This window comes from Haliotis rubra, unplaced genomic scaffold (assembly GCF_003918875.1).
Source record: "Haliotis rubra isolate DU_JTF1 unplaced genomic scaffold, ASM391887v1 Scf1246, whole genome shotgun sequence".
Lineage (NCBI taxonomy): Eukaryota > Metazoa > Mollusca > Gastropoda > Lepetellida > Haliotidae > Haliotis > Haliotis rubra.
The window spans coordinates 36138-180316 of NW_025765166.1; the positions used below are offsets into that span (position 1 = coordinate 36138).

At 40.6% G+C, this 144179-nt stretch overlaps 2 protein-coding genes and 6 long non-coding RNA genes across 10 annotated transcripts in view; 4 read left to right on the plus strand and 4 right to left on the minus strand.

The window, feature by feature from the left end:
- Positions 1-1365: 1365 nt before the first annotated feature.
- On the plus strand, positions 1366-103509 carry LOC124266302. Its single transcript, XM_046701117.1, has 3 exons — positions 1366-1714; positions 5445-5603; positions 101765-103509. Exon 3 carries the CDS (start codon positions 101803-101805, stop codon positions 103507-103509), a length of 1707 nt encoding a protein of 568 aa, XP_046557073.1. The 5' UTR covers positions 1366-1714; positions 5445-5603; positions 101765-101802.
- On the minus strand, positions 10108-11433 carry LOC124266301. Its single transcript, XR_006895725.1, has 3 exons — positions 11245-11433; positions 10434-10572; positions 10108-10131 (listed from the first exon to the last, which is right to left on the minus strand). It is a non-coding gene; the product is annotated as an uncharacterized LOC124266301 (long non-coding RNA).
- Positions 17245-18390, plus strand: LOC124266298. Of its 2 annotated transcripts, XR_006895721.1 has the most exons (4): positions 17245-17279; positions 17513-17616; positions 17961-17978; positions 18212-18390. It is a non-coding gene; the product is annotated as an uncharacterized LOC124266298 (long non-coding RNA). The 2 variants fall into 2 exon arrangements; XR_006895722.1 differs by lacking the exon at positions 17245-17279 and having other exon boundaries at positions 17513-17573; positions 17918-17978.
- LOC124266299 lies at positions 19028-20392 on the plus strand. The gene is made up of 3 exons (XR_006895723.1): positions 19028-19113; positions 19501-19518; positions 20231-20392. It is a non-coding gene; the product is annotated as an uncharacterized LOC124266299 (long non-coding RNA).
- Positions 54400-56765, minus strand: LOC124266300. Its single transcript, XR_006895724.1, has 3 exons — positions 56660-56765; positions 54826-54888; positions 54400-54440 (listed from the first exon to the last, which is right to left on the minus strand). It is a non-coding gene; the product is annotated as an uncharacterized LOC124266300 (long non-coding RNA).
- On the plus strand, positions 89294-99163 carry LOC124266297 (mucin-5AC-like). Of its 2 annotated transcripts, XM_046701115.1 has the most exons (3): positions 89294-89528; positions 98206-98361; positions 98512-99163. In XM_046701115.1, exons 1-3 carry the CDS (start codon positions 89303-89305, stop codon positions 99102-99104), a joined length of 975 nt encoding a protein of 324 aa, XP_046557071.1. In that variant the 5' UTR covers positions 89294-89302; the 3' UTR covers positions 99105-99163. The 2 variants fall into 2 exon arrangements, with proteins under 2 accessions (XP_046557071.1, XP_046557070.1); XM_046701114.1 differs by having other exon boundaries at positions 98206-99163.
- Positions 103510-129396: 25887 nt separating the features above from the next.
- The window catches only part of LOC124266304, a 20292-nt gene continuing 5509 nt past the window's right edge, over positions 129397-144179 (minus strand). The window contains exon 3 of the long non-coding RNA XR_006895727.1: positions 129397-129931. This is a non-coding gene — a long non-coding RNA (uncharacterized LOC124266304). The remainder of the gene's footprint in view (positions 129932-144179) is intronic.
- Positions 132363-133531, minus strand: LOC124266305. Its single transcript, XR_006895728.1, has 3 exons — positions 133454-133531; positions 132768-132827; positions 132363-132528 (listed from the first exon to the last, which is right to left on the minus strand). It is a non-coding gene; the product is annotated as an uncharacterized LOC124266305 (long non-coding RNA).

Genomic DNA, 144179 nt, shown 5'->3' on the forward strand with positions numbered 1-144179 from the left:
ACCAAACTCAGTCAGTCAGTCAGTCAGTCTGTTGACAGTATACCCTGAAGAATTTGATACATGAAAATGGGTGTACCTGTGTGTGTATATATCCATATATACTATGTGTATTTGTTTACATATTTCAAAGTATAGAAATGTTCACCACTGCTCACTATAGCAGTGTCGTTCTATCTTTATTGCGTTCAGATTAATTCATATTCTTTTGATTAAACAGAAATAGGCAAGTGAAATAACAACTGGTCACTTTCTGAGTAGTTTGGCATATATATGATAATGATACATTGTATGTGTGTGTGTCTGTGTGTGTATGTGTCTCTGTATGTGTGTGTACCTGTCTATGTATGCATGTGTGTGTACGTGTCTCTGTATGCATGTGTGTGTCTCTGTTTGTGTCTGTGTGTGTCTGTGTCTGTATGCGTGTCTCCGTATGTGTATGTGTGTATATGTGTGTGTATGTGTCTCTGTATGTTTGTATGTGTGTGTCTCTGTGTCTGTCTGTGTGTCTGTCTGTGTCTGTGTCTCTCTCTGTGTGTCTCTGTATGCATGTGTGTGTGTGTGTGTGTGTGTGTGTGTATGCATGTGTGTGTGTGTGTGTTATCCTTCTTGTATTAGGTAAGTCCCTACAGATCCTATCATCTACTCAGAGATTTCGTATTCAGTATCCCAGTGGGTGGGTGAGAGTGAGGGGGTGTAGTTCAAACCCTTAATCCCAAAGATTGAGTGAGAGAGAGGGAGGCAATGAGCGGGTGAGAGACAGAGGATAGGAAACAGAGGGGAGAGCAAGGCGTGAGAGGGAGGAGAGACAGGAGGGAAAGAGAGAGATGAGAGAGAGAGAGCAAGCATGAGAAATACAACGGGAGGAAGGAGAGACAGGAGGGAGAGAGAGAGAGAGAGAGAGAGAGAGAGAGAGAGAGAGAGAGAGAGAGAGAGAGAGAGAGAGAGAGAGAGAGAGAGAGAGAGAGAGAGAGAGAGAGAGAGAGAGAGAGAGAGAGAGAGAGCAAGCGTGAGAAATACAATGGGAGGTCTAATTTTTGATAAAAACTAGGGAGGCAAGGGAAGCGAGGTGGAACTGAGGAAGTTGAGAGAGGGAAGACTGAGAGTAGGGAGGGAATGAGGGACGGTGAGAAAGTAGAGTACGATGAGGGAATGGGGGAGAGAATGAGATTGAGAGAAAGAGGAAGGGATGAACTATTGAAAGTGTGGAGGGAGATTGAAGGACATTGTACACGTATAGGCATTTCTGTTGAAGGGTCATGATGATGATGATGTTGACGATGAGTTCACAGTTATGAAACTGGTAACAAGTGCAAAGGGAAGGATGTGTAAAGTTTTAAATTTGAACAATAAACTTGGGAACTGAATAGAAGCAGAATTGAAGAAGGTCAAAGACCAACAGATGACAGTGACACAGAGAGTGGGGAATGTACACCAGCAGAGTGCAGGAGGAAGCACAACGATGAGGACACGTCACGAGATGGGGAACACGTGGAACCTGCAGGTGTTGCCACGGACAACCCTCAAGGAACAACTGAAGGAGCAGGCACAGAGGATGCAGAAAACAGGGATGTTGATGAAGAGAGTGATGGACTTAGTGATGGCACAGACGAGGAAGAAGGGGATGGGATACAGGACATATTACAACTTGGAGCAGGTGCTGTAGCAGTCAAATTCCAGACTGTTCATCAACAGTCATATCAGCTTGTAGGTAAAGGTATGTATGTCCTAGTGATAGCACGTGATGCATTCTTGACACATCACTAGTCACACCTAAATGAAAGTTATAGTGATGTACATGTATGGCTGATAGCATTTACCACCCCATCATAGCCATCAAATACTTACAACATTGTACTACGTTGGCGATGAATCCCGTTGAACCTGAGGTGAGTGTTGTGCAACAATGTTGCTTTACACACTTTATACGCCTACTGACAGTTATCCCAACGGTATTGTATATATACTAGCCAGTGTAACGAATACACTATTTTGCGAATATGATACATATCACGAATATTAGGTAACGAATACAAATAATTATTCATGAATACAATATTGTAGTTAAGTGATGGATGTACAATATTGAATGCCCATGCTGACAGTGCTAATTTGTCTCATCAGTAACAAGTCATCTCATGACACTCAAATTTTGTATGTACTAGTTATAGTTGACAGTAACATGTGCAGCCTTGGCAAATTAACATGACTTGGGCTACTACAAGGCTAGTACATATTGCATTCTTGCATATCTCATTTTGAAAAAGGACAGCCTTCGTTGAATCGTTACAGCCTTACTGGCCACATAAAGAAACTGTGCATTGTCAAAATATTATCCCAGTTGATACGTATGATAACAATGTCAAAGGTACATATCAACTTAATGGAAGGACCATGAGACCATAACAAGTCGGGACAGGGGTCAAACGACCATGTCACAAGCTCAATAACAGGTATGTCCAACATCGGCAATGAGACCAGCAGTGCATCGACGGCGCATAGAGCCTATCAAACGGCGACGTCCTTGGATGGTTCGGGCAGTCATCACTGCAGTCTGAAACCTGTGGCGAAGATGGGTCACCCTTATCCATCTGTCCTCTCTTGGCGTTGTTACATGTGGACGTCCAGAACGTGGCCCATCGATGACGTCATTTGTGTTCTGGTATCGTCTCACCAGTGCAGAAATGGTGTTCCAGTGGCAGTGGAAATGTGCAGCCACTTGTCGTTGAGACATTCCCCCACGGACCCTCCCAATGGCCTCACGACGTTGTGCATACGTGAGCCTTAGTATGCATTGCGATTCAATAGCTGTTTAATGTTTTGAATGATCGCAAGGGCAGGGGTTGAGCTTTCCAAAGTGACAGTACTGTGTGGCATTCATTTGCTCTGTTTCTCTTTCCCGGAATGCACGTGCAACAACGTATTGCACGTGTCAAGGACGAACCGACTGACGTCACGGAACGTGGCACGTGCATGCATGTTGGATACATGTTACTAATCTCTGAGTTTAAATAATTATGTGTCTACACAGGTTTGATAAATTTAGATTTTAAATTTTTGTATGCACAGTTTCTTTATGTGCCTTGTATATTTTTCTATACCATTGTAACAACTTTGTGAGAGGTAACATTTTCAACTACCATTTGCCGAGAGAGGTTCAACATTTGAGTTTTTAGACCTGTTAACTGTTGGGTTGTATAAACATCCATGAATATGCATATGATAAAGATACTTGTATTGTGTTAGTGGTATTTTGTGTCAAAATTCACTGCTGTGTATTGCGAACCATTGTTCCTATACCCTCTGTAAGCCATGGTCACTTTGTCCTAAGGTATTTTAGGTGTCTTGCTATCTAATAGTAATTTTGGGAAAGATATTATGCTCAAATTTTACTGTGGAACTCTCTGCACTAGCGTGTAATAAACCGACCGTGCATGTCATTATGATATTCATTGCAATTCATGCGAGCTATAGAGTCCTATGGCTCTATTTTGCTTACCACTTGGGTTTTGAAAGTCCTGTGGTAACTAGATAGTCATGGACAGACTCTACTGTGGTGAGTGGTGGTGAAACCAGACTGTCTGACTGAAAGTTGCAGTCCTGATTCCTCTGCTGTGTTTATAGACAAACTATCACTTCAGTAAGAGTATCAAAACATTCCTGAAGACAGCATTTTTGGCATCTCAATTTTTTTCTATGGATGCAATGATGTCTTGTCAGAATCAGTTATACGCACTCAGTAATTAAACTACAACAACAGCATGTCCAGTTTCAAGTTGAGAGTATATACTGTGTGTGTATTATGTCATTGTAACTATGTTAGTATTCATATGACATTGTTCGTGTTATGTTATTGGTCTCTGACCTGATTGTTTCCTTCGTAGATACCAAGTCACTAGTACAACACATTGTGGGATGTTGTCAGCCACCACAGGGAGAAATAGCATCAGCACCACATCAACAACAGCAGCTGCAACCAGCTTCAGGTGGAGATGGGGATGACAGAACAGATCAGGCGCACATGTCCACAAGTACAACTTGTGTAGTTCCTGGAACAACACGTCTACAGGCCCCGGGAACAGCAGCCCTGACACCAGCATCCACAGGTACAACTAGTGTAGGTCTTGGAACAACAAGTCTACAGGTCCCGGGAACAGCAGCCCTGACACCAGCATCCACAAGTACAACTAGTGTAGGTCTTGGAACAACAAGTCTACAGGTCCCGGGAACATCAGCCCTGACACCTGCATCCACAAGTACAACTAGTGTAGGTCTTGGAACAACAAGTCTACAGGTCCCGGGAACATCAGCCCTGACACCTGCATCCACAAGTACAACTAGTGTAGGTCTTGGAACAACAAGTTTACAGGTCCCGGGAACAGCCGCCCTGACACCAGCATCCACAAGTACAACTAGTGTAGGTCTTGGAACAACAAGTCTACAGGCCCCGGGAACATCAGCCCTGACACCAGCATCCACAAGTACAACTAGTGTAGTTCCTGGAACAACAAGTCTTCATGTCCCGGGAACAGCAGCCCTGACACCAGCGTCAACATTGTCTCTTCTGCCCTCAATACCAGGAGCTCTTGTGTCACAGATACAGTCTTCCGGGCAGGCTGAAGTGCCAGTGACTGGGGACTCTCCTGCAGGTGGGTGGTTTTACCCAATGCTGTTGATCTCTTTAAGAGGAGCTATCAGTATATCTCACCAACGCTTACAGCCCTACTTCTCAGTAAATAGGATCAGATCATTTATATTTACCAAGACCAAATGTTTTGTCCATTACAGTTGTGGTGTAAACGTCGGTAGTGTTTAGCAGAGTGTCTGTAAACATTTACACACCCCGTGGAAGCTTGTTTGACCTCAGCGCAAGTCTTTGTCAAGCTCTGTTCAGGTTAAATCGAAGCAATTTATGAACAAACGAAAATTGGAAGTCACCTTTCAGAAAAATAGGCTGATGTCATCACCTGTTTTCAGAGTCACTAGTGCTATCGAAGTTCAAATATATAACACGTCTGTGAAATCTTCAGTCATATGGCTTCTGTTACAGCAACACTATGCAGCTTTGCTCAGGTGGAGCAATATTTTGGAGATGTGACCATAGAAATGTGTTTGACCTCAGCATAAATCTTTCTCAACCTCATTTTTTCAGTTTACCAATGCCACTTATACTTAATTTCTTTGGGAGGCATTCAGAAGTTGGGGCAGTAAGGAAGGATAACAATGTATGGATGAACGACTTCTTTATTGTTGTGAAACAAGGTGCTTCGAAATGTCACTCTCGCAGAAATGAAGAAGTTCTTCATCCATATATTGTTATTAGAAAATGTCATACAGAGTGTGTTTGTCTGCTGATGTTATCAATTCTTTCCAGAATTACTAGTTGAATCTAAGTTCAAATATGTAACACATCTATGCAAGCTTCAGTCATGTGGTTTCTGTTACAGTCACACAGTACAACCTTATACAAGTACAGCAGCAGTTTGGAGATGTGACAGTGAAGGGAGGCAAGAATCTGAACATTGGCGGGACTCAGAATGTTGGTACAACTCCGACCAACAAAGAGGAAGAGGAGATACCACTGACTGCAGCACAGAAGATCAGGAGTGAGTTATTTGATAAAATTGTTTCCACAATGACTGTCCACATGGTGGCAATGTACAATTAAACCTGACTGATATAAACTAAGTACTCGCCTGTAAAGGAAGCACTTTACTGGATATGCTACATTCCATTCAACAGACTTAACCGGGAAGGTCTTGGTTAGAACAGGTCTTAAGCATTCCATGTTGGTCTCCCCCGTGAAGATCTGGGATAGAACTGTCTTCAGCATCGCATGCTGGTCTCCCCCGCGAAGGTCTGGGTTAGAACTGTCTTCAGCATCCCATGCTGGTCTCCCCATGAAGGCCTGGGTTAGAACTGCCTTCAGCATCCCATGCTGGTCTCCCCCGTGAAGGTCTGGGTTAGAACTGTCTTCAGCATCCCACGCTGGTCTCCCCCGTGAAGGTCTGGGTTAGAACTGTCTTCAGCATCCCACTCTGGTCTCCCCCGTGAAGGTCTGGGTTAGAACTGTCTTCAGCATTCCATGCTGGCCTCCCCTGTGAAGGTCTGGGTTAGAACAGTCTTCAGCATTCAATGCTGGTCTCCCGCGTTAAGATCTGGGTTAGAACTGTCTTCAGCATCCCATGCTGGTCTCCCCCGTGAAGGTTTGGGTTAGAACTGTCTTCAGCATTCCATGCTGGTCTCCCGCGTTAAGATCTGGGTTAGAACTGTCTTCAGCATTCAATACTGGTCTCCCCCGTGAAGGTCTGGGACAGAACTGTCTTCAGCATCCCATGCTGGTCTGCCCCGTGAAGGTCTGTGTTAGAACTGTCTTCAGCATCCCATGCTGGTCTCCCCCTTGAAGGTCTGGGATAGAACTGTCTTCAGCATTCCATACTGGTCTCCCCTGTGAAGGTCTGGGACAGAACTGTCTTCAGCATCCCATGCTGGTCTCCCCCGCGAAGGTCTGGGTTAGAACTGTCTTCAGCATTCCATGCTTGTCTCCCCGTGAAGGTCTGGGTTAGAACTGTCTTCAGCATCCCATGCTGGTCTCCCCCGTGAAGGTCTGGGTTAGAACTGTCTTCAGCATCCCATGCTGGTCTCCCCCGTGAAGGTCTGGGTTATAACTGTCTTCAGCATCCCATGCTGGTCTCCCCCGTGAAGGTCTGGGTTAGAACTGTTTTCAGCATTCCATGCTGGCCTCCCCTGTGAAGGTCTGGGATAGAACTGTCTTCAGCATCCCATGCTGGTCTCCCCCGTGAAGGTCTGGGTTAGAACTGTCTTCAGCATCCCATGCTGGTCTCCCCCGTGAAGGTCTGGTTTAGAACTGTTTTCAGCATTCCATGCTGGCCTCCCCTGTGAAGGTCTGGGATAGAACTGGTCTTCAGCATTCCATGCTAGTCTCCCCGTGAAGGTCTGGGTTAGAACTGTCTTCAGCATCCCACGCGGTTCTCCCCCGTGAAGGTCTGGGTTAGAACTGTCTTCAGCATCCCATGCTGTGTGTGAAATGGTGACTATTTAGATGATGAGGTCCGCCAACATGGTTGATGAATGTCATGGCGTCCCAGTAGTTTAGATGAATACTTATGATATCAGTCATAAAGTTGTTTTGCTCAGTCACGCACGCACTGATGAGCGCATTCACGCATTCATAATTGTGATACGCCTAAGCATGCTTTTTCATCTTATATGCATCTCATATATTCACCTGATCAGTTTCAAAAGAAACTCTGCCGTAAAAGAGGTATTTCAGTTAGCCCTTAGGAATTAAATTATGCAAACTGGATTAACATTTCGCAGTGTAAAAAAAGTAGGTTGTTTAAAATATAGTCAGTTACTAAAATAGAAAGTAAACCTGACTAAAATGAAAACAGGCAGAAAAGGTTTTACTCCTCAACATTATTCAGAAAACATCAACCTGATCAAACGATAGCCTGTCTGTGGAATTGTATAGAACAAATTTTGTGGTCTCGACAAATGTCCAAAGGATTGGTAATGATCAAAAGTCAATCAGAACAGCGCACCTTGCATATGCAAATTTGCCACAGCACAAGAGGGGCTACAGAAGCTTGTTTACAATGCCTGTAGCGAGTGTGTCCACCTTGTGCATTGATGCTGGCCTCGGGCCATCGCATAAATTGAGGCCACTATACCTCCATGAGAGTCATTTCGAGTGAGGATTTGAAGATTTTTCCTTGGGATTCGTGACGTCGTGAACGTCGCTCCATATCATCCGAGGCGTGTTCAATGGGGAACAAATTCGTGGATCTTGCTGGCCAGGATAACACCTTAACATTGCTCTGATTAGGATGCTGCTGGACACCTCGAGCAACATGATAAGGTCTGGCGTCAACATGTGTAACTGGTCATCAGGCTGCTCACCTTGCACGGAGCGAGTGGGTGTCGTCAAACTGTTATCACAGACGCTCATGTATTGCCGGTATCGGTACAAACTAAAAAAGGTTGCTGGCCTGGCCCAATGTCGGACATGCACTTTCAACTTCATCGGTCTTGACATGGGGTTGCTACTGTCTGAACAGTCTCTAACTTGATTGCTTTGCTGTAAATATTGCCACAATTACCAAATACTGTTTCGTTGATTCGCTGCTCTACCTATATCTCGCCATCTGTCACTTTACCCAGATGTGACTTTGTCATGCTTCAGTTTTAATGAGATATTCTCGTTTTGATGGGCGATTCCACTGATCATTGGCCACGTCCTGTTACTGGCATCAAATTGCATCGGACTTGTGTTTATTCTTTACACAATACGTAATACCCTCTTTAAAGCCTTAACAAAATTTGAGTAACTTTTACATGGGGCAGTGGGGTAGCCTAGTGGTTAGAGCGTTTGCTTGTACTAACACAGGTTCGAATCCCTTTTTCTTGAGTAAGATCTTTAAGTATCAAGTTTGTTAACTGTTGAACACATTTCGTTCATAAAAGTGTTAAATGATATTTATAAAGGTCACTTCACATTGTTTATTTTCGCTCTTAATGAACCCCTGGGTATACATAATAATCACAAAATACAGTTATAAACACTAATATTTCATTATACAGCTTGTATTAGGAATTTAAAACGCACCTCCCTCGAAAGCATTTCACGATTACGCAAAATAATGTCGTAGATGGTCACGTGGTTTCATGACGTCATACCGGAGAGTCGCTACATCAACACACGGAAAATACAGTGGTACCGGGCCTGTTCGCTCATTGAGGTCTGCTTCAAGTTTAGCAAATAAATCAATCCACGAATTCAAATCTGGATTTGGATGGCATACTGGATACAGATAATATCACATACCTTTTCAGTTTTTAAGTATTTCTAGCGGCAAGACCGACAGGACTATTGACGACGATTGCACCAGTTGACAACATACAGCCGTTTGGACGATTCCGACCATGACTATGTTTTGAATCGACCTACTGAAGACTGGTATGCAAGTCAATTGCCTATCACATATTCATGGAAATCTGATTAGATACTGAATTCATTTTTCCGCGGTCACGGTAAAATTTGCAGTCATGATAACGGCAATGTTTGATCAATGTGTTGAGCCTGTCTTCCGGTATACATCGGTATGGGAAGGTAAACACTGAAATAGTTACGTTCGAGGTTCATGATTTTATGAAGGTAATTAAGTAACTTTCAGCTTTATTTCATAAAATGCGTCTTCTGATTAAATTTATCTGTAAAGGTTTTAGTATGGTGATAATCTTTCCTATGAAATACGTACCGTTACGGAAGTCGATAAGTTCGATCTCACTACTGTATTGTAGAGAATTGTTTTCGGAGAAGTCGGTGTATCATCTCTGATATGGTGCATCAAACATCAGTTTTATTACATTTTCAATTTCCATACACGTGTAAAGCATTGGTTATATGTCGTGATACTTAGTCATATAAATCTGCAAAACATACATAAAATGTAAAATGATAAAGACCTGTAACCTCCTTAACAGCTGATAATAGATATAATAAAGAAATATACATACAAAAAAATAGAACTGACAAATCCTTATCTTTCTCTTTAACTGTCAGCTAGTGAAAAGAAAAGTCTTCATTGTGTTCTAGTAGTAATGTGTAAATTGTGATCAGTCCCAAAGAAAGTCCAGCGATCAAATCAAGAAACCAGCACACAAAAATTAAAGCAAATAATTTATTTGCATACAAACTGTTTACGACAAAATAATGAATACTGTGTGTACACCTACACCATGAAGGCAAAGGCTTGCGTGTAAATTAACTGGATGGACTGGTAAAAGCCTAAGAAAACAAGATTGCTCTCCAATAACACCATGTGACACAGTGGTGACTGCAATTTGGAAACATTTACCTTCTGAACAAGTCTCAGGATTCAAACAGACGAATACAATAGACCTTAAGACATCAGGCACAACTGGTTTCAGTTCACACCCTAGACACATATACATGATTTCATTATATATCTTGATGTCAGTGAATTCACCAGGTCCTGTTTACTAGTTATAAATGAAAGTGTCTGGCGGAATATTCTGGAGGAATAGGCCTGTTGTATCCTGCAAATCTGTAGGAAGGAAACATGTTCCTAAGTAGGAATTCCACATACTCTGTGAATAAATTTTACATTGAATTAGAGACATTTTGTAACACAATTTCAGTATATTTTGTTTTGGCAACCATAATAATAGTTTTCTTTGAAATCTGCACTAAAAAAGTAAGTACTTTTGTCTTAAATGCTGAGAGGGAAAATAGATATGAGAATTAAAAGCCAGTGTCTTTGCAAACAAGACTTAGTGTTGACTCATCAGTTAGGGTAAAATATGCAGCAATAGGAACAGTGGGGTTTTTTTAAAACTGGAGTGCACCAGTTCAACAAAATATTATTGATTGTCTGAATTATATTTACCACCTGTTGGTTTCTTGTTCACTGGCTTGACCTCTTGGTTTAGGCCTAGGGGTAGCTGATTGCCCACTTGGGTTCTCCAGTCTTGGTCACTTCTAGGGTATTTAGGCTGTTTTCATTGATGTGAAATGCTGCCATGTACATCCTAAAAAAACCCATTAAAGTAGCATTTTTACATTTGCCAAAAACAAAACCCACAAAGAAATACATTATCTGAATGAACATATTTCCCTGATTTCCCATTTTTGAAAGTGGGTTAAAAGTTACCTATATATACAGCTTCCATGATGTTTTTACAAGGGGTCTATAAATACCTAAGTTTTATGCCATTGCAGATCAGTCATTTTCGTTCTATTTATTGTACATTGCCTTAAAGAGAGAAAGTGTGAGAGTCAACATTTTAATCATACCCTAACACACACACACACACACACACACACACAATTCAAATACCATATTAACATGGTAGAGGACCAGTCCCTGGTGGATAATTATCTGATATGACTCATCTTTAATTATGTTTTAGTAATTATGTGCTCTCTCTCACCACCTCACCCATACTTTGCAAGTTCTCATTTGTCCATGCCCACCCCCATCCCAATCCCTCCACACACACTCACACCGCAACACACCCGTCTCGGGAAATAGATGACTTGGCCCTACTGAGTAACAGTGACAGTGGCTGTGAAAATATATCTCTGATCGAAAATAGGACATGAGCGCAAATTATGACGTACTTTTTCATCAACTACTGCTGTACATAGCTAGATACTGGAGTGTTTATGTTACTCCAAAACAAATACATCTTAAAACTCACCTGCAACCAACGTCGCGTCAGGAATGCAACTCTCTCGGTCTCAGTCCCAAGTTGACATTTCGGCCTCTGTGTTTGTATGGAATGTCGAAAGGATTGCCCGATATAGAGCATTCTTATAAAGTTTAAGTTTTGCCTATTCGTATCCATATTTCGCCAAAGGTTAGGTCTCTTTCATAGCACTTCTTCAAAAAGTGTAACGAACACAGATAACCGTGCGTGAAGGGGTTCACAAAATCCACACGACGACAGTAAACAATCTATGCCCTTCCTCTTGTCAAATAGAATTTCTCAGGAAATGTACATCCGTGTTGTTTACGCAGTTGGATAATCATCAAAACTCGAAGTGCAGTTGTCAGTTTCCAATACTTAATCACAACAACGTTTCATTCAAAATATTGCGCTTCGTGTCACTTTCAACTCGATGGCGTATACACTACTGAAATGTCAACACACTGAGCGGACTCTCGGGTATGACGTCACACCCACAGACGGCAGACCGCTAAAAATAAAAATATGCATATGAGTGGGCGGGGCTAAAGTGGTTTTAGTTTTGGTGCATATTTATAATTTTTACGACTATGTTTCGTAAATAGATGGTGCAGATGTGGTATATATTCATGTTTGAATGGCATTATGTAATAAAAATGCATAGTGTTTAACCTTTTTAAAAATCCTTTAATTGTGCCTTGTGTCCACAGAAAGGACGGCATCCAGGATACAGGCATGGACTAACGACATGGTGGAGACAGACGCCCTCAAGAAAGTAAAACAGAAGCTGGACAGAGGAGCGACATGGGTGACAATTAAAGGAAGACCAGGAGAGGGAAGTCCACAATAGCCTACATGGCTCTCAAAGATCTACACAGTCAGGGGAGACAAGTATACCAAGTGGTGTCACCAGAAGAGTTCAATGAGGTCACTAATGGCCTGTGCTAATCCTGTCATTATGTTAGATGACATATTTGGTGATCTGGAATTCGACGCTGCAGAATGGAGCAAGTGGAGACCAACTCTCCGACCTATTGTGGATGTTAAACATCCCGACACGTATGCTGAAAAAGACGTTTTAGACGTTTCTACCAAAACTGAAAAGGTTTCACAGAGGACAAAAGTTGATCAAACACAGGTGAAACGAACAAGTCCAAACAAAGACAAAACTATCATTATCCTCGTAGGCCGTGACTATGTGATGAAATCCTCACTGGCAGACTTGGGAAGGATGGCAGATTACATTTCCAGTCCCCAATACGTGGTGGAAGTTTCCACACAGAGAGCGTCTTATGAGCGAAGGAAGATATGGCGTGTTCACGCTGAAGCAAAAAACATAGACATCGAAGAGTCAACTCTGTCTCTGATATGTAACGTTGACTGTCCACATGGCTTCCCCCATGTCTGTAAAATGTTTGTCGCAGCATATGAAAAGGATTGGACTCACCTTCTAGTGCAAATGTTTTTTCAAGCGCCACTGGATTTCCTCAACAAAACTATGAATAAACATTTGACAGATAAGATAAAGCGTTCGCTGTTCATGGCTATGATTAAAAAAGATGGGAAGATTAGTGAACAAGACTTGGAGGAGGATGATAACCTCGGTTATGAAGGTAGAGCAGCTGCTGATGATTTGGTTGGATCCTACCTCAAGAAGGAGCATGACACCTACATGTTTGATCATCCGTCTATATATGACAGTGTTTCCTTTATTCTCAGTACAAAACAACCCACGTTTGTCATCGAAAACTGTAGTTTGTCCTTCATATATCAGCGACTTCGTCTTGCACACTCCAGTAAAGAGAAAAATGAGAAAGACGTTGGTGGTGACACAGATCTTGTTGCAGAAATCTCATGGACTTATGCTGAACGTTTGGCAAGGAGATTCGCAAGTGAAATGCAAAGGGGCAATTTGTTTCTTGTTTTATCACACCAGTCACTTCGTTATTCAGACTTTGTTGTCATGCTAATGGACTGCCTGAAGACCCGGTTTCACATGCGTGTATCTGATATTGTGAAACTAACTGATAACTCATCCAACAAGTCATTTTGTGAATTACTCTCGAGCAACAAGTCACATCATCTCATCAAATATATCATGGAGACAGAAAATATCTCATTCACCCTGAGTGAAGTTAGAGAGATTTTCCTGGGTGTGTCCACGAATGCTGCATGCGATATACTGAAATACATCAGTGGACATATGAAACTTGAGATAAATGCTAGATACGGTGGGGAGAAAAAGACGCCGCTTATGTTGGCAGCAGAAACCAGGGACGTTGGGTTTGTCAATCAGATTTTGTCTCTAGATCCCGACCTGAATGCAAGAGACGAGTGACGATCAAACTGTGTTTTATTATCTTTGTGTAAATGGCCTTACATCAGCCGTGAAGCATGCGACTGATATGGGAGTGGAAGTTAATCAGCAACATGGACAACATTCCGGGAAAAACATTCCGTACACTGTCATAGAGAAAGGTCACTTAGAGGTTGTGAAACTGTTGGTTAACAGAGGATGTGATATAGATAAACAGAGAGGTCTTGGATGTGCTGTTGAGAGCTTGAACACAAACATGGTACGTTATTTTTTTAACATAGGAGCAGTGGTTGACGGCTGTGCTGTGTGCAGAGCTTGTGAGGTCGGGAACAGAAATATAGTCGAGATGCTGTTTGAGAAGGGTGCTACTGTTGATATGATGTCACCTGGTGGAGAAACTCCACTTCTCAGTGCATGTACAGGGAACCCAACAGTTGTCTCGTATTTGCTGAAGAAAGGAGCAAGTGTCAATCAAGTTTCAAATGTAACAGGTGACATGCCACTTCATGCAGCAGCAGGGTGGGGATCTGCAGAGTGTGTTGATGTGTTACTGAAGGTTGGAGCTGATGTTAAAGCACAGAATAATACAGGTGACACACCACTTCATATAGCAGCAGGGCGGGGAACTACAGAGTGTGTTGATGAGTTATTGAAGGCTGAAGCTGATGTTAATGTACAGAATAATACAGGTGACACACCACTTCATACAGCAGCAAGACAGGGATCTACAGAGTGTGTTGATGTGTTACTGAAGGCTGGAGCTGATGTTAATGTACAGAATAATACAGATGACACACCACTTCATGCAGCAGCAAGTCATGGATCTACAGGGTGTGTTGATGTGTTACTGAAGGCTGGAGCTGATGTTAATGTACAGGATGATACAGGTGACACGCCACTTCATACAGCAGCAAAGTGGAGATCTACCCAGTGTGTTGATGTGTTACTGAAGGCTGGAGCTGATGTTAATGTACAGAATAAAAGAGGGGACACACCACTTCATAGAGCAGTAAGACATGGATCTACAGGGTGTGTTGATGTGTTACTGAAGGCTGGAGCTGATGTTAATGTACAGAATAATACAGGTGACACACCACTTCATAAAGCAGCCAGACAGGGATGTACAGAGTGTGTTGATGTGTTACTGAAGGCTGGAGCTGATGTTAATGTTCAGAATAATACAGGTGACACACCACTTCATACAGCAGCAGTGGATGGATCTACAGAGTGTGTTGATGTGTTACTGAAGGCTGGAGCTGATGTTAATGTACAGAATAATACAGGTGACACACCACTTCATAAAGCAGCAAGACATGGATGTACAGAGTGTGTTGATGTGTTACTGAAGGCTGGAGCTGATGTTAATGTACAGAATAATACAGGTGACACACCACTTCATGCAGCAGCAGCAGCAGCAAGTTGGGGATCTACAGGGTGTGTTGATGTGTTACTGAAGGCTGGAGCTGATGTTAATGTTCAGAATAATACAGGTGACACACCACTTCATAAAGCAGCCAGACAGGGATGTACAGAGTGTGTTGATGAGTTACTGAAGGCTGGAGCTGATGTTAATGTTCAGAATAATACAGGTGACACACCACTTCATAAAGCAGCCAGACAGGGATGTACAGAGTGTGTTGATGAGTTACTGAAGGCTGGAGCTGATGTTAATGTTCAGAATAATACAGGTGACACACCACTTCATAAATCAGCCAGACAGGGATGTACAGAGTGTGTTGATGTGTTACTGAAGGCTGGAGCTGATGTTAATGTACAGAATAATACAGGTGACACACCACTTCATGCAGCAGCAGCAGCAGCAAGTTGGGGATCTACAGGGTGTGTTGATGTGTTACTGAAGGCTGGAGCTGATGTTAATGTACAGAATAATACAGGTGACACACCACTTCATATATCAGCAAGACCGGGATGTACAGAGTGTGTTGATATGTTACTGAAGGCTGGAGCTGATGTTAATGTACAGAATAATACAGGTGACACACCACTTATTGCAGCAGCAGCAGCAGGAGCAGTAGCAGAGTGGGGATCTACAAGGTGCGTTGATGTGTTACTGAAGGCTGGAGCTGATGTTAATGTACAGAATAATACAGGTGACACACCACTTCATGCAGCAGCAACAGGAACAGCAGAGTGGGGATCTACAAGGTGTATTGATGTGTTACTGAAGGCTGGAGCTGATGTTAATGTACAGAATAATACAGGTGACGCACCACTTCATAGAGCAGCAAGTCATGGATCTACAGGACGTGTTATTGAGTTACTGAAGGCTGGAGCTGATGTTCATGTACAGAATAATACAGGTGACACACCACTTCATGCTGCAGCAGCAGAAGCAGCAGCAGCAGCAGAGTGGGGATCTACAAGGTGTATTGATTTGTTACTGAAGGCAGGAGCTGATGTTAATGTACAGAATAATACAGGTGACACACCACTTCATGCAGCAGCAGCAGGAGCAGCAGCAGAGTGGGGATCTACAAGGTGTATTGGTGTGTTACTGAAGGCTGGAGCTGATGTTAATGTACAGAATAATACAGGTGACACGCCACTTCATATTGCAGCAAGACCGGGATGTACAGAGTGTGTTGATGTGTCACTGAAGGCTGGAGCTGATGTTAATGTACAGAATAATACAGGTGACGAACCACTCCATACAGCAGCATTAGCAGTGTGGGGATGTACAAGGCGTGTTGGTGTGTTACTGAAGGCTGGAGCTCATGTTAATGTACAGAATAATGCAGGTGACACACCACTTCATAGAGCAGCAAGACATGGATCTACAGGGCGTGTTGATGAGTTACTGAAGGCTGGAGCTGATGTTAATGTACAGAATAATACAGGTGACATGCCACTTCATATAGCAGCAAGACATGGATCTACAGGGCGTGTTGATGAGTTACTGAAGGCTGGAGCTGATGTTAATGTACAGAATAATACAGGTGACACACCACTTCATACAGCAGCAAGCCATGGATCTACAGGGTGTGTTGATGTGTTACTGAAGGCTGGAGCTGATGTTAATGTACAGAATAATACGGGTGACACACCACTTCATACAGCAGCAAGACAGGGATCTACAGAGTGTGTTGATGTGTTACTGAAGGCTGGAGCTGATGTTAAAGCACTGAATAATATAGGCCAGACATCACTGCACTAGTTTGAAGCCTTAGGGATCTAAATTAAATAGACATTCATGGATTTCATTGATCAGGGCAGAAAATGCCATCAGAGATATGTTACACTGAGTAGATCTCAGTGTTCACACCGGAATGAACTGATTGGTCGAAATCAGCTTGAACCAAAGCGGACATCCACGACTGCAAAAGAATACACACTGAAATTTTTCAGAGAAAACGTCTGATTTTTTTTCGGTGTTACAGCTTTTGTTAAATAAAATACATTTTTCAGTACTATATCTCAATCTTAACTCACTTCTGAAATGAGCAATGTTTCGTAAAACAGAATTGAGCTTGCATTTGTACAAGTAATATTTTCCCAATAATATGAAACAAAGTTGATTTTGTTTACATATGCTGCGCTTACCGGTTATATAGAGGCAGATGTACACTCATATGCAAGAAAGTGTGGTACATGTGTTATAGAGTAAGAATGTGAACTATGTATTATACTATACCTAAAGGTACCTAATAGGTCTATACATTGTATGTCCCTTCTAACTTCACTCTTGATATAGGTCAAGTCAAGTTCATGTGTCTATACATTGTATGTCCCTTCTAACTTCACTCTTGATATAGGTTTATACATTGTATGTCCCTTCTAACTTCACTCTTGATATAGGTCAAGTCAAGTTCATGTGTCTATACATTGTATGTCCCTTCTAACTTCACTCTTGATATAGGTCTATACATTGTATGTCCCTTCTAACTTCACTCTTGATATAGGTCTATACATTGTATGTCCCTTCTAACTTCACTCTTGATAAAGGTCTATACATTGTATGTCCCTTCTAACTTCACTCTTGATATAGGTCAAGTCAAGTTCATGTGTCTTTACATTGTATGTCCCTTCTAACTTCACTCTTGATAAAGGTCTACACATTGTTTGTCCCTTCTAACTTCACTCTTGATATAGGTCTATACATTGTATGTCCCTTCTAACTTCAATCTTGATATAGGTCTATACATTGTATGTCCCTTCTAACTTCACTCTTGATATAGGTCTATACATTGTATGTCCCTTCTAACTTCATTCTTAATATAGGTCTATACATTGTATGTCCCTTCTAACTTCACTCTTGATATAGGTCTATGCATTGTATGTCCCTTCTAACTTCACTCTTGATATAGGTCTATACATTGTATGTCCCTTCTAACTTCACTCTTGATATAGGTCTATACATTGTATGTCCCTTCTAACTTCACTCTTGATATAGGTCAAGTCAAGTTCATGTGTCTATACATTGTATGTCCCTTCTAACTTCACTCTTGATATAGGTTTATACATTGTATGTCCCTTCTAACTTCACTCTTGATATAGGTCAAGTCAAGTTCATGTGTCTATACATTGTATGTCCCTTCTAACTTCACTCTTGATATAGGTCTATACATTGTATGTCCCTTCTAACTTCACTCTTGATATAGGTCTATACATTGTATGTCCCTTCTAACTTCACTCTTGATATAGGTCTATACATTGTATGTCCCTTCTAACTTCACTCTTGATATAGGTCAAGTCAAGTTCATGTGTCTTTACATTGTATGTTCCTTCTAACTTCACTCTTGATATAGGTCTATACATTGTATGTCCCTTCTAACTTCACTCTTGATATAGGTCTATACATTGTATGTCCCTTCTAACTTCACTCTTGATATAGGTCTATACATTGTATGTCCCTTCTAACTTCACTCTTGATATAGGTCTATACATTGTAACTTCACTCTTGATTTAGGTCTATACATTGTATGTCCCTTCTAACTTCACTCTTGATATAGGTCTATACATTGTATGCCCCTTCTAACTTCACTCTTGATATAGGTCTATACATTGTATGTCCCTTCTAACTTCACTCTTGATATAGGTCTATACATTGTATGTCCCTTCTAACTTCACTCTTGATATAGGTCTATACATTGTATGTCCCTTCTAACTTCACTCTTGATATAGGTCTATACATTGTATGTCCCTTCTAACTTCACTCTTGATATAGGTCAAGTCAAGTTCATGTGTCTTTACATTGTATGTCCCTTCTAACTTCACTCTTGATATAGGTCTATACATTGTATGTCCCTTCTAACTTCACTCTTGATATAGGTCTATACATTGTATGTCCCTTCTAACTTCACTCTTGATATAGGTCTATACATTGTATGTCCCTTCTAACTTCACTCTTGATATAGGTCTATACATTGTATGTCCCTTCTAACTTCACTCTTGATATGGGTCTATACATTGTATGTCCCTTCTAACTTCACTCTTGATATAGGTCTATACATTGTATGTCCTTCTAACTTCACTCTTGATATAGGTCAAGTCAAGTTCATGTGTCTTTACATTGTATGTCCCTTCTAACTTCACTCTTGATATAGGTCTATACATTGTATGTCCCTTCTAACTTCACTCTTGATATAGGTCTATACATTGTATGTCCCTTCTAACTTCACTCTTGATATAGGTCTATACATTGTATGTCCCTTCTAACTTCACTCTTGATATAGGTCTATACATTGTATGTCCCTTCTAACTTCACTCTTGATATAGGTCTATACATTGTATGTCCCTTCTAACTTCATTCTTAATATAGGTCTATACATTGTATGTCCCTTCTAACTTCACTCTTGATATAGGTCTATGCATTGTATGTCCCTTCTAACTTCACTCTTGATATAGGTCTATACATTGTATGTCCCTTCTAACTTCACTCTTGATATGGGTCTATACATTGTATGTCCCTTCTAACTTCACTCTTGATATAGGTCAAGTCAAGTTCATGTGTCTATACATTGTATGTCCCTTCTAACTTCACTCTTGATATAGGTTTATACATTGTATGTCCCTTCTAACTTCACTCTTGATATAGGTCAAGTCAAGTTCATGTGTCTATACATTGTATGTCCCTTCTAACTTCACTCTTGATATGGGTCTATACATTGTATGTCCCTTCTAACTTCACTCTTGATATAGGTCTATACATTGTATGTCCCTTCTAACTTCACTCTTGATATAGGTCTATACATTGTATGTCCCTTCTAACTTCACTCTTGATATAGGTCAAGTCAAGTTCATGTGTCTATACATTGTATGTCCCTTCTAACTTCACTCTTGATATAGGTCTATACATTGTATGTCCCTTCTAACTTCACTCTTGATATAGGTCTATACATTGTATGTCCTTCTAACTTCACTCTTGATATAGGTCTATACATTGTATGTCCCTTCTAACTTCACTCTTGATATAGGTCTATACATTGTAACTTCACTCTTGATTTAGGTCTATACATTGTATGTCCCTTCTAACTTCACTCTTGATATAGGTCTATACATTGTATGCCCCTTCTAACTTCACTCTTGATATAGGTCTATACATTGTATGTCCCTTCTAACTTCACTCTTGATATAGGTCTATACATTGTATGTCCCTTCTAACTTCACTCTTGATATAGGTCTATACATTGTATGTCCCTTCTAACTTCACTCTTGATATAGGTCTATACATTGTATGTCCCTTCTAACTTCACTCTTGATATAGGTCAAGTCAAGTTCATGTGTCTTTACATTGTATGTCCCTTCTAACTTCACTCTTGATATAGGTCTATACATTGTATGTCCCTTCTAACTTCACTCTTGATATAGGTCTATACATTGTATGTCCCTTCTAACTTCACTCTTGATATGGGTCTATACATTGTATGTCCCTTCTAACTTCACTCTTGATATAGGTCTATACATTGTATGTCCCTTCTAACTTCACTCTTGATATAGGTCTATACATTGTATGTCCCTTCTAACTTCACTCTTGATATAGGTCTATGCATTGTATGTCCCTTCTAACTTCACTCTTGATATAGGTCAAGTCAAGTTCATGTGTCTTTACATTGTATGTCCCTTCTAACTTCACTCTTGATATAGGTCTATACATTGTATGTCCCTTCTAACTTCACTCTTGATATAGGTCTATACATTGTATGTCCCTTCTAACTTCACTCTTGATATAGGTCTATACATTGTATGTCCCTTCTAACTTCACTCTTGATATAGGTCTATACATTGTATGTCCCTTCTAACTTCACTCTTGATATAGGTCAAGTCAAGTTCATGATTCTTCCCGGGGCGGTGGGGTAGCCTAGTGGTTAAAGCTTTGGCTCGTCACGCCGAAGACCGGGGTTCGAATCCCCACATGGGTACAATGTGTTAAGCCCATTTCTGGTGTCCCCCGCCGTGATATTGCTGGAATATTGCTAAAAGTGGCGTTTAACTAAACTCAGTCAGTCAGTCATGATTCTTCCCCACGTAGTCACATCCCTCAGTGGTGCGGCGGGGTAGCCTAATGGTCCAAGCGTCTGCTCGTCATGCTGGAATATTGCTAAAAGCAGCTTAAAGCCATACTCACTAACTCACTCACTCACTAACTCACGCACTCACTCACTCACGCACTCACATCCCACAGTAATGTTTGTTCATAGAAAACCTCGACATATTTTCACTGAAGAAGTCAATTTGAAGTCTGTAGTGTTTTCAGGCTGAGCTCATTCAAGAGGATATTAAAACTGCTGTGATGGACGCCACTATTTGGCATACAATACTACTCAATCTCCAAACACTACATAGAGCGTAAAAGGTTAAAGCATTGGTTGTGTCAACAGATAGATTCCTTATGTTATGTCGGGGAACACCTGCAATGGACTTAGTACAGTTTACAAATTCGGGGAATCGAACCCAGTCCTCCCGAAGCAAGGATATCCCCTATCAGGAACAGAATGATTACAAAAGTGACTTTCCCCTGTGTCGTCCGCACTGACATGCTGAACACTGAATTATGATATGTTTAGCTTTGGTATGCAGGTTGTGTGAAGGAATAGAAGCTTGACACTTTTATTTGACTGTTCTTGCGCCTTACGGGGCGGTGGGGTAGCTCAGTGGTTAAAGCGTTCGCTCGTCACGCCGAAGTTCGATTCCCCACATGGGTACAATGTGTGAAACCCGTTTCTGGTGTCCCCCGCCATGATATTGCTGGAATATTGCTAAAAACGGCGGTTAGTCAGTCAGTCTTGCGCCTTACAGATGGCCTGAGTTGCAAGGTCCCCAGGGAGAGCTGAGGATGAACAACGAATACACTCTGATCCATTGACTGGGGTAATAATGATGAAGAAAGTAGCGCTTTGAGCAGGTCTGATCTGCAAAGCTAATGTAGTAAGTGGCCTTCATTATTATCTCTTGCATAGGCAAAAGTGTAAATATATAAACATATGACTAGTAATTGAAAGTAATTTGATCTATTTTAAAACAAGACAATATTTTGAAACTTTACCAAATCATCATCACTTGCGTATGGAGAAACGGTGATGCGTTCATCTTAAAAGTAAATCCTAGTTACTGTGTGAATGTATGGTGTTATGTAGTAGTACATAGTGGATGTATCCTTACTCTATGTGTGTGTGTGTGTGCGTGCGTGTGTGCGTGCGTGCGTGTGTGTGTGTGTGAAGATAAACAATATGTTCATATTTGTTTTAATGAAAAGCAATTGTAAAGCTCCGTAGCATTTATCAATGTCAAATATACTGCCCATCGAATGTTTAGACTCATAAGTGTAAATGTAGCCACTTACTTCAGTCAGCTGTTTTAAACTAGATTTTGCATAAAAACAATAATGCTCAAAGGTACTGTTTAACACATGAACTGACGTATAGTAAAACAAGTTCATAACGCTGAAATGAATATTGTCATGAGTTCAATTAATGATAAAACTCGGTGAAAGTTGGCGAATTCTTAACAAAACGCAGCTGTTCACATGCACGATATTTGCACATGATTTTCAGCAATTTGATGCTTGATCCGCGTGCAATTCATCTGCATAAGGTTTGCAGTTGGTTCACCCAAGTTAGTGGAGAAATTCATCTTCGATGTAATCATGTAAATAGAGAAGGAGATAACATATAGTGCGTTTAAAATTTTCATGGGTAATATAATACAGAAATGGCATAACTTCCATCCGTGTGCTTGCAAAACAGACACATTTCTTAAGTATTTTTCATTACATGTATCGGAAGAATCTCTGCAATTGTACTAAGCCGTTGGAAACATAAATGAACGGGTTATTTCAACTAAATGGGCTATCATGTCGCCTGTTTACTATCACCATTTTGTCTGGCCGTTGTATAGCAGGAGGCATCTTTCAATGTGCGACATAGTTTTCAAATTCTGCCAGCCAGTCGGGCTAGCTATGCCTGAAAGTTACTAGCCACAAAATATTTCATAAGCCCGAAATTTGAATGTGGACACGGGTTTCACCATTAAGGTGCTAAATAATGAACATGTTTATCAGGCCATATTCTTGCTTGAATTAAAAGTGTATTATAACTTATCAAGTTAAAGAGAGTGATATATTTACAAAATGGCCTTATATAAATTCATTAGACAGTCAGTGACTGGGATGATTTACTGGCCCGACTGTGTTTTTACTAGCCACAGGCTAGCGGGCCAGTGGCTATTTCGCACACTGAGCAGAAGTACTGGTATGCAATGTCAGGCAACGAATAAACAGTTGCCTTCTTTACGCGAATCAGTGTTCGCGTACACCCAATATAATGACAACACTCTCCGATACACTGACAACATTGTAGGTCAAACACTGAGTGTGTCGAACTGAGGCTGTCTCTGAGTAAAAGCACATCACGCTGTGTCCAACCTCGGATGACATCAAATGAATCTCCAGCCTCTTGTCCATGATGCCACTCCGAAGCATCAGATCACCAAGTTGTACAAGTGGATCATATGATCCTGGCTTGTCCTTCCCCTGAGTATCCCTAGACCACAGTTCGGCCAGCAGGAACTTGATTGTCTGTGTGTATTTAAGTATTGAACTTCCTTGTCGACTCACACAGCTTGCCAACAGGTTTATTTGTTATTCAGTTTACACTAATGTTGATATACTGTCACTGCCTTGTCCAACAGTAGTGTCATGAAACTTTATTCATAATAATTTGAGATCCGTAAACATCCGGGTTACACCGACACCATATAGTTTGAGATCCGTAAACATCCGAGTTACACCGACACCATATAGTTTGAGATCCGTAAACATCCGGGTTACACCGACACCATATAGTTTGAGATCCGTAAAGATCCGGGTTACACCAACACCATATAGTTTGAGATCCGTAAACATCCGGGTTACACCGACACCATATAGTTTGAATATTAAGCGTTAAACAAAAAAACAAACAAACCAAACTGAAGCATTTGAGAAATGAATAATGTTTTAGCAATCAGTTCAACTGTTTATATGTCTTCCTTCTTTCCCATTGACCGCCTCCGTGGTGTAGTGGTCAGAGCGTCTGCATGGAGGGAGAAAAGTCGCGGGTTTGATCCCCGGCCGCGTCAGACGTTAAAATGTGGTACTTGTTGGTCCCTGTCTGCCATTCGACATTAATGGGTACAAGGACTGGTCGGCTCGGATACAGTATAATGTGTCTGAGTTTGGTATTCATGCTAAATTGGGGCGTGGTATCTCAGTGGGCTAGCACTATAAAACCAGCTTAAGTCTGGGCTAGTACAAGCAGCCGCACATACACACACATTCATGCACGTCGTCAAATGAGCGAAATATTCTCAAATACGACGTTAAACTCCCTTTCACCTCATCTCATGTTTCAAAACATTTGCCTTTATGGATCTTTCACACAACATGAATTATTTAAAAAGACAAAGGACCGGTTACCATTCATTGGATGTTTTGTTGTTGTTGTTTTGGGGTTTTTTTTGTTATTGGTTTTTGTTTTGTTTGCTCTTTTGTTCTTTTGGTCATTTCTTTAGTTTTCTTGGGTTTTGTTGGGGGGTTGTGTTTTTGTGTGTTTTTTTGTTTATTTTTGTGTGTGTATTTGTTTGTTTTTTTTTGGGGGCTTGGGGATGATTTTTGTTGGGGGTGATTTTATTTTTGGGTGTGTGTGTATTGCTACGTTATTCTGTCGACTCAAATTTACGCTGTGACATTGTTGTGGCCTGACGTTGTGATACGTCATTTTACGTCGCCACAAGATTAAATTTATTTGATGCTAACGTATTTTACGTTGTCTTAACGTTTCATTTAACGTTAATAGTTGAATAGTTTTCCCAGGATTGCACAGTACATAGAATCAAAGCAGAAATTTACTTCAATATTTATTCGTCAATTTGCATGTTGTTTTGGCCGTGTGTTCACTAGCTGAATAGTGAAGAAAGAATATCAAAGAGAAATGTTTCACAGAGAACTCTCTTGACATCAAGTTATAATAAACGTTGCTATAACGCTGTGAGGAGCCCAAAGCATAACGTTTCCTCAAAGAAAAATGTGCAACGTTGTTACTACGTTGTGACGTAACGTTATAACATGATGCAATACTAACGTTGTGACAACGTTGTGTTATGACGTTAACAATATACAATAACGATCTTCCCATAACGTTGCAAAAACGTTGTGTGTTAGCTGGGTATCGTATGGGTATCTTGAGCGGCTAAATCATTAGGCCACACCGTGTTTAAGGGAATACAATGTATATGAATATGTCTGACAGTTCGTACATGGTGTTTAAATAAAGGTAACAGCAAATCCTGAAAATGGTTTCAAAGTGAACAAGCAGCTTGATATCACATATGGCTGATAGGCGGCTGATAGAACCGAGTTATTTGCATCCTCAAGAAGAGTACTTATATGCGACCACTTCAGAAATTGTATCTAAACACAGACTGTTTTCAGTTGTCACTGTGGATCGCACATGGTAAACAGTGGCATGGCGGAGCGACTAAATAGCCATGGACTTGGCAATTTCAGTTAGAAGTTATCTCCAAATTGACTGTTCCTGAACTTCACGTTGGGCAATATTCCAGTTATAAACGAGAGTGTCAGCTTGATGCTGGAGGTAAGACTGAGGTGATGCAGATATGAGATATTTACCACATTGGTGAAATCCAGGAACAGGGGTGATGTGCTGGTAAATCTAGGAACATAACTGGGACCAACCGGGATTCGAACCGCAGTCACGGATCTAAAGGGAGGCAACTCTGCACCGCGAGTCGCCGTAGATTATAGACTGGGCCAACGTTCCCACTGGGTAGCACCCAGACGACGTGGGAAGGTTTGTTTAATCAACGACTATAATCAACGACTACAAATAATCCGAACAGTCACACAAACCATTACAGTGCTTGAGTGAGTGAGTGCGTTTAGTTTTACGCCATTCTTAGCAATACACATACCCACCCATTATTTCATTGAAGACGGAAAAGGATTCGGCACGAAACCAAACTCTATGTCAACGTCAGAGACGCCATTGATGACGTAATCAACACAAATACATCCACGTAGATTGATTTCGTGGAGGACAATCACATTATTAGGACACATTTCCGGAGAATTGTTGTCAAATTTGCTGCATTAGTTGTAGAATTGTCGTAACTTTGAAATGTAAACAAATGCGTCGACGAAGCGTAATTTTCACTTATAAACTAACGTGTCAAAAGCAAAATTATTCTTTCATAATTTGTATTTGAGCCTAAACAATTATTCATGATGTACCTTCATGCAACATAAGTATTGTGACGCTGGTACTAGTGAGTGAGTATGCTTTTACGCTGCTTTCAGCAATATTCCAGCAATATCACAGCGGGGTACACCAGACATGGGTTTCACACATTGTACCCATGTGGGGAATCGGACCCGGGTTTTCGGTGTGACGAGCTAATGCTTAACCCACTGGGCTACCCCACCGCCCCACAATGCATGAAGAAGACGTATATGTACAGTACAGGCGTTACTCACTCACTCACTCACTCACTTACTCACTCACTCACTCACTGACTCACTCACTCACTCACTGACTCACTCACTCACTCACTCACTCACTCACTCACTCACTCAACTCCCAGCCCCGCCAATCATACATGACTGCAAACATTTAATAATTGTATTATGGACGATGGCCTACATACACACGCGAATAAATAACAACACATGGGACAACAGACAGGAGAAGACCAGGCAGGCCAACCCTGACCACACCCCTTGAGGATAGCTACCTCGGCACCTTGCATTTGCGGAATAGATTCTTGCCTGTGACGTCATCGGCGTCGAATGTGTTAGGTCGTGTAGTCAGCAGACAGAGAGTAGCAAGACGACTAAGACCAGCCGGTATTACAGCCTACAGACTACGGGCCTACACGCGAGTACAGTGAAGCGTTGACAACTTCATAATCGGCAGCACGTCCTCGTCCGACGAGAGCAGGTTCTGTATGTTCCATTCTGATGGCGGACAACGTGTTTATCGTGGAAGAAGAGAACGTACTGCCTGTTGTTGTGTTCAAGAGGTCGTACCCTTTCGGGATAGGAGGGCCATAGTGTGGGTAGGCATTTGTGGTGACGAGAGGACGCTATTGGTCATCATTGATGGTAACTTGAATGCTGCATGCTATCGAGATGAGGCCCTACGCCCTGGCATCCTTCCATTTTACAGGGTTCGAACACTACAATGCCAGGCCTCATACTGTTAGCGTTGTGCAAAACTTCCTCAACGAAAAGAACTCTACGTTACCCTTGCCAGCTCGTTCTACAGACCTTTATCCCACCAACAGTTCCTTTGGAATACCATGGCGGGCTCGTTCTACAGACCTTTATCCCACCAACAGTTCCTTTGGAATACCATGGACAGACAAATTCGACGGCATCAACCTCCTAACACCCGGGATGAGCACATTGTGGTCCTTCATGAAGAATGGCGACGGATCCCATATGACGTCATCAGGCGACTGACGAATTAAGTGCGTAGGAGAGTGTTTGCCAGGATTAAGCCAATGGCGGTCACACAAGCTACTAGGGTCACACATAACACCACCTATGGTCATGTTGTGCCGAGCTGACCATTTGGACATGTATTGAACAGCTGTTTTGTGTAACCCACATCGACATTACCAGACATATTTAATTGATTGATCAGTGTATTGCTATGACTGTTTGCACAATGTTTCAGAACATATTGATGTTTGATCATGTATGTTTTGCTGTTTTTTGCTATCGAGCTCCAAATCGGCTGCCAAGTTTCTCCTGGGTGTCAGTTTACGCAGGTTCTGAGGAAGGTTGATAGAAGTAGATTCACACCGACAAAGATCCAAACACTTAGGTTCTCAAACACAGGTTATTATAATAAGGTAGTTGGCATTATAGTGAATACAATGCCTCTTGTGACAATTCATTTTAAATATGATCAATTATTGTCTGCTTTCAGATACCAGGGTTAGAGTAAAACAAACAAGAAGTCCGGAGGCATCATTGAAGCTTATCTCTAATAGGTTTCTAACTAAGAGTTGGACTGTCGACAAATTTTACCTTCTTGAAAACGTCCAGACTCGGATCAAGTTGTTATGTTTTCGCAAAATGGCATATCAAGGCATCTACAGTTGAAAGCGCTCAAATATGACAGAGCTGAGGTGATCAGCATCTGCTCCGGCTTGTGCACAGGCAACACACATGGATACGTGTACAGCTTTGTCAGATTTAAATACTCACAGAACCGAGCCGTAAGAAACGTCCGATACCTGCTATCCTTTCCAGAACCACGAGGTCGAAACACCAAGAAACTGAGACCCAGCTTACGCAAGCATGACGAACACGAAAAGTAAATATTCAAGTTCCAAACAAACTGTCTCCAACATACATGGTGTATCGCAGTCACCCGTCATGTGTACCAGGCCAAGGTTTACGGAGCGTACACTGAGCTGAAGATACTTTAAGCAATAGTATTATCATCATCGTCAGCATTATCATTATTATATTATTGGCAGATTAAAATATAGGAATGTACCAAAGAGGATTCGGTTGATCCTGGCACAATCTGAATTGTCTGCCTCGTTATTAGTTCAAACCCTTGCCCCCTTTACACGCAGCAAAATATATCAAATGGGACATCTCCCAGGAAGCGCTGCCATGCCAAATCCATGAAGAACCTGAACCCTACCCACCTGTGACAAAGGCTGTGTTCCTGTCAGCAAATCCGGGTACTCCCGATGGTGTCAGTCACGAGATTGGAACGTACCAAATCTAAGTCACAAAGGACAATGGGGAGTGGGACAACTTGGTACCTGGAATGCCAGTTTGATGTTTCATAAGCGAGTATTTCGTACTTTCCTTTGTTTCCGCAGATCATATAAGACAAGTCCAGGTTTGGAGGCTTGGATACGGCTTAGGCTGTAAACGATCTTATTCTTAAAATATTTGTCATTGTCATTTTACATTTGACCTTAGAGTCAAGACGACAATCATACCAAAACCATCATGTCAGGTGTGAACGTGTTCAAACTAATGCAGATTATAGTGTTTGTTGATTAACTACCATATTGACACAAAATAAAGGCTCTAGGAGTGTTACAACGAGTTGAAAAAGACCGAAGGCTTCTGCAAATGATAATGCCCTGAAAAATGGAGTAACCGTTATTGTAGCTAAAATGGATAGAATCTTTAATAAAATAAAAACAAACCACGGTATCAGTTTTGAAGTATTTACTACCAACAACAAACGACGGAGGTCACTGACACACATTTTACAAATATGGAAACGTCATAGAACAAAACTGATGACGTAACTATTGAGAGTGACGAAATTCGACCTTGATCTTGGCCCATACTACCAGCCGCCATTTTTGGCAATGCTCAACAGTGTTAGAGTTCCAGTCGATGTTTTCATTGCTGCATGTTGTAATTGTGGTACAATTGTTAAGGTTTACATCGGCAAGAAAGTGCATAATGGCACAGGTACATGTGACGAATGTGAGTCGGAAATATCGTCAATATTGAAACCAAGTTCAAATAAGCCGTAGGTGATTGAACATCAAGAGCAGAGCTCCTTATGACGTCACCTAACAACGGACATGATAATGTCCCGTCGTCAAGCAATTTGGGGGCAAGTTACAGTTGCCCGCTCATTTCTGATAACATGCGGGCGCTTTATGATAATTCTATCTATTTTAACTATAATGCAGATTATAGTGTTTGCTGATTAACTAACATTTTGACACAACACAGCTGGTCAGTGCTCGTCCCTCCTTGTCCAGTCTCGCCTCCTGCCGATCTTTCCGTGCTCTTCCCATTGTCTGCCGGCTATCCCTTTGTTTGTCTATTCTGTCCCAGAATTGGCTTAGCTCTGCGATTCTCATGAACAGAATCTGCTTAATGTGTGACATTGTGAGTAGCTGGACATATATCTGACAAATGTACACGACAATTAGTGTTACAACAGTCGATTCACTCACGGTTGCCTGATTAAAATGGAGGAGGACGACGCCCATCGGTGTGTAGCCTGTGATGTAAGGCTCACCATGAAGCATGTTTTGCTTGACTGTGTGGACTTGCAGTTGCAAGGTATTCACACCATGAAGCATGTTTTGCTTGACTGTGTGGACTTGCAGTTGCAAGGTATTCACACCATGAAGCATATTCTGCTTGACTGTGTGGACTTGCAGTTGCAAGGTATTCACACCATGAAGCATGTTCTGCTTGACTGTGTGGACTTGCAGTTGCAAGGTATTCACACCATGAAGCATGTTTTGCTTGACTGTGTGGACTTGCAGTTGCAAGGTATTCACACCATGAAGCATGTTTTGCTTGACTGTGTGGACTTGCAGTTGCAAGGTATTCACATTATCCGGCAGTAAAACTGAAGGATCTGTTAACCAATATGCTAATTACTTTAACACGACTGCTCTGTATCGCAACTGTAAATATGTACTTGTATAACTGATTATTCCTTTGTCTGATTTTTTTTTTTAAGAATTGGATTTTTGGTCCGTCTTTCGAACTGGAAGCAATATCTTTGGCCCGTATTTTAAATTGTGATTAGAATTGTAATGTCAACATGTGTTTATAAAATTGCTTTTGAGCTTGTGTATTTGTGTTCATGTGCTTTCATCGCTATAATTTGTACTTGTATAACTAATTATTTGTTTGTTTGATTGTTTGCTTTGCCATTGGACTTTGGCTCCGTGTTTCAAACTGGAAGCAATATTTTTGGCCCGTGTTTTAAATTGTAATTAAACATGTTAACATGTGTATATATAAAATTATTTTCCAGCATATGTTCACGTGGTCTCACCACCATATGGCTGAAGTAATGTTGATGTGACGTTAGATATTAACTGACCCACTTCAAATGTTCTCAAAAAAACTATAAGTATAATCTGTGTGAACCCCCTTTATACTGTCCTTTGAGGAGAGGGTTTTTTAAATATTTTGTTCATTAGTAATGCTGAAGTGAAGTTAATTTTTAATTTTTATTTTTAGAGAAATAATTCTCACATCAAAAGCATCCACATCTTCTTAACTTCAACATATTATTGGTCTGTGTGCACAGAGCGTTCAAAGTAATTGCTCATTCAGGCTTCCATTATACCCAGACACCATATCTGGGTTGTTTTTTGCAAAATATAATCTTCAGTTGTTTAAATTGAGTGGGAAACTAATGCCTTTACTGAAGCCATCTGTATGAAAATTAGATATTACTGTTCACATGGCGATAAGGTGAATCTTGTCGTGTTTGGTCTGTTCGTGGGATGTATGGGGTAGTAGGTCAGCTTAATGGTTAAACCGTTCGCTCTTCATGCCGAAGATCCCGGATCGATTCTCCGCACGGGTACAATATGTGAAGCCCAAATCTGGTGTCCCCCGGCCTGAAATGCTTGAATATTGCTAAACGCTTCGTTTATGGAAGTGGGGAACACTTTCCCTGGTTTAGGGCACTATAGAAGCAGTAAGGCTTTATGCGGCTTTGAGCACTTCTCCACCAATATTACTGCTGGGCCACCCGACACAGGCTTCACACATAGCACCCATGTGGGGAATCAAACCTGGGTCTTCGGCGTGACAAGCGGACGTTTTACCACAATGCCACCCAAATGCCAACGCCGCTTAAGCCTGAACCACAGAGGAGTGAGTGAGTTAAGATTTATAGTCACATCAAGCATTTCAAGCATATCGTGACTTAAAAAGATATGAATTGATTATAAATTGAATTAAATTACAAAAACCTGTCGACGAAGGACAGTAAAATAACTAGATTATCACAAACAGAAACGGCAAACCAGTAATTAATCTAAAACATTTTAACTAGGACAACACAATATAAAACCAGGCTGTAGATCGCCAACAACTCAACCGGTGTCGTTTCACGACGCCGACCTTTCGATTTTCCACTAGTCTCAGGACGCCGACCTGCGGTTTTCTTTGAAGTTTAGGTTCTGATTAGGCTTTGGATAATCTACTCTAGATGTTTTGATAAGGTGAACTCGTCGCACATGCACGGGTCACTTGAGGGTGAACTCATGTCACTTAAAAAGTTTACAATAACACTTAGCAGAGTGTCAATATTGAACACTGTTCATATCTTTGGTATAAATATCTATGGAATGGCCAAAGGATTCACATTCGATTTCGAAATGGCAAATGCACAGCTAGATCAGAGATTCATCCCTACAGCCCGCGGCGGTCGTTACTTGGTTGTTGGCGGGTTCATGTACAGAGTCAGCAAGAGACAACGAGACTGGATATCTTGGATATGTACTGCAAAAGGCTGCAAATCCACAGCATCAACAACCATGGTGAATGATGAACACAATCATCAAACTGTCACGCGTGATATTAAGGTAAGAGTTAAAAAATTCTTATATATGTATAAATTTTGTTATTGCTACAGTTTTTTATAACAGATGCTTAATACATGGAAAAGTTTGGAATTTTATAACAGATGCTTAATAAATGGAACCAAATGGTTAATAATTCTTTGGTTTTTGTAGGCGAAGGAGACGCTAGAAAAGCTGAAGGTGAAGGCATCTTCGACCCTCCAGCCCATGCAGTCCCAGAAGGCCTTATCGACATGAGAGATGGAAGTTGGAATGATGAGACCAAAGCCATTGTTGCTGCCATGCCCACCTTCCCGGTTGCCCGGAGCACTCTCTACAGAGCCAGGCGAGCGGTGATGCCACCACTTCCCCTCAGACGAGAAGACCTAGTCTTCCCTGATGAATACAAGACGACGATTTCTGGCGACCCCTTTCTCCTCACAGACGACGGCCATGACAAGAGAATCCAAGGGTTTTCCACCGCCGATAACTTGTGTCATCTCTGCGAATCAGACACCATCTACGGAGATGGCACATTCTACGTGGCACCGACCATATTTCACCAGTTGTACACTATCCATGGCATGGTAGATGGGAACATGTTTCCTTTGGTATTCTTCTTCCTGCCAGATAAGAAAAGAGGATACTTACACCAGGATGTTCAGACTACTTGTCGATGCAGCCGCGACCAGAGGTCATCATTTGGATCCGCAGAAGATCCAGGTAAATACAAATGAATGCTTTTTTTTTCGGAGAGAATAATCATAAACCCATGCACAGTTTCTGTCCATTGTTGTCAATATTAGTATCATGATGTTACAATATTTTGTTGCAGATGGACTATGAGGTTGCCGCCAGAAACGCCTCTGCGATCGTGTTCCCCCGAAGCGACTGGAAGGGCTACTTCTTCCACTTCACCCAGTGTGTATGGAGGAGAACCCAGCAGCACCATCTCCAGAAGGCCTACCAGGACGATGACGAGATCAAGAGGTTCGTCCGGAGATGTGCCGTCTTGCCTTTGGTGCCAGCACAGGAGGTAAGTTATGTTAAAACAAATAGTTAACTCCACCCCAATAGGTTGTGTAACAAAGGTGTTATTTTGCCCTGTATATTCAGTAACATTAATTTATGTATCTTTTCTTCTTCAGGTAGAGGACCTGTGGCTGGATACCTTGGCGACGATGCCAGATGATGACCGGTGCCGACAACTCGGGGACTACATGACCAACTTCTGGGTGGAGGGAGATCTGCACATGACGCAATGGAACCACCACAACTCAGATGGGCCAAGAACAAACAACCACCTAGAAGGATGGCATTCCCGCCTGAAGAAATACGTCGGCAAGGCTCATCCAAACATTTTCGAGATTGTGTCCTTCTTGTCACGAGAACAGACAAACACCGAAAACAAGCTAGTCCAGTATGCTGCTGGCCAGAAGCGTCCCTCCAAAAAGAGGAAATACAGGGATTTGGAGCGACGACTGGATAACATCTGTCACCAGCTTGAACAAGGAACACTGTCCGTGAGGCAGTTTGCTGATTCAGCATCCCACCTATTGCATTTAGGTTAAAATCTTTGAAAAATGTATGCTATATGAATTTACGATGTATTTATTAAAAATGCGTTATCTCCCATTTGACAGACACCCATTTGACAGACACCCAATTGACAGACACTGAACTAGAAGGTTAATTAGGGTAACACCTACGGGTATAATGGAACAGTCCACTGTCTAGTGAGTAGAGCAGGGTGAGCCTGAAACAGGTTCGTTACTGAGAAGTTTGATTGTGGGTAAATAGAACTTTGTTGTGATTAAATGATAAATGATTTCTCTTCTCAAAATTGATTTTACTATCAATTACTATCGAATGTAAAAACAGGTTTGTCACTGAGAGTTTTGATTGTGTTTATTGATAGAAAAGACCCATCCCAATAATAGCATATGTACAACAGAAGTTAACTGAGAAAACGTTTTGTTGGAGAGATACAGATATGTACATATTTGAAAACATTCTGATTTGCAGTAAATGAGACACCTGCATTGCCATGTAAGATACGATTAATACCAATCAGTGTTCTAATTTCAACAATACTTTCTAAAGATTGTAACAGTTTATGTCTTTGAGTAGTATACAATGGACATTCAAGGAAGTAATGAAAACATTCTCACACCCATGGCCACATTGACATGATGCGTCATATTTTGAATATTTATTCTAAATAAATCGTAATTAAGTGCACTCGTCATATATCTTAATATTGTGTGCAAAACATATAACTTCTTTATTCCATATGAATAATATTTAGGTTCACATTTGTCTTTATTTGATTTATATGATACAACAGTGTCGCAATTTCTAATAGCTAAGCTAATGTTTTCAATATGATGATGCCGACTCCCGTTAGACTAGAAGGTTAAACCGAAATGTTTATGAAAATAAACTGTTTTTATATTGCAGCAATAAAAATTCAAATTACTGTCTTTTCGTCCATCTTTCAAAATGAATAATATAGCTTCAGTTTGTTCCTGTGTTTTTATTTGGACTATTCCATTATAATGTGTAGGTAACAGGTAGTAGATAATCTGTTCACTGAACCGTAAATGTTGTTGTTTTAAGGTGTCTGCGAACTGGCTGTCTGCGTAATGGGAGGACATATAGCTGCAAAACCGTTATCCAGCAAGTGATGTCTACTGTGTAGTCCCGTAAGTTTTAGACCTTTGGGTCGAGGTAAAAACTCCTTGGATGTTTGATGTTGTGACGAGGGTGTTGTTTAAAGGGAATAGGACACTGGCTTTCTACCAAATGTAAAATGTGTTAACTCAGCTGACCCAGGAAACGAAATAAGACACTTGTACCAGAAGGTGAGTGAATTTGCCAGTTATGGCAAATGCACAATTAGACTTCAAAGTTTTCCCAACATTTCGTGGTGGAAGATACCTTTGTGTAAATGGTTATATGTTCATAGTGAAAACGAGGAAAAGGGGAAAATGGATCTAGTGAAAATGCATGCAGAAAGACTGCACACAGATCAACACTCAACTGTCTTAACGACATAGTTTCTAAAATACAACCACGGACCTGTACATAACGAAGTCAAGGTAAATCTTTTCGGCTGTAGCAAAAATATTAACAATTTTTAAAAAGGTAAAAGCAAACTCAATCTTGAATATATTGTGTATTCCTCATTGCCTAATGTAAAGACTACATATCAATACTTTGGATATTTTAATGTATAGTTTAAACATGTTTTCTTCAAGTAATCATGACGGGATTGGCAAACAAACATAAACATGCATGTCAATGCCGCTCCATAACAATAATACAATTACATAGATAGTGGTGTACACTGTGTGCAAAACATAATGTGTGCACATCATAATGGAAATCCACAAGGGCAATATTAAAAATATTGCATGCAACTTACTCTCTGGTGTCCTCCGATCAGTTAGACGTGCCAGACACGTCAAATCAACAAAAGTTATGGTTGGTTGCACTCAGGTACACTGCACTGTTACCTTTATTGCGTAATGGATTGATCCAAAGTTATGTGCATAAGATTATATATTAAGCGATCTAATTAATAGGGCTGTAATGATGCATCAAACTATCGATGAATTGCAATTATTCCGAAAGCAATTAATCGATGGTAGAAATGAAAAACTATCGATGCATCGATAATATGTGTGACTATCGATAGTTTGTGTTGTTTTGATTTTTTTAATTGGTTTAAACATATTTATTTCTGATACATTGTTCAGAAGCTGGATCGGCAAACAAGCAAGACGCTTATATTAATGCCTCTCCAGACAAAACAACATTTATGCGACTTACATTTCATAACAATATTACAAAAATACATGGTGTCATAAATAACAATAAGCGTACAATATACATGAATATGAACTTCCACACAGCCACACATACTGTTTAGGTGCAAACTTGCAGCTTCATTGAGTTTATGTTTTAACTGTTTACTCGATCTTGGTTTCAATTTTTATTGTCAGTTATTCATAGGGTGAGCAGAGGAAGCCCAAAAACCCGTCGTATCCACCTCTGTACCTCTGGGAGTAACTCAGTTAGTTACATGGGAAATCTATAATCCTGTTTTGATCAAAGTGAACATTATGATCACAAACTGTGAGAAGCCGAAGTGTGGGGGGTGTGTGTACTCCCCTAACACCTCGGGCGAAGAATAGCCGTGACGGGGAGACGAGAATTACAAAATAATTGATCACAAAATATTAAAACGAAACGTGCGAACCTGGCTAGGTACACCTCGCAAGTGTGGGGTTGCCCACGATAGAATTTATTCAACAATGAATACTATGACGACATACCGAGTGTCACGTAGAATAAAAACACAGTTTTGATGTGTTTTTTTCCTCTGTGAGAAGGTTTGACCTGTCGTTGAAAGAAAAATAGGATGTTCCGAACCGTCGATAAAACAAAAAACCCGGAGTGTCGACATCGCGTGGTCAACATACCGTGACGGTGTTAATTGATGAAAGAGAATGTTTGCTTAGTGGTTTGCAAGTGGCTATGGTGGCTACAGCTATGTTCGTATCATGAGTAATTGAATTAAGTTGATTAACGAGAATGTCTTTTTAACAATTTGCAAGAGAATTAAGGCTGCGAAAACAGACTATTATTTTACGTTATGCGAGTGGAAGGATTACCATTACCAACTTGGAATCATTTTGAAAATGATGGACACAGAACTAACAATAATTTGGAAGGCTGGCACAACAAAATCAACAAGTATGCCATGAAGACACATCCGAATGTATTTGAGGTTGGGCGAATGCTACAAAAAGAACAGTCATCTACTGAAGTAAAAATTCAGCAGATCCAAGGACAGCAGAGAGATCCCGTCCGTAGACGTCGCTACCGAATCATAGACGCTAGGATTCGATCTGTGAAGGACGACCTTCTTGCCGACAGACTTACTGGACTTGAATTACACAGACCATGTGTCAGAGTTGCTTCATCTTGGCTGAACATTCAGATTACTTTAGTGCAGATATAAAGGTGTTTTGGCAAGAAGAAATAACTGGACTCATCTTTTATATCTTTATTACTTATACACCTGCCGAAATCCCTTATTTATATAATACACACACACACACACACAAATATATTGTGTGAGCTTTATGAAATATATATCTACAAATATGTTATATTGTGTGACATATGCTACATGAATGATACATGCATGTTGTTACATTGACTGAATAAATATATTGTCTACTATATATATCACACTCTGTTTTAATTGGTTTGTTAATTTTCGAGAACCCTGGGCGTGAAGTCACTCATGTAGAACATCATCTCCCATTTCCCGGACTGTCGACAAATATTTCTTTGTGAATTTTAGTGAATGTATGGTGTGAAATGATAAATGTAGGGGCCTTATATACCCGTTTCCAACAGTTTTCACGTGCATTTCATGCAAGGTGAAGTTACAATGGGTACGTTTTGGCGTTATGCTTCCTTATACGAGGACAGAAATAGGCAAATTATTACAGTATCTAAGGGAAAAATTAGTCTTTTCTCGTTTGACGACTCTTCCTAAAACAGTCGAAAGTCATGATGATCCAAAAATTAAACCTCAAGTTGTTGGAATGTGTTTTAAAGAGACAAATTTCCAATTTCAGCATTGAGTCCCTTTTTACGGTAAACAACGATTCTTTCATAATCAAAACCCGACTTTATCACTCTTTGTGAATGTGCATGCATTATCATCATAAAGAATATCCTTTGGACCCATTTTTAACTCGTTTTTACACTTTTGATTTGGATTTTTACATGATTGAAAACAGGACAATGGACCCCACCTAAACAAACATGTCGATATCCTAATTAGCAATGACTTCCTCAGTCTGATATTTTGACTCAAGAGAGTTACATGATTGGTTGTTAAAACATACAAAACCAAAGTCTTCTATCCATATAATATTTTAGGATATTCTAATGTTCAGAGGTGTAACATTTCTTTGGCTTTCAGTTTATTTCAATACAGTTAAAGTTTTCACATTTCTTTTGGCTTTCAGTTTATGTTACAAGAATTACAAATTAAAAGTAATATTTCACATTCAACAATTTCTTAATTTTGACTGTTTGGACGTGTATGTTTTGATATTATCTGTTCGTACACGCATACCATTGACGAGCATGTTGTACGATAACAAATTAATAAATAAGCTACTGTACTGGGGCTTATCTTGCTGTGATTTCTGTTCTGTTGTATGAATCAATGTATCATTGAAGCAGTATGTCAGATACAGTTTCCAACACAAGTTAGTACCTTTGTGTTGTTCTGTGAAGCCATATCACATAAAAATGATAGAACTCTGGATCATTCGCAGATTGTTGCGAAGCGGCATTTTTGACAATATTTTCAGTCATCACTCGATCCTGAACTGGGTCACTAGTGTTATGCCCTTGGTGGTTAAAAACGATGCCTTTTCAGTGCTTCTGTATTCTCAAATCATCTACTATACAATATCACGTCATACTGTAGTTAGATTACTTGTTTCATGGCATTACTTCTAATGTTTTAAGTGCCTAGTGACTACATGATTATGATGATGATTATGAGTTTAACGTCGGCTTCTGGCTGTAGCCAATAACGCCGACAGGGTAGGTGGGAGCTAAAGTAATAATTAATATGTTTATAATAAGGGATAAACCGCCATACCCCAAACATGTAAGTGATGGGGTGTTAACCTACCTTCACGGGTAGACAAGCATGGGTTACTGAAGGCTCATTCTAACTCGGACCTTCACGGGTAGACAAGCATGGGTTACTGAAGGCTCATTCTAACTCGGACCTTCACGGGTAGACAAGCATGGGTTACTGAAGGCTCATTCTAACTCGGACCTTCACGGGTAGACAAGCATGGGTTACTGAAGGCTCATTCTAACTCGGACCTTCACGGGTAGACAAGCATGGGTTACTGAAGGCTCATTCTAACTCGGACCTTCACGGGTAGACAAGCATGGGTTACTGAAGGCTCATTCTAACTCGGACCTTCACGGGTAGACAAGCATGGGTTACTGAAGGCTCATTCTAACTCGGACCTTCACGGGTAGACAAGCATGGGTTACTGAAGGCTCATTCTAACTCGGACCTTCACGGGTAGACAAGCATGGGTTACTGAAGGCTCATTCTAACTCGGACCTTCACGGGTTTAATTTGGAAGAAGAAACGTCAGAAACCAAAAATGAAAAAAAGGTGAAGCAGATGATAAATGAGTGTAGATAATTGTAGGTATGACTAAGATGATAGCAAGGAGTATAAATTGATAATGGTTTGGAATTAAGAAGAAAGACAATAGGTGGGGGTCGGGGTATGGGGAAGGAAGGACGGGGAGAGAGAGATAGCAAGGAGAGAGGGTTATCTTAGCCATTATATGTGTAGAAGGAGTAGGAGTATAGCTTATGAATTTGGTAGTACAGTTAAGCTGCAGCTGATAAAAATACAGGGTCCTAATAACCAAATTGAATTGGGTTTCACTTTAACTGTAACCATAAACGTTGACCTATGGGGCTTAAAGAGTCGAGGTAGGACGTCTGGCGAGTTGGAGCACAGACAATCACTTTGGACTTATGAGTGGTCTCTGTTTTGTCATCACGTGGACTACTTTATATGCTGATAACGTACACTGAAGTATACAGGCCTGACACTCTCAAACGTCATGATACTTGACAGCCCTGGCAATCACACGACACAAGCCAGCAGTGCATGATACAGAATGATACGGTTATGTTGGAGTAGTTACAGATATAATATACAGTTAGAGATAAAATTATGTAATCTGCTTTGAATGTATCTGGACGTCTGTGGTGAGTCTATCGGCAGTGTCTGGTTCGTGCAACTTGATTACTTGCCTGTAAGAAAGATAAAAGGACTCGTGAGAGACCTTTATCATCTTTGTTCGCACTTTGTTCCTGTAACAATACGTTAAAATCTTGATAGTGTTCTGACACTCGTCCTCTATCTATTTTTTAAATATCGCTCTGAGTTAGTCGAATTAAGTCAAAATTCGTTGAAATTTGTGTCATGATGCTTATAAACATACACTCATTCATTTACAACCTCCAAAACATGAATTCTGATCGAAATTAAACATTCTCGCCCATGGGCGAGCGAGTTTAAATTTCAAGTTTTCGAAAAAAATGTTTTTCATTTTTTTTATCCTTGGCATATATTCATAACAACTGCGTGTTTCATTTGGTCAAATCTCTTGTCAGGAAGTGCCCACAGTGCGGAGAGTTTCTGGACTTTTGTGAGTCCAGAATTAAATTGTGACGTGTTCAATGTTGTTTTGTTCAGTTTATGACTTTAGACTACTGTCGTTTATGCATTCACCTCCATGCTGCTTCTCGGTGAGTTAGTGACACTAGAACATGCGATAGCAATACAGCTGTAAATGTACAATTGTGTTTGTTGTTTTTATATTTTCTAGATACAAAGCGTGACATCTGATTGCTCATTTCGCAGTGTTTTCGTTTTCCTCTGTGTTGAAGAATTAAAGCTAGTTGTTGGCGTACGTTTGTTTGTTGTTTAACGCCGTGCTCAGCAATATTCCAGCTATATGACGGCAGGCTGTAAATAACCGAATCTGGACAACACAATCCAGTGATCAACAGCATGAGCATCGATCTACTCAACTGAGAGACGATGACATGTCATAATCAACCTATTTTGTTTATCGCCTCTTGCGGCAAGCATGTGTTGCAGAAGACGGTTGTCGGCGAACGGTTGCCGGTGTACCGTCACATGCACGGCTAGATTTTTACCAGGACAAAGCTGTTGTTTCTTCATTGATGTACCGTGCAGCTGTTAGATTACCTTGAATCACAAAAAGATCAGTCTTCATGTCGCCACAAATCCCTCCCCAGACCATCACGCTTCCACCACCGTAGTGGCTGGTCTCTTGTACGCAGCAACGTCGTGTACGTTCTCCCCGCCTTCGGTATACCCGTTGTCTACCGTCTGGTTTAAACACTTGGAAACGGCATTCATCGGTAAAGAGCACTCTGGACCAGTTTCTTGCCTGCCATCGCTCAACAGTTCTCGCCCACCTCAGTCTTTGACGACGAGGTTCAGGCGTCAACGTCATAGCCTTCAGTGGTCGATAGGCTCTGATACCATGGTGTCGAAGACGTCTGGCAACGGTCCTTCTGCTGACTGGGAGGCCAAGAGCAGTTCGGGCGGATGACGTCACAGTTACGAAGCGGTTCCTCAAGTGAAGCAGTCGTAAATAACGGTCTTCCTGGGGTGTCGTGTCGTGATCCCCGTCTACTTCTAGTCCTGTCAGACGTGACACCCGTCCGTCGATAACGGCTCACCAATCTCAGAATTGTTCGCTTTGAACAGTTCATCAACCTTGCAACATGGGGCTGCGTCGCTCCCAAATCGACATACCAATAGCTCGTTCTCTTTGCTGTGCTGTTAGCCTCGGCATGTTTCCTTTCTATCATACGATGTGATAATGGAATACATCATTTCTCCACACATTTTATTCCTGAATTCAATACCTGAAGGGATTTCGCAACATTCCGTGCAAATTGAACATTTTTACACAAATTACATGAATCTCGTGCAATTCAATGCGCAGCGTATGTTGGTTGCGTTCGGGCAAGTTGTTTCAACCCGTTTCTTATTGAAAAAAATACAAAGGTATGTTAAAAAATGAAACATAATTTTGGTGACTTTTCTTTTGCCCGTGAGTGTACATCTCAGTATATTCTCAGCAAATATAAAACCCCCATTGCTACTCAATTCTGACCAATTCCGTGGTATTTTCAAAATGACTTGTGTATGCTGGTGTAGCTTTAAAGAATGAAATTAGGGACGCATTATTTGATTTTATTAGTGAATAGTTTTGAAACATACCTATTTGATACCTCATCTACTTATTTAACTTGACCATTTTTTTTTTATGAAGTATTCTCTATATACAGAGACAATCAGTGTTCTGGGGTAAGACGCAATGATAAGCAGAGAGTATTATAGCAATTGATGACATACACGTATGCCCAGGTGAACAACTGAAATATGTTGCCAGTCAATACCAATGATTCAGAAAACCTTACTATGCAAGGATTTGAGTTCCATAAAAACAATCAGTCAAATTAACCATTTTAATGAAAATTGCGTTTCCATGGTTACGTTGAAAGTGTCATAATCCCTTGTGGCCCTCAAGCAGGCATGTACAGATACGCATCTCATCTGCAGGGACTCGTGTATGTTAATGTTTTAAGTCACTCAGTAACTTAAGTAATTTGAAAAAAATCTGCATAAAGGCATTGTGACCTTGTATATACATAACACAGGAATAACAATGACGGTGCTCTGTAATAGAACCCATCCTTACAAACCACTGGTTGATAGAGTGAGTGAGTGGTCCACTTTTATAGCCTATGGTAAGTAAGAGACCTTCTTTCTACGTCAAAGAGCAACAATATCACAATTCTCTGTAATAAAACCCACCTTTACAAACCAATGGTTGATAGAGTGAGTGTGTGGACCACGTTTGCAACCTGTGGTTAGTAATATTGAATGACTGGTCCATTTTTTAAATATGTGGTCATATATATATAAGAGGTCTTATATATTATTCCTCTGTAATAAAATACAGCTTCGACAGAGTGAGTGTGTGGTTAGTAAGAGACCTTCTATTTACCTCAATGAGAAACAATGTCACCATCATCTGGCGATATCATCATACTAAATGCATTGTGTCGCGGCAACTCGAGTTTCAACCATTGCGTGATACTATCAGTACAGACACACACACACGCATGTGCGCACGCACACACACACGCACACACCTACTTGCACCCACTGTGGAATGCACATACTGCAAAGGGGGCAGCCCTAAGCTATTCCCGTTATCGTGTATTGAATATTTACTTGATTGGAAACTTTCATCATTGCCTAATCATATGTCATATGTACCGTGTTATACAATGTTGGAGAATTGATGACCCGCTCTTTTCACGGTGGTGGTGGCGGGGCTGTCATCGTAGTCTTCAGGGGTATACTTTCCTCTTGCGGGTTGTGGCGGCCATCCTGACTTTATCAGTACTAGATTTCCCCATTATACACAAAATATTTCCAGTTCCAAGGCTACATCCTGTCCACAGTTAACTGCTGATATTAGATGGAGTATATTGACGATTGGCCATCACACACTGTTAATGTGGGTTTGATAGTCTCCATTCAGTGGGGGTAGTCTAATGGTTTAAGTGTTCGCTCGTCACGCCGGGTTCGATTCCCCACATGAGTACAATGTGTGAAGCCCATTTATGATGTTGCCAAAAAGCGGTGTAAAACTAAACTCACTCCCACTTTCATGGCAGACAGACAAATCAAAACAATAACTTTCAGAGAGCGACACGCTACAGACTGCGCCTGCAAAAAACGTTGAAACCTGTCGTGAGTAAGAGACCTTCTACCAACGTCAAAGAGCAGCAATATCACCATACTCTGTCATAAAACCCAGCCTTACAAACCAGTGGTTGATAGAGTGAGTGAGTGGTCCACTTTTATAACCTGTGGTCAGTAAGATACCTTCTACCTACGTCAAAGAGCAACGATATCACCATACTCTGTCATAAAACCCATCCTTACAAACAAGTGGTTGATAGAATGAGTGAGTGACTGGTCCACTTTTATAAATCTAGCTTCGACAAACCAGTGGTTGATATATTGACACCGTCAATTTTGAACTAAATTTGCCAATGGTGAGTTACAATGAATCCCAGAAATTGAACAAACGAAACTATTGATCTCATAAATCAATCCTCTTCAAATCAGTGATTGCAGAGTGATTGAGTGAGTGAGTGAGCCTGTTGTCATAGAGCATCCAAACATAGAGGTTCAAACACAGAATGGACGAAGTATTGACAAAATGGCCGTTTTTGTCTCTTTACAGATGGTTTGGAGTCTGACCAATAAGGCTACACACTGTTTCATATTATATACATTGTGTCGTGGCAACTCGAGTTTCAACCCTTGTGTGACAATATCAGTGTAAACGACTGCGCCACAGTCATATCAAAAATATATTATTATTATATTTAAATACTTTATTACCGGGACTGAACGCTAGTCTACAGAATGTACACTATGGAATGGTGTAGTGGTGCCGGGAATGTTTTGAGTGAGCGAGTTGAGTTTTACCGGACTTTTAGCTATATTCCAGCAATATCACTTCACACATTCACACATTCACACCGGTACTAGGCGTGACAACTTAGAATGGGCGCCATCGCGAGTAGGGGAAAAGATCCTCGCGATATCAATCACTGCTTTGTGTGGACTAATCAGTTTGAATGGAGAATTGTTGGTGGATGTGGAGGTAGAAAGGTGAGGTGTAATATATGCCATGAATTCAAGGAAGCCTGTGAACCTCTGGCCCGTGTTTAATACATGGGATCACTGTTCAAATACAGGGGCCCTGTTTTGGGTTCAAACACATAATGAACGAAATATGGACAAAATGGCCGAAAATATCTCCTTACAGAGTGCGGACACGTTGTTATAGAGCGTCCGAATTTGAGGAACATGTGCTGGTACCATCCGACCACATGTGGCACAAATATCACATGTATTCATGCATTACAGCAAACAATAAGACACCCAAAACAGGGGGCCTGTTTGGGGTTCAAACACAGAATGGACGAAATATGGACAAAATGGTCGAATACGTCTCTATAAAGATACTTTGGAGAGATTCTTGGTAGCAATTCTTGGAAGCAATTCTCGAACTTCTTAAGCCCATTCTTAACACATTGGCTACGACCAAAGTTAAGAATTCTTAGGGCTACGAACGTTTCGAGAATAAGGCCCGTGATCTTTTTGCCTGGTATCCCTGACGCACGGCTAACCGCCGATATATTCATGATGGGATGTCGCGCTTTGTATTTGTTTTGTAAGATCCGTAAGTGATAAAAGGTGACAACCTGGACAATGTGCTGCAAAGTTTCATGAATAAAAACATGTCAGATTCAGAGGCGTGAAACGGAGATAAACATGATAGCCGGCGGATGGACGGACAGACGGACGCGCTCATTATCAACTGTAATACATACCCGGGTTCATTATCAACTGTACTAAATACCCGGGTTCATTATCAACTGTACTACATACCCGGGTTCACTAACAGACAGAGACAAGTCTGACAAATTGGCTGTATTCAGGCAACTAATCACTTGGGAGGAAGGGGAGATCTGGGCGGGGATTCTGTGTCCCCAGCATCAGTCAGTGTCAATGGTGGTAATTCTCTTATTCATACATAAAATCTGGAATGAGTGAGTGAGGTAAGTTTTACGCCGCACTCAGCAACATTCCAGCTATATGGCAGCGGTCTAATATCTTCTGGAGCATCGCGAGGTGAATGCGACGTTTGTTGCGACCAGAACTGGGATAACTAATATGGAGAATTATACGTCTTACTGTCAACTATGTATTTAATCGACAAACAATTATTAAGATCAAAATCAGCTGCACAACTCGTGTCCCTTATTTTAACTACTGATTGCAAAAAATGCCAATGGCAGCGCTCCATAGTCGATGTCCGCCATAATAGCTAAATATAGCAGCGCAAAAAATGTAGAAACGTGAAACTGAAACGAAATAGAATTCATTTTCATGCGCTTTACTGTAAATACTCTTCTAGCTTAAAATAAGTGAGCAACCAATTAATGTTCCTGGTTGTGGATGCAGAATTTAGGTGTCAGGTGTTTTTCATTCATTTTTTATTCATAATGATTCATTCATTCCCAGAAATGGTTACTGCTCAACTTGAAATATGACTTTCTTGCAATATCTAATGATATTTTAAAATATAGCTAATTATTCCTTTTAACAATATATATGTATGCCCACAAATAGAACCAGAAAATATATGATGTGAATGGTATTGGAATTTTATTTTATAGTTCAATAATTATGCTAATATGTGAAAAAATATAGTAAGTTGTATCTAAATATTGGCAAGCCTGGCCATTTTTGCACAGTGTTTTATGTAATAATACAGTAAATAGTTTCTTTTAAAGTAAGAACGGGGAATAAAAGAAAATTAAATTATGTCATAATTATTTTTTTAATTCTGTTACATCAATTCTTGATGGGTATGTATGTACAACAATTCAAATTTGTTTTGGGGATTTAAGACGTCTAAGTTATTTGTGTTATGCCATTTGTGAGAGTATATAAGAGATTGGTATGTTGTTTGGTCATACTTTTAAGAGAATATTTCTTATGAAATACTCGAAAAATGTACAGATTCATGTACACATTCATGACAGTGTAGAAAGAGTGATGATCTATTATTTATAATGGCAGGGTGTATTTAGTAACACACCATCACACATAATATTATGCTGATAATGCTGAGCGAAAGGTCCAGTTAAAGTTCTCATCCCCAAATGTTCACATGGCCCCTAAGCAGTTAGTGACTCCCTATTTTTATAACATGTTTAGCTTCCAAGTAATGCTGTGTTAATATTACTGCTATTAGCATATAAGATTTGCCAGTAATGATCATTTATAGCTTTCATCATTATTGTGTACATGGAAGCTGTTTGTAACAGACACCAGACATACAAGGCATAATTACTTAAGAATGAAAAAAGTGGGAGAGTTTGTGCCCCATCTCAGAAGGCTATAGTTATAACTTTGAAGGAAAATGATGGTGTAGAAATTATCCAAAAACATTTCTTTAGTGTTCCTTTGAACATCCCCTTCCTGGTCAGCTTGATATAAATGGGAAATTCACTGAGCCCTTCATAGCAGCTTGAACTTGTTATTCCCTGCATTGTCATCAACAACATTACATTTGCTGATCTAATTAGCGGTTAGAGTTGTCCCCCCTTCACAAGTTGCTTGAAAGGGTCATCTGCTCATTTTGTTAGAAGGCCAAGCAGCTGAAGCTTCTTTGATGACATATTGTTACTGTGATGAAACTGTCAAGGTAAATGATGCCTTCATATTTACTGTTGTGTGTGTAATTTTCCCCAGAAACGAATGCTACCTGATATGGATATAGTTGTCGGGGCTTAGTCATTGTCTAGCATCAAGTCTCAATGATTGCATGTGTGGCTACTTATGATCTCAATAACTGGATTGTCTGGTACAAACTCAGTTATTTACAGATATCATGTAGCTAGAATATTGTGCAGCAACAAACAACAAACAAGCGAAAACAATTTATGCCAGCTTTGGATTAGGGAATTTGTGTGATAAATGTAGTCAAGGAAATTAAAACATGCAATATTGACCCACTGCTTTTAGATTTTGCCCATAAGTATGAAGTATAAGAACCAAAACGAAAATAATAAATTCCATTAAAATATAAATTTTAAACTTGTTCGACTTCAAGCACATTTCGTGAACAAATCTCTTAAAATTAGTACTGTAGATCAGCTCAGTGTGCTCTTAAATATGAAGTGTGATTTGCTATGAGAAGCCAAAATGAAACCAGAAGATTCCATTGATTGTAATTTCATGGTGTTATCCCTCTTCTGCTGAATCTGTATGCATATTATACTAATATTGTACAGATTTTCTGAAAATAAGAGATATTGTCCTGTTCAAGATTCAGCCCACAATTTTTAAATCTCAAATCATTCTGTTAGTATTAGACTTAGAAGACATTATCCCTCTCCTGGTCAAAGGCATACAGGATTAAATCAAGTTAACTCTCTTAAAGTTGTACTAATTAATGGCCTATTTGCTGTCTTAATCTGCTTTCTACATGTCTGAAATATGATCTGCTATCATCAGATTTTAAAGTTGTTTTCCTTTATCTAATTAAGGGCATATGAATAGTAAAACATAGTTTAAAAATCTCTAAACATTGGCAATATTGACCTGTTGCATGTAGACTCTGTTTCACAAGTTTCACTTATGACTAAATACTACCAACAGCCATGAGGAATCTTTAGATTCGATAACTGTAATGTTTTAGTCAACTTTACTCAAGCAGATATTGTCACAACAAGGAATAAGAATGCCTTAATAACTTTACCAGATAGATATAACATGAACCTAACAGTTTACACACTCACACCCATTCAGCTTGAGTCAAATAACTATCACCCTTCCAGGGCATCACGCACAGCACACAGTTTAGACACAAATCAAACATTGCACAATCACTGTTTCCCTCAAAATACTAAATGTTACTACATGCAAATCACTAACACATTAATAGTGTGCTAACAATCAACCCTTCTCATACAATACATCCAACTGTAGATTTTTAAGGCATATTCCCACTCTTGGTTAAGGACATGTGAGTATCATTATTACTATTTCATTATTAATGCTATACATGTGTACTATTATTTCATTCAGAATTTGCTGACAAGTTTCAATTGTTATTTAACACTATAAGCTCAGAGGAAATCTTGAAATTCCATTAACTGTAAGTTTTAAACGCTTTATCCCACTTCGGGCAAAGGGCATGTCATTCATGATAACAGTTAAAAGTCTCTGAAAATAAGAACTATTGACCCAGTACATTCATAATTTTCTCACAGGTTTGAAATGTTATTCAATATCATCAGCCAAGATACCATTTTGAAATTGTGTAAACTGTAGGTTTTAAAGACATTATCCTACTTCTGCGTGGAACGTGATTAGTAATAATAGTTAGAAATCTCTGAAATTTTGAACTATTGACCCAGTATAATCACAATTTGATTGATAGCATCTATCTTCTAGCATCTTGAAATTCCATAAACTGTAGGTTTTAAGGGCACTATCCCACTTCTGGTCCAATTCACGTAATTAATAATAATAGTTAAACATCTCTGAAAATTTGAATTATTGACCCAGTTCATTCATAACTTACTTGTAGTTTTGAAATGCTATTTACTATCATCAGCCATGAAAACGTCTTGAAATTCCATAAACTGTAGGTTTTAACGGCATTATCCCACTTCTGGTCAAAGGCACATGATTAATAATAATAGTTATTAATCTCTGTAAAATAGAATTGTAGACCCAGTGCATTCATAATTTGCTCACATGTTTGAAATGCAATTTCCTATCATCAGCCAAGAAAACTTCTTGAAATTTCATAAACTGTAGGTTTTAAAGGCATTATCCCACTTCTGGTCAAATGCACGTGATCAATAATGATAGTTAAAAATCTCTGAAATTTTGAACTATTGACCCAGTACATTAATAATTTACTTGTAGGTTTGAAATGCTATTTCCTATCATCAGCCAAGAAAACTTCTTGAAATTTCTTAAACTATAGGTTTAAAAGGCATTATCCCATATCTGGTCAAAGGCACATAATTAATAATAATAGTTACAAATCTCTGTAAAATAGAACTATTGACACAGTACATTAATAATTTGCTTGTAGGTTTGAAATGCTATTTGCTATCATCAGCCTTGATGATATCTTGAAATTCTATAAACTGTAGGTTTTAAAGACATTATCCCATTTCTGGTCAAAGGCACGTGGTTAATAATAATAGTTAAAAATCTCTGAAACTTTGAATTATTGACCCAGTACATTCATAGTTTACTTGTTAGTTTGAAATGCTATTTCCTATCTTCAGCCCAAAAAACTTCTTGGAATTCCATAAACTGTAGGTTTTAAAGGCATTATCCCACTTCTGGTCAAAGGCACGTGATCAACAATAATACTTAAAAATCTCTGTAAAATAGAATTATAGACCCAGTACATTCATAATTTGCTCACATATTTGAAATGCTATTTGCTATCATCACCCTTTATAATATCTTGAAATTCTATAAACTGTAGGTTTTTACGGCATTATCCCACTTCTGGTCAAAGGCACGTGATTCATAATAATAGTTAAAAATCTCTGAAACTTTGAATTATTGACCCAGTACATTCATAATTTACTTGTAAGTTTGAAATGCTATTTGCTATAATCAGCCGAGACAGCTTCTTGAAATTCCATAAACTTTGGGTTTTAAAGGCATTATACCATTTGTTGTCAAATGCATGTTATTTATAATAATAGTTAAAAATCTCTGAAAATTTAATCTATTGACCCAGTACATTCATAATTTGCTTGTTAATTTTGAAATGCTATTTACTACCATCCTCCCAGATAACTTCTTGAAATTCCTTAAACTATAGGTTTTAAAGGCATTATCCCACTTCTGGTCAAAGGCACATGATTAATAATGATAGTTAAAAATCTCTGTAAAATAGAATTTTAGACACAGTACATTCATAATTTGCTCACATGTTTGAAATGCTATTTGCTATCATCAGCCTTGATAATATCTTGAAATACCATAAACTGTAGGTTTTAAAGGCATTATCCCACTTCTGGTCAAATACATGTGATTTATAATAACAGTTAAAAATCTCTGAAAATTTGAATTAGTGACCCAGTACATTCATAATTTGCTTGTAAGTTTGAAATGCTATTTACTACCATCCTCCCAGATAACTTCTTGAAATTCCTTAAACTATAGGTTTTAAAGGCATTATCCCACTTCTGGTCAAATGCATGGGATTCATAATAATAGTTAAAAATCTCTGTCAAATAGAATTTTAGACCCAGTACATTCATAATTTGCTCACATGTTTGAAATGCTATTTGCTATCATCAGCAATGATAATATCTTTAAATTCCATAAACTATAGGTTTTAAAGGCATTATCCCACTTCTGGTCAAAGGCACATGATTAATAATAATAGTTAAAAATCCCTGTAAAATAGAACTATTGACCCAGTACATTCCTAGGTTTTAAAGGCTGCTTATCTCATTTCTGGTCAGTGGCATCTGTTGCATAACAATGCTCCTCCATAATGCAGAAAACAAAACAAAATTGAAAATGAATTTAAAGTAAATTTAATTTTTTAAGTTACAGTAAACTGAGAAAATCGTGTTTCAGTAGATTTAAACTATGCTGTACAACACTTTGTAGATACTCTTTTTCTCTCTCTCTGTCTCTCTCTCTCCATTTCAGAGCACTCTCTATTGAGTTTTGTGGATTTCTCTGTGAGGTACAAGCACGCCTCTTTCACTGCTACATGAAAAATGTAGTGTGTTGTTGCACTGTAAAAGAAACAGAAAGACATAATCAACATACCATGTTTGCATTAGGTAGCTACATAAAAACAACAGAAGAAAATGCCCTCTAACCACTGTTTTATCAAATTGACAGGAGAGAAACAAATTGTGAATATATACATGTATTACCACATATACTGCAGAGTCAGTTCTTTGAGTTTGTCGTCCACATTGTGCACATCCAAGACAGTGGTCATTGAGCTGGTGTAGGGACATCTGAAATATACAGGTTCTTGATAGTAGTAGTGCATGTCTTAAAATTGCATTAATGTCATGTTAAACTTTAATGAATGAATCAGTGAATGAATTAATGAAATATAAATTGGTGAAGTTAACATTTTTCATGAAGACAATTCATAACAACAGTAGGATGTGTATTGAAACTCATCTTGGCAAGAACAGGATCAAGCAAAGCACATTCATTATATACTGATAACTGTATGTTGTTGTCACTGGATAATAACTAACCTTTTGTCTTTTGGGATACGACGTGTAAAGTTGGTTTCAAGCCACTTCAGGAGGTGTCCATAGAGCTGTGGTTTCAAAATTCAAACATTCTCATGAAACATGTAATGTTCATTTGTGGGTGTGGCTGTGGGTGTGGGGTGGTGTGGGTGTGGTTGTGGGTGAGGGTGAGCGTATTGGTATGGGTGTGGTTGTGGTTGTGGGAATGGGTCTGGATTGGTGTGGTTGTGGATGGGTGAGTGTGGGTGTTGGTGTGGGCATGGATGTGGATGTGGTTGTGGATGGGTTTGGGCATGGGTCTGGATTGGTGTGAGTGTCTGCATGGGTCTGGATTGGTATGAGTGTCTGCATGGGTCTGGATTGGTGTGGATGTGGTTTTGGATGGGTGTGAGTGTGGATGTGTGTGGGTGTGAGCATGGGTCTGGATGGGTGTGGATGTGGTTGTGGATGGGTGTGGGTATGGGTCTGGATGGGTTATGGTTTGGAAGTGGATGGGTGTGGGCATGGGTCTGGATGTGTCTGGATGTTTTGATTGTGGATGGGTGGGTGTGGGCATGGCTCTGGATGGTTGTGGTTGTGGATGGTTGTGGATGGGTGTGGTTGTGGATGTGGATGGGAGTTGGTGTGGGCATGGGTGTGTATGTGGGTGTGGGTGTGGTGCGGTTGTGGATCGATGTGGGTGTGGGTCTGGATGGGTGAGGGTGTGGAAGTGGATGGTTGTGGGCATGGGTCTGGATGGGTGTGGATGTGGGTGTGCGGGTGTGGATGGGTGTGGGTGTGGGTATGGATGGCTGTGGTTGTGGAAGTCGATGGGTGTGGATGTGAGCATGGGTCTAGATGGGTGTGGATGTAGATGGGTGTGGGCATGGGTCTGGATGGGTGTGGTTGTGGTGGCTGGGTGTGGATGTGGGCATGGCTGTGGATGTGGGTGTGAATGGGTGTGGATGTGGGCATGGGTCTGGATGGGTGTGATTGTGGGTGAGGGTGTGGTTGTGGATGGAGGTGGGTGTGGGCTTTTGATTGGATGGGTGTGGTCGTGGGTGAGGGTGTGGGTGTGGGTGTGGTTGTTAATGGGTGGAGGTGAGTGTTGGTATTGGTGGGTGTTTGTCTGTTTGGGTCTTTTCATTATTACAATATCATCAGATACGTACCAAATTGGTATGAAGGATGCTCTTAAGTGTAACATTAAACTAAACATCATCATTTAAGCACTGTATCATTTACTACTTTAGTTACCTCTGCTGGTATGTAACTTGCTGCAAAGCCTGCCTTCACGTCCTGATACGGATGTCTTTGCAGAAACATTGTGTGCCTCTCTTCTCTCTCATCTCTGTCGCCACTGTAAGGAGAGTACATTGAATGTTTATTTGTTGTTTAATGCTGCACTAAGCAATATTCTAGGCATATGTTGGTGGTCTGTAAATATTCAAGTCTGGACCAGACAATTCAGTGATCATTAACATGAGTGTCAATCTGCCCAACCAGGATTCAATGACATATGTCTATTTACCAAGCCATCGAGCCTGACAACCCGATCCCGTCAGTCGCTTCTTGTGACAAGCATGGGTAAAGGTATACCGGGTATTCAATAACACTACTATTTTTTCTATACATATTTTAACACTGGAGTTACTACATATGCAATATCACCATGGACATACACTGTAGATAATGTTTTCTTTGAAGAAACATGGACCAGAAGTTATTTTGTGGGGCTTATATATAGGAATGGCAATTGCATTTACAGTAGTAATTTTGACTTCATCAATAATAAAGGTTATATTTTTCTAACATCCATTTAACATTCATGCTGTTGAGAACTTTCTTAGGTTTAGTTTAGTTAGTAAAAATCACATGGAACAAGGATATAGGAACAAGCTAGACACATTACATTACATTGTCTTACCTGAAGTTTCCCTGAATCAGATTCCGCAGATATGTGGCAAGATTGTCCTCCTAGAGAAATAATAATGAACTCTCTGTATAAATGCATCATCTAAACTGTGGACAATGTGAGACTCACTTACTGTCAGTTTCTTTCATATGCTAAAATATTATAAAATAAATATCATATATATGTATATTTATATTTATATATTCTAATTTAACACCTACCTCTTTCTGAAAGAATGCCTTTGAAATTTGCATAGTTTCTGGTAGATGAATATTGTTACTTTCTGGAACTGAATCAAAATATATTGTCTAGTTGATGAAATGTAACTCCATACATAGAATATCATAGAATTTAGTCAGTGCACAGTTCAGAGTATAAAGCTTGTTAATGTTGTAATAGGAATTGATACATTATTTTCTGGCACCCTGTACCTGTAGGTAACTCCAGGAATGTTATTAAGCATCATAATGCTTTATGGTCAATCAGGCTTTTCCTATTTCATCTTAAATTTTATCCTCATCAATAATCAATGTGTTTGATGCACATCTAAGGTATCCTCACCTGTGTCCTATTCACTGCCATAACCAGGTGGGGATGATCTTGTGTCACTTGCTGGGTGAATGGAAGTAATTACAGTTGCAGGGAAGATAAATACTGGTACATTAATAATAATGTTTCGTAACCTACATTTTACAGCAAAGGAATAAAAAAGAAAAACAAATAATATGAATGAAACAACTGCCATGGTTACAATGAATTAACTTTATGCATGACGATGATTGTAGAAGAAATACATGCTTCTAACAATAATGGTGCTAATATAGTTGATGCTAATATGTGTACTGACAGGGAAAGTCTTTGTGACAGTCTGTGTTCAGTGATTTAACACATTATACCACATACAGGTATCTCTATGTACTGTCACTACAACAGTTCTCTTGCACTGTAAAGGGTTGAAGAGGGACATTAATACAAAGTACCATTAATAGAGTCTCACCATTAATGTTGTCCACGCATTGGCACACCGACAACTCCAAGTGACAATCCCTGCAAATTTGTCCTGAGAAAATGAAGATATTTGAGCAAATCAAGGCCGATATTAAGACTAAGTAACTGTATATTAATTCCTATTTAATATTCCAAAGTATTTATGATATTCCAAACCATAGACACTTGTAGGGCTTCCACGGGTACTCGAGTACTCGAGGACGAGTCGGGTTTAGCTGGACTCGAGTCCATTTTCAAGGACTCGAGGACTCGAAAAGGGGAGATAACTCGAATTATTGACGTTGACGGACTGTCTGCCATGTGCTGATCATGAGTGGCCGTTAACGTCTAATATTTAGAAAAAGATATAACTTTATTATCCCGGAGGAAATTCTCATACATCCAAACTGTCTCAAAATAAATATATACACAGTTCATAAAAATATACACAATAATTACATGCTCAAAACGAATGCTATTTACAAATAAAACTGATATAATTCAATTAACCACATTGGTAAAGAGGCTGAAAAATTCTAGTTCTAATCACATGATGGTGATTCAAAATATTTGTTGCATTCACGAATACTTGATGGTATGAAAGACTGTCGAGTTCCAGATCTGTTTTGAGGGAAGGTAATCGACAGCAGCATCCAGAAGGAAGTAGTTCAAAATGGTGAGAGGGGCGGTGGGGTAGCCTAGTGGTTAAAGCGTTGGCTCGTCACGCCGAAGACCCGGGTTTGACTCCCCACATGGGCACGATGTGTTAAGCCCATTTCTGGTGTCCCCCGCCGTGATATTGCTGGAATATTGCTAAAAGCGTCGTAAAACTAAACTCAGTCAGTCAGTCAGTCAAAATGGTGAGATCAAATATGTCAACTATCAAATTTAATTTTAGCTGTCTTTTTGACTATACTCGAAATACACTCCAGAAATTTTGCAAGCAGTATTAACAATTTCGAAAAGTCTGTTTTTGTTAAGATGAGACAGATCCCCATACCAACATAGAAAATTGTAGGTCAACACACTTTGAAAACTGTCATTACGGTTTTGTAAATGCCTTGACGATAATAATGTTCAGAATCAGAAATTAGGCCAGTAACAGTGGCGTCATCTGCAAATTTCACAGTAAACAAGTCATATATTGACAAGTAACAGTCATTGGTATACACAACGAAGAGTACGGATGAAGGAACACAGCCATGTGAATCTCCAATAGAGGTTGAGAGAAGAGAAGATTGATAGCCATTGACACTGACATACTGAGTTCTAAGTACCCTGAATTCTTCAACCCATCTGTTATTGCTTTTATTAACACCTAGATTAAATAGTTTACTCCTCACACGGTGTGGCTGTATGGCATTAGTTGTTACAGGTCTGCAGATGAGAGTAAATATTATACATCGATTAAGATTACACTTCTGAAAATGATTAGGTAACTATCTTAACAATTGATCGTTTGCTTGAAAGGTATGAATTTCGAGTACTCGAGTCCGAGTCGATTCTCAGCCCTCGAGTACTCGAGTCCAAAAAAATGGACTCGTTGAAGCCCTAGACACTTGCACATTTAATGATATCTTATGCAACATTAGTAATCAATTACACATACAGAGTAACATGTACCTGAACTGGCCGACATTGTACTTGTCAAAAACATGTACTTACATTGAATCGTTTGCCTAACTATGGTGAATAAAAAGAAGTCCTCAGTAATTCATGATCTGATGGTATTTGTACATTATTGACCATAGCTGTTAACCACTTGTTTACTCATCTGCTGGTGTAATTCATATCATTTGAAAATAATTGTTTATGGTGTGGTTAATCTATTAATTTGTACCTACCTAGTTCATTCAGGCTCACATAATGGAACTCAGAGATATGTCCCAGGAATAGCTTCTTGGTTTTATCTTGTCTATTCACTGCCTTGATCGTGACTGGGTGTGTTTCCGATGCTGTTGTGATTCATCGATCTGCATGTACACAATGTATCATTAATTATCATTTGAAAAGTCTCACAAGTAGGTTTAATACTATAGTGTGATTGGGCAGCACAGTGTTTAAAGCATTCATATCTACAAGCCTCAAATCTAGATTCTGTTATTATCATTGGTAAATGGGTGAAGCCCATGTCTAGTGTCCCCAGGTCATGTGTCATGATGTTAAACCAGACTTACTCTCTCAAGGCAAGATAACATGTCATACAAAACCACTGTGTATATAATTATACAAAAACAATTTTCAATGCTGGCTTACTGTATTTGGGTGTGTCCTCAGATGCTCCACAATGTTGTCCCTAACCTCCAGAGCATTCATTTCAAGTTAAGCACATGATAGATCTGGTCACTCAGGGACAGAAACATGCAGTTTCCTCCACCTGAGTTGTGTTTCACTACACAGCCCCTTCCCCTTGCCAAGTCTTCTAATTTCTGGAGAAGATGGTCATAGGATAGTGCTGTTGGGGGCATAATTTGTTTTTGTAGTGCCCTGACATTCATGTAGATATCTGAAAATATATGCCAAATTTCAGAACTGGTATTTAGGCAGAAGAACATGGGCAAACAAAAATTCTTCAGATTTTCTTTCCTTTCTTGCTTGCAACTTATAGTGGTAAATGTTGGATTTGCTTCCTTTACCTGTGTTCAGACACGCATCAAATACGTTCCTTCTTCTGTGAGCTGTCATCTAATAATAAAGTACTTGAAGGAAACTGATAGCCAGTGTTCTAAATTGTAAATATATAATATTGTGATGTTAATATTGGTATATGAGTTTGATATTGCTTATGTGTTAACTTAGTCTCACCACCACGTGGCTGAAGTAATGCTGATGCTGCATAAATTTGTATTTATGTAAGTGATAACATACATGTGGAAACTCAAACAAAAATTGTAGTAACTGCATGCTTCCAATTAACATAAAAGATTATCCTATATAGTCCAAAAAGCATATTTGGTCAGCATGACTGAGCATCTATATGTGCATATTAAAGTAAACAAAAAGTTTGTGAAATGCTGAAATGTTAGCAAAAATAATCTCTTGAGCATTAAGGTTATTTTTAAAGTTAGCAACCTTTTGTATTTATGTGCTAACTACTTAATAACATAATGTTTTGTGAAAGTTTAATGTATATGGTGACACATACATACTAGCAGTCTTTGAACATGTGACCCTAACAGACTGCACCTGTATGTCTACTTTGCCTTCTCTTTTCTCCTTCCTTCTGCCTTGTTGTTGCTGTAATCTGGCAAACAGATCGCCATGAAACTTTTTTTCCAATCCGCACCTTGTATTTGTGGAGCTTGTTGTCCACTTGTAAAATCTCCCCCTCAACAGCTTTTGGAGAGGTGATCTTCTCCCCAGCCCTGGTTACTCCTTTGTCCTTGCCCAGATGACGAACAAGAACAATCTCCCCCCACTTCATACTGAGAAGGGGGATTGGTCTTCAAATGTTTATCCACCATTTTCGATGAAGATTTGTCTGATTTTATCAGGACTTCTCTCCTGATATATTGCAGTTCTTTCAATCTGCTAAGGGTCCCTTCACTAACCTAATAAAAAGTAAATAAATTATAAGACCGTACATGCGTCCATACCATACCATGCCAGATAACATATACCATATCATACCATATCATATGCCAAACCATACCATACCATCTACCACACCATATCACACGTCATACCTTACCATACCCTTTGCAATACCATATCACATCATAGAATATTGTACCATACCATATCAGATGCCATGGCATACCATGCCATTCCATATAACATACCATATGCCATACCATATACCATATCATATCATATGCCGTACCATAACACTCCATATGCAATGTCATGCCCTGCCATACCACACCATACAATTCCATATACCATACCATGTGCCATATATCATATACCATACCATACACCATGCCACCATACCATATGTCATACCATATAACATAACATATACCATACCATACCATATAGTATACCATACCATACCATATACAATACCATATACCGTACCATATAGTATACCATATCATACACCATACCATATGATATGTCATACCATACCATAACATACCATTTATTATTCCACACCATACCATACACCAACATTATATCATATGTCCTACCATACAATACCAAATGCCATACCTTATCATACCATACCATATCATATGCCATACTATACCATATTCCATGCAATACCATATCATATGCTATAACATATCATATGCCATATCATATGTCATACCGTACCATACCTCCTACAATGCCCTATTATACCATACCATAGCATACCATATACCATGCCATATATCATAGCATATGCCATACCGTACCACATGAAATGCCATACCATACCTTACCGTATACCATACACCCACCATACCTTATCATACCATGCTAAATCATATGCCATACTATACCATATACAATGCAATGCCATACCATACCATACCATATGCTATACCATACCAAATGATATGTCATACCATACCTCCTACAATGCCCTACTATAGCATACCATACCATATACCATGCCATATCAGAGCAAAGCAAAGCATATGCCATATCATATGTCATGCCATACCATATGCCATAGCCTATCATTTGCCATACCATACCACATGGAATGCCGTACCATACCATACACCACACCATGCCATATCATATGCCATACCATCTCATGTCATACCATACCATATGTCATACCATACCATATGCCATACCTTATACCATATCATATGCCATACAATATGCAATGCAATGCCATATCATAGCATACCATACCATTATCATACCATACCATACCACATACAATGTCCTACTATACCATACCATAGCAAACCATATACCATGCCATATCATATACCATACCATGTCATAAGCCATACCATGTGCCATACCATATCATATGCCATACCATACAACATGTAATGCCCTACCATACCATATACCACACCATACCATATGATATGTCATGCCATATCATATGCCATACCATATCATGTGCCATACCATACCATACCTTATACCATTTTCCATACCATGTCATACCATATATCATACTATACCGTATACCATACATCATATCATATGTCCTGCCATACCATACCATATGTCATACCTTATCATACCATACCATATCATATGCCATACTATACCATATGCAATGCAATACCATACCATATAATATAATACCATACCATATGCTATACCATATCATATGTCATACCATACCAAACCTCCTACAATGCCCTACTATACCATACCATATACCATGCCATATGATATTATATGTCATACCATATCATATGCCATACTATACCATACAAAATGCAATGGCCTAGCATACCATACCATACCATGCACCACAACATACGATACCATACCATATGCCATACTATATCATATGTCATACCATACCATATGCCATATCATATGCCATACCATATGTAATGCCATACCATATCATAGCATAGCATGTCGTACCATACCATTTGCTATACCATACCATTTAATATGCCATACCATATCACATGTCATACCATATCATACCATACCACATACAACACCCTACTATACCATACCATATACCAAGCTATATCATGCCATATCATATGCCATACCATACCATATGCAATACAATTCCAGTCACCTGAGATTGTTCTTCAACAGTTTCATATTCTGCATTGCCTTCACATGTGTATCCATCCATACTTTTCCCTCCTGCTTTCAACAGCCTGGTGATATGGTGTGGATGGAATCCAACCATGGCTCTGTAAGGACTGCAACCTACAATATATAATGCACAGTATCCCAGAAAACACTTAGAACAAACCACAGACAAAAACAGCTTGTATCAGCATGGACTTGTTACAAAATGTTACAGGTAGACCAGTAGTGGGACTGTCATCAGTCATCAGGACTTATTTTCAGAGTATTTCTGTGGGATGAGATAATGCCATGATCAGGGCCATTTTCTTCGCTCTTAAATATCTTACCAATTGCTGAGTTGACCGATTCATTGTGACTGCGGCAATAGTCAGGAAGACTGTCTACCCAGGAGATATCATCCAGGTGCTGAAGGTCATACCGCAAACAGTCCTTCCACACTCTATGTGAACGCTCGTCCTGAAATTATGAAAATTACGTTTATGTTTGAAAATATCCTCTTCAATAAAGGCAGTGAAAATATTGTGTCAAATGCAAATACCTATTTTGACTTCTGTCATATGTTCCCATGTTGTAACAGGTGAGACTTGCCTTCACAAGTGTTTTTGAAGGGTGCCACTGCTCACCTTTTCACCTCTGGTATCATCACTATTTGATGATGATTCATGAACACATACAATCACATGCTGATGATATAGTAGGAATCATACATTCGACTCATCATACATCCGATTTCTTATTGATGTGGAAAGGTTTTTGTTGCTTTTATCTTGGGAAACATATGTGCAGGGGTGGTGAGGTAGCTTTTGACAGTTTTCTTATGAATATCAAAGGGGTTTAGTTCCATTATTTGTTTTCATCTGTATTTACAGATATATCACCACTGTCCTCCATGGCAATCATTTTTATCCATTACACACACCCCACCCACACCACCCATAAATTATGAACGGTCCCTCACTACAACTATAAGGACCTACATGCAACATGCAGCTTGGCTGGAAACAGACTCTACCTGTTATTATTGAAGACAATTTCTTACCTTTCCTTGAGACTGTGGGTGGTAGGTTTGAGAATGGATGAGCCTGACTCCAAGTTTTTCACAGAGTGAATTCATCATGCCCTTAAACTTGCCACCCTGATCTGTTTGGATAATTTTGGGAGCACCCCATTGGTGATCTAAGTACACCTGCACTAAACTTTTAACAACACTCGGTGATGTTTTGTCATATAATGACCTAAGCCAAAAAAACCTAGAAAAAACGTCCAGTATAGACAACACGAAGCGATAGGTGATCCCATCTTTAGTTTCTAATTTGCTGCTGAAATCTACTAAGTCAATTTGGTGTCTTTCAAAAGGTACACATGCTCTCACAGGTTTTAAGGGTGCCTCATTTTGGAAGGTTGGATGCAACTTTGTCCAACTGCTGCTTCTGTGGACGTAACGTTCTATTTGGGGCCTGCTTATTCCATGGAAATGCTGAGATATTGTGGAATATAGACGTCTTGCTCCCGCCCCTTTTGTCATTTGACAAAATGCTTCTACAATATTCTCTATTTCATCACTTTTGGGGACAATTTTACCCAGTGAAAGGATTCTCTTTTCTTTTTCACCAGAAACTGGGTTGTGAATATCTTTGAGACAAAGTTTATATTTGCTAATTTTCTTATATGCTAATTTTTGAATTAAAGATTTCTCTTTCACTGGAACATTGATGCTTGCAGAAAGTATGGCTTCCACTGAATTGTAGAGTTCTGGTGACAAGTGTCGTAGGCACTTTGATGGGGTATGGGTTTTATCAAGAAATATAGACATGTTTGTATATTCTCTGAGTTAAGTTAAAGTTGTGTTATCTAAATCTAAATCACAGTGCTGACAATATGCATGAAATATCAGCAGCTTATTATCATGACCATCAGCACAGCCATGTACAGGTCAGCTACCCTAATGAACCTTAGAGTATGGTCGGCTGGCCACGGAAGTTTAACACTGCGGATGAGGTGCTTTTTGGATACTGCAGGTTGACCATACATGTATCGTAATACGATACAGGGCAGCCTGACAGTAAGTATAGTATATAGACAATGAATTCTTAATGGAACGGGACTTGACCCTCGGACAGCGGCTAGGCAGGTGGGCTGACGATCGCCTCTGTGATGCTGCCTGGCCGTAGCTGCACTATCATGTAATTACATACTTAGCTGACGAATAAAGTGTTGTGGACCCACTGATGGACTTTTGTGTTTACCACCATAACGCTTTAACCAGCCCGTGATATATTGGGTCAAGTCCCCTTACATTAAGAATTCATTGTCTATATACTAAAAGACCTCATTTTCAGAAATTCCCTTCCTCATATCGTTCAATTTATTGCCACCAGACGCCATGACACTTTGTCCGATATGATAGAAAGTGCCCAGGTAGCAGAGGACACATACCAAATGTCTGGTATGGAGGGAAACATGTCTCTCATCTTATCCATTAAAGTTACGCTGGACATTTCAAAGATTGATACCATTCGACAAGGACTTTCAGCCAGTGAAGTTGATAGGTGTTTCAGTGAACCTCTTTTCACAGGCGATACACTAACACAGTTTGCGCCCTTCACCCCCAAGGACATTGAATCAATTATCCGCTCTTCAAAGCCTACCACATGCGACTCCGACCCCATACCAACTAAACTTCTGTTTCAATATCTTGACCTGTTGCTGCCAAGCATTACCAAAATTGTCAACTCAAGTTTGGAGAGTAGTGTATTTCCATCCAGATTCAAACATGCTGTAGTCAAACCTCTGCTAAAGAAACCTGATCTTGACTCTCAGAATCTTCAGAACTTTCCACCTGTCTCAAATTTATCCTTCATTTCCAAGATAAGTGAGAAGGCCGTGCATGTCAGACTGAAAGACCATCTCTCGAAACATCTTCTGCTTGATGAATTCCAGTCAGCGTATCGGCAATACTATAGTACGGAGACTGCCTTACTGCAAGTGACGAATGAGCTTCGTTGTGCGGTCGACGATGGTAGGATTGCTGCTCTAGTGTTGTTGGACCTCTCTGCAGCCTTTGACACAATCGATCACCATAGACTCTTGTCCAGGCTCACACAACAGTACGGACGTGAAGGTCATGCCCTTCAATGGGTGACGTCTTATCTGTCTGACCGACAACAATGGGTTGTTGTTGGCACTGAGAGATCAAAAGGCACTGTAATCACATGTGGGGTGCCACAGGGATCAGTCCTTGGTCCAGTCCTGTTTGTGTTGTATACCGGATATGTCGGAAGGATTACTACAGACCACATAGTTTCTCATCATGCCTATGCTGATGACACCCAGCTCCTGAAAGCATTTCATCTGTCAGATCTATCTACGTCTCTTCAGTGCATCGCTGAATGTACGCAGGACATCAAGTGCTGGATGACAGGAAACATGCTTAAACTTAATGACACAAAAACAGAAGCAGTTCTCATTCGTACAAAGCAACAACTCAGCCAGGTCAAAACCGACACCCTTACAGTCGCAGACTCTGACGTCAGATTCTCTGATGTGGTTAAGGACTTGGGTGTCCACATCGACTCTTCCTTGACTCTGGATGCTCATGTTAACCGTCTGAGCAGGACCTGCTACTTTCACCTAAGATCCATTGGTAACATTCGGCAATACCTGACAACTGCTGCAACTCAAGCCCATGTTCGAGCTCTTGTTACATCTAGGCTTGATTACTGTAACAGCATCCTTTTGGGCCTCAGTTCTAAACTCCTTGATAAGCTTCAGAAGATCCAAAATACTTCCGCCCGCATCATCAGCAAGACTTCTAAACGTTCCCATATAACACCAGTGTTGAAAGAACTGCATTGGCTACCAGTTAGGGCCAGAATTGACTTTAAGATCCTCTGTCTGACATACAAGTGCCTCCATTTTTTTGGTTTGGCTCCCTCCTACTTGTCTGAACTCCTACATCCGTATGTCCCCGCACGCAACTTGCGCTCAAACACACAAAACCGACTGGTCATCCCATCCTACAAACTGAAATCCTTCGGACACCGATCATTCTCTTACTCCGCGCCTGTGCTTTGGAACTCTCTCCCATGTGCCCTTCAAAGCTCTGCCACAATTGACATTTTTAAGTCCAGACTTAAAACCCACCTTTTCTCAGTATATTATGTATAACTTCATCTGTAAATACTCCAGTGTAAATATTCTGTAGCGCTTTGAGCATGCCTTAGGGTGTGGAAGGGGCGCATTATAAATATGCATTTCTTATTATTATTATGACAGAACACATGAAGGGCAGCAGAAGCCAACTAATGACTTTCAACCATCCCCCAGCAATGCATTCCCCCAACCCCTCCCTTCCCCCTGCCATCACCCAGTTTTCCCCGTCCCACCACCTACCATCCCACCCCCAGTGTATCATGCCCACAGACACCCATACATGTGCATCCACTGTGGGTTATACCATCTCAGTCCCAATGAGTGTCGCCTCCACCCCCTCAACTTATTTCCGACACCGCTTATTACCTTCTTTGTGAATGTGTTCCGTTTCATGTCCCTGTTCTGTATGCTCTCTATCGCAGCATACACCTGTGTGTCTATGTTCCATCAAAGTAATTGTCTGTCCTCCTGGCCACCGCTTTCTAATATGTACTGAAGTATATATGTATGTATTCATGGGCCATTGTTTGATTAATGTTTGGTGTTGAAAGATGTGTTTGAAATATGTCTGAGATTGATTTGCCATGCTTTGCTTTTCATGGTAGTGTTGTGCCCATAAGCTGGAATATGATGTTTTTGATATATACCTAATTGTGTTGTTGATATGACGTTAATAGGACTTGAAAGTGCGTTTTGAATGGTGTGACGAGTGTAGATGAGAACGTGTGTGCGTGTGTGTGTGTGTGTGTGTGTGTGCGTGAGAGTGAGTGAGGGGCTGTTGTTGACTGGTATTTTAGATAGAACATGAGAGAGAAGAATTGCGCGTGCAAGAGTGTGTATGTGTATGTGTGACAGAGAGAGAGACAGGCGAGAGACCGTTTGTGTGTGTTAAAATGCAAGGAGAGTTTAAGTTTGATTTGAATGGTGTGACGTAAGTACATGAGAACGTGTGTGTGCGCGAGCGAGAGCGACAGAGAGAGAAAGAAAGAGAAGGCGAGAAAGAATGGGAAAGAGTGTTGATGTCGAGATAGAACAGACGAGAGAGAGAGTGAGTGTGTGTGTTAAAATAAGTATGCTATGAATAGTGTGAGAAAGTGCGCATGTGTGTGTGTTGAGAGAGAGTGTGTGAGGGAAAGAGCAAATTGACTCTTATTTTATTGCTAGAAGGATACAAAATGTTCAGGTGTGTGAGCGAGTGTGTGTGTTAAAATAAGTATGATATGAATAGTGTGAGAACGTGTGCGTGCGCGTGAGCGAGAGAGTGTGTGAGGGAAAGAGAATTGACAAACTGTTGAGGTGTGTGTGTGTGTGTGTGTGTGTGTGTGTGTGTGTGTGTATATATGTGTCTTCAAATATAAGAAGAGTTTCATGTTTATATTGTATCTAAGCTTGACTAATATTTAGGAATTTGTTGTCCATGCATAGCATAAAATGTGCGCCGAAACATGCAATCTTTCACCTGAATTTCTTGAATGTATTTGTAATACAGCGCTACTTAAGCTTAATCAAGCAAATTATTCTGTCATTTATGTTATTGTTTTAAAGAAAAACAGAAAAATGGTTCCACGACACAAATCTTTATATGTCCTATACAAATCTTCACACAAATGTTGTCATTCTTATGTCGATATTCCTGTCAGCAAACTTCAGCTGAAATCATGTTTTCAATTTTGCGATTATCATGGTGTCTTTTTAACAATGTCGGTATTATAGAGCGTATCCCTACTACTGGGGAATTTGTGTAATTATTGTCACATCAGCTAACATGTGATGTTATTTGGCAATTTGAAACAATATCATAACTTTTCGTATAGGTGACGTATAATGTATCTAATGTATTTTGTAACTTAATCGCTACCTCATTCACAATGCCTATAAGGACGTGGGACACGTCCTTCTTCACAGAAAGGCGTATGTCGTAGGCACTTTGATGGGGTATGGGTTTTATCAGGAAATATAGACATGTTTGTATATTCTCTGAGTTAAGTTAAAGTTGTGTTATCTAAATCTAAATCACAGTACTGACAATATACATGAAATATCAGCAGCTTATTATCATGACCATCAGCACAGCCATGTACAGATCCGCTGCCTGCGTGTAATTAACCCTAATGAACCTTAGAGTATGGCCGGTTGGCCACGGAAGTTTAACATTGCGGATGAGGTGCATGCTGGATACTGCAGGTTGACCATACGTGTATCGTAATACGCTACAGGGCAGTCTGACAGTCAGTATAGTATATAGACAATGAATTCTTAATGTAACGGGACTTGACCCTCGGACAGCGGCTAGGCAGGTGGGCTGACGATCGCCTCTGTGATGCTGCCTGGCCGTTGCTGCACTATCATGTAATTACATACTTAGCTGACGAATAAAGTGTTGTGGACCCACTGATGGACTTTTGTGTTTGAAGAGACAATATCCCACAAAACGCTTTAACCAGCCCGGGATACAAGCATGGTGGAGGCATTGTGTCCTGAAGGAAGGAAAAGAATATTTAACTATTGTTATATTTGGGATTACACTTTCTTTGTAAAATAATATTGATCTTGTGACATATTTTTCAATTAACTGTATCAGGTATGTTATTGATCATACTTTTATGATAGAGCTCAATAAATTTTAAACATTCAGTATTTATTGTTAAGTTGATTATAATTTTACTCTTAGTAAACATAATTTATTCATCTAGATATGCAGCTTTTTTTATAACATTTGTAAAAAGTTACTGCCCGAGAAAGGTAAAATACTGATATGAGCAAATGCTATAGAAAATATATAATATATTATCCCATCGATGACATTATGTACTTGGAGGTTTGGTACAGAGTAAGAATACATGAATTGCATCTCTTTCTCCACTTTCTGATGTCTTATTAGTATTTAATAGTATTTTCCTGGTATTTGGTAGTGATATGTACTGTAATTTTGTGTCAAACGTAATTCCTGGCACCTACCTTACCAGTCAAGGGGAAAGCATGAACAGAGTTTAATAGAACTACACACTGATACAATACAGATAACACAAGTCTAGTCAATATGAACTTATTAATCTTGACATGTTATGAAATAAGTAATAGTTGCCAAGTTGATTTTAAACTTTCTTCTGAGTTATACAGAATTTTGTATATGCCTTCAATAATTGACCTAATACAAAAGGATATTTATGAAATCATGGTATTATCATTTCCTTTATACTTGAATTTGGAATATAGGTAATGACATTTCAGTCATTTGGTTGTTATTGTTTATATCTTTGATGTATCTGTAAATTCATATTTCTATATATCTTTAATATGTTAAACATTTCTCTTCAGTGAAAACCAAGACTCGATCTGTTATTAATATTATATTCATTCTGCCATATCAATGGCTAGATTGTAATTTCAGTTATGTAAGCTCTTCTTCATTTTTATATTATCTTCAGTATTTAAAATAACAGTCAAAAATAATATTTCTTAGACATTTGATATCAGTTTACCATCACATTTTCCCCCTTTCTGTGTTGCTGATTTTTGTTGTGATGTCACAAATTAATTCATGTTTGTTTCTCATTCTACAATTGAATTCCATGTGATATCTGTTTTCCATGTTATTTTCTGTTGATATTTTTAAAACCTTGATGACATAACTTCACTTATACTTAGGAAGTTTTCTCTTATACTTTCTGTATTTGTTATTTCTAGCTCACCAAATGTTTCCTTTAAATGGCTCAATAAATCATCAATTTTTCACATTATATTTGAAAAGTCATTTTCCATCTTACTCACATCAGGATCAGTAACATATAATTCCTTGTTCAACTTAAATATGTTTCTACTATACTGTTTTGTTTAAGTTTTCTTTTCAATTCCCTTCAAGCATGGGCGAGGTTATAAATATCTACTTCATTTCTAGGTTCTGGATTGTTTATGCAATAATGTAATTGCCTAAATCAGTTGTGGGGTCACAAACTAAAGTTCAATCATTATGCTACAATATTGATTCATTCTCAAATTCTTGAAAACAAATAGGGTCACCATTTGTAAGAGTTAATCTAAAAAAATCAAAACGTGCTTTTTAATTGTGTTCATAGCAGTTATTCTTGAATGGCCTCATCAAGATAAACACAGGGTAAATCATTTTCATTGCCATTGTTTCTCTTACAAATTCCATTGAAAACTCATGCATATAATTCAATTAAGAATGATGACAATAATAATATACTGAACTGCAAAAGAAACGCAAGTTACTATGTTCAAAACATACGTTCCAAATGAAATCCTTTTAGGACAACAAAGTATACCATTATAGAACCAAGCATTGGAAGATGGTTTTGCCGTTGTTGCCGCTTATTCTTGACCATATCCCCCAAACGCAATCATTTTAATGTTTTTCGTGTTTTTTTGCATGAAGTTTTTGTGTTTCACACAAAATGTATGCATTTCACTCCAATTTGAAGCTTTATAAGGCAGGTCATTCAAAAAATACCATAGAACACAAAATTGACTGTGACAACGCGGAGAAAACATGCCACGTCTAACTGAACAGCAACGAGGAATCGCCGTTGGAATGTTGCAGACCGGATCCACACCAACTGCAGTGGCCAGGCACTTCAGATGTCACGTGACAACAATCACAAGACTATCCGCAAGGTATCGTCAAACCGGTAATGTTCGAGACCGACCACGTTCAAGACATCCCAGGGTAACAACGCCAGCGCAAGATCGTCACATCCGGGTTACTCATCTGCGTAATCGACAGCAACGAACAACACAGACGGCTGCAACCATTCAAGGGCCAAAACGTCACATCTCTGCAGACACTGTTCGTCGTCGTCTGAGGGCAGCAGGGATCAGATGTCGCCGTCCTTACGTTGGACCGATTCTGACGCAACGTCACCGCCAAAATCGTTTACAGTGGGCGCGACAACACCAGCGTTGGCGACGTCAACAATGGCAACAAGTGTTGTTTTCTGATGAGTCCAGATTCAACTTGTCCCTAGCCGATGGCCGATTACGTGTATGGAGACGACGTAATGAACGTTACGCCAACTGTTGTGTTGTGGAAGCTGACCGCTGGGGAGGAAGTCTCATGGTATGGGGTGGCTTCAGCTACCACCACTGAACACGTTTACACGTGTTTCGTCAACGTGTGACTGCTGTAGTCTACAGAGACCAGGTCCTTCAACACCACGTTGTACCGCTATTCCAGGCCCAACCTCAGCTCCAGACGTTCCAGCAGGACAATGCTCGTCCTCACACTGCACGGGTCTCTATGGACTTTCTCAGAGGGAACAACATTGCTGTACTGCCCTGGCCCTCTCTGTCCCCGGATATGGCACCAATCGAGCATGTGTGGGATGAAATTGGTAGACGGACACAGACAGCTGCTCAACCTCAAAACCTTAGAGATTTGGAAGCCAGATTGGTCAGGGAATGGAATCAAATTCCCCAAGCCTTCTTTCAGACACTTGTTGACTCGATGAGACGTCGTTGTGCTGCCTGCATTGCAGCCAATGGTGGTCACACGCGCTACTGATTGACACACTGTTTCGTGACATTTTTGGTGTGTGAGGGTGGAGTGACAACATATGCTTTTACAGTAAACTTGAGTGTTGTTTTCACCAGAGATCACGACTCATTTCTTCAACAATCACTTGTCTGTCGTTTTTTCGCAGTGTTAAGATTGTTTGTTCCATAGATTCAGAAATATTGACATTTCTAAATCAACTTGCGTTTCTTTTGCGGTTCAGTATATATAGAATTACAATGATAAGTATACCAATAACATTCCTTCTGAAGAATGTATGACAGTGTAGAACAATCTAACAAAAGGACTAACTGAAAGTTAACTTTGTAAGTTGATATTACAGCACAGTGCAGTCAGTGGCAGATTAACTTACCTGTTTGTGTGAGCATTCAGGTGATGCTGACCATTCTTCTTCTTCTACTTTGAAGTTTTTTTCAGAGACTTGTTTCTGTATCAGTGCCTGTACTATAACGAGTGTTCTTGAAAGAAAACTTTGTACTGTCTGATAAAGGTATTGAATAGTCTTTGGTTTTATACCCTGAGGTCAAATTTCTTTACACTGTTAATTAATTTCAACAACCTTCAACTAGTTACCAGTTAGACACTGACACTGACACTGGGGATGGGTAGAGAAGGGAGGGGTGTCTTGGCATCTGAGGGAGGAAGGGGTGCAAGCAGTTCACAGCATAACAGTGTTTGTCTCTTCTAGACTTGCATGAGCTAAATTGTTACAAGTGGAAACTCCTAGTTAAAACAGAAAGTTTCATTGGTCTGTTAATGGCTGAATCAACTGAATACAGGCTAGCTAGTGCAGCACTGACTGTGCAGACTTCCCATAAACATATCAACTGATACTTTCCTAATTGCTACTGAGTAGCTGTCTGTTCAAATCTGCTGCTGCTCACTGGATAGTTGATATGTGAATTCCAAGGAGAAACTGACTCCATGGAAGCTGTGAGAACCTCTGTTAATTTGAGCAAGGTGATTAGCTCACATAGGGAATTTTGTGGGAGATATAATAATACTTTGTGAAAAGATTTGTAAATCTGTGAATCAATTTTGAGTGGAATGTATATGCCTAAGTCATTTCGTAACTTTAGCAGTGAATCTAAATAGAAAGTGTGTCTAAGTTTTGACCCTTGTACAACATATATTTTATTGTTAAAGTTGGACCCATTAAAGCATTAGGTGTGAGATTTAATGAATGTGTCTACTGCTGGACAAGTGATCTGCTTGATTGCCATTTTAGTAGTTAATAATAAGAAAGGTATGATAGTCTATGGATAACAACTTCTTTATTATATCATATTCTTATTTGACAAGTAATTTAGGAATGACTTTTGAGTAATAGGCTCTTACCTTTAAAAGTTTGGGTGATAGACTAGCATGTTCAGCAATCCAGTGATTTTAGTTGTAAATTTGATAAAAGGAACTGGAATATATGTTAGGTGTGTGCTATTTTATGATTTTGTGTCAAGAACAGATTTTGAGTCCTGAATAATATACATGTAGTTACAGGTATGCAGTAGGAACTGAAGATGGGAAAGCTCATTTATGATAATCAGTAATGTTTGCCAGTTCCTAACCTACCATACAAATGAGGATGCCAAAAAAAATCTAAATAGGTTCTAGGAATAGGTTTCAAGTACTGAGCTCTCTCATTTACCTCCTCAGTCCGAAGTCACATATATGGCATGACTATCATGGCCTTTACTTTTCATTGATATTGGTATAGCATACTTATGATGCAGATTCCTAAACAAACACCTTTGACTGGTTGCAAGTAGCAGTATTTAACGAATTGTCATAATGAACAACAATGTTATGTGCTGTGTGTTCAATCACAACAATTACGCAAAATTCTGTTTGTTTTCTGCTTGTGGAAAGAACCTGCATATCATTATATACATGATGTTATATGCATACATATGTATACCTGCTTTCTTCGAAACATCTGTGTTAAGGCAAAATGAAAATAGGACAAGAACAAGATGTTTATTCAGCATCATAGGCCACATGGCAAAGAGTACAAATCATCCTTTGTGCACAAGGGTAGGTGTTATCTTAATGCAATGAAAATATAGAGCATTTAAAATATGGCATTTTATCAATCATCTTCATTCACATTTCGTTTAACAATATACCAATGTGCAGGATTTAAATTATGGAAGTAGGATCGGTTTCAGTTAAATTCATATTACTGCAATATAGTTATTATTACTTGCAGACAGTACTAAATCACAATGAATAATAAAATATTTAATAATCAGATACAGAAACAATAAATCAACACAGGTTTCCATTCAATAAAGAATGTAGAATGTGTAACTTGTTAGTGGCTCTGCTTTACAATCTCTTTTTAAGAGGTACACATGGCCCTGTCACCCAAGTCATGCAATTAACTCTGCATTGTTATGTAACTGAGGCATGTTAGGCATAAAGAAGAAAAACAAAAACAAATGCATGCACGCACGCATGTACGTTACCTGTAAAGGTCCGGGTTAGATTTGGCCTTCAGTAACCATGCGCAGGTTGATGCTCATGATGTTGACCACTGGACTGTCTGATCCAGACATATAGCTTATTGCTGAGTGTGGCGTAAAACTAAACTTACTCACTCCCATGTATATCTGGAAATATATAGGATATCAAACTGGGAGCCAGAGCAAATCATCAACCATTGGATTGTTCAATAACAGACAGTAGAATATGGCCTAAAAATTGGTTCATTATTAAACACATTCATAACAATGAATGCAAATGTGGCCCAGCATGTTGTAGACGATTTGCTAGTGTAAGCTATTTCTGTAGTTGTTTATTGGTGGCATAGAATTATGAAATAAAAAGTACACATTTTAAGAGATTAGGCTTTTTTTCTTATTGCTCATGTTCAGTTAACAAAAAAACAACAATATGATAACACCCTTAAAATAAGAATTTTGCATGTGAAAGTAGATAATATTTCAACTTGTGAGCAGATTCAGAAATCAATGGATCCATAGTGCATGTACTAATTATAAGCCTTTTGACTCTATTATATGGAATCTTAACATATCCATTTCTGGCAGGTAATAGTAAATCACATTTTACACTTGTGAACAGCATCTGAGCGCACAAGATCAACTGTTGATTATGACAGATCTGTGACTATATTATTACACATATTCCCTCCACTATAGCTAGCCATGGGATAACGCTTTTCAAATCTACAGCCTCAATCAATAATGCTACATTGGTGTCATTTGCCCAGCATCCACTGGTAACATGACATTGATATCATTTGCCCCGCTTCGAGTGGTAACATAACATTGATATCATACTGCCCAGCTTCCAGTGGTAACATAACATTGATGTCATACTGCCCAGCTTCCAGTGGTAACTTAACATTGATATCATACTGCACAGCTTCCAGTGGTAACATAACATTGATGTCATACTGCCCAGCTTCCAGTGGTAACATAACATTGATGTCATACTGCCCAGCTTCCAGTGGTAACATAACATTGATGTCTTGATGTCATACTGCACAGCTTCCAGTGGTAACATAACATTGATGTCATACTGCCCAGCTTCCAGTGGTAACATAACATTGATATCATACAGCCCAGCTTCCAGTGGTAACATAACATTGATGTCATACTGCCCAGCTTCCAGACGTAACATAACATTGATGTCATACTGCCCAGCTTCCCAGTGGTAACATAACATTGATGTCTTGATGTCACACCGCACAGCTTCCAGTGGTAACATAACGGTGATGTCATACTGCACAGCTTCCAGTGTTAACATAACATTGATGTCATACTGCCCAGCTTCCAGTGGTAACATAACATTGATGTCATACTGCACAGCTTCCAGTGGTAACATAACATTGATGTCTTGATGTCATACTGCACAGCTTCCAGTGGTAACATAACATTGATGTCATACTGCCCAGCTTCCAGTGGTAACATAACATTGATGTCATACTGCACAGCTTCCAGTGGTAACATAACATTGATGTCATACTGCCCAGCTTCCAGTGGTAATATAACATTGATGTCATACGCACGGCTTCCAGTGGTAACATAACATTCATGTCTTGATGTCATACTGCACAGCTTCCAGTGGTAACATAACATTGATGTCATACTGCACAGCTTCCAGTGGTAACATAAACATTGATATCATACTGCCCAGCTTCCAGTGGTAACATAACATTGATGTCTTGATGTCATACTGCACAGCTTCCAGTGGTAACATAACATTGATGTCATACTGCCCAGCTTCCAGTGGTAACATAACATTGATGTCATACTGCACAGCTTCCAGTGGTAACATAACATTGATATCATACTGCCCAGCTTCCAGTGGTAAAATAGCATTGATTTCATACTGCACAGCTTCCAGTGGTAACATAACATTGATGTCATACTACACAGCTTCCAGTGGTAACATAACATTCATGTCATACTGCACAGCTTCCAGTGGTAACATAACATTCATGTCATACTGCACAGCTTCCAGTGATAACATAACATTGATGTCATACTGCACGGCTTCCAGTGGTAACATAACATTGATGTCATACTGCCCAGCTTTCAGTGGTAACATAACATTGATGTCATACTGCACAGCTTCCAGTGGTAACATAACATTGATGTCATACTGCACAGCTTCCAGTGGTAACATAACATTGATGTCATACTGCACAGCTTCCAGTGGTAACATAACATTGATGTCATACTGCACAGCTTCCAGTGGTAACATAACATTGATGTCAAACTGCACAGCTTCCAGTGGTAACATAACATTGATGTCATACTGCCCAGCTTTCAGTGGTAACATGTAACATTGATGTCATACTGCACAGCTTCCAGTGGTAACATAACATTGATATCATACTGCCCCGCTTCCAGTGGTAACATAACATTGATATCGTACTGCCCAGCTTCCAGTGGTAACATAACATTGATGTCATACTCGCCCAGCTTCCAGTGGTAACTTAACATTGATATCATACTGCACAGCTTCCAGTGGTAACATAACATTGATGTCATACTGCCCAGCTTCCAGTGGTAACATAACATTGATGTCATACTGCCCAGCTTCCAGTGGTAACATAACATTGATGTCTTGATGTCATACTGCACAGCTTCCAGTGGTAACATAACATTGATGTCATACTGCCCAGTTTCCAGTGGTAACATAACATTGATATCATACTGCCCAGCTTCCAGTGGTAACATAACATTGATGTCATACTGCCCAGCTTCCAGACGTAGCATAACATTGATGTCATACTGCCCAGCTTCCAGTGGTAACATAACATTGATGTCTTGATGTCACACTGCACAGCTTCCAGTGGTAACTTATAACATTGATGTCATACTGCACAGCTTCCAGTGTTAACATAACATTGATGTCATACTGCACATCTTTCAGTGGTAACATAACATTGATGTCATACTGCACAGCTTCCAGTGGTAACATAACATTGATGTCTTGATGTCATACTGCACATCTTTCAGTGGTAACATAACATTGATGTCATACTGCCCAGCTTCCAGACGTAGCATAACATTGATGTCATACTGCCCAGCTTCCAGTGGTAACATAACATTGATGTCTTGATGTCACACTGCACAGCTTCCAGTGGTAACATAACATTGATGTCATACTGCACAGCTTCCAGTGTTAACATAACATTGATGTCATACTGCACAGCTTCCAGTGTTAACATAACATTGATGTCATACTGCACAGCTTCCAGTGGTAACATAACATTGATGTCATACTGCACAGCTTCCAGTGGTAACATAACATTGATGTCATACTGCCCAGCTTCCAGTGGTAACATAACATTGATGTCTTGATGTCATACTGCACAGCTTCCAGTGGTAACATAACATTGATGTCATACTGCCCAGCTTCCAGTGGTAACATAACATTGATGTCATACTGCACAGCTTCCAGTGGTAACATAACATTGATATCATACTGCCCAGCTTCCAGTGGTAACATAGCATTGATTTCATACTGCACAGCTTCCAGTGGTAACATAACATTGATGTCATACTACACAGCTTCCAGTGGTAACATAACATTCATGTCATACTGCACAGCTTCCAGTGGTAACATAACATTGATGTCATACTGCACAGCTTCCAGTGGTAACATAACATTGATGTCATACTGCACAGCTTCCAGTGGTAACATAACATTGATGTCATACTGCCCAGCTTTCAGTGGTAACATAACATTGATGTCATACTGCACAGCTTCCAGTGGTAACATAACATTGATGTCATACTGCACAGCTTCCAGTGGTAACATAACATTGATGTCATACTGCACAGCTTCCAGTGGTAACATAACATTGATGTCATACTGCACAGCTTCCAGTGGTAACATAACATTGATGTCAAACTGCACAGCTTCCAGTGGTAACATAACATTGATGTCATACTGCCCAGCTTTCAGTGGTAACATAACATTGATGTCATACTGCACAGCTTCCAGTGGTAACATAACATTGATATCATACTGCCCAGCTTCCAGTGGTAACATAACATTGATGTCTTGATGTCATACTGCACAGCTTCTAGTGGTAACATAACATTGATGTCATACTGCCCAGTTTCCAGTGGTAACATAACATTGATATCATACTGCCCAGCTTCCAGTGGTAACATAACATTGATGTCATACTGCCCAGCTTCCAGTGGTAACATAACATTGATGTCATACTGCCCAGCTTCCAGTGGTAACATAACATTGATGTCTTGATGTCATACTGCACAGCTTCCAGTGGTAACATAACATTGATGTCATACTGCCCAGCTTCCAGTGGTAACATAACATTGATGTCATACTGCACAGCTTCCAGTGGTAACATAACATTGATGTCATACTGCCCAGCTTCCAGTGGTAACATAACATTGATGTCTTGATGTCATACTGCACAGCTTCCAGTGGTAACATAACATTGATGTCATACTGCCCAGCTTCCAGTGGTAACATAACATTGATGTCATACTGCACAGCTTCCAGTGGTAACATAACATTGATATCATACTGCCCAGCTTCCAGTGGTAACATAGCACTGATTTCATACTGCACAGCTTCCAGTGGTAACATAACATTGATGTCATACTACACAGCTTCCAGTGGTAACACAACATTCATGTCTTGATGTCATACTGCACAGCTTCCAGTGGTAACATAACATTGATGTCATACTGCCCAGCTTCCAGTGGTAACATAACATTGATGTCATACTGCCCAGCTTCCAGTGGTAACATAACATTGATGTCTTGATGTCATACTGCCCAGCTTCCAGTGGTAACATAACATTGATGTCATACTGCCCAGCTTCCAGTGGTAACATAACATTGATGTCATACTGCACAGCTTCCAGTGGTAACATAACATTGATGTCATACTGCACAGCTTCCAGTGGTAACATAACATTGATGTCATACTTCCCAGCTTCCAGTGGTAACATAACATTGATGTCATACTGCCCAGCTTCCAGTGGTAACATAACATTGATGTCATACTGCCCAGCTTCCAGTGGTAACATTGATGTCATACTGCACAGCTTCCAGTGGTAACATAACATTGATATCATACTGCCCAGCTTTCAGTGGTAACATGACATTGATGTCATACTGCCCAGCTTCCAGTGGTAACATAACATTGATGTCATACTGCACAGCTTCCAGTGGTAACATAACATTGATGTCATACTGCACAGCTTCCAGTGATAACATAACATTGATGTCATACTGCCCAGCTTCCAGACGTAGCATAACATTGATGTCATACTGCCCAGCTTCCAGTGGTAACATAACATTGATGTCTTGATGTCACACTGCACAGCTTCCAGTGGTAACATAACATTGATGTCATACTGCACAGCTTCCAGTGTTAACATAACATTGATGTCATACTGCACATCTTTCAGTGGTAACATAACATTGATGTCATACTGCACAGCTTCCAGTGGTAACATAACATTGATGTCTTGATGTCATACTGCACAGCTTCCAGTGGTAACATAACATTGATGTCATACTGCCCAGCTTCCAGTGGTAACATAACATTGATATCATACTGCACAGCTTCCAGTGGTAACATAACATTGATGTCATACTGCCCAGCTTCCAGTGGTAACATAACATTGATGTCATACTACACAGCTTCCAGTGGTAACACAACATTCATGTCTTGATGTCATACTGCACAGCTTCCAGTGGTAACATAACATTGATGTCATACTGCACAGCTTCCAGTGGTAACATAACATTGATGTCATACTGCCCAGCTTCCAGTGGTAACATAACATTGATGTCTTGATGTCATACTGCACAGCTTCCAGTGGTAACATAACATTGATGTCATACTGCCCAGCTTCCAGTGGTAACATAACATTGATGTCATACTGCACAGCTTCCAGTGGTAACATAACATTGATATCATACTGCCCAGCTTCCAGTGGTAACATAGCATTGATTTCATACTGCACAGCTTCCAGTGGTAACATAACATTGATGTCATACTACACGGCTTCCAGTAGTAACATAACATTCATGTCATACCGCCCAGCTTCCAGTGGTAACATAACATTGATGTCATACTGCACAGCTTCCAGTGGTAACATAACATTGATGTCATACTGCACAGCTTCCAGTGGTAACATAACATTGATGTCATACTGCCCAGCTTTCAGTGGTAACATAACATTGATGTCATACTGCACAGCTTCCAGTGGTAACATAACATTGATGTCATACTGCACAGCTTCCAGTGGTAACATAACATTGATGTCATACTGCCCAGCTTCAGTGGTAACATAACATTGATGTCATACTGCACAGCTTCCAGTGGTAACATAACATTGATATCATACTGCCCAGCTTCCAGTGGTAACATAACATTGATGTCTTGATGTCATACTGCACAGCTTCTAGTGGTAACATAACATTGATGTCATAACTGCCCAGTTTCCAGTGGTAACATAACATTGATATCATACTGCCCAGCTTCCAGTGGTAACATAACATTGATGTCATACTGCCCAGCTTCCAGTGGTAACATAACATTGATGTCATACTGCCCAGCTTCCAGTGGTAACATAACATTGATGTCTTGATGTCATACTGCACAGCTTCCAGTGGTAACATAACATTGATGTCATACTGCCCAGCTTCCAGTGGTAACATAACATTGATGTCATACTGCACAGCTTCCAGTGGTAACATAACATTGATGTCATACTGCCCAGCTTCCAGTGGTAACATAACATTGATGTCTTGATGTCATACTGCACAGCTTCCAGTGGTAACATAACATTGATGTCATACTGCCCAGCTTCCAGTGGTAACATAACATTGATGTCATACTGCACAGCTTCCAGTGGTAACATAACATTGATATCATACTGCCCAGCTTCCAGTGGTAACATAGCATTGATTTCAAACTGCACAGCTTCCAGTGGTAACATAACATTGATGTCATACTACACAGCTTCCAGTGGTAACATAACATTCTATGTCTTGATGTCATAACTGCCCAGCTTCCAGTGGTAACATAACATTGATGTCATACTGCACAGCTTCCAGTGGTAACATAACATTGATATCATACTCGCCCAGCTACCAGTGGTAACATAACATTGATGTCTTGATGTCATACTCGCCCAGCTTCCAGTGGTAACATAACATTGATGTCAAACTGCACAGCTTCCAGTGGTAACATAACATTGATGTCATACTGCACAGCTTCCAGTGGTAACATAACATTGATGTCATAATTGCACAGCTTCCATTGGTAACATAACATTGATATCATACTTCCCAGCTTCCAGTGGTAACATAACATTGATGTCATACCGCCCAGCTTCCAGTGGTAACATAACATTGATGTCATACTGCCCAGCTTCCAGTGGTAACATTGATGTCATACTGCACAGCTTCCAGTGGTAACATAACATTGATATCATACTGCCCAGCTTTCAGTGGTAACATAACATTGATGTCATACTGCCCAGCTTCCAGTGGTAACATAACATTGATGTCATACTGCACAGCTTCCAGTGGTAACATAACATTGATGTCATACTGCACAGCTTCCAGTGGTAACATAACATTGATGTCATACTGCCCAGCTCCCAGTGGTAACATAACATTGATGTCATACTGCACAGCTTCCAGTGGTAACATAACATTGATGTCATACTTCCCAGCTTCCAGTGGTAACATAACATTGATGTCATACTGCACAGCTTCCAGTGGTAACATAACATTGATGTCATACTGCACAGCTTCCAGTGGTAACATAACATTGATGTCATACTGCACAGCTTCCATTGGTAACGTAACATTGATATCATACTTCCCAGCTTCCAGTGGTAACATAACATTGATGTCATACTGCCCAGCTTCCAGTGGTAATACGACATTGATGTCATACTGCCCAGCTTCCAGTGGTAACATAACATTGATGTCATACTGCACAGCTTCCAGTGGTAACATAACATTGATGTCATACTGCACAGCTTCCAGTGGTAACATAACATTGATGTCATACTGCACAGCTTCCAGTGGTAACATAACATTGATGTCATACCGCACAGCTTCCAGTGGTAACATAACATTGATATCATACTTCCCAGCTTCCAGTGGTAACATAACATTGATGTCATGCTGCACAGCTTCCAGTGGTAACATAACATTGATGTCATACTGCACAGCTTCCAGTGGTAACATTGATGTCATACTGCACAGCTTCCAGTGGTAACATAACATTGATATCATACTGCCCAGCTTTCAGTGGTAACATAACATTGATGTCATACTGCCCAGCTTCCAATGGTAACATAACATTGATGTCATACTGCACAGCTTCCAGTGGAAAATAACATTGATGTCATACTGCACAGCTTCCAGTGATAACATAACATTGATGTCATACTGCACAGCTTCCAGTGGTAACATAACATTGATGTCAAACTGCACAGCTTCCAGTGGTAACATAACATTGATGTCATACTGCACAGCTTCCAGTGGTAACATAACATTGATGTCATACTGCACAGCTTCCATTGGTAACGTAACATTGATATCATACTTCCCAGCTTCCAGTGGTAACATAACATTGATGTCATACTGCACAGCTTCCAGTGGTAACATGACATTGATGTCATACTGCACAGCTTCCAGTGGTAACATAACATTGATGTCATACTGCACAGCTTCCAGTGGTAACATAACATTGATGTCAAACTGCACAGCTTCCAGTGGTAACATAACATTGATGTCATACTGCACAGCTTCCAGTGGTAACATAACATTGATGTCATACTGCACAGCTTCCAGTGGTAACATAACATTGATGTCATACTTCCCAGCTTCCAGTGGTAACATAACATTGATGTCATACTTCCAGCTTCCAGTGGTAACATAACATTGATGTCATACTGCACAGCTTCCAGTGGTAACATTGATGTCATACTGCACAGCTTCCAGTGGTAACATAACATTGATATCATACTGCTCCAGCTTTCAGTGGTAACATAACATTGATGTCATACTGCCCAGCTTCCAATGGTAACATAACATTGATGTCATACTGCACAGCTTCCAGTGGAAAAAAATAACATTGATGTCATACTGCACAGCTTCCAGTGATAACATAACATTGATGTCATACTGCCCAGCTTCCAGTGGTAACATAACATTGATGTCATACTGCACAGCTTCCAGTGGTAACATAACATTGATGTCATACTGCACAGCTTCCAGTGGTAACATAACATTGATGTCAAACTGCACAGCTTCCAGTGGTAACATAACATTGATGTCATACTGCCCAGCTTCCAGTGGTAACATAACATTGATGTCATACTGCACAGCTTCCAGTGGTAACATAACATTGATATCATACTGCCCAGCTTCCAGTGGTAACATAACATTGATGTCATACTGCCCAGCTTCCAGTGGTAACATAACATTGATGTCATACTGCCCAGCTTCCAGTGGTAACATTGATGTCATACTGCACAGCTTCCAGTGGTAACATAACATTGATGTCATACTGCCCAGCTTTCAGTGGTAACATAACATTGATGTCATACTGCCCAGCTTCCAGTGGTAACATAACATTGATGTCATACTACACAGCTTCCAGTGGAAAATAACATTGATGTCATACTGCACAGCTTCCAGTGGTAACATAACATTGATGTCATACTGCCCAGCTCCCAGTGGTAACATAACATTGATGTCATACTGCACAGCTTCCAGTGGTAACATAACATTGATGTCATACTGCACAGCTTCCAGTGGTAATAGACCCGTGAAGATCCGGGTTAGAATTTATCTTCGGTAACCCATGCTTGTCGTGAGGGGCGACTAATCGGATCGGGTGGTGAAGCTCGCTGGAAATTTTGACATACATTTCATCCTATCAAAAGTTCGTAGATCGATGCTCCTGCTGTTAAGCACTGGATTGTCTGGTCCAGACTCGATTATTAGACCGACGCCGTGTAGCTAAAATATTGCTAAGCGCGGCCTAAAAATGAACTCACCATTAGTAATATTACATTTATTAATTTTATGTCATACTGTTCAGCGGTATTCCCGTACATGGGGCTGAAGTGAAATAGAATGTAAGTTTGCGTGAAGATTAATGCACTTATGTAGCGAGGTGTGCGTGCATGCGTGAGTTGGTTGTCTCAAACAATAAAAACAATACAAGCATGTAAATCAGTGCATCCCTCTTAGATTTATGTTAGTTAAACTACGAGGCTGACTCTGTACCCATGTAAACCAACAGTCACTGAAAGTACCATCCAACAATAAAGATGCTGATATTGTCATTATCTCGTTATTTCGTAAGAGGTAACTGAAAAACGTCTGGTGGTAAACATTTGGTTTCTTGGTGGATTATGGACTCATCGTCTCTGTGAAATGTCCGAGACGATATGCAACTACTCCATGGCCAGACTTTGATAACATGGTAATATTGATACATTAATAGAAGATTTGATATTGATAAAAGGTAAACTGTTACTATGTGGTGACTTTAACATTCACGCTGAAAACATAGACCTTCCTGAAAAACAGTTAAGTTTCTGGGTCTTCTGACCTCGTATGGTCTTCTCCAGCATATTCAGGAACCAACCCATGTGAAGAACCATACACTGGATCTTGTGGATCACCAGGAAGGATGACTTAAATGTCAAGAACATTCACATGGATCATTCTGTCATGTCAGACCACTTTGCTGTGCTAGCTACAACCAGCTTCCAAAGTGCCCCTGGAGGCAGAGAGGAATGTAATAACATTTCGGAAATGGAAGAACATTGACATGGTGCAGTTCAAAACCGAGCTGAAAGAGATTCTCTGGTTCAAGACACTGGTACTGGAGTATATGGGGAAATGGCTGGAGAATTATGCATACACCATTGTAACTGTAACTGTTCATTTTGAGAGAGGCATGGTACAACGATGAAATCCGTGCAGCAAAAAGAGAACGGCGTAAACTGGAAAGAATTATGCGACACAGTGGGCTCACTGTACATAAAGAGATGCACTCCAAGCAACGGAATAGGGTAAATGCATTGGTTGAGCAGGCGAAGAGGACATATTTCACTGACATCGTGGAAGCTGCAAAAGACCAGAAGGAAATATTCAAGATCTCTAACAGACTACTGTTCAAGACAAAGTCTCAAGCCTTACCAGACAGTCTCTCCTGAAGACGTTATTGCTGAAACATTCTCATCATTCTTCACAGAAAAGATTGAGAAAATTCGATCATACCTCACAAGTTTGCAGACGATCATACAAACTCTCACCCACAGCTCATGCCGACATGAATATGACGGATATTCCAGAGCTGTCTTGTTTCCTACCAGCATCTGATATGGAGGTGAGACAGGTGATTGTGAGGAGTCCCTACAAAGTCTTGTTCACTCAGACCCCATGCCGACTTGGTTGTTGAAGGAGTGTCTGGATGAGACAGTACCAACACTAACCAGTGTGATCAATGCTTCCTTCAGTCAAGCTTGTGTTCCTAGAACCTTCAAGTTAGCATCTATAACACCACTGATCAAGAAGCTTCGGCTGATTCAAACAACCTAAAAAATTACAGACCAGTCTCCAACTTGCCCTTTGCTGCTAAGATCATGGAGAGAGTGGTAGCGTCAAGGCTTTAATGATCATATCATCCGAACTGGGAAAGAAGAAACATTGCAGTCCGCATTACCGATGTCATCATAGCACGGAAACGCTCTTGTGTGTGTGCAGAGTGAATTGCTGCAGGCAATTGATTCCAGATGGTGCGGCAAGTGTTGGTGTTGCCTCGATTTGTCAGCCGCTTTGGACACAATTGATCAGTCCATTCTTCCCAAGAGATTGAATGAGAGATTCGGTGTTACTGGTGAAGCTTATTATTTCTGGCTGAGTCCCATCTGTCAGGACGATTTCAGGCTGTGAGAGTCAATGGGCAAATGTCAGAGAAAGTTAGCCTCAAGTATGGAGTTCCACAGGGTTCTGTACTGGGACCAGTGTTGTCTACAATCTATACATCACCTCTTGGGGACATTGCTCGCGCTAATAATCTCTCGTTCCATCTCTACGCTGATGACACTCCAGCTGTATCTGGCCTTCAAGCCCTCCAACAGAACATCAGTAGTGAGGATTCATATCGTCGTTTGATGAACTGTATCAAGGACATCAAGGACTGGATGACCCTAAACTTTCTCAAGCTCAACAGTGAGAAGACGGAACTGCTGATTCTCCTTCAAAGTCAACGAGAAGTAAACTTGCTCTGCCCATCTTTGAAATTGGAGGCTGCATCATTGAACCAAGCAAAGAAGCACGAAATCTGGGATTTGTATTTGACTCATCTATGAATGCAGAGTCCCATGTAAAACAAAGCATGCAGACATGCATATTTTAATATTCGGAAACATTGCCCAAATACGTCGATTTGTAAATCTTAAGACCGTAACATCTCTTGTTCAGTGCTGTGTTGTGTCCCATTTAGATTACTGCAATGCTCTTCTAATTGGACTACCAAAGCAATTGATTGCAAAGCTGCAGCGCGTTCAGAATTGTGCAGCTAGACTCGTGACAAAGACACAGAAAGACAGCCACATTTTCCAGTGCTAAAGAAACTTCATTGGTTGAAGGTGGCAGACAGAATCACTCTATAAAGTGCGCTCCTGTTAACCTTCAAAGCAAGGACAGGCCTAGCCCCTGTGTATCTCCAGGAACTCCTCCAGGAATACAGTGCCAGCAGGGTCTCTTAGATCCATTGGATAAAGCATGCTGTGTGTTCCATAACGCAAGAACCACCACCTATGGAGATCGATCATTCGCCAGAGCAGCTCCACGACTCTGGAATGATCTGCCAATAAAACTGAGACTTATAAATAACTTGGCAACCTTTAAAACCAATCTCAAGACTCACCTATTCTCAAAGACATACGCCTAGACCGAGTGGACCTTTGCTTATACATGTGACATGCATCCTCTCAAAGCGCTTTGAGCAGTTATACCTGACTGGATTCTTGCGCCATATAAGTTCTTAGTTGATGATGATGATGATTGATGACAGCATTCCAATGTCACCTGGCATGGCCATGTCTAGTCGCCCCACACCATCAGTGACTACAGCCTCACCTGTGTGCAACGTTGTTATACACACTGCAGTGGCAATGGATCATAAAAGGTTTAGGCTAAGTCTATACATACTATCAACTGGGTTCCACACTATTAGTTCCTCCAACAGACTTATTGCGGTATCGTTTGGGAACATATCACACCTATGATAGATATATATATTCCAGATACAGATCCTTCCCGCCTTCTTTCTGGGACCCGTGAAGATCCGGGTGGTCAAGTTCGCTGACTTGGTTGACACATGTCATAGTATCCCAATTGTGTATATCGATCCTCATGCCATTGACCACTGGATTGTCAGGTGCAGACTTGATTATTTACAGACCGTCTCTGTGTATCTGGAATATTGCCGAGTGTGGCGTAAAACTTAACTCACGATTTCTTTCTGTGAGGTGAAAGTGATATATCTGATATACACCCTCCATGCCTCTCTGTGTGGATTATATATATAGGGAGGAGAGGGGAGAGTGATATATCTGATATACACCCTCCATGCCGCTCTGTGTGGATTATATATATAGGGAGGAGAGGGGAGAGTGATATATCTGATATACACCCTCCATGCCGCTCTGTGTGGATTATATATATAGGGAGGAGAGGGGAGTGATATATCTGATATACACCTCCATGCCGCTCTGTGTGGATTATATATATAGGAGGAGAGGGGAGAGGATATATCTGATATACACCTCCATGCCGCTCTGTGTAGATTATATATAGGGAGGAGAGGGAGAGTGATATATCTGATATACAACCTCCATGCCTCTGTGTGGATTATATATATAGGGAGTGAGAGGGAGAGGTGTATAATGGTTATATAATTTTCCAGTGTGGTTCCCACACTTTGCTAGCCAGTCGGGCTAGCTATGCCTGAAAATGTATAGTCTACAAAATAATTAACTATCCCGAAATTTGAATGTAGAAACTAAGCAAAAGATAGACGGGAATAATATATTGTCGGCATGACACGGGTTTCACCATTAAGCTGCTAATATCGTGAACATTTTTATTAGACCATAATCTTGCATGATCTAAAAGTGTATTATAACTTAACAAGTCGGAGAGAGGTATATTTATGACCCTTGAAAATTCACTACAACCTTTTTTTGTAGTGACTGTGAAGATTTACTGGCCCGACTGGATTTTTGGTAGCCACGGGCTAGTGGGCCGGTGGCTATTTAACGGTGTGGTGCTGGGAAGGCTAAAATTTATTTTTCAGATGTCCCGGAAGGCTAAAATGTATATTTCGGATTTCCTGGGAGAGCTAATTTCCACGATGTTGGGGAGTACCGCCAAAGCTAAAGATACGGTGCCGGGAAGCATAATCCATCTCGGGAGTAGATAGATTTCTTTTCAATTTTTTTTGTTAATTACCGTTATCTGTACTCTGTACTGTATAATAATATTTTATAAATTGCACATTTCGATGAGTTGCACAGAGCACTAAAGATAAACTCAATAATTCCTGCCTTAACCATATTCAGTTAATCCAATGTTTGACAAAATACCTTTAACCTGCCAATTTTCTTACACCACACGTCTCCACCTCCTCATACAAACACTCACAACAACCTTGTACAATGCTATTTTCAGACACAAGAAGCGTACACCAATATTTAATCATGCTATATTGCCCTTTACATACGAGCGGATAACGACCTAACTCGGCATAATCCAATGGAATTACATGTTGATTTCTTAACTGCTGAAAACCTTTTACCTAAATCCAAATGCAACCTTTCAATATTTAAGCCTTTATTATATCCCCATATCTCAGACGCATAAGATAGTATACTACCACATAACGATCAAAGACAAATAAACAATTCCAGATTGAGAGAGAGCGACCTGATATTATTGCAAATTGAAAAGGGGGCCATCCTACCCTGGTCAGACAACTGCAGCTGTGCCTTTGAGAATCGGTTATTTCTGTTAAAACCTATTCCTAAATGTAAACGTATCGACAACCTCTTTGACACAACCATTATATAACGAACGTTCTGACGATTTAACTTTACCAACCCTTCTGAAGACCATTATCTTTGTTTTAGCAATATTTACTTCAAGTTCCCACCGTGTGGAATAAGCTGACAACGAATTCAACTGTGTTTGCAGCCTTTCAACAGATTCAGGAAAATAACAAGATCTTCAGCATACATAAGCAGAAACATATTTAAAGATTTAAACTCGTGAGGTATACATTTATCTTTTAGGAAAGACTCCTCAAAATGAACTATCTAATGTCGGATTAAAGAAAATGTGCAATGAAGAATAGACGTGAAAATGTGTACATAACTTTATTTAGATTTTTATATGTGTTCAAATAAAAGAGCGTCCCCGTTAATCCTATTTTCTCTGTACTTTGTCAGAGCCTCCGAGTGAGGCGCGCTGTGTTCATTCAGCCATAACATTGTATTGCAAGTACCGCGAAGGCTACGCTCATTGTACCGAGAAGCGTGACGATTTTAGCCTTATATATAACACCTTTCCTGTCTTTCATTCTGTGTGGCGTTCTGTGTGATGTTCATCCATCCTAGTATTTTGTTCTCTAAACTTTATTTCATGTAATTTGTTTGGTCTCAACCCTGAGCCGCATTCGGTTGAACGACGCAAGTTTTCATTTAGAGCAAATTGGTTGACAAATACCCGGATATGGAAAAAAATATTCATACCTAATTACAATCAGAATTATTTCAGAAACACAAATTAGTGTTTGAACTATTTTAAATAATGTATACGATTCTGTGTTATTATTGTGACCACAAAGTGATGAAGAAACAGAATTCATTTCAGATAATCCTTTTCAGACAGGATGACGTTTGGTTTCCATTTTAAAATAACACAATTAATCGTCCCATATATGCAAATGAATAATACGGTTGACAAGTATAAAATAATTATGAAAAGGTAAGATTTTTTCCAAATTATAGTGGAGAAATAAATGTGGGTTACATATTCGAAAATGAATCTGGAAATAGTAAATGTTAATTTGTATTTCTTCTAAAAAAGCAGGAAGCAAATCTTATTCCGCACATCAGTGGCTTTCAGTTTTAGCGTTAGCCGGGAGCAGTACCGCAGCAAATCGGGTTTTACGAAATTGTGGACTGTTTATCCCAGTTCTGGTCGCTACACTGTGGGCTTGTCAACGTATTCCTAAAGGTCGGAGCAACCAGTAAGTGAAGACTGATTTAGACAGGTTTGTTATCTTCACAGTGTTATATCACAACTAAATGTCGGGTTGTACTCGAGAAAGACTAGACCAGTGTTGATGTAAGTTACATGGGTGACTGTGATAACGAAAATAGCAATAATGTCGGGTAGATCAGCCAGAGGTAGGTATGGAAGACTGTAAGGGACAGTCTCGCGATCTCGCATTCTCACGATCTCGACCTTTGGAAACAAGCTAAAAATGCCAAAAGTGCGAGAATGCGAGATCGCAAGAACGCGAGATTTGGCCAGACGGGGAACACATGGAACCTGCAGGTGTTGCCACGGACGACCCACAAGGAACAACTGAAGGAGCAGGCACAGAGGATGCAGAAAACAGGGATGTTGATGAAGAGAGTGACGGACTTAGTGATGGCACAGACGAGGAAGAAGGGGATGGGATACAAGACATATCACAACTTGGAGCAGGTGCTGTAGCGGTCAAATTCCAGACTGTTCATCAACAGTCATATCAGCTTGTAGGTAAAGGTATGTATGTCCTAGTGATAGCACATGAATCCCGTTGAACCTGAGGTGAGTGTTGTGCAACAATGTTGCTTTACACACTTTATAAGTCACTGACAGTTATCCCAACGGTATTGTATATATACTAGCCAGTGTAACAAATACACTATGTTGCGAATATGATACATATCACGAATATTAGGTAACGAATACAAATAATTATTCATGAATACAATATTGTAGTTAAGTGATGGATGTACAATATGGAATGCCCATGCTGACAGTGCTAATTTGTCTCATCAATAACCAGTCATCTCATGACACTCAAATTTTGTATGTACTAGTTATAGTTGACAGTAACATGTGCAGCCTTGGCAAATTAACATGACTTGGGCTACTACAAGGCTAGTACATATTGCATTCTTGCATATCTCATTTTGAAAAAGGACATTAGGGTTCATGTAAAACAAACTCCCTTAAATAATTGTAAATATTCATGAATATTCGGTTCTGGTAACCACGAATAACGAATTGAGTTCATGAAAGGCTAGGGTTAAGGTGAATCGTTACAGCCTTACTGGCCACATAAAGGAACTGTGCATTGTCAAAATATTATCCCAGTTGATACGTACGATAACAATGTCAAAGGTACATATCAACTTAATGGAGGGATCATGAGACCATAACAAGTCGGGACAGGGGTCAAACGACCATGTCAGAGGCTCAATAACGGGTATGTCCACCATCGGCAATGAGACCAGCAGTGCATCGACGGCGCATAGATCCTATCAAACGGCGACGTCCTGGGATGGTTCGGGCAGTCATCACTGCAGTCTGAAACCTGTGGCGAAGATGGGTCACCCGTATCCATCTGTCCTTTCTTGGCGTTGTTACATGTGGACGTCCAGAACGTGGCCGATCGATGACGTCATTTGTGTTCTGGTAGCGTCTCACCAGTGCAGAAATAGTGTTCCGGTGGTAGTGGAAATGTGCAGCCACTTGTCGTTGAGACATTCCCCCACGGACCATCCCAATGGCCTCACGACGTTGTGCAGAAGTGAGCCTTAGCATGCGTTGCGTTTCAATAGCCGTTTAATTTTTTGAATGATCGCAAGGGCAGGGGTTGAGCTTTCCAAAGTGACAGTATTGTGTATCATTCATTTGCTCTGTTTCTCTTTCCCGGAATGCACGTGCAACAACGTATTGCACGTCTCAAGGACGAACCGACTGACGTCACGGAACGTGGCACGTGCATGCATGTTGGATACATGTCACTAATCTCTGAGTTTAAATCCTTTTGTGTCGCAGGTTTGATAAATTTAGATTTTAAATTTTTGTATGCACAGTTTCTTTATGTGCCTAGTATATATTTTTTCTTATCCTGACTCATGTTTATTTGCTTGTCTTCTTCTTCTGGCGAACCTAGTGGAACACTTGTATCTCCCAATTGAAGCTCCCTTCAATAAAAAATCACTCATTAGTACTCACCCCGAGTTATCTCCCTTTCCGTAAACGCGGGAAGGAGAGCGCCACCCAAGCCCATGTGCCTCACTCTCTCCTTCTTTGCCCAGTGAGCTGGACGTGAGAGCACCTGTGTCTCCCAACACATATATCCTTTATTTAAATCTAGTTTAGTTCCTCTTATACGTTAGTATAGAGGTAGTACTAGTATATTTATTCAATTTGCATTGATTATTAATTGTGTTTCTGCTGTTTATTCACGCTTTGCCGTGATTGTTCAGTAGGCTACATTAATGAAAATTTGCACAGAATGTAAACTACGTTACTCTGATACCGATCCTCATTTAAAATGCCCTAGTTGCATTACTCCATGTTCCTTTGATTCTCGTTGTAAATTGTGTAGCAATTTACCTATCTCTGCCTTTGACAAATATTTATGTTCCGTTTACAGACGGAAGGCAGATAAATCTCGTAAACAGATTTCAAACATGGCTAATAGATCGCAAATTAATGTTTCATGTCAACTGTTGACTGAGGACTCGTCACCGGCTGGTGGCATGCCTGAGTTTCCCTCGGAGGATAAGCGTGGGACGCAGTCCGCTATGTCCAAGAAGCAACCTGCATCTCAAGAGCTGCCGTCGTCTCAGTCCAAGTCGAGGAAACCAGCCATATCATCTCGTACTCTGCGTACTCCAAGATCTACACCGTCATCTAAAGGGAAGTCAACTAAATCTAATAAATTTGCCTCTGATATCTTACCAGTTACAGAATTAGCATTATATGATGATGATATGCCTATTATCATTCCAGAAGTTCGTCACAAGAAACGGCCCGTTTCTGCGACTATCACCTCAGCGCAGACGAACACACAACCGGAGATGCCGACGCTATCACCAATACATTTATCTGAGGGTCCCGTCACCTCTGCAGAGAGACATCCCTCATCAACGCAGAACGTCCCAGATGACTTGATCAACCACATTATGAGAATGATGGAAGACCGCTACGGCTTACAGAGGCCTCAGAGCCACGGGCCCCAGAGCCCACCCCATACTAAGTCATACAGGGCCCCAGAGCCCGCCTTGACTTCGCGTGAGGGCCCCTGAGCCCATAGACGCGCCTCCGCGAAGGGCAACCCTGCCCGGAGTGAGCTCTTTGCATAAGGTATCCCAGGCCGCCTCCGAGAAGGAGCTAGAGTCTGACCCTTTGCAAGAGGCTTCGCGGAGAAGGAGTGCTTCGCCTAGCACGCACCTTGTCATGTACGAAGGGCGTTCGCAAAGCAAGCACTCATATGTCGGATCGGACACTGACTCCAGACATTCGCGCAAGACGAGAAGGCTAAGTGGTTCTACAACGCCTAGAAGACGTTCGCGCAGCCCTCAACGTTCGAGAAGCCCACAGCGTTGGCGAAGCCATCACCGTTCTCATAGCCCACAGTCTCCGTGAAGGATGTCTTCTCCAAGATCTGCATACACTAGCCACTCGTCAGTCCGTTCTCCTCAGTCCTCACATAGATCTTCTTACAGATCGAGGTCTCCGACATACGACCATACGTCAGAGGAAGACGATGGTATCATTTTCTCAGAGGCTGAGATAAGGTATTGGATGGTAAATGAATTACAACTGGCCTCTCCCTCCAAGAACGAGGATACAGCCCAAACTTACCTGATGAAAGATGATGACGTAGATCATATCACCATACCTCCTGTGGATCCTATCGCAGCCGTTCCTGCTAAACTGGATACAACTTTCTCCAAATCTACTAAATCCCATCTTCCTCACTTACCGATCTTCAATGCCAAGCATTTTTATGGACATAATATGGAGCCTTTTTTCAAGACTCAGGAGATTGATGAAAACTTCAAGATTATCAGTGATTCCAAGTCCAGAAGTTATAGGATTGACGATCGCAAGATGGCCCAGTTAGATACCATTGCCAGAAGAATGTTCTTCGGACTTAATAGATCTAGGACTATTAACGAAACTCTCATCACGAAGTTCAAGAACTCTACGGATGAGGAGGACAGGATGATCTATTCAGCTCTACTTATGTAGAAGAAAGATCAACAATTCCTTACAGACCATCTTTCAGCTCTTACTGAAACTACTACCATGGCACGTCGACAAGGATTACTAGCCTCATGCTCTTGGAATAATCAATTCACAGAGCCCCTGTATACAGCTCCATGGTCTTCACCTTTACTGTTTGGTGGCAACATTAACAAGGTCTCCAAGGAAGTATCTAAAGATTCTAGAGAAGTACTCATGATAAGCATCTATGGATACGTTAGCCAACGTCTTCAAACATTCAGCACAGAGGTACTCGGGTAAGGCTAAATTCTCAGGGCTACAGAGAGCACGGGATAAGAAATTAGCGGCCGCTAATAATCCCAAGGATTCTTTTCGTCGCCCCTACAACAAGTTCAGAGGAGGATCAGCTAGAGGCAGATCATCCAGAGGTGGCCGTGGATTTAAACGATGAAAGTCAGGTTCGGAACGACTGGAGTCTTCCACCCCCAGTCGTCCCAGTACAACCGTCTCAAGTGGGTGGACGACTACAACTTCACTGGGAAAACTGGGGAATACTTCAAGACCCGTATGTATCCAACATCCTTCGGTACGGATATCGTCTACAACTCAAGGCCAAGCCACCGTTAACAGTCAACCCACCAGGGTTCAACGTTCATCTGGCACTACTACCGATGTTAAGAGAAACAGTACAGTCTCTACTAAACAAACAGGCCTTAGAAGTTCTCGATCAGCAAAACATCATACCAGGTTTCTACTCCCCAGTCTTCCTAGTACCGAAAAAGAATTCCAAAGAGAAGTATAGTCTCATTTACAACATGAGCACTTTCAACAGAGAATTTCTATGCAAACCACCAGCGTTTCGCATGATACATTTACCTCAACTCCGTCATCTAATTCGTCCACTAGATTACATGGTAAGTATAGATCTGCAGGACGCATACCTACACATTCCGATTCATCCCAGTTCAAGGAAATATCTGAGATTCATGCTAGACGGCATACACTACCAATGGAAAGTACTTCCCTTCGGAATCACTTCGGCCCCATGGATATTCACAAGAATAACCAAGCCTATGGTCTCATATCTACATCGTCAAGGCCTGCGGAGCGCATTTTACCTAGATGACGGCATACAGGTGGATCCACATCCACAGCGTCTCAAACTGCAGCTGAACTTTACTATCAAGCTACTAACGCAGTTAGGCTGGTTAGTAAATCTACTCAAGTCGGACCTAGAGCCCACGCAGGATCTGCAGTTTCTAGGTATACATTTCCTTACAGCTCAGAACCGTATGATAGTCCCGGAGGACAAATTGATCAAGATACAACAAATGATCCCCCAAGCCCTACTCTCTCCGTTACCACTACGACAGTGGCAGAGTCTACTGGGACTACTCACATCGGCTCAAGACTTGACACTCAGAGGCAGGCTCCAATTGCGTCCACTACAAGTCCTCATCAATGCCCATATCGAGGACTCTCTACCGTTCAGTCTACCAGATTACGTCAAACCACATCTACTCTGGTGGACCAAGAGATTGAATGTCTGCGCAGGCGTCTCCTTACTAGAGCCGGAATCGGAAACACATCTTTACGTGGATGCGTCAGTAAAAGGTTGGGGAGCCCACCTTTCCGGCAGGACAGCGTCAGGCCTATGGAGCATTCAAGAGAGCTTATGTCACATAAATCTGCTAGAGATGCAAGCAGTCATAAACGCCATAGATCACTGGAGCAACCTATTACAGAACGCTCAGTTAATGATTCATACAGACAACTCCACAGTGGCGTTCTATGTGAACAAACAAGGGTCAACAAGATCACTGAATCTACTCACTCGATGTTTCAAACTGTTCGATCTAGTCGAAAGTCTAAACATACGTATCAAAGCCTGCCACATTCCAGGGGCAAAGAATGTGTTAGCAGACGCTCTCTCTCGGCCACACCAACCATCGCCGACAGAATGGATGCTCCACGCAGAGATATTCAATCAGATAATCATGGAAATAGGATCTCCTCTGATAGATCTATTTGCCACCCGATTCAACAGTCAACTGACAACCTTCGTATCGCCAGTGTCAGATCCACTAGCATGGGCAACGGATGCACTAAGCATATCGTGGGAGGGACTAAACGCATACGCTTTCTCTCCTCCTGCGTTGATCCCACAAGTCTTGTTAAAAATCAGTCAAACGAAGAGCCTCGATCTGATTTTGGTCTAGCCTTACTGGCCAGCGAGAACGTGGTTTCCAGACCTCATACGAAGAATCGGAAAACCAGTACTTCAGCTCCCACTGCGCTCCAATCTACTGATACATCCGCACACCAAACAAGTGCACAAAACACCAGAAGCATTCCGACTTCACATGTGGATTGTATCAAGGTGTGTTTGAATAAGAGAGGTTATTCCAACAGAGCGGCGAAGGCGGTCACGCTTGCACTACGTAACTCCACTCGTAATTTATACGATGATAAATGGCTCAGATTTGTCAATTATGCGGCTAAGAAAGGATTTTCAGCCAGATTTGCTACGCATCCTCAAGTGGCAGATTTCTTATGTTTCCTATTTCAAACTAAGAATCTCAAAGGATCTACACTGTCCACTTATCTTGCAGCCATAAACTCAGTCATCACTATGAGAACGGGCGTCAAACTGACCAAAAAACCGGAGTTACTCGCCTTGCTACGTGCCTTCCGATTGGAAGATCAGAAACGGAAGTTTCAAGCGCCAGCCTGGGATCTAAATGTGGTACTTCAACACCTCACAAGTGAGGCTTACGAACCGTTGTTATCTGCGTCATATGAATCATTGACCCACAAAACCTTATTCCTGCTAGCGTTAGCCACTGCCGCCAGAATGTCGGAAATTCACGCTTTGGACTATGAGAGAACACGATTTGATGATATTCATAACATCGCTCATCTGGGACTTCGCTGGGATTTTATAGCGAAAAATCAACTACCAGGTCAACCAGACAGGTTGTTCCATGTCCCAACTCTCTCATCCATACTTGGGCTGCAGGATACGATGGACTTATCACTTTGCCCTGTACGTGCACTGAAAATATATCTCCAAAGATCCAAGCAAAGTAGAGTTAAATTCAAAAGATTGTTTATCCCCATATCTACCGCTTCACAGACAGAAGTGTCGCGCACTACCATTTCTATTTGGATCAGAACTGTCATACTAAGAGCCTACAAGGCAGCTGGACTGAACCCTCCAAGTGCTGCTAATCCCCACGAAATTAGAGCACTAGCCTCAACTTTGGCTTTACATGGAAACTGTTCATTGAATACCATTATGGAGGGATGTTTTGGAGGTCCGAGATGGTGTTTGCAAACCATTATCTGAGAGATATCACCACCAAGGACGTCTCAGGTATCCACCATTTCGGTCCCATGGTCCTCCTTCAACAGTTGACAGTTCCACGGAGAAGATAAGTCTATCTTGCTGATTTTATACTTATGTAATAACAGTACTAATAGCTATATGCTATCTATGTATATATTTGCTTAAGTTAAAATATTATCTTAAGCTCAGTACTATGATTCTATATCATAATATATATATACCTACAACTCTTACGAGTTCAACTATTATATATATGTTCAGCTTAAGTTGTTCCTTAAGCTCTATCATATGTTCATTTCATAACATGTATTAGTTAACAAACTCTCAGTAGTTGGTTACTATTATACAGCTTAAGTTATCATTATACCTTAGGCACAGTTATGTTATAGCTTATATATATGCATATTGTAAGCTTACTACTTTGGTTCTTATAAAAGTATTCATTATAAACTATCAACAGTTTATACTACCACATTAATAGCTTTAGCTTTATTAATGTTCTATATACTTTTATTATGTTCAGTAAATTGTAATAACCTATTTAAAGGCAGCTGTTAAATTAACAGCAGGAATTCAGTTCAGTGCTTTCATGAAGTTCCCTTAGGGTTATTACAATCATCTCAGTTCAAATCACTAATTAGTAAAATCCAAAGTATATATAATCCCACCTCCTATTCCGTAGGATTCTACAAGCAAATAAACATAAGTCAGGATAAGAAAAAATATGAAATTTTTAGAGTAAAATTAATATTTTTATACTTATCCTGACTCATGAGGTAAGCCCTCCCGTCCTCCCCACTTAACACTTTGGATTTCTCGGGAAAAATAAAGTGTTGGGCTCAAAACAAAGAAGGAGAGAGTGAGGCACATGGGCTTGGTTGGCACCCTCCTTCCCGCGCTTACGGAAAGTTAGATAACTCGGGGTGAGTACTAATGAGTGATTTTTTATTGAAGGGAGCTTCAATTGGGAGATACAAGTGTTCCACTAGTTTGCCAGAAGAAGAAGACAAGCAAATAAACATGAGTCAGGATAAGTATAAAAATATTAATTTTACTCTAAAAATTTCATTTTTCTATACCATTGTAAGAACTTTGTGAGACGTAACATTTTCAACTGCAATTTGCCGAGAGAGGTTCAACATTTGAGTTTTTAGACCTATTAACTGTTAGGTTGTATAAACATCCATGAATATGCATGGGATAAAGATATTTGTATTGTGTTAGTGGTATTTTGTGTCAAAATTCAACTGCTGTGTATTGCGAACCATTGTTCCTATACCCTCTGTAAGCCATTGTCACTTTGTCCTAAGGTATTGTAGGTGTCTTGCTATCTAATAGTAACTTTGGGAAAGATATTATGCTCAAATTGTACTGTGGAACTGTCTGCACTAGCGTGTAATAAACACACCGTGCATGTCATTATGATATTCATTGCACTTCCTGCGAGCTATAGAGACCTGTGGCTCTAGTTTGCTGACCACGTAGGTTTTGAAAGCCCTGTGGTAACTGTATAGTCATGGACAGACTGTACTGTGGTGAATGGTGGTGAAACCAGATTGTCTGACTGAAAGTTGCAGTCCTGATTCCTCTGCTGTGTTTATAGACAAACTTTCACTTCAGTAAGAGTATCAACACATTCCTCAAGACAGCATTTGGCATCTCTGTTTTTTCTGTGGATGCATTGATGTCATTTCAGAATCAGTTATAGGCACTCAGTGATTAAACTACATCAACAGCAGGTCCACTTTCTATTTAAGAGTATATATTGTGTGTGTATTATGCCATTTTAACTATGTTAGTATTCATATGACATAGTTCGTGTTATGTTATTTGACTCTGACCTGTTTGTTTCCATCGTAGATACCAAGTCACTAGTACAACACATTGTGAGATGTTGTCAGCCACCACAGGGAGAAATAGCATCAGCACCACAGCAACAACAGCAGCTGCAACCAGCTGTTGATGGTGATGAAAGAACAGATCAGGCACACCTGTCCTCAAGTACAACTAGTGTAGGTCCTGGAACAACAAGTCTACAGGACCCGGAAACAGCAGCCCTGACACCAGCATCCACAAGTACCGCTTGTGTAGGTCCTGGAACAACAAGTCTACAGGACCCGGAAACAGCAGCCCTGACACCAGCATCCACAAGTACCGCTTGTGTAGTTCCTGGAACAACAAGTCTACAGGACCCAGAAACCGCAGCCCTGACACCAGCATCCACAAGTACAACTAGTGTAGTTCCTGGAACAACAAGTCTACAGGACCCGGAAACAGCAGCCCTGACACCAGCATCCACAAGTACCGCTTGTGTAGGTCCTAGAACAACAAGTCTACAGGACCCGGAAACAGCAGCCCTGACACCAGCATCCACAAGTACCGCTTGTTTAGGTCCTGGAACAAGAAGTCTACACGTCCCGGGAACATCAGCCCTGACACCAGCATCCACAAGTACAACTAGTGTAGGTCCTGGAACAACAAGTCTACAGGACCCAGAAACCGCAGCCCTGACACCAGCATCCACAAGTACAACTAGTGTAGTTCCTGGAACAACAAGTCTACAGGTTCTGGGAACATCAGCCCTGACATCAGCATCCACAAGTACAACTACTGTAGGTCCTGAAACAACAAGTCTACAGGTCCCGGGGACAACAGCCCTGACACCAGCATCCACAAGTATAGCAACACTATGCAGCTTTGTTAAAGTGGAGCAACATTTTAGAGATGTGACCATAGAAGTGTGTTTGACCTCAGCATAAATCTTTTGAAGCTCATTTCAGTTTTATCTAAGCCATTTATACTTGGCAATCGCCGTTTACAAGACAAAATATGTCTGCTGATGTTATCACCTGTTTATAAAATCACTAGCAGAATCTAAGTTCAAACATGTAACACATCTATGACAGCTTCAGTCTTGTGGTTTCTGTTACAGTCACACAGTACAACCTTCTACAAGTACAGCAGCAGTTTGGAGATGTGACAGTGAAGGGAGGCAAGAATCTGAACATTGGCGGAACTCAGAATGTCGGTACAACTCCGACCAACAAAGAGGAAGAGGAGATACCACTGACTTCAGCACAGAAGATCCGGAGTGAGTTATTTGATAAACTTGTTTTCACAATGATTGTCTATATGGTGGCAGTGTACGATTAAACCGGACTGATATAATTTGAGTACTCACCTGTAAAGGAAGCACTTTACTGGATATGCTGAATTCCATTCAACAGATTTAGCCTAGAAGGTCTTGGTTAGAACTGTCTTCAGCATTCCATGCTGGTCTCCCCCGTGAAGGTCTGGGTTAGAACTGTCTTCAGCATCCCATGCTGGTCTCCCCCGTGAAGGTCTGGGTTAGAACTGTCTTCAGCATTCCATGCTGGTCTCCCCCGTGAAGGTCTGGGTTAGAACTGTCTTCAGCATTCCATGCTGGTCTCCCCCGTGAAGGTCTGAGTTAGAACTGTCTTCAGCATCCTATGCTGGTCTCCCCCGTGAAGGTCTGGGTTAGAACTGTCTTCAGCATCCCATGCTGGTCTCCCCCGTGAAGGTCTGGGTTAGAACTGTCTTCAGCATCCTATGCTGGTCTCCCCTGTGAAGGTCTGGGTTAGAACTGTCTTCAGCATCCCATGCTGGTCTCCCCCGTGAAGGTCTGGGTTAGAACTGTCTTCAGCATTCCATGCTGGTCTCCCCCGTGAAGGTCTGGGTTAGAACTGTCTTCAGCATTCCATGCTGGTCTCCCCAGTGAAGGTCTGGGTTAGAACTGTCTTCAGCATCCCATGCTGGTCTCCCCCGTGAAGGTCTGGGTTAGAACTGTCTTCAGCAACCCATGCTGGTCTCCCCCATGAAGGTCTTGGTTAGAACTGTCTTCAGCAACCCATGCTTATGTGAAATGGTTACTAATTAGATGGTCAGGTTCGCCAACCTGATTAATAAATGTCATGTCCTCCAAATATTTGAGATAAATACTTCTGATATCAGTCATAGGGTTGTTTTGCTTAGTCACGCCACACATACGCACTCACTTATGTAATATATAATTGTGATTCTCCAAAGTATACATTTTTCATACAACTCAGCCGTAAAAGTGGTATTTGGAACTAAAGCATGCAAACTCGATTAACACTTGCCAGTGTAAAAAATAGGTTTTTAAAATGTATTCAGTTACTAAGAAAGAAATTAGCACTACCTAAACACAAATGAATAACGGGCAGAAAAGGTTTTACTCCTCAACATTATTAAGAAAACATCAGCCTTGTTATACGATAGGCTGTTTGTGGAATTGTATAAGACAACTTATGTGGTTCAGTGCATCCTCACCGTTTCACTGCTGAGTGACACGATAAATAGACTCAAAGGTCAAACGTTCTGAATAAGACAAATGTCTAAAGGACTGGTAATGATCAAAAATCAATCAGAACAGCGCACCTTGCATATGCAAATTTTCCCAAGCACAAGAAGGGGTACAGAAGCATGTTTACAATGCCTGTAGCGAGTGTGTCCACCTTGTGCATTGATGCATGCCTCGCGCCATCGCATAATTGAGGCCACTATACCTCCATGAGAGTCATTCCGAGAAAAGCTTTCCCTGTTGGATTCATATGACCACGTGAACGTCGCTCCATTTCATCCGAGGCGTGTTCAGTGGGGAACACATTCGTGGATCTTGCTGGCCAGGATAACACCTTAACATTGCTCTGATTAGGATTCTGCTGGACACCTCGAGCAACATGATAAGGTCTGGCGTCAACATGTTTAACTGGTCATCAGGCTGCTCACCTCGCATGGAGGCCGTAGACGCGTGGATGTCGTCAAACTGTTATCACAGATGCTCTTGTATTGCCGGTATCAGGGTTGCTGGCTTGGCCCCGTGCTGGATGTGCAGTGTTCAACTTCATCTTGACATGTGCTGCAGTCGATACTGGTTGGCGGCTACTATGGGGGCAGTCTATATCTCGATTGTGTTGATTGAAAACATCGCCACACGAATCCAGGGGGTGTATCTATGGACGTTGAATCAACAAGCAACGTCACGATGCTCTTTTTATATCTCTCTTCATCCGTCACATGAGGCGTGACTTTGTTTGCTTCAGTTTTGTTGAGATATTCTCCTTTGATGGGTGATCCGACTGATTATTGGCTCCGTCTTGTTATTGCTTTGTTTATTCTTTATACAATTTTGTCTCCTGCCATTTCAGCAAATGCCTGCAATTTGGGTGTTGTCTTTTTAAGAGCCTTAACACAATTTTGCGTAACCTAACATGTGGTGGTTAAAGCATTGCTCGTCCTGCTGAAGACACGGGTTCGATTCCCCATATGGGAACAATGTGTGAAGCCCTTTTTTCGAGTAAGATGTTTTAATCTTAAGTTTGTTAACTTTTACACATATGTTATTGATAAATGTGTTAAATGTGCCTGGTGTCCACAGAAAGGACGGCATCCAGGATAGAGTCATGGACGAAAGACATGGTGGAGACACACGTCCTCAGTAAAGTAAAAGAGAAGCTGGACAGAGGAGCGACATGGGTGACAATTAAAGGAAGACCAGGAGAGGGGAAGTCCACAATAGCCTACATGGCTCTCAGAGATCTACACAGTCAGGGGAGACAGGTATACCAAGTGGTGTCACCAGAAGAGTTCAATGAGGTCCTAAAGGCCTGTCCTAATCCTGTCATTATGTTAGATGACATATTTGGTGATCTAGAATTCGACACTGCAGAATGGGCCAAGTGGAGACCAAGTCTCAGACCTATTTTGGATGTTAAACACCCTGACACATATGATGAAGATGATGTTTTAGACATTTCTACCAAAACTGAAAAGGTATCAGAGAGTACAAAAGTTGATCAAACACAGGTGAAACGAACAAGTCCAAACAAAGACAAATTAGTCATTATTCTCATAGGCCGTGACTATGTGCTGAAATCCTCACTGGCAGATTTGGGAAGGCTGGCAGATTACATTTCCAGTCCCATATACGTGGTGGAAGTTTCCTCACGGAGAGCGTCTTATGAGCGGAGGAAGATATGGCGTGTTCACGCTGAAACCAAAAACATAGACATCGAAGAGTCAACTGTGTCTCGGATATGTGAAGCAGACTGTCCACACGGCTTCCCCCATGTCTGTAAAATGTTTGTCGCAGCATATGAAAAGGATTGGACTCTCAATCAAATGCAAATGTTTTTTCAAGCGCCACTGACTTTCCTCAAAGAGACTTTGGATAAATTTCTTAAAGACAAGATCAAGCGTTCACTGTTCATGGCTATGATGAACAGAGATGGGAAGATTAGTGGACAAGAAATGGAGGCGGATGATCGCCTCGGTTATGAAGGTAGAGAAGCTGCTGATGATTTGGTTGGATCTTACCTCAAGACGGAAGAGGACACCTACATGTTTGATCATCCGTCTATATATGACAGCGTTTCCTTTATTCTCAGTACAAAACAGCCAAAGTTTGTCATCGAAATTTGTAGTTTGTCCTTCATTAATCAGCGACTTCGTCTTGCACCCTCCACAGAAAGAAAGAAAAAGATTGCAAACATCCCATGGACTTATGCTATACATTTATCCAGAAGATTTGCAACTGAAATTAAACAGAGGAATCTGTTACATGTTTTATCACACCAGGCATTTTGTAATGCAGATTTTGTCCTCTTGTTAATGGACTACCTGAAGACCCAGTTTCACATGCGTGTATCTGATATTGTGAAACTAACTGATAACTCATCCAACAAGTCATTTTGTGAATTACTTTCCAGCAACAAGTCACATCATCTCATCAAATATATCATGGAGACAGAAAATATCTCATTCACCCAGAGTGAAGGTAGAGACATTTTACTGGGTGTGTGTATGAATGCTGCATGCGATATACTGAAATACATCAGTGGACATATGAAACTTGAGGTAAATGCTACATACAGTCTGGAGAAAAAGACGCCGCTTATGTTGGCAGAGACCAGGGACAGTGACTTCGTCAATCAGATTTTGTCTCTTTATCCTGACCTAAATGCAAGAGACAACAGGGGTAAAACTGTGTTGTGTTATCTTTGTGAACGCGGCCTTACATCAGCTGTGGAGCGTGCGATTAACATGGGAGTGGAAGTTAATCAGCAACATCGGTCATTTCGGGAACACCCTCTGTATCTTGCCGTACAGAAAAGGCCACTTTGAGATTTATAACTTGTTGGTTAACAGAGGATGTGATATAGATAACCAGAAAGGTCTTAAATATGCTCTATTCAGGGCTTTGTTCTAAGCCCCATATGTTTCTCTTTCTTTATCAACGAACTATATTTTGACGTTATACAATCTGGCAGACATGGCATCCTACGGAAGCGTAGTAGGGCCACGGTGAAAGTTTTTTTTTTGGTCTTACTATCTCCTACGTAGTACTTAATATGTCCTACGTAGGACTTAGTATCTCCTACGTAAGGCTTAGTATATCCTCCGTAGGACTTAGTATCTCCTTCGTAGGACTTACTATCTCCTACGTAGGACTTACTATCTCCTACGTAGCACATACTATCTCCTATGTAGGACTTACTATGCCCTACGTAGGACTATGTATGACTTAGTATCTCCTACGTAGGAGTAAGTATCTTCTAAGTGGGTATCTCCTACGTAGGACTTCGCATCTCCTACGTAGGACTTAGTATCTCCTACGTAGGACTTAGTGTCTCATACGTAGGACTTACTATCTCCTACGTAGGACATAGTATCTCCTACGTAGTACTTAATATTTCCTGTAGGAAATGATCGATATACGTTTATATAGATTAATCTGAAACGGTCGACGTAAATCCCCAGACCCGCACACAGTCTTCTCTTTCGCTGTCTCAGTCACTGTGCGAGCCTACAGTCATTCGTTTCATTCACTATTAGAGTCTACAGTTACATGTTTCATTTACTGTTAGAGTCTACAGTTATGTGTTTCATTTACTGTTAGAGTCTACTATCATGTGTTTCAATTTACTATTAGAATCTACTGTTTCCTTCACTATTAGAGCCATGTGTTCAACTAATTGTTGCACATTACTGTGTTGGACCGACTGTTATACTTTACTGCCTTGCGTTCAGTTTACTAGTACGCTTTGCAGTTAGTTCGCTGTTATATGTTGCACTTTGTTACACTTTACTATTATGCGTTATTTCAGAGGTCGTTGCACATGAATCATAATCTGCGCGTACAGACGTGTCTTAGACTATCGGCGGCAATCTATGTGTACGTATCCCCTTATATTTATACAAATAAATATAATGACAATTATTTGCCTTTTTGAATTTTGTCCACCCCAGTCAAGTCAACCAGTATACAATTACGAAAAAAGCCGCAAACGTGCGATCCAACCTAGCCCCATCAAGACAAGCAACAACTTGCAGAGGTCGTGTTATAACCTGAGTTTTATATCACAACCTCACCCCAACCATCACATCCCACCCACATCTGTGTGTGTGTGTGTGTGTGTGTGTGTGTTTGTGTGTTTGTGTGTGAATAGATGTATGTATGATAGATTAAACATTACTATACCCAAACCTCCATAACTGCAATTAGAACAGGGTCCATGTCACCCTAACGTAATGCACACACAATAACACTGTGTAGTAACACTGTGTTAGTGTCATGAATATTCACTGACTCATATTTCAACTATCTAACGTCCTGCATAGCCAAACATTTCTCAACTTAATAACCATCCTTAAAAAGGATATATTAAGTACTACGTAGGAGATAGTATGCCCTACGTAGGAGATATTAAGTCCTACGTAGGAGATACTTAGTCCTACGTAGGAGATATTAAGTACTCCGTAGGAGATAGTATGTCCTACGTATGAGATAATATGTCCTACGTAGATGATACTAAGTCCCACGTAGGAGATACTAAGTCTTACGTAGGAGATAGTATGTCCTACGTAGGAGATACTAAGTCCTACGTAGGAGATAGTGACCCCCCAAAAAAATGTTCACCGTGGCCCTACTACGCTTCAGTAACTTTCATATATTTTGAGAATTGGGTATATTTCCTTTGAAAGTTAGTCATCCAATCAGTATTATCAAATATTGGTCTACGATTTTGAGAAGTAAACCAGATACATATATAGTTTACACAATCCAGTATTGAATAGTTCAAATCATAACACGTTTCCGTGGCAGTTATGGTTGAAAACGGAACATGGAGCGTGCCTAAAATCCTATTTGCTGATAGATTATGTCCAGTTTGTACTAACGAAAAAGAAGATGAGTATCACATACTCTTGATTTGTATTTGAGAAATACGCCAACAATATTTGAAAATATAAGAATGCTTAACTTTATATGATTGTAATAATTTGAATAAATTACAACCGTATAGTGTATTTATTATATCTTAAACGAAAGAAACCAAGGTGAATTTTGTGATATTTTTGTTGTTGTGATATTTCTTTTCTTGGGCTACAATATTCTGATTGTTGTCTATATGTGTGCCTCACATTGTGCACAGGCAGATATTCCATTGAGATTAATTGCTTTGGGATTTCACCAAATAAAATATTGTTATTTAATATTTTTAAGAATTTGCATCTATTATGCATGCAAAACTCATCTCGTCACCATATAGCTGAAATATTTCCGATGTGACGTTAAATTTTAACTAACTCACATATTTACTGTGTTCACGTTGTTGTTTTTACTTCAGAAACATTATGTTGTCTAATAAGTATCAGTTTGGACGGAATTATAACATTTCTTTTTGGATTTTAGGCCCAGTAATCACATAAAAGATTCTTTTAAATTTGACTTGATATGACCCTGGTGCTATGCATCCGATTATGTTGCGCTTACGAATCATCCTAAACTCATTCATTTTTGGGCAGATAAGGTATTGTTCAAGTACACTGCACAGAAGAGAATATGCATATGCAAAACTTTGACATTTAAGATATATTATTTTTAAAAATAACACTGACGTGCTGAAATTCTCAAACCCACCGCCATTTTGGTTTTTCACACATGGCCAAAGCTGGAATAAGTTCAAACCAACTGCTGCCTCCTTGTATTATACTATCTTGCAGCAGCTCTAGTAATTCATGTCAGAAGAAGTTGTATTTCATTTTCCGGATACGTTACAAATTTGCATGTGAGTGGGGGTTAATGGGGTAAATCATCGGTGAGGGATTTGCTGACCTGAAACTTTGTTCCATCTTCCAACTTTGATATCAAAAACTTTTTCCATGAATACACTGTCATTTTGAAATCTTCTTCATAATCTGATAATGACAAGTTCCTTCCATCAAATCTATGAATACGCCATGCCGTGTAGAAAGTGGTCAAATGTAACATTTGCTATAATTGGGATTACACTTTCTCAGTAAAGTACACATTTTAGTACCTTTGATGGATTGAGTCCCACCCGGGATTCGAACCCACACCCTCAGAGTCAGTCGCCCGATCGCCAGAATACAACGTTAGTCGCCTAACCCGCTCAGCCACAGGGTGATGTTTTGTGAACTTTTGTGGATTGTGAATCACCAACTACCCTACGAAATAAAATGTCCCCACCCCTACCAGCGGAGCTGCTGTTTTGAAGAGCTGGCCACATATGTATGGATTCGAAATGCGGGAATTCGACCCTTCACCTAATATGAAACATGTTTGTGATAAATTTTGTAAACACGCCAGGACGGAATTGGACGATATTCATACAAAGGTGATCGGTTTTGTAAAAATATTCAATATCGGATCCGACCTTGAGTATTGTTTAGGATATCAGAGTAATCTCGCTGATAAGGGAATGAAAAGTTGGGCCATAAATGTCAAGAACTTACTTTATAGTCATGGACACTGGCAAACTGTGGGGAGTTGTGTTATAATTTAGACAAAGATGCGCTGATATTGATAATCAGTCGTGGACTCCTGCACTTGAACTTTAATTTGACATTTATCGAAATGTTGAAGTTAATGTGTCCTTCGAAATATATTTGATAAACGTAAAGGTTACAGCGTTCAGAACGTATATGACTTGAAGCCAGTCTTCATACCGCCGTCTACTGGTGGAGTGTGGTAGATATGATAACAGTAAAAAGAGAAAATCATTTCCACTGTGCGTTGTCTATCCATGGAACCAGTGAAGGTTCGGGTTAGAATGAATCTTCATTAACCCATGTTTGTCGTACGAGGCGACTAACGGGATCGGGGGGTCAGGCACGCTGGCTTGATTGACACATGTCATCGGTTCCCGATTGCACAGATCGGTGCTCATGCTGCTGATCACTGGATTGTCTGGTCCAGACTCGATTATTTACAGACCGCCGTCATATAGCTGGAATATTGCTGAGTGTGGCTTAAAACTAAACTCACTCACTCACTATCTCGTGGAAGCTCAGTACCTTTTCTGTATTTAACGCTCGGTTCTTGTGTTGTTGTTTTTAATTTGATGTGTATCCGTGTAATCTACGTTCATACATTTCCTTCTCAGATCAGACAAAGAGTGTCCAGCCCTACATGTTTCTCGTTGACCCTGTTATTAGTAATCCCGGGACCCTTTTTATTATTAGCATCGGAGCAACGTAGACAGTGTAGCAGATCAATGACTTTGCCTGTTGAGCTGGTGATGGTTGTCCTGTTGGGATGGTGATGGTGTATGTGGCTGTGCTGTTGGGATGGTGATGGTATATGTGGCTGGTCTGTTGGGATGGTGATGGTTTATGTGTCTGTGCTGTTGAGTTGGTGATGGCTGGCTGTCCTGTTGGGATGGTGATGGTGTATGTGTCTGTGCTGTTGAGATGGTGATGGCTGGCTGTCCTGTTGGGATGGTGATGGTGTATGTGGCTGTTCTGTTGGGATGGTGATGGTGTATGTGGCTGGTCTGTTGAGCTGGTGATGGCTGGCTGTCCTGTTGGGATGGTGATGGTGTATGTGGCTCTGCTGTTGAGATGGTGATGGTGTATGTGGTTGTGCTGTTGGGATGGTGATGGTTTATGTGTCTGTGCTGTTGAGTTGGTGATGGCTGGCTGTCCTGTTGGGATGGTGATGGTGTATGTGGCTGTGCTGTTGATATGGTGATGGTGTATGTGGCTGTGCTGTTGGGATGGTGATGGTTTATGTGTCTGTGCTGTTGAGTTGGTGATGGCTGGCTGTCCTGTTGGGATGGTGATGGTGTATGTGGCTGTGCTGTTGAGATGGTGATGGCTGGCTGTACTGACGGGATTGTGATGGTGTATGTGGCTGTTCTGTTGGGATGGTGATGGTGTATGTGGCTGTGCTGTTGGGATGGTGATGGTTTATGTGTCTGTGCTGTTGAGTTGGTGATGGCTGGCTGTCCTGTTGGGATGGTGATGGTGTATGTGGTTGTGCTGTTGAGATGGTGATGGCTGGCTGTACTGACGGGATTGTGATGGTGTATGTGGCTGTTCTGTTGGGATGGTGATGGTGTATGTGGTTTTGCTGTTGAGCTGGTGATGGCTGGCTGTCCTGTTGGGATGGTGATGGTGTATGTGTCTGTGCTGTTGAGCTGGTAATGGCTGGCTGTCCAGTTGGGAAGGTGATGGTGTATGTGGCTGGTCTGTTGGGTTGGTGATGGCTGGCTGTCCTGTTGGGATGGTGATGGTGTCTGTGGCTGGTCTGTTGGGATGGTGATGGTTTATGTGTCTGTGCTGTTGAGTTGGTGATGGCTGGCTGTCCTGTTGGGATGGTGATGGTGTATGTGTCTGTGCTGTTGAGATGGTGATGGCTGGCTGTTCTGTTGGGATGGTGATGGTGTATGTGGCTGGTCTGTTGAGCTGGTGATGGCTGGCTGTCCTCTTGGGATGGTGATGGTGTATGTGTCTGTGCTGTTGAGATGGTGATGGTGTATGTGGTTGTGCCGTTGGGATGTTGATGGTTTATGTGTCTGTGCTGTTGAGTTGGTGATGGCTGGCTGTCCTGTTGGGATGGTGATGGTGTATGTGGCTGTGCTGTTTATATGGTGATGGTGTATGTGGTTGTGCTGTTGGGATGGTGATGGTGTATGTGTCTGTGCTGTTGAGTTGGTGATGGCTGGCTGTCCTGTTGGGATGGTGATGGTGTATGTGGCTGTGCTGTTGCGATGGTGATGGCTGGCTGTCCTGACGGGATTGTGATGGTGTATGTGGCTGTTCTGTTGGGATGGTGATGGTGTATGTGGTTGTGCTGTTGAGCTGGTGATGGCTGGCTGTCCTGTTGGGATGGTGATGGTGTATGTGTCTGTGCTGTTGAGCTGGTAATGGCTGGCTGTCCTGTTGGGAAGGTGATGGTGTATGTGGCTCTGCTGTTGGGATGGTGATGGTGTATGTGGCTGTGCTGTTGGGATGGTGATGGTTTATGTGTCTGTGCTGTTGAGTTGGTGATGGCTGGCTGTCCTGTTGGGATGGTGATGGTGTATGTGGCTGTGCTGTTGGGATGGTGATGGTTTATGTGTCTGTGCTGTTGAGTTGGTGATGGCTGGCTGTCCTGTTGGGATGGTGATGGTGTATGTGGTTGTGCTGTTGAGATGGTGATGGCTGGCTGTCCTGTCGGGATTGTGATGGTGTATGTGGCTGTTCTGTGGGGATGGTGATGGTGTATGTGGTTGTGCTGTTGAGCTGGTGATGGCTGGCTGTCCTGTTGGGATGGTGATGGTGTATGTGTCTGTGCTGTTGAACTGGTGATGGCTGGCTGTCCTGTTGGGAAGGTGATGGTGTATGTGGCTGTGCTGTTGATATGGTGATGGTGTATGTGACTGTGCTGTTGGGATGGTGATGGTGTATGTGGTTGGCCTGTTGAGCTGGTGATGGCTGGCTGTCCTGTTGGGATGGTGATGGTGTATGTGTCTGTGCTGTTGGGCTGGTGATGGCTGGCTGTCCTGTTAGGAAGGTGATGGTGTATGTGGCTGGTCTGTTAGGATGGTGATGGGGTATGTGGCTGGTCTGTTGGGATGGTGTATGTGGCTGGCCTGTTGGGAAGGTGTGTGTGGCTGGCCTGTTGGGATGTTGATGGTGTATGTGACCTACTTGTTTGGAAGGTGATGGTGCATGTGGCTGATCTGTTTGGATGGTGATCGGTATGTGGCTGGCCTGTTTATGTGACTGTGTATGTGATTGGTTTGTTGGGATGGTGACTGTATATGTAGATGGTCTGTTGGGATGGTGATGGTGTATGTGACTGGTCTGTTGGGATGGTGATGGTGTATGTGACTGGGTTGTTGGGATGCGGATGGTGTATGTTGCTGGTCTGTTGGGATGGTGATTGGTGTATGTGGCTGGCCTGTTGGGATGGTGATTGGTGTATGTGGCACACCTGGTGTAAAAAGTTATTTATTATGCAAGCATATTTTTCCGGCTACCTGATTGGTGTAGAGGTGGTCATGTGACCGTCGACAGAAAAGCATATTGACTCAAACCCAGGTCCGACCAAAAGTCATGACCTTAGTTACTATGACGTCAAGCTATGACGCCATTCACGTCAAGCTATGACGTCATTCTATTGTTTACATGTCACAGTATTGTTGACATAACTTTATTGGTTTTTATAGCTAAAATACATGGAATTATCATGAAACGGCCCTCTCACTATCAGAAATTTGCGGGCCACTGCAAATGATATTGGACCGCTCAACCTTAACGACGGGCCACTGTCAGTTCGGTTGTCAAGTGACGTCATAGTGGGTGCGTGTGCTTAGGGTTCATTCCACATTAATTGGCTTTCGACTGGCAGATATTCTGGTTCAAGCAAGTCAACCCAACTCGAATTCCCGCTTAAATAGCGGTAATATTGGCTTTCCTGTTGGTGCTAACCTTAACAATTGCACTATTAAGGCTGTTGATGGACCAAAACCGAACACTGACATAGTTTGACATGTTATGGTCTTGTCAAAGGCCAAGGTCGAATATCATTACTTTCTGTTGTGACGTCACTTGAATTGTTCAATGACATAATTGCATTCGGTCAGTCAACCCTGTCAGAGGTTTTGAGTAAACTTACAGTCAAATTGTGAAGTCGTGCTTGGCTTATCACCAATCTACTTCGTACCCAGAATTGGGGAATAACCCGGGAGGGATCACCACACCTTAATACAAACAGAAGGATTTCAGGGTCAGACTGTTTTATTAATATATGGATTCAAATGTCATACAAAATCATTCAACCACAATGATATAAATGTCATTGATGCACTTGAAAAGGGTAGAATAAACATATAAACATTACTATATAATACATCATTATCAATTAAGTTAAACTCCATACAAGGTACCTCTACCGTTACGAAGGTGTAATACAAACATTTATAAAGTTATAGTTAACAACTGCATGTCTGTACTAATAATATCTGACTTAACATGATCTGTATTCATTTATTGTGAACTTTTACTTATAAAACATTACACCTTTCTTAAAACAGCGAGCATGATTCAACATATTCCTTTACATCAAATACGGTACGCCCGTACGGTGTTCCTTAACATGTACTGTTAATACCGGATGTACGGTAAATTTAACATGACAGTTACAGATTAGGAAAGATATATTTGACAAATAAACATCCTTAAACCAGTTCAAAATATGGAGAGATATACAGCTGCTCGATGGGTGTAAATCAAGTTCAAGTTCAAGTTCAGTTTATTCTCAAAAAAACACGTTTGGTGGTACAAGAGAAAATCAAACATAATCCATTTAAATACATATAAATAAACATGACAAAATGACAGGTAGAACAGTTTAAAATGAAACAGAATTATGCCATAAATTAAGATCTATTAAGTGATTTGTTGTCTATAAAAAGAGCTGATTGAGGTTTAACCATTTTTGACAAAGAGTTTATCTAATGCTAGCAGATATTTGGATAGGTTTCTTATTTCTTTTGAATTTCTACTATTAAATATTTTCTTCAATGTTGATAAATTGGGGAAGTACATGTGTCTAGTTGGTAAATATTTCAATCTAATATCTGTAAGGGCTTCACATTTAAATAAGTAATGAAATTCGTCGCCTATTGCTGGTGAATTGCAAAATATGGGAGTATCTTTAATATGTTTATAATAAAATCCCTTAGAGCTATTTTCAATATCAGCTTTCCAATTTTGTTGGAACTGGTCTTTTAATACAGTCTCCACTTGTGAAACTAGTCATTGGCATGGTACGCTTACAGGGTTATAGAATACAAAAGATAAGTCACATTTATCTAATAAAGATTTAACATGATGCATCCAGGGATCAAAATCATTCTCAAAGATACTTTGTGCATATGCATAATTGTTGATCAGTTTTGATAATTTCTGCTGCATTCCAGGATTATTAAGTTTATGCCAATAATAGATAATACGCTTAGCTGCAGTGATATATAAAGGAAATCTTCCGAGTTCTCCATATACCATAAAAGTAGGGGTGGAATTTCGTAAACCGCTGGCCAATTTCAAAAATTTCAAATGGGTTTTTTCAATTATATTTAAATTTTCATATGCCCAAGTTTCGCAGCCATACAAAAGAATTGGGGCTATCATAACATCAAATGCCTTAAGTAAACAGTCCAACAGGATATTATGATTTCTAGATTTTTTCAAATGGCAAAACATTGCTTTGGATGCGCTTGCTGCAAGGTTTTTGATTGATAGATTAAATTTCCTATTTCTGCTAAATGTCACTCCAAGATATGTATAGTTATCTACAATTTCAATTGGAGATTGTTCAAAGACAAAATTAAGTTTACTATTATTAGCAGGGCCACTTCCAAAAATTAAGACTTTCGTTTTATCAAGATTCACTTCTAATTTCCAAATTTTACAGTATTTGCTAAAAGAATCTAAGGTACTCTGTAGTTCGGATGCAGAATCAGCAAACAGGACAGTGTCGTTGGCATAAAGAAGTACAATAAATGATAGACATAACTGTATGTTTACATTCTCGAGCATAACACCTTTACAATTGTCATCGATGAGAAATTGTTCTAAATCATTTATGAATAAACAAAATAAAAGAGGTGAAAGATTTTCCCCTTGGCGGACGCCCGAATAACACTGAAAATAATCGGAGACCTTATCATTTGAACATACACAAGATTTGATATTTGCATACATGTTTTGTATAAGCGTAAAATAATTACCTGTAATTCCATTGTTAACTATTTTTTGCCAAAGTCCAATCCTCCATACATTATCAAAAGCTTTAGAAAAATCAATGAAAGCACAATATAACTTTCTTTTACAGGCTTTTAAAATCTGAGTAAGCATGTTCAAAACAATATGTTGTCGTTTGTGGAATGTTCTTTCCTAAAACCTGCCTGCGCAGGGGTTAAAATATTGTTTGTTTGAAAGAAAATGTTCAGTCTGTTGTTCAATATACTAGTGAAAAGCTTTCCAAAGCAGCTTAAAATAGTGATTGGTCTATAGGCATTGGGATCTGATTTCTGGCCTTTACCTTTGTATATAGGTCTGATAGTGCCAGTCAACCATGCTTCATGCATTATTCCTGTGGATAATATCACATTGAAAAATCAACAAACAAAGGACCAAGTAGATCAGAGGAATCAATAAGATAGTCATTTTCAATGTTATCAATACCAGAAGATTTATTTCGTTTTAGCTTTTTGATAGCATGTGTCACTTCTATCAAGGTAATATCATCATTTAATATGTGGTCATCATAATCTTTATTTTCTTGATCTATTTCACAATCAGGAGTAGTCTGTTTACTATTGATATGCTTGACATGTTCAAAAAATTCTTTTATGTCTGGTATTTCAGAATTATCATATTTGTTACCTTTTGTTAGTATTTTCCAGAATTCTTTAGGGGAATGCTTTTGTTTTTTTCTTACCAAGTGAGAGAATTCATCTTTATACTTGTTTATATGTTTATTCAGAGATTTCTTATATTCTTTTGAACATCGGCGACATTCAGCCTTATTAGTATTCGTCTTACTTTTAAAATACCAACGTTTTGATTTTTGAAAGCATTGGCGTTTTTCTCGACATTCTTTTCCAAACCAAGGATTATCATTACAATCTCGTTTCGACACTGGTGGAGGCGAGCGTCTCACACCAAATGTTGCACGAGCTGCGTCAGCCAGAAGGTGCGCTACCCCAGAGGCAAAGTCATTGACTGCACGTGCTGGGTCGTTTTGACCTGATGTTGATTGCAATATATGGGTTAATTCCAGGACAGAGTTTTTGTTAATATTATTTACAAATGTTTTTGCTTCATTTATGTCATACCGCTTTGGTTTTGTAGAAACTTCTTTTGGTGAATTGTTTGTTAAATTTTCCCGCCTATTCTCAGATGGTTTTGAGTTATAGTTTAATCCTATATTTAATGAGAAAGTGATTGGAGAGTGAACATCTGAACACAAAGGTGAAAAATCAATAACATCAAAATCAACAAAACATGGAAGACATTGTGGCGAGGATAAAACATAGTCAATTAAACTTGAGTCATTACATGTCACTTTACCTTTATCCTTATCTTTGTCTAGTCTCCCATTGCATATAAACATATTAGTGGTTTTACAAAGCTCTATGAGCTTAAGTCCCGAAGCATTAACCTTTCCTAAATCTTGGTTAGCTCTTGTTATAGGGAGAAAGGAGGCATAAAGAATATTTTCAGGTTCAAAAATATCTGTCATAGTTTCAATATCAATATCAAGTTCTTCAATTATATGCTTATCAACTGTGCAATACTCTTTCAATAGTCTAGTCCTAGCATTGAAATCACCCATAAGTAAAATGTAATCACTCTTAGCAAGCATTTGTAAAATAGATTGTTCTACAAGGGGAAACATATCATCTTTTTCATATCTAGAACTATCTGGTGGTAAATACACATTACCTAGGTAAAGATCATTATCAATATTAAGCAATTCTTTAGATATTCTATACCAGATAACATATTCCCATTCATGGTTATATGATGAGATATGGTCAGAAAAGGTTTTTCTTACTGCTAACCCAATACCACCAGACTTCCTACGGAAGCCTGGTCTATGGTGAAGATATAATTTGTAGCCTTCAATTTCTAGCTCATCAAGCGAATCTGTTTTCGTTTCTTGTAGGCCAATTATATCAGCACTGTTTAATAGAGACGTGAATTCAGGATACTGCAGTTTTCTTCTTAACCCACATACATTTAGACTGATCAATTTTAGTTTACTGGCAGAACGTGATGAATCATCATTAGTTGCAGTTTCATTACTAAACTGGTTGATTGATGTAGGTTGTGTCTGTGGTATACTATATTCTCCAGCTTCAGCGGTGTGAACTGACTTAAGGGAAGTTGTGCTGGTGTGGAGTTCATCAGTCTGCCTAGTGGAATTATTATCATAAGCATGTATCATAGTTTCTGATGATAATTCTGATACATCAATAGTGTTTATGTTCATTACAGATTCATTATTTACAACATTTGTCAAATGTGACTGATCGTTAGTGATGATAGGTAAAAGCCGGTTCTGCCCCACCTGAACGATGGAGCCGAGCTAATTATAGAAACACGTCATGACATGGTGTGGTGCAATACACCAGGCTATTTTTAGAAAATGAAGTTCCCCAAGTCTAAAGATAGCGAGAGCTGGCTTGTGATTACGATGGATGGAAGCGACTTGTAATCCAGCATGCATTCATAACTAATTGTTTAATGACCATAGTCAAGCACAGAAACAGGGCTTGTTTGTAAAGCAGAATAACGATGCAGTCTGGGTGGTAGTGAGATTGTCATAGACCGAACGTGATTGTATGTATGTAAACAGGAAAACTCCGCAAGGTTTTGGAAGCAGTACTTAACATCTTAAAAGAGATATTGTATGGACTGTTATATTTCACTGTACAATAAATGGGAAAGTCTATAAATAGATCATCTTTTCATCCCAAGTATGTATTAAGTGGAATGCAACGGTGAGAGGAATTAGCTCACACATATAGCGAGACGAGGTAGAGTCACCTGTGTAAACAAACTCTTACACAACAGCACTGCTTGTACAGTGAGAGTGAAACTAGGTCACGCAGTCAGTCAGCCGTAGCCTGTGTAAACCGATCGCTTCTGAATGAGACATGGTTTCTTATAAAAACATATGCAATTTATTTTTATATTATTTGTCTTCTCACAATGCCCGCTGAAGGATGGAAAGAGTATTTGTCCAGCATTTACTTTAATCCCAAACACCCAGGTTCCTTCTTGGGTTCAACTAAGTTGTATCACATGGGGAAAAAGGAAGGGAAATTTAATATCAGCTCTCATCACATCAAAAAGTGGCTCGCTTCTCAAGATGCCTACTCTCTTCACCGACCTCTTAGGTACAAGTTCAAGTGGAACAGAGTGATCTGAACTGGTTTGAACAATCGGTGGGAGATAGAGTTGGCTGATGTTTCCAATATAGCCTCTGGCAATGATGGTGTAAAATACTTATTGACAGCTATCAATGTATTCACACGATTTCTGTGGGTGGAACCCCCTTAAAAATAAAACACCAGATGCAGTCCTTAAGGCCATGGAGAATATATTTGCTCGTGCTACTCTTCCACACATTATCAGATCCGACAAAGGTCGTGAATTTGATAACAAGAAAGTGAGATCATATTTAGCCAACAAGGGTATTACCTACTATGTCACTCAGAATGAAACCAAAGCATCTCATGCCGAGAGAGTCATACGAACCCTTAAGGCAACTATGAACAGATACTATACTTACAAACAATCATACCATTATATTGATGTTTTGCAAGACTTGGTAAAAGATTATATCCAGAGACCTCATAGGCCGCTGAATGAATGTTCATCCATTGATATCAACGCAAACAATGAATCTATTGTTTGGAATGAACAGTACATTGATCCACTGCATAAACAAGTCAACCCCAAAGCAGAGAAGATGAATGAAAGAAGACGAAAGCCTTTAAATTCAAAGAAGGGGATCAGGTGTGACTGTCACATTTGAGACATGTGTTTCAACGTGACTATCAAGAGAAATGGACGGAGGAAATCTTTATTGTTAGCAGACGATACTACAGGGTTGGGATACCAGTCTATAAATTCAAGGACATGCCTAAGGATCCAATCACAGGTACTTTTTATGCGAATAAACTTCAAAAAGTCTATAAGTCTGCATCCGCCATGTGGCATGTTGAGAAAGTCTTTAAGAAGAGGAAGAGAGCTGGTAGAAGAGAGGGGGTAGCAATTACCCCCGCTGCCGCAGACACAATTACCGCCGCCACCGCAGATGCAATAACCGCCGTCGCCGCCACAGACACAATTACCGTCGCCGCTGTATAACTCAATGTTTAAGCAACACCGAAACCACAGTCAATTCAATGATAAAGAACATTTCAAGTTTACCATCCCCTCTAATGCAGTTGTTGGGGGCCCTACTGGCAGTGGTAAATCTATGTTTATCTACAACCTTCTCACGAAGGGATGTATACAGCCAGCACCTAATCACATTGTCTGGTGCTATACCCAATGGCAGCCCCTGTACCAGGTGATCAGTGAACAGTTGCCCCATGTGAAGTTTGTGAAAGGAATTCCTTACAATGTACTTGACGATACCTACTTGGATGCTAGAAATAACAACATGATGGTGTTGGATGACATGATGTGTGAAGCTAAGGATGATAAACGTGTCAGTCAGTTATTTACACGAACTTCTCATCACAAAAATGTTATTGTCTTTCTGCTGCTACAAAATTTATTCCCACTATGTGTCTCTATTTAACTCTCCTGTGGATAGACTGCAAATGCAATTGTTTGCCAGATGTATCTACCCCAACAATGCTGATAGGTTTATGTCAGTGTATGAGACAGCTGTTCAAAAGCCCTATGGAAATCTGACTATTGACCTACGACCCACCAGTCTTGAATCAGATACACTACAACCTAATGTAATCACAAAAGATGACATACCCTCAGTCCCAGAAATACCAAAACGATACATACCATATCCCGCACCAGAATAAAGACAAATCGAGACTGGGATCCGGTCTATAAAAGAGGAGCAACTTGAGCCACCGCATCATTTGACTCCTGACGCTGAAAGGGTGAACATCTTTGAGGTAGTGTCGAACACGCTCTACTCAGAAGATGAAAACATGCCTTCCTGTGTCGAGTGTGGTATTGTATTTGAAAACAATCATGACCTTCAACGTCATGTTAGAACCTGGTGTCTTGAGAGTTGATTTGAGTTGAGTTGGGCTTTACGTCACATCGGCATTATTCCAGCCATATAGTGATGAGAACAAGTCTGCATTAATATACATTGTAAGTACAAAGTGGTTTCGTTTCAAAGACATACATTCATTACATTGTAATTTTAGAACAGAGAATGTCATAGCACTAAATTGAAAAGCAGGTAAATTCGTTAGTGACATTACACAGTTACATTTTATGATATAGATCAACTTCCTTCAGGTGGTTCAATATCAGATGAGCGCTCACGCTGGTGTCTTGAGAATGACGGCGAGCCTCTACAGAAGCGAATAAAACTGGATGTAGCTGATGATACTAAGAATGATATCCTGCGTCCAGTAGAGACAGGTACTAAAGTTGATCAAGAGTGAGAAGTGAAAGGGTTGGAACAAACTTTGAAAGCTTGTAAGGAGGACATCTGGAAGAAAAAGGAGGACTTTGAGGATAAAGGAAAGAATGAACGATGGGTTGGTAAACAACTACAAAAATGCTGGCGAACTACTTTTCTTGATAGCCTTGCGATAGCCGCTCGTTATGCCAGCTATTTTGAATATGGACCCCTCTTCAAGCCTATATTAGAGAAAATGGATGCTAAAATCACTCAGTGGATGAAACCTGTCGTGAATGATATTCTCTCTCATGTGGACTTCAGCCAGGCTGAAGATTTAGAACTTGTTGACATGTCTGAGCATGATGATACAGATGATGATGAACTGTGAACTCCACATTCTTTGTATCATATATGGATGTGTCCTGTGTCTAATATGAATACACATATTAATTAAAACTGTATCCAATATATCAATGTATATGTCTCATTGTCAAAGTGTATTAATGCATACATGTAATAAAGTGTGTAAATAGTATTATATATGGTTGATTTCTTCTTTCTCAACATGATTCAATCATCATACACAAGCTACAGTTATTATCATAACCTTGGGATGTAGAAACACACCCCGTAATAACACAACCAAAGATGAAAGTCAATATCTTTATTTCATGAACACAAACACAATATTGCAATCATAACATATTCAAGAATTCAATATACATGTCAAATAGCACAATGAACAATCGGTTAATGGACATGTCATGGTTTAACTGTCTATACATGTTACAAAGCTAATGGTGTTTTAAAGCTGAGGCGCATATAGAGCCTTATCCAGCTATGTATTACACAAATCAAACATCAACTGTAGAGATGGTCAGAAAAAATCCGCTCTTGCAAAGCTATGTACATATTGACATTCTCCAGTTCTAAGCAAAAACAAAACCAAAAAAAACAACAACAAAATAAACCTCCCAAAACACATGTAGCTACTGTATGGGTTAGCTAGGTACATCAACAATACATCAATATACATATGAGAAGAGAGGAATGAAATGGCTTCCACAAAATACATATTTGTGAAAGAATTACAAGTCTGAATCTTACTTAATCTTGTAATGGCCATGGGCTAGTGTGTGGATCCCATCCTTTAACAGAAAACGTTAATCATTAACTCATTAAGGCCCAGAGACGCATATATAGGGCCAATTAATCAGCTCCTCACAGCGAGTGACGTGTTTATGGGGCAGGTAATTGGCAGTTTCTCACAGCGAGAACCACATATACTTGTCAACAGAAAGTACCTCTTATTCAGCGAGAGACGCACGTGTGTGCTGTACTTTTAAAAATCGCACTGTACCTATTATTTCAAGACATTTAGTAGTACTGAGCAAATATTAGCTTTTTTGTGAGAGATGCTACCTTTAGTGTCAATCAGAAGAAGTATTTAAAGTGTTTTGATAGCAATTGCTAATCATTATCATAGGCTTGTACAGCGTTTGGCAAATGAATACATGTCGGCGAGAAAGGGGATTATGATGTTTTTACAGAGGTAAGTGTCTGGTATTCTTCATACTAAGATACTTCGTATGCACATTGGTTGAATTAGATGTAATGGTTTAGAGGTAACTGAAGATTATATTTTCTTCTACTTTCTAAATAGGAAACAATATACGAAATGTCAAGGACATACAAAGAATCCAAACACAATAGAATAGTTTGAATTTATATTTTAGGTATTAATACGTTGTCATGTTTCATATATTAAACACAATGTATAAACACAAATAGTTGTACATCCAAGCTCGAATAGATTAGACATGATTTAAGTTACGAATTTGAAGCTTACTGAATTGTAGTTTTTTTTCCATAATCTAAAGTTGACATTGTTACCTAATCGAATATCGCACCTTTGCATCGAATATACATGTAAGTGTTATCAAAACAATGAAATCTTTTACTACGTTTGTTACAAAGCACAGTAAGTTGGTAATTCAAAACATTCTCACTCATAGACAGCAGTAATATCATAAGTTATTCCATGTAAACCATACAAAGGTATTTTTATGTTCAAGTTGTTGAAAGTTTCATGTTGATTTGAATTGTAAGTTTTCCATGCAATTTACATGAGCATTGTGCAAAACTTTTATATTTGATCTCTGTAATTATCGAACCCGGTGTAATTATCATGTGTATCAGTGAACTCAGTCTCTATTGATCCATTGTCAAAAAAATCTGGATAGTATATCAGCTACGGTATCGATACACATACGTATAATCATTCAATCAGATTACACTAATGAGATAATTGAACACCTCTTTCGACCTTGAAACAACATCTTCGGGAGAGTGCAAATGCAGTTACGTCCCTGCTGAAAGGTTTGTCCCGTAATAAGTGTAAAATAAACAGATGCGCTGTTATATCATTGGACATCCTGCTTAATGGAGTCACGCCCCTCTCTGTGATGTTTATACATGCATGCACATCTGTAATCTTATGAACCTCGTTTACATTCAGTAAAGATATAGGCACGCCCACCTTCATAAATATTGGGGGGAAGAGGGGGGGGGGGGGGTTTCAACTGCAAGTTTATATACTGTAATAATTCAGCAGAGTATCATTTCGTGAATTCTGTAATACGTGTACTTTAGTTTGGATGTTCATTCGTAACAAGGTGAAGATTATATTTACATGTACGGCAAACCATTATGTTTTATGTACTAGTTCTGTGCGTAAAATCTATATGTAAATAAAAACTACCTCTACTCAATGGTTAGATTTCAATCGCTTTGTTTTATGTATCGAAAAACACTAAAATGAGGACAAATAAACTCGGCAAAGTGTCTATTTACTCCTATTTGTCTTATGTGTATATTTCATACATCGTTGCCAGTGTGTATGTTTACAAGACACAAACTGTTACCTGATAGCTTGAGTTGATAAAGCCGAAACCCAGCATATCGACTGGTCAACGATATAGCCAATAATCAATCTCTATCCAAGCTGTTGAGTGACCAAACGTGCTCTTCAGAGATTTTGCCCACGCCCCATCACCTGTCCTTTTCTCTGTAACAGGTATCTCATGATGCGATTGGTCGCAGATAACATATGACCAGCCACTATATTGAACAGTCCACTATATTCAACAGTTGAGATACCGAACGTTCTGTTCGGGAAATTTGATCACGCCCTATCACGTGATTTCTATGCAAGGAATATGTAGTATACATTATTTATATGTATGTTTGTATGGTCACGTATGTTTTCGTCCCCATGGTCCCTAGTATGGTGGTCTACCTTCAGTTGTTGGCGACCTATAGCCCATTTTTACATTGTATTGTCCAGAAATAATTTTCTACTTTTAAAGATATATGCTAGCTAGTTTTAACTTAATCTGTGATAATCTAGTGGTTTTACTGTCCTTCGTTGACAGGGTTTTATATATTATATGTATGTATTATAAATTTAGAACTAGTTTTAGTCACGATATGGCTGAAATATTGCCGATGTGACTTTAAATCTTAACTCACTCACTCACTCACTCACTCACGTACGTTTTCTGCATTAAATCTAGATGAAACAAAGTGCCAAGCTCTGAATGTGCTTTATGTTAGTCACAGACTAGCATAACAGTACTTTCATTAAAATAATTCGTTTACAATAGAAATGTATCGGCAAAAACGCTATTTTCGTTGAAGATGATAAAGTATGTAAGTAAATTCTTCTTTACAGTATGTCATTGTCATAGATGTTTTGTAAAATTAAACCTCACACAATGATGGGAGAATTTGTTTATGTGTGTCTCATACATACAAAGAATACATGGAAATGGTAATAAAATATAAATGTACAAGCCGCCAAAGGTCTACAACAGAAACTTGCAATAAAATTACATAAAACTTTGCAATACACGATATGTATTCACACCTGCTTTCTTCCAACATATATCTTTACGACACAATTAAACAATCAGGACTTGTTTGTACGACTAGACAGTTTCCTGTCATCCCCGAAACCTGCCAGGGAAATCAGGTGTGATAACACTAATTAGTCTCGGCACAGCGAGTGGGCAATCAGCAAGGTGTTCCAGGTGTTGAGTAGTGAGGTGGCTATCGGGCTTAATGAGTTAAAAGGGGAAAGACTGATTTTGTTGATGCAAGCAGTGTACAGCTGATGGCTTTTACTCTGAATTTGTCCCACCTCATGTCTGAATTGTACCTTGTCAAAAAGACACTTTTTGTACAGTTCATGGCGAAGATGTTTGTTTTTTACGGTTTCGCTAATGCCGTTGGCTGTCTTTTTCTCTGCATCAAGTACTATTTCAACTTCCTCTCCATCAACTGTTTTTGTTTCTGTTTCTTCATAAAACATGGAATACATTTTGGGGCGGAGACCTATAAACTCATTTCCTCTCCCTTCAATTCATCTTTGAATTTTCCTAACACATTTTAATTTGGTCTTGAGAAGAGGGGGGTGGTCTTTTTCATAATTACTGGTATCATACAGATGTGCATGCCTTCCCATGTCCCCATACAAATCAGGGGTTTCAATTTCATAGCACAGCGAGTCTGTGTCTGTAAAACACAACTTTGCTTTGGAGCAATAGTTGGGTTTAATGAAGTTGTAGTGAAAGTCGTACATGTGTACTTTGGGTAAATCTAATATGGAAAAACCAGCGTACAGAGGTTGATTAAAAAACAAATTTGCTTTCTTCAAGGGAACAGCAGCTAAATCAGGGTTAAAAAATTTGAATGCTTCAAAAGTGGGTTTGGCACACAGCTTTCTCAGGCGTTTGTCAGAATTGACAAGTTCCACAATGACATGCTTTCGCACATTCATCATGCTGCGACCAAAACAAGAGTTATTCATCAGTTTGAAAAAAGCTTTGTCAGTCTTATTTGTAGACTGTCTACGTTTCTCTGTATTGAAATCAATAAATGGTTTAAGCCGTCTGTCTGAACTGAATGGCTCTATGAATCTTTGTGAGAACCAATCCATGACTCAGATAAAACTGCAAATTTCTATAATGTTAGACATATTTCTGTTTGTTGAACAAATTAGGGACAAGCTTTCCACTTGGTTTTCCCTTGATTACCAGTTTCTCTTTCACTTTTTCATAGTGTTATGAAAGCATGTCCTTGGTTACTATCATAGACTCAGGAGCAAGGGGATAGTCACTGTGGGCATCATGCAGATATGTGGGATATTCTAAATCCACCTCTAAAATATATCCAATGTCAGCATCAGGGGCCACACCCATAATGTCTTACTCATCAACACCCTCAACCCACTCAAAATTTCGCTCAGGTAGGGCTTGAGACATTGCCCACCCATAGAGTTTGTTGGCATCCCAGTATATCAAATGTTTGTTCGGTTTATCTGAATGATAACCATCTTGCCCTGGATGGTTTGAAAGGCTGTGTTTTTTAGATATCATGCTAATACCGCCCCTCATTCCTGATTCTATCATGAGAATTTGGTCAATATCAGTCAAACGCTCAAGCCCAACCTTTCCCATTTTCAGCATGGCATCCCAACCCATGCCAGAGAGAGTGTGGTAATGAGCCGGGTCTAAATGATAGTACCGGAGTGCCATAGTTCTAAAATGTTCAAAGGTATCTGCTTAAAGCAATACGTCTGTTTTCACATACAGGTCGTGATATTTCCCCATGTTTTGTAATTCAAAGAAATACCACACTTTTGTGCATGTGCATAATCTCCATCAGTGAGAGAATTTCCAGTTAACTTGCTGAAAAATCTCCCTGTTTAGGGAGTTGAGTCAGTTTAAATTTGCATTCATCATCCATGAAGTCATAAGGATAGACCCCCTTTCTCAATAACAGCTCAGCCTGAAATGGGATTGGAAATTCCTCTCTTAAATGACAGAACTGGGATGGGTCTTTCTTCACCAGGTTTGTAACTAAAGTATCTAAGGGAGCTGAAAGAAGCTGGAGAGAATCAATGAACCTTAAATTTCCAATGGAGAAGGAAATGTATTTCTCCATGTTGTTAGCTAAGCAGCTAAGCTGTTGGTTCACTGATTTGTCTAGATGTTTAATGAGGTGGTGTGAATCGTAACCCTGTAGATTGTGAGAAATGATGGGTATGACGCAATCTGGTCCCTTTCTCTCTTTATTACCTGCTTTGTTTCTACCCTGATCTCCTTTCTGTCCCCTTTTCTCTTTCTTACTCGTTTGAAATTTCAGTTGGAGATTGTAATCCTTATGAGCAGCACCACGATAATTATTTCTTTCAAACATGTGATCATGGTCGTGCACCTTGACAGATTCTGAATCGAAAGGTTTTTGGCAAACATTTTTAGTTTTTCATTGATGACTTTCTCTTCTTGTAATAAAGTGTTAACAAAATGAGAAATGACATCAGGTCCCCGGTACACTACTGATGGTTTTGTAAATTCCGGATTTGTTCAGACAACTTTATAGCAATAACCAGAAGGTTCATGCTGTTGATAGAGGGTGGTATTTCCTGTTTTGTTACCCTCACTGACTTTTCTGGTCAGTGCCTCAAAGTCAGCATAAATGACAAAGGGTACTTATAGCTGTTTCTGTATAGAATCAAATTGAATCCATTTGTTATATTCATTTGGTAATCGGATCTTCTGCGTAAAGTGCTCAGAACAATAAATGGAATGATCCCCTAACAAACCCACCAAATCCAGTCTGCTAAATCGATGTAGACAACGCCTGCAGTAAAACTTGGTGCTGTCCCCCATATACCGCCTCCATGGTGTAGTGGTAAGAGCGTCTGTCTGGCGAGCGGAAGGTCGCGGGTTCGATCCCTGGCCGCGTCATACCAAAAGACGTTAAAATATGGTACTTGTTGGTCTCTGCCTGGCGATCGGCATTAATGGGTACAACAAGGACTGGTCGGCTCGGAGTCAGTATAATGTGTCTGAGTGGGGTATTCATGCTTCACTGTGGCATGGTATCTCAGTGGGCTAGCACTATAAAACCAGCTTAAGTCTGGGCTAGTACAAGCAGCCACACACACACATACACACGGTACCCATGAAGGGCCACCTGCTCGTGGTGGGTGCTGGGTAACGCTAAGCGCCCTTCGACCCCCCGTTGTGAACCCGGGGGGATATTTGGTCCACCAACCTGTTTACCGTGGGTTGCGCCCCTGTGTCAGTGGAGGAAGGGATTCTGGTGGTTGAGGGCACTGGTTCCAGGAACAGTGTTCCTTTGCCCAACACACCACTTCGGCCCTGACTTCACCTAAACGGGTGGTTGAATTAGCCCGGTTCAACCAATCGGCTGGTTATGCCGAGACCTGAGCACTAAATTTCATTGCTCTAATATTTTTTGGCTTGGTTTTATTTGATATCAATATTGACATGTTTTGTTTTTGTATATCTACTATGTGATGTATGGATTTTCAAATTTGTGAAAATTTGCCTAGATGCTGGTGCCAGAAGGCGGTGGCTCATGGGCCAATCTGGTGGAAAAGTTACTTTTTGATTTTTCTGCTTGAGTATATCATCCGAGTATCCTTGGTGCTGCAAGTCGGAGACCCGCTTGTTTTTAGCATTGTCCTTTGTGATACTCCCCTGTCCACGCACTCACCCACCCACCTATCAAGTGAGCCGATCACATACACGGAGACCTTAAAATATGCTGCTTGATATTACCCTGCCTGGCGTTCGGCAGCAAAGGTATAAATAATGAACTGTACATCCCATTTTCAGTAAAATGTGTGTGAGTGGGCTTTCCATGTGAAACTGTGACATTATACATTTGTAACTCAGTGTATTCGCAATATAAAATCGGTAATAACCGGACAACAACGAGCAGTCACACAAACATATCCATGCACGTGACTATATAACTGTAATACTCTCGAAGCATAAACCAGCTTCACGTCGATGTGCAACATGTCAATGGGTTGTGCATATTCGTCGTCCACGCGACGTATAAAAGATGATCGCAGAGCAAGGCTCTTTTCTTGGTAAAAAGACATGTCTATATCAGATGGCCAAATGGACGTGGACAACCAACCAGATGCCCCACGTCGACCCCGTGACGACCCCAGGTGCCTTGTCCACGTGGCAACATTTTCATATATGATATGCGTGCATATGTTTCTTTCTCCGGGTGCGAGACGATTAGTGCAAGCGGGATGCAGAGATCAAACCCCTTTTGATATGAAATCTGAGCTGTTTTGGCTCCCGTCACACGCACGGGGCTTAGCTTCGGGGGGCTTTAAGGGTGGGAAAACGTGACGACACCCGCACGTGTCGCACATGCCGTGAAAGCTAAGACACGGGGCTTTCGATCCATAGTAACAACAAAACCCTGTGGTCGATGTACGAAACATAACAAGCATCTGCAGCGTGAAATACTGCCGTAAATCGGGTCAAATCGGGCTTGAAAGCGCCCCGTCTTCGCACCCGCTAAAGACAGGTCACTTCTGATGACACCACCAGTTGGCCCTGGGAACCAGCTTCACGTCGATGTGCAACATGTCAATGGATTGTGTATAGTCGTCGTCCACGCGACGTTTAAACAACAACACCCACCGTTGCTGGCCCGTGATAGAGGGCCCTGTCCACGCACTCACCCACCCACCTATCAAGTGAGCCGATCACATACACGGAGACCTTAAAATATGCTGCTTGATATTACCCTGCCTGGCGTTCGGCAGCAAAGGTATAAATAATGAACTGTACATCCCATTTTCAGTAAAATGTGTGTGAGTGGGCTTTCCATGTGAAACTGTGACATTATACATTTGTAACTCAGTGTATTCGCAATATAAAATCGGTAATAACCGGACAACAACGAGCAGTCACACAAACATGTCCATGCACGTGACTATATAACTGTAATTCTCTCGAAGCATAAACCCCACCTGACCTGATGAGTGAGTGAGAGAGTGAATATGGTTTTACGCCGCTTTAGCTATAACCAAGCAATATCACGGCGGGGGACACCAGAAATGGGTCTCACACATTGTACACGTGTGGGGAATCGAAGCCTGGTGGTCAGCGTGACGTGCGGACGCTTTAACCACTAGTCTACCCCACCGTCCCTGACCTCATATGATCAACAAGCCATGTTGTTGTTCTATTTTGGTGTCATGGGCAGTGTATGTGGGTTTGATTGGCTAATTGGTTAGTAGTAACGTTCCAAGTGGTTTCTACCTTACAACTAGCTCCGGTACTGCAACATTTGAAACAAGCTACCAGGTGTCACGCAGTTTCTCAGCTGCAGTCGGTATCCTTTTCACGAGAACAAAAGTCGGATGAACATCATTAAAACAAATCCAAACTAGGAATTGCGTGGATGAGTTGCCGGATATTTGCTAAATATAGATGTTTATTTCATATGATTCTGAAGCAGTAGCACGTTTGTTCTTCATCGGCCATTTTGTGACGAAAAAAAGTTATAGATTTATGATATATTAGGTTGGAATATTAAAACCAGTCAACGAAAGACAGTAAAAGGAACCACAATATCGCAGTTTTAGAAATAAAAGTAATCTGTAAATATAAATGTTTTACTATTAACACAATGCAAAATAAAAACAGGCTATAGAATGGCAACAACCGAAGGCGGATCACCATATTAGGGAGGATGGGAACTTACAGTACATTTGCTTCCTGCATGGACCCTAGCTGGATTTACACCATCCCTTTAGCTGTTGGCGGTTGTGCTGAAATTTCGCCACAAGTAAAAACACAACTGTACTACGATTAACGACCGATGGGCTTAAACTGAATGTTTTAGGACTTACGTACCCTCTCATGAGGGGTTAGTTCCCATGAAGTAGAATTGTAAATACACAGGAATGAGCTTGTGTCTGTGTGTGTGTGTGTCTGTGTGTGTGTGTGTCTGTCTGTGTGTAGGGTGGGGGTGGGGGTGGGGTGGGGTGGGGGTTACCTTCATCTCGAACAAAGGCCATTCATTGTTTTAGCAGGCACAAGGTTGATACGAAAAGTTCAAGTGGTTAAGAAATGAAATGAGTCTAAGCTGATATTTTGACATTTCATGACATAATTTTTTTGATGCTGCCACGAATATCACAAGATCAAACGTATCACATGAAATATATCTCAACTATCATCTCGAAAGCGATTGGGTGGGTCTATCCAACGATCTTCTTTAATCTACCATGCCAACCCTCCAAGTAATACTAAGATACATGATTTTCAAATCATGTATGGTCTACTTAAACTTATTACTGACCCTACAAGGGTCACGCAAAACTCTAGCACTTTGTAAGATATTAGTAGAGTAGTAGATTAATCAATAACTTTGGCGAGCCGAAGAATGTACCATCCCCGTAGATAACTTCACCAGATTGGTTCTTGTCGTGAAACCCAGTATCTTGTCTGTCTCCATCGTCGATCACCAGGAACTGTTCTCTCGAGTCATTCCCACACTTGTGGACAACCACATAACTATTTGATTCCAAATCTTATAAGGAAGTAACAAATACTTACAAATACTATTCCCAATAACACACATAGGCGATGAATTCAGTTATCATTAAGCACTTGTTACATAACATATGATAACTAGAATAACATATCACTAGAATATAAAATGGTAATTTGGTGCAGCTCTTTTGACACGTGAAAAGCAGCTCCGACAGACTGACATGTTTCATTAGCAATGAGGCAAACGGCCGGAAGTATAAGTGCAAGGCAATGTCTTCAGCTTCCAGGTATGAAAAGCTTACATGGACAAAACTAAACATGATTGTAACGTTTCATGCTGAAGTCGTGTTTGACAGCATGTTGCAACAGCTGTGATTTCTTTTGCTTCGTGTACTGTGCAATATTTACAAGTTGTTGTTTTCATTAATTTGGAGGAGCAATACTTATTGGGAATACCGATTATATAATAATTAATATTAACTATGATTACATACGTATCCTAAATTTTCACAAGTTGCATGTACATCTACATGAAAACATGTTACTTTGATATTTGTAGTAAGCCTAAACTTCAATGTTCCTATTTCAGAAGACCCATTTTTCATGTATACAAACGAGACAAGCATTACTCAAATACATTAGCGTACACTCACCCATGGTAACGCGTGTTTGTAATGTGTTACGAAACATTTCTAAAATAATCAGTGGTTTTGCAGAGTTCACACTTAATATGGAAACAATGAAATCCTCAGCAAACACGTTAATCAGTAGAATCATGGGTTAAAGGACAAATATTCACTGATCACAGTTTACATACAGTGCATAAACCAATTCATCAATAACGAAAGTATATAACAAGAAATTAAGAATGCAGCCGTGACAATAATAATAATAATAATAATAAATGGATATTTCGTATGCGCCATAGTCCATCCAGAGCATGCTCAAAGATTCACTAGAGTTCAAGAGGAAGATATGACAATTCGTCAAAATGACCATGAGAATATTTCGCAGTTATAGGTTGTAGACGTTTTTGAAGATGATGGTTTTGAGTCCCGATTTGAATGCTTCTAAGGATGAAGCATTTTTTATGGGAGTAGGAAGACTGTTCCATAGGGTTGGTGCTGCAAATTTGAATGACCTATGGCCAAAGTGTTTGAGACGAACTTGGGGAACTGAGAGAAGATGCTGATTCTGGGAGCGGAGAGAACGGGCAGGCATATATGTTGACAAAATCTCAGAGAGGTATGGAGGAGCTCGGCCGTGTTTGCAGCGGAAAACAAAAGTGCAGATCTTGAAATGAATTCTGGCTTCAGCCGGCAGCCAATGCAGACTCTGGAGGATTGGGGTTATGTGACAAACATCTAATGATGATTTTAAGATCTATGTATGTTTTTCTTCAGACAAAGTCAGGGACGTACTTGAAACCATAACAGGCACAGTAGAGTCTTTTTGCAGGCTTACATACAGTTTTACTACATAAATATGTCAATAGAAAAAATGTCGTAAGTGTAACAGGGACACTGATAGTAACGTATTTACATCTATTAGCTCCTCTAACCTCTGTTCCTATGTTTTTCCTTTTATACTCAACAATGCTTGGTTCATTTCTGTTCACCGACGTACCTAATGGTATTCCATGAATTACGGTATGTTTTATGTTATTCCAATTTATTCTCTGCTCATTGTGAGTTTGAGACGGTCATTTCTCACTGTCCATTGTGGGGAAAAATGGCAAAAGCCGTTCTTTGTGGATATAGAGCATTCATTAAAGTGATGCATAGTAAAACAGTAAGTGAGTAATAACAACATTATCATAACATGTTAATAAACTGTATCAGACTGTACTCAACACAAAACGTTCCTGTTGGGATACCGAGTTGAAAAACATCCCAATGGGTCGTGGGAGCCTAACAATTTGAGCGTCATCGTGTCCTGAAGGGGCAAATTGCTGATCTCAACATATCACTGGATTTCCCCCAGGAATCCGTCATAAAGCTTGAATAACATGGGTTATGGTGACAATAAATAAGGAGCATTAAGATTTATAATGGTTGTGTGCACAGTTCTCGTTGGTGTTAATGTCGTAATGACGGTGTATCATATGGAAGATTCCCTTTAGCATCACTAGAATGGAAGTCCCCAACGACCACTTCTTCTGTTGACGTCTCTGAGTCAATCTGGGGTGCTGACGTCCACGTTCTGGTAGGATGACACATGGGATGACGCTGAAAGAATAGACAATAAGCAGCTGGGTCTCAGGATGTGCTGTACCCTGTCACCATGGTTACGGTGACGCCACCCCTACGTGCTACAATGGTTCAGACGTCATAGACACAATGTCAGCAGATACATTTTACCAAAGACCGTAGGTATAGCTAACAGTATCCTCCATCCTGACAATCAAAGGCTGTGTCCCTCGCTTCTACACCTGCTCACATCTTATGCTATTAGTCATCCCGATATATCTAACATATCCAGTGTTACATGAACGACTGCGATATTGTCGATACTATCATATACCTTAATTACTCTGACTTATTCTGTACAAACTATATTGTGCCCAACCATGTAGATGAATATCTAGTATTAATACAGATGACACTTTAGAACATATGTCATGTGTGGGCTTACATTCACTCCATCCGTTTGCTGGTTTGTTGGGTTTTGCATGCAGATCTTCAATACTCAGAGTGATCTCTACTTCTGTTGCATTGTTGGTTTTCTTCACCTTGTTCACCTTTGAATACACATCTTAAATGGAGAAAAGGTGTATTTCAATTCTTGCACACACATACAAATAAACATCTTGGCACGTGTTAAATTGAATCCCACATGGAAGTATATGTACACAATATATACATATTTTAGGAATATCGATACTGCAATCATCCAAGTGAAAATACAGATCCGGTAAAGAGGATTACCCAATCATTGCCCCAACTATATTGCATGACGTCCCATGCCCTCCAATGCGACATTCAACTTGTTAATAGAAGAAGTCAGAACAAGTGTGACCCCTACAACGCCCACAAAGATTTCTTATAGACCGGGGAACCTGTCGGAACCGGAACCGGAAGCTGTCGCATTCCTCATCGAGCGCTTACCCAAGTTCTTCGTCTCCCGAGTTCATCCCGAACTCATGATCGGTCATGACATCATCACGGTCATGACCACATCACGGTCATGACCACATCACAGGCGTTAGAGAAGTTGCTAAGTACAATATGGATGTAGCGTTGTCATGTTGAAATGCCAGTCAACAAGACAGTGTTGTAGACTCCGCCTGGTCCATTGGCAGCCGAACTGTCGTGGTAGAACCTTGACACATATAGGAGTCAGTATTTCACTACGCTAAATTCAATTCTTTAATGAGTCTTTGTAGGTGAAAAGCAAACCAACAACGCTTTATACCCGAAGTCAAACATTTAATCAATTGACGATATTGTCAAACAATTATAAATGTTCATTTCCAAAATCAATAAACCATTCATAAGATAGTCATTCCAAGATACTGATATTCTATACTTTCACAATTACAATTTAGAGTTGATACACACCTTGTGTAGACTCTGTTTGGTCCGGTGTAGTCGTATCTTTGGCTCCCGTTGACGATGAACCTCGAAACATAAACAACAAAGAGTAGTGACAGTGAAACGCCTTTTTCAAATCAGATTGGGTCAACCTATGGTCAAAGGGAGAACAGTCCACTCACAAAAGTCATGATTATAATAGATAACCCCTGAGTATGAGTTATGTATACAAGAGTTATTATACTACAGCTGAAAAGGTGAAATTTTGGACACTTGGAACAGTGTCATGGCAAATAAGGAAAAACACCAATACTCGTGTACTACTACTACAACGACTACAAATACTACTACTGCTACTACGTCTACTACCACCACCGCTGCGACCACGAATATTACTACAACTACTAGTGCAACGGATACGACTACAACTACTCTTGTCACTACTCAAAGCAACGCAGTCTTCTTATGTACAATTATCGCTCTATCATAGGCTGGTGTACATGACAGTGTGACCTTGGCTCCATCCAAGGCAGACTGTGGGTAGCTGGTCAGATGAGGAGGAAGGGACGCTGAAACATGCACACTGTATGATGAAGTAAATATATATTGTATGATAGTACTGGAAAATGTTATGTTATCTAATATGTAGGCTGTGATCGTTGGAAGATAACAAGTGGAACTCACTGTTCTTCACTCATATATGAGACACTTACTTGCTAACACCCCAGCCAACATCACCATGACAAACAGTAACCTCTTCATCTTAATCGGGCGACAATATGTTGCCACCTGAAAATAGTAAACAGGCAAACTATTAACATGTATTCCCCTTTGGATTAAGCTCCATAGCAACAGAAAACTTAATTGTCGTTAAAAAATATGTAGGAAACACATCAAAAACCAAACATATTATTCTGGTCTTTATTCTGCGTGCCATGTTATGACTGTCCCCATACTATAATAAGAGTCTGAAATATGGTGATACGATCACGAAAATTGCGAAATAATTGAGAAAGTACATATCAAACTTATAAAGTTTTCAACAGGTCTCACATGGTGGCCTTCAACCCCCCACTTCATGGTGGAATGATTTTCGTATCAAAGTCAATAAATACATAGTGGAATATCTGTTATAGAGCAGTAGCCATTTAACGAAAAGAGTGTTGGCTTCTCTAGTTAAACATAACCCCCACAAATTCGTAACTGAAACAGGCTTTTGGCATAACCTGACAAAGAAACATCTTGTCAGAAATTTAACCCCCTGCCCTAGCTTACGAACATCACTATCTTTTTCATAGTATTTATCAGTTATACCATATTTTTGTAAACTAGGGATTCTCCTTAACACCAAAATATCATAATACGTAAGACCTCTATCATGATTCATTGTATCGTTTTAAATGAGGTCATCATCCCGCCATCATTATATGCATCTGTTATAGAGGATAATAATGTTCATTTTAACTCGAGTGTGTGATATTTTAATATATAACCATGATCTTGTACTCTTGTAAAAAGCTAGAATCCTGTGATTGACAACAACATACTTTCTGCATGCCTCCAAATGAGAATGCTTTGTAAAATATACCAAAATCAGGAACAGTCTATCATATACACGGCACAGCGCAATGAACACTGTATACCCAACAATATATGTTGTTTTTATCCGTCAGTGGAAAGCCTTGTTCAAGCAATGATTCTATTGCTAAGTGTACAAGTCGAAATCTTTTAAGGAGGGGTAGGGTAGAGGATGAACCTTGTATGCGGTATGTCTCAATAAGATGCAACTGACGTCAACAATGCAGTGTGGATAACGGTAAAATACACGGGTGGGCGTGAAGTAATAGCTGCAGCAGTAAGGATGAACCTTGTATGCGGTATGTCTCAATAAGATGCAACTGACGTCAACAATGCAGTGTGGATAACGGTAAAATACACGGGTGGGCGTGAAGTAATAGCTGCAGCAGTAAGGATGAACCTTGTATGCGGTATGTCTCAATAAGATGCAACTGACGTCAACAATGCAGTGTGGATAACGGTAAAATACACGGGTGGGCGTGAAGTAATAGCTGCAGCAGTAAGGATGAACCTTGTATGCGGTATGTCTCAATACGATGCAACTGACGTCAACAATGCAGTGTGGATAACGGTAAAATACACGGGTGGGCGTGAAGTAATAGCTGCAGCAGTAAGGATGAACCTTGTATGCGGTATGTCTCAATAAGATGCAACTGACGTCAACAATGCAGTGTGGATAACGGTAAAATACACGGGTGGGCGTGAAGTAATAGCTGCAGCAGTAAGGATGAACCTTGTATGCGGTATGTCTCAATAAGATGCAACTGACGTCAACAATGCAGTGTGGATAACGGTAAAATACACGGGTGGGCGTGAAGTAATAGCTGCAGCAGTAAGGATGAACCTTGTATGCGGTATGTCTCAATAAGATGCAACTGGCGTCAACAATGCAGTGTGGATAACGGTAAAATACACGGGTGGGCGTGAAGTAATAGCTGCAGCAGTAAGGATGAACCTTGTATGCGATATGTCTCAATACGATGCAACTGACGTCAACAATGCAGTGTGGATAACGGTAAAATACACGGGTGGGCGTGAAGTAATAGCTGCAGCAGTAAGGATGAACCTTGTATGCGGTATGTCTCAATAAGATGCAACTGACGTCAACAATGCAGTGTGGATAACGGTAAAATACACGGGTGGGCGTGAAGTAATAGCTGCAGCAGTAAGGATGAACCTTGTATGCGGTATGTCTCAATAAGATGCAACTGACGTCAACAATGCAGTGTGGATAACGGTAAAATACACGGGTGCGTATGAAGTAATAGCTGTACCACTACAGATACCATTTTATGAACTCGGTAGTTTCTAGTCTTAACGGGTAATACATGGAGAATCTCACACAAGGGTCTACTGATGCCAGTTATATCAACACGAGATGATAAAGTTACATTTATCCGAGGCTTGCCGAGGATATTTTTATCAACGAGCATCAATATATTTGATATCAGAAGACACGAGGGTGAGATTCTATTTTTCATACAAAATCATTCTTCATTAATTCTCAATGAAACATTTACATCACTGAATACAGTACTGCCATTAGATTTGCAGTACAGCGATGTCATGGCGATGTGACTTCATCAAATTAATGTCGTCATAGTATTATCAGGGCATTGTACAAAATCTACTGTCAACATGACATCTCATTAGAGATATCGTTTTATCTCACACATGACACTCCAGTGAAACACAGTTTTGGATGATGAATTGAGGTACGAGCGTCATATAGATGCATGTGGATTAACACCACGTTAACTTACCTTGTCAAGAACTGCACTGCCCATGATCACAAATACATATCTAAATACTCAGTTCAGAGGTACAGACACAACCATCATGGTGACACAGAACTGCATAAAACACTACACCAGGAAGTGATTCAAGTGACAGGTAGGCAACACAAAGCCCGATTGAGTTGTGTGACCATAGAAGCTAAATAGAGCAAGTCGTCTCGTAATGTAGTAAAAATGACAGTGTGTGTTTTATTCACAGGGAACCGACCTCGTCGTATAAAGATATGAACCCATAATCTGGAGATATAAAATATATAAAAATGCCTAAATATGTGGAAGGTATGCATTCTGTCGCCCGGGTGAGTGTGTGATCAACTATCCCAGGTGAGATATAAAGGTACAACCATCATGGACTCCCCATTAACACCACACCGGGATGTGATATACAGGTACAACCATCATCGCCTCCCCATTAACACCACACCGGGATGTGATATACAGGTACAACCATCATGGCCTCCCTATTAACACCACACCGGGATGAGATATACAGGTACAACCATCATGGCCTCCCTATTAACACCACACCGGGATGTGATATACAGGTACAACCATCATGGCCTCCCTATTAACACCACACCGGGATGTGATATACAGGTACAACCATCATGGCCTCCCTATTAACACCACACCGGGATGTGATATACAGGTACAACCATCATGGACTCCCTATTAACACCACACCGGGATGTGATACCACACCGACAGGTACAACCATCATGGACTCCCTATTAACACCACACCGGGAAGAGATATGCAGGTACAACCATCATCGACTCCCCATTAACACCACACCGGGAAGTTATATACAGGTACAACCATCATGGACTCCCCATTAACACCACACCGGGATGTGATATACAGAGACAACCATCATGGCCTCCCCATTAACACCACACCGGGAGTGATATACAGAGACAACCATCATGGCCTCCCCATTAACACCACACCGGGAAGTGATATACAGAGACAACCATCATGGCCTCCCCATTAACACCACACCGGGAAGTGATATATACAGGTACAACCATCATGGCCTCCCCATTAACACCACACCGGGAAGTGATATACAGGTACAACCATCATGGCCTCCCCATTAACACCACACCGGGATGTGATATACAGGTACAACCATCATGGCCTCCCCATTAACACCACACCGGGAAGTGATATACAGGTACAACCATCATGGCCTCCCTATTAACACCACACCGGGATGTGATATACAGGTACAACCATCATGGACTCCCCATTAAACACCACACCGGGATGTGATATACAGGAGACAACCATCATGGCCTCCCCATTAACACCACACCGGGAAGTGATATACAGAGACAACCATCATGGCCTCCCCATTAACACCACACCGGGAAGTGATATACAGGTACAACCATCATGGCCTCCCTATTAACACCACACCGGGATGTGATATACAGGTACAACCATCATGGACTCCCCATTAACACCACACCGGGATGTGATATACAGAGACAACCATCATGGCCTCCCCATTAACACCACACCGGGAAGTGATATACAGGTACAACCATCATGGCCTCCCCATTAACACCACACCGGGAAGTGATATACAGGTACAACCATCATGGACTCCCCATTAACACCCACACCGGGATGTGATATACAGGTACAACCATCATGGACTCCCCATTAACACCACACCGGGATGTGATATACAGGTACAACCATCATGGACTCCCCATTAACACCACACCGGGATGTGATATACAGAGTACAACCATCATGGCCTCCCCATTAACACCACACCGGGAAGTGATATACAGGTACAACCATCATGGCCTCCCCATTAACACCACACCGGGAGTGATATACAGGTACAACCATCATGGCCTCCTATTAACACCACACCGGGATGTGATATACAGAGACAACCATCATGGCCTCCCCATTAACACCACACCGGGAAGTGATATACAGAGACAACCATCATGGCCTCCCCATTAACACCACACCGGGATGAGATATACAGGTACAACCATCATGGCCTCCCTATTAACACCACACCGGGAAGTGATATACAGGTACAACCATCATGGACTCCCTATTAACACCACACCGGGATGTGATATACAGGTACAACCATCATGGCCTCCCCATTAACACCACACCGGGATGTGATATACAGAGACAACCATCATGGCCTCCCCATTAACACCACACCGGGAAGTGATATACAGGTACAACCATCATGGCCTCCCTATTAACACCACACCGGGATGTGATATACAGGTACAACCATCATGGCCTCCCCATTAACACCACACCGGGATGTGATATACAGGTACAACCATCATGGCCTCCCCATTAACACCACACCGGGATGTGATATACAGGTACAACCATCATGGCCTCCCTATTAACACCACACCGGGAAGTGATATACAGGTACAACCATCATGGCCTCCCCATTAACACCACACCGGGAAGTGATATACAGAGACAACCATCATGGACTCCCCATTAACACCACACCGGGATGTGATATACAGGTACAACCATCATGGCCTCCCATTAACACCACACCGGGATGTGATATACAGGTACAACCATCATGGACTCCCCATTAACACCACACCGGGATGTGATATACAGGTACAACCATCATGGACTCCCCATTAACACCACACCGGGATGTGATATACAGGTACAACCATCATGGACTCCCCATTAACACCACACCGGGATGTGATATACAGAGACAACCATCATGGCCTCCCCATTAACACCACACCGGGAAGTGATATACAGGTACAACCATCATGGCCTCCCCATTAACACCACACCGGGAAGTGATATACAGGTACAACCATCATGGACTCCCTATTAACACCACACCGGGATGTGATATACAGGTACAACCATCATGGCCTCCCCATTAACACCACACCGGGATGTGATATACAGGTACAACCATCATGGACTCCCTATTAACACCACACCGGGATGTGATATACAGGTACAACCATCATGGACTCCCCATTAACACCACACCGGGATGTGATATACAGGTACAACCATCATGGACTCCCCATTAACACCACACCGGGATGTGATATACAGGTACAACCATCATGGACTCCCTATTAACACCACACCGGGATGTGATATACAGGTACAACCATCATCGACTCCCCATTAACACCACACCGGGAAGTGATATACAGAGACAGCTTGGGTAGGCGATACAGGACGGTTTGAGTTGTGTGCGGTGTTGTGTTCACATGACCTAATTAGGGCACGTCTACTTGCTGGCTTCACATTGTGCTTTGTGTATGCGCCAAGCGATTATAAAGCTGCTATATTAGATTAGATTGGAACATGTCAGTGTCAGATATGTGGTCCGACCCGGCTGTCACCGTGCCACTCATCCTTCACTCTTTGTCCGGATTTTACCTCTTCGTTGGGTAATTTTGCACATAAATTCATGTCAGTCCATCCTTGAGCAACATTTGGACATCAGATCTTTAGGTTCTTCACATAATTCGTCATTGCTTGGTAGTGAGTCATTTTAATTATTCCTACATATTCATATAACATACCACATATTTGGGGTTACACTTTCTAAGTTCGAATCCAATACGGGATTCGAACAAGACTGTCAGATTGAGGCACAGAACAGCCAGCACACAAAGTCACGATCTAACCCACTCAGCCATCGCAGTTTCAAAAGGGCGGTGGGGTAGCATATTTAAAGCGTTGGTCGTCACGCCCAAGCCGTTGATATTGCTGGAATATTTCTGGTGTCCCCGCCGTGATATTGCTGGAATATTGCTAAAAGCGGCGTAAAACTAAACTCAGTCAGTCAGTTTCAAAAAGAATGAAAGACTGACAACAGGCAGTCGACACGTACCCTTCTAAGTGCAATCCCAAATATAGCGTATGTTATCTTCTATAAGGCAATATCTATTCACACTTCAGATATATGCTTGTAAGCACACGGTGGTGAATATTAGAGTGTCTGAAATGCGACTGCATGTATGTTTTCCATTTTACCAGGTGGCATAGTTTAGTCATTAATTTAGATGGTATATTAGGTTTTATATTCTATACTTCCACGTGTCACTATTGTTTGTATGCATTATCATTACTTGTAACATAAACTTTGACTTTCTCTCCTATCTGACTCTGAGTTGTTATTCATCTATTTTGTCAATATGTCACATTAACATTCACACCTAACTGAATGGAGAACGAACCACTTCAGTCTGAATATTTAATTTACCGATGCTGTTTCGAGTGGATTGTCTAACGGTTCAACAAGTGGATAAATGATAATTTTTTGCGCTATTGATGTTCGGAGGCTTAAGAAACATTCCTTGTTTTGTTCGCAGATCACATTAACGGTTATACAGACAATAACATTATCTTAAAAACAAGCCATTTTCTGAATGAATATAATGAGTTTGTACTAGTGAAGATCTGGGATAGAATTGGTCTCCAACCCCTGCTTGTCGTGAGAGGTAACGAACGTGATCGGGTGGTCAGGCTCGCTGACTTGGTTGACACATGTCATCGTATCCCAAACACGTAGGTCGATACTGATGCTGTTGATCACTGGATTGTCTGATCAAGACAAGAATATTTACAGACCGCAGCAATAAAGCTGAAATATTACTGAGTGCGGCGTAAAACAACAAACACACAATATCAGGAGCTTGTAACGGCATACCTTTCACTATATAACGCGAGTAATCGCGATACACTTAAACTATATTAATTATACGTGTTGTTCCAGCTCAACTTGCTAGTGACGGTGTTTGTCACAGTCTGTGCTGTGGGGTTACGCTGACACAATATGTACTTGACGGGTTATACCCAGGATACGCATGTCAGAGACTTACATGAGATAGGGATTGACGCAGACCCTCACGGGATACCCATGTCAGAGACTTACATGAGACAGGGATTGACGCAGATCCTGACGGGATACGCATGTCAGAGACTTACATGAGACAGGCATTGACGCAGATCCTGACGGGATACGCATGTCAGAGACTTACATGAGATAGGGATTGACGTAGATCCTCACGGGATACGCATGTCAGAGACTTACATGAGACAGGCATTGACGCAGATCCTGACGGGATACGCATGTCAGAGACTTACATGAGACAGGGATTGACGCAGATCCTGACGGGATACGCATGTCAGAGACTTACATGAGACAGGGATTGACGCAGATCCTGACGGGATACGCATGTCAGAGACTTACATGAGACAGGGATTGACGCAGATCCTCACGGGATACCCATGTCAGAGACTTACATGAGACAGGCATTGACGCAGATCCTGACGGGATACGCATGTCAGAGACTTACATGAGATAGGGAGTGACGTAGATCCTCACGGGATACGCATGTCAGAGACTTACATGAGATAGGGAGTGACGTAGATCCTCACGGGATACCCATGTCAGAGACTTACATGAGACAGGGATTGACGCAGATCCTGACGGGATACGCATGTCAGAGACTTACATGAGACAGGGATTGACGCAGATCCTGACGGGATACGCATGTCAGAGACTTACATGAGATAGGGAGTGACGTAGATCCTCACGGGATACGCATGTCAGAGCCTTACATGAGATAGGGAGTGACGCAGATGCTGACAGCATACGCATGTCAGAGACTTATATGAGATGGGGAGTGAAGCAGATCCTCACGGGATACACATGTCAGAGCCTTACATGAGACATGGATTGACGCAAATCCTCACGGGATACGCATGTGCGAGACTTATATTAGATAGGGATTGACGCAGATCCTCACGGGATACGCATGTGCGAGACTTACATGAGATAGGGAATGACGCAGATCCTCACGGGATACCCATGTCAGAGACTTACATTAGATAGGGATTGACGCAGATCCTCACGGGATACCCATGTCAGAGACTTACATGAGATAGGGATTGACGCAGATCCTCACGGGATACGCATGTCAGAGCCTTACATGAGATAGGGACTGACGTAGATCCTCACGGGATACCCATGTCAGAGACTTACATGAGATAGGGATTGACGCAGATCCTCACGGGATACCCCTGTCAGAGACTTACATGAGACAGGGATTGACGCAGATCCTCACGGGATACGCATGTCAGAGACTTACATGAGATAGGGATTGACGCAGACCCTCACGGGATACCCATGTCAGAGACTTACATGAGATAGGGATTGACGCAGATCCTCACGGGATACGCATGTCAGAGACTTACATGAGACAGGGATTGACGCAGATCCTCACGGGATACGCATGTCAGAGACTTACATGAGATAGGGATTGACGCAGATCCTCACGGGATACGCATGTCAGAGACTTACATGAGACAGGGATTGACGCAGATCCTCACGGGATACCCATGTCAGAGACTTACATTAGATAGGGATTGACGCAGATCCTCACGGGATACCCATGTCAGAGACTTACATGAGATAGGGATTGACGCAGATCCTGACGGGATACGCATGTCAGAGACTTACATGAGACAGGGATTGACGCAGATCCTGACGGGATACGCATGTCAGAGACTTACATGAGACAGGGATTGACGCAGATCTAGATCCTCACGGGATACGCATGTCCGAGACTTACATGAGACAGGGGTTGACGCACATCCTCACGGGATTCGCATGTCAGAGACTTACATGAGACAGGGCTTGACACGTCTCAAAGATTTTTAATAATCATTTTACAATGCAATTTTTATGTTAAATCATCTGTTTCACCTTTGGAGCCAGCATCAAACTAAATAATGGTATCATTATCATGTGTACAGACTAGAAAGAAAAATGAACTATTTTCATCATCATTGAATCATCATCTTACATTTAAATAGCAAATACCCTGTATAATCAGTCTGCTTAAGATTTTCAGCAGCTCAGAGACCTTGTCCCTTTACACGCAGTCCAGACAGCGAACGGGACTTCTCCCAGGAGGTGCTGCCGCCCTTAGTCTGTCTCACAGTCCCTGAACCACATTATTTTCCCTACTGCCAAAGCAAGTCAAGATTTCCTCAGGTTCAGGATCTCTGAATCTCTGGTCTCCTTGGGAGAATTTAAATGGGCTTGTTTGTTACTATCAAAATTACATATATTCAGAGCCTAAGCGTTAGTCTATGCTGCCCTCTGCATTACCAAGGGCTTTGCTCCCTTGGGAAAACCGGGCACACTTCTGATCGGCATGGGTGTCAGGACAGGGACGTCCTGTACACGGGTGGCTCGGACCCTAACAGAAATACATACTGGTAACGTAAGGTAGGTAGGCATGAACTAAGTACTGTGTAGCTTATCATGTAAACTGGTGATTATATATGGTGACATGCAGCATAGCACATAATACGTCATGAAGGGTTGTATTGCATGGAATATGCCTGTTCCCTTTCCCACGACAGAATTAGCATCCTAATGCGGTATGCACGTTCTCCTAACATCAAAGTGTTCGACAGCTTTCTCACCTGAGGATGGAATTCTGTTGATGGCAAGAGCAGTAATGTCGGAGTCGGAGCCAAATGTGTAATTAATGTGTGAAATCTTACTGGGTAGCACCTTAGAAAATTTGTGTTAAAACATGACCACACACACACACACAAACAAGCAAACACAAACAAGCGGACACGCATGGAATACAGTTCCATTTTAACTTTCCAAAGTAGCATCCGGAGCCATGTCCAATTCTAACTCTATGTTTCACACCAACATACTTCAAGCGAACTACTACATCTGTTTGAGTAGTAGATAGATTACGTAAGTTGTTTGGTCCTGCCTGACATTCTACTTACAGCTACAGTTTCCTACAACTATGTCACTACCTACCATATTTGATGAGTGCACATCTTCACTGATGCATCGGTGATCTGGAATGGACGTTGATGAATCAGTGAGGGTTGAGTCATGGAGTCGACAGTCTCTAGATGCCCTCACCCAGGTAATAGCATTACATCTTTTGGAGTACCAGCAGAATGTCACACATCCGATATAGGTGTGTGTATACTTGACTGTGTAGAAGCCTTCGTCGCATTT

Bases quoted from the DNA above. Each gene is read 5' to 3' on its own strand.
- LOC124266302 (XM_046701117.1), top strand. From the start codon at position 101,803: ATGGTGGAGACACACGTCCTCAGTAAAGTAAAAGAGAAGCTGGACAGA.
- LOC124266297 (XM_046701114.1), top strand. From the start codon at position 89,303: ATGGAACCTGCAGGTGTTGCCACGGACGACCCACAAGGAACAACTGAA. The intron at 89,529-98,205 runs GTATGTATGTCC...TTTCCATCGTAG, and splicing joins ATATCAGCTTGTAGGTAAAG to ATACCAAGTCACTAGTACAA.